Source organism: Dermacentor andersoni, chromosome 5, assembly GCF_023375885.2.
Source record: "Dermacentor andersoni chromosome 5, qqDerAnde1_hic_scaffold, whole genome shotgun sequence".
Taxonomy (NCBI): domain Eukaryota; kingdom Metazoa; phylum Arthropoda; class Arachnida; order Ixodida; family Ixodidae; genus Dermacentor; species Dermacentor andersoni.
In genome coordinates, this window is record NC_092818.1 from 179,024,107 (window position 1) to 179,154,212 (window position 130,106).

At 45.2% G+C, this 130,106-nt stretch overlaps 5 protein-coding genes and 1 pseudogene across 6 annotated transcripts in view; 3 read left to right on the forward strand and 3 right to left on the reverse strand.

Annotated features, from left to right (window-relative positions):
* Positions 1 to 16,385: 16,385 nt before the first annotated feature.
* On the forward strand, positions 16,386 to 43,455 carry LOC126531675 (uncharacterized). Its single transcript, XM_050179326.2, has 9 exons — positions 16,386 to 16,535; positions 19,002 to 19,206; positions 22,145 to 22,248; positions 25,261 to 25,463; positions 30,521 to 30,689; positions 33,120 to 33,392; positions 34,971 to 35,115; positions 38,768 to 39,025; positions 42,990 to 43,455. The coding sequence occupies exons 1-9, from the start codon at positions 16,416 to 16,418 to the stop codon at positions 43,121 to 43,123; spliced, it is 1,611 nt and encodes a 536-aa protein (XP_050035283.1). The 5' UTR covers positions 16,386 to 16,415; the 3' UTR covers positions 43,124 to 43,455.
* On the reverse strand, positions 33,621 to 33,800 carry LOC126532496 (U2 spliceosomal RNA; annotated as a pseudogene).
* Positions 43,456 to 47,374: 3,919 nt separating the features above from the next.
* Positions 47,375 to 82,904, forward strand: LOC126531676 (uncharacterized). 2 transcript variants are annotated; one of them, XM_055071374.1, is made up of 10 exons: positions 47,375 to 47,518; positions 52,455 to 52,574; positions 53,705 to 53,906; positions 55,407 to 55,510; positions 58,077 to 58,279; positions 59,325 to 59,493; positions 60,633 to 60,905; positions 66,815 to 66,959; positions 68,440 to 68,697; positions 82,269 to 82,904. In XM_055071374.1, exons 2-10 carry the CDS (start codon positions 52,455 to 52,457, stop codon positions 82,400 to 82,402), a joined length of 1,608 nt encoding a protein of 535 aa, XP_054927349.1. In that variant the 5' UTR covers positions 47,375 to 47,518; the 3' UTR covers positions 82,403 to 82,904. The 2 variants fall into 2 exon arrangements, with proteins under 2 accessions (XP_054927349.1, XP_050035285.1); XM_050179328.3 differs by lacking the exon at positions 47,375 to 47,518 and having other exon boundaries at positions 51,977 to 52,574.
* A 190-nt stretch (positions 82,905 to 83,094) lies between these two features.
* LOC126532207 (sodium-dependent proline transporter-like) lies at positions 83,095 to 89,561 on the reverse strand. The gene is made up of 4 exons (XM_055070567.2): positions 89,058 to 89,561; positions 87,725 to 88,213; positions 84,500 to 85,096; positions 83,095 to 83,750 (listed from the first exon to the last, which is right to left on the reverse strand). The coding sequence occupies exons 1-4, from the start codon at positions 89,490 to 89,492 to the stop codon at positions 83,115 to 83,117; spliced, it is 2,157 nt and encodes a 718-aa protein (XP_054926542.1). The 5' UTR covers positions 89,493 to 89,561; the 3' UTR covers positions 83,095 to 83,114.
* Positions 89,562 to 98,373: 8,812 nt separating this feature from the next.
* LOC126531678 (flavin-containing monooxygenase 5-like) lies at positions 98,374 to 121,110 on the forward strand. The gene is made up of 3 exons (XM_050179329.3): positions 98,374 to 99,550; positions 118,037 to 118,330; positions 119,685 to 121,110. Exons 1-3 carry the CDS (start codon positions 99,218 to 99,220, stop codon positions 120,828 to 120,830), a joined length of 1,773 nt encoding a protein of 590 aa, XP_050035286.1. The 5' UTR covers positions 98,374 to 99,217; the 3' UTR covers positions 120,831 to 121,110.
* An 8,142-nt stretch (positions 121,111 to 129,252) lies between these two features.
* Positions 129,253 to 130,106, reverse strand: part of LOC126531679 (galactosylgalactosylxylosylprotein 3-beta-glucuronosyltransferase S-like) — a 175,896-nt gene continuing 175,042 nt past the window's right edge. The window contains exon 7 of the mRNA XM_055071375.1: positions 129,253 to 129,678. Within this exon, the coding sequence (XP_054927350.1) occupies positions 129,559 to 129,678 (120 nt within the window). The 3' untranslated portion in view covers positions 129,253 to 129,558. The remainder of the gene's footprint in view (positions 129,679 to 130,106) is intronic.

Here is a 130,106-nt window from a genome sequence, read left to right on the forward strand (position 1 = left end):
GCCACCTGCGGGACAATAGACATGCACGAATTTTCGTACACTGGACACCTGGTCACAACATGAGGGGAGCGGGAAACAGGGCGGCCCATGAAGCTGCAGGCGAGAAAATTGGAGAAGACCGCCATCGCAGCCGTGAAGTGAGCCCGTCCCTGCCGGAACATACCTATAGCTCCCCGTCATCCGTAGTTGTACCAGATCAACAGATTGCCCGGTTGAAACACGAGAGGAAGGCTCTACTACGGGAGTCCATTCCTAGCATCCTTCCTTCCATTCCCACTCGCCTTCCTAGAACAGTCCAGGTTCTCATCCACAGAGCAAGAGCTAAGGCATCTATTACACCGAATGTCCTGAGCAAGTGGAGAACACAAGTGGAATGCCCCAACTGCCCTGCGATCAATGTCGATCAAACATATGATCTGGTCCTGTTCTGCCACAGCCACCCTCAGGGACAAGCACACCCGACCTCTAAAGGTGGCATCGTACGAGGACTGGGTCGCACCTCAAGCAGATGTCACCAGAAGAATCAACGCTTTGCTCTCCTTTGCGAAGGAGGCAGGCATCCTTCCTTTCACCTGACCCCCACCCCTATCTTAGGCCACGGGCCATCCCTTCTAATAAAAGTTTCAATCAATCAATCAGCACTCATTGCAGCCCGCCTGACGTGGCAGGCCGCACCTTTTTTTTTCGTTTTCTTTTTTTTATCCAACGGCCGTGGTGCTGTGCTGCGGGGAAGCTCAAAGCAAAATTAGTAATGAGGAAAGACTCGGAAATACGCGTGAATAAGAAATGGGCTGCTAGTGTGCACTAGTACTTGTACCCCAAAGCGGGGACACGACATGGAATAGAAGGTCAAGAAAGCTGGCAACCAAGTACAGGAAGCGCAAGTAAACTTGGATTCATTAAAAAGAACGAGAAACAGAGATCGAAAATTGGAGCCGGTGGATGGGAAAAAAAAATCCATAGAGTTTTACGAAGACGGCAAGCAAGAAATCATGCTCGAAAAAGCTATACGTATAACACATAGTACAGAAACTCATTTTTATGGCTGCATGAGCTGGCTGCCTGAATACAAAAACATACAAGAGTGAACATTTGCAGCATACTGAAGCATGTCCTTGTTTTTCCGCTTTCCGGGTCGTTACAGTTATCAGTATATGAACAGAGAACCATTCCTCAGGTAGAGTCGCTTAAGTACTTTGGTATCATATATGACGGAGAACTTAACTGACGTTCTCACATAGAAAATATTGGAACGAAGGGGACACGAGCCGTGGGTTTACTACGTAGAATAAGTAACCCGCGTTCTGGTATGCGAAGTGACACACTAATTATGATTTATCGTATGTATGAACGACCGATTCTAGAATTTGGCTGTGTTTTGTTCTCCGGAAGTGCAAAATATAAATTAAGACTAGTTTTTCTGTTAGAAAGAAAAGCTCTTCGATTATGTTTAGGTCTTCCTAAATTCGTTGCTGATAATGTATATTATACCAGGAAGCGCGACTACCTACTCTTCACACGTGATTCCGCATGCTTATGGTCCAAACCTACTTAAGAGCTTATGAATCTTCGCTACGACGTGGACAATATGCATTTATTAGTGAACCAAATCCATTTCTTGAGAACACGTAGTAACGGTTGCATACCCCTCAAGTTGTATTAGTGCAAGCACAATTAGCACCTTTAAATGTTCGCCTTAGAGAAATAATTCCGCTTGATAGGTCTCCAGGGTCGCTCGAAATTGAATTTGTAGACATTTTTCCAAACAATGCGAAATTTCTGCATATATATTTGAATGACCGTTTACCAGAATATTTGGCCTGTTTCAAAATAAATGCAATAGCGACTGATGCTTGTTCGTGTGAAGAGAAGGCAGGCGTGGGTATCTACTCACCATCCCTCGATTGGTCTTTTTAGCTTCGCCTACCAGATCACACATCAATTTTTCATGCCGTACTTCTGGCAATAGTTCTTGCCTCGCGGAAATGACCCCTTCATACTACAAAAGTTATTATCGTCACAGATTCTCTATCTGTATACAGCGCACTTACTGCGTCTACAAAGTCGACAGCATTGAACACGCCTTATTCATTAGCTCCGCCTCACTTAAGTTTAGTTCATTAGGTATAGGTCCCAGGCCACCGAGACATTCATATTAATGAAATAGCCGATTCCTTAGCACGAGCTTCTTTAACAGGTCCTGTGATATCTGTGCTGCCGGCAACTGCGCACATTACTGCAGCCAGATATAGGCAATTTTCTTTGAGCGAAGACAAAAAAGCCCTGTCATTAGCAAATTCTACAGATTTTTCGCACCTAAATTATTCTTGGAACCGGCAATGGTGTCCTAACCGGAAATTCGAAGTTTCATCTACTAGGCTGCGTTGCCGAATCCCAACACTTAATTTTTACTTGCACAGATGTGGTCTGGCGGTATCCCCTCTATGCTACATCTGCAATGAACAGGAATTTATAGATCATTCTTTATTATCGTGTCGGCGGTTTTCTACTCATCGAAAACTATGTCTAGAAATTCCGCTTCAAAATTTAGGATTGCCTTTAAGCAGTACCGTTATACTCTCCCTCGGCGCAACAGTATTGGGATACAGCCACATGAACGTTTGTCTAGCCATTTATAATTTTCTATATGGCAAAAAAAAAAAAAAAGAAAGAGTGCCTTGTTAATAGTTCTTAGTTCACACAATTGATTTACCTCTACTTCAGTTTAGAAAATTCAGAAAGTAAAAGCACAAATTCATAGTTCAAATCTTACTAGTATTGTTATCCGAAATTTGACTTACTCATGTTTAAGTATATCCTTTATATTATGTATTTCAGTAACTTTTTGTTTCCTTTCTTTTGTTCTTCTTTAGTATTCCTATCAACGCAAGGCTTATTATAATATTGATCACTGCTTTATCTCATGTATTGACAGTGTATTGTTCGTCTTGGATTATATGTTTATTTTAATTTTTTTGTGTCAGTTATTTACTAATTTATTTCACTTTTTCAATGATATTACCACCCGATTCGTGGTCTATCCCCCAAAGTTGGTTTGTGCCATTAATTGAGGCTTCATCATCATCATTATCATCATGTCCACTACGGAAAACATCTGGAGGCTACTAAGCACATGGCATGCACATTACAATGGGTAATCTCCCAGCCAAAACCGTGGGGAACGTGCGCCTTCCATAAGAGCTGCCGTTCAAAGCTGATGGAAGCGTTAACTGGTCAGCGGTCAAGGCAAGCAAGAGACGTTTAGAGTATTGGTCGAAAATAAGCAGGGAATACATGAGGGCGGGATGGTCACAGGCATAGGTAACTTTACGAGATCAAGCAAGTGGGTAGTGCTAGATTACGACATGTTTAATTTCAAGTTCTAATTTTCTATGCTACCTTAAGGAGTATTGACAACGTTATTATTTATCATCGTTATTATTATTATTATTATTATTGCGGTAAATATGGTAAGCCACAATACGATTGTAATAAATTAGATGCATATATTATGGTGAGTTCAAAATGAAGGTATAAACCCTAGAAAAAGCACTGGCAGTTTGGCTGCCTAGAAGGATGCGTCATCACGTCATGGCAAGCTGGCTTGCTTCATTCCTGCAATCGCTGCGGCAGTTCTTTTTTTTTTTTTAGAGTGCAACTCTTAGGCGCCCGTTCCTGCATTTAGCGTCGGAGTCCCTCGGCGTAACCGAATGAGCGCACACATCGAGCGGGCGTTGAAAGACGGCAATAGCGAAGAGTTCACAAGGAGGAAAGCGGAGGAGGAGGGTGCAGCGGAACCACGAGGTGGAAAGTGGAAGAGGAGAGTATGGTGAAAGCGTGAGAAGAAAAGCGTAGTGGCGCACAAGACGAGCTCCTTGACGACGACTGCTACGAGATGGTGCCAGAGTAGCGCGCCGTCATCTGTTCACCGATGGCATGCGGCGAGCGCGTCCACCGATACCATATATGGAAACAAAGCGCTGCATGACCGAATGTCTGTTTGCGGCTGCTGCTGTGAATCGCACCCACGCAAGGAGGTTTAAAAAATTTGGAGTGGCAGCCCTCGAAGTTTTTTACCAGCATAGGTGAAGCCAGCGCTTGCCCCTACTTCACCCTTGAAAGCATGCTGAACTACACGGAGAACAGTCGCAGTTCAACTGCTCTTGGTCTGGTAATATGAACTTAAGACTAACTGGAAAATGATAGAATGTTGTGTCGGGCTAAAATATTGCCATATAGTAGTGACACCCTGATCTTCAATACAAGCTGCCAAGACTTTCAAGCTTCATCCTAAAAGAAGCGACACAGACAAGCACATCGAGATGCGTCTATACTGCAAAATTGGCCTTGTGAAAGTCATTGGAAGTGAGAAAAAAGCACTTCCTATTTTCCGGCGAATGCCAACGTTAATCGATACCCCTCGTAAGGTGGAGGTGGCCGGCTTCACGTTTAGGACGTCAGCTTCACTCCAGAAGCTTTTTTAAAAGCTCCCTGCCCCACGCGTCACTCATACGCTGCCTCTCGTAATCGCCCGATTAGCGAGGCAGACGTGCCCTACTTGGCTCCGTTTTCCATGTGCCGCACGAGACAGCTTGTCCGCGCCAGCCAGTGTACCGCCAAATGAAAATACGTACAGAATGGCGCTCAAATTTCGCATCAGTGATTACCGTAATTGTCGATGAAATTTTTTTCTAGCAGTACAATCGCACCAAGCTTTATCACTACACAGTGTTAGCAGAGCGAGAGGGAGAGAGAGCAAAAGGCAGCGAGGTCATTAAAGGGGCCCTGAACCACTTTTTATCGAAGTGAAGAAAGACATTTGAAGTGAAGATAGGCTATTTCAGAACCACTTTGCCGCAAAAAGTACTTCAATGCGTGCAGCAGAAGCGGAGTTATCGGCAATCGAGCATGGCCTCAGCTGTGCTCCCCTTCCTCCTCCAATGTCTTGTGCTGCGAAGGCTACGGCGGAGACGTCACCGTGGCGCGCAGTTCAAATTTCCAATTTCCGCGCTAAACGTAAGCCAAACGGGGCTGTCCTCAGAGAGCCGCAGTGCGCTTAGCCACTGGACTCGTGGCGGCACCTCGCGGCGGCCGCGGTGTAGCCGAGCGCAGCGACCAATAGCAGCCGCGTATTGGAGTGTGCTTTATGACGAAATAAAGCACACAGAAAAGAGTGAGGATCATGGCGTTTTTGAAACGAGAGTGTTTGAGAAAAAGGTGACTTTGCGCTCCGCTTGCGAGCTCCACGGACCGCGTACGACAACAGGACTTGGCTGAGATGTTCACAACAGCGTATGCTACCCGCGGACTATGTTATTTCACCAAACCAGAGGGGTGGTTCAGGGCCCCTTTAACCAGAGGCGAGCTTCTGGTTTGCTACCCTGCACTGGGGTGGGGGATACAAAGGTTGCAAAGATGACAAAAAGCGCGAGGAGAAAAAAAAAAGCAGCAAGCAAAGAAAAGGAGAAGAATAAAACAGGCAACAGAAAAGGCGCTCCAATCACAGGCTTTCACACAGGCCGGTGTCAGCAAATTTTGCTCTGCATCCTGACGTCACGATACTGTCGATGAGGCTAGGTCTAGCATTTCAGGACTAACTTTGGTATCGAAACATAAAAACCTATTGTATCCCAAACTACATACTTGCTAAGGGTTATCATATTACGCGTGAGAAATATGCGGTAGATTTTATACAACTTCGAAGATACACGTCAGCACTCCTTTAATGCGGCTCGCTAAAACTAGCATGTGAACTATACGAAAGTAACGCTATAAGTTAGGTCGCAAGCGGTACCTTGCGGGCAGTGCAATACGTAGGCCGTTGCCGTCCTTGGTTCGAATCCAAATAGCCATAACTTTTAGGCGTTCGGGCCTGATATTCTTGTTGAATATTTTATATAATACTGGGAGTAAGCAAATGGGGCTATAATTTTTCAATTCTTTAACGTCTCCCTTTTTGTGGGTTAGAACAATGTTGGCATTCTTCCAGTTCTCGGGGACCCTTGAAGTCGAGAGACAGTTCGTACAAAGGGCCGCCAGTTTTTCAAGCAATATGTCTCCTCCATCTTTTATTAAATTGAGTGTTATTGTATCTCCTGTTGCCGCTTCTTCCCGTTTCATGTTTTGCGAGGCCTTTCTAGCTTCATCGCTAGTGATAGAAGGAGCCTCTCTAACCTGTTCATTAATACTTCCAATGGAAGTATCGTGGCTGCTCTGGGTATTGTACAGGTCAGTATAGAATTCTTCTTCTTCTGCTTTTACTATATCTTCGAGATCGCTGACGATATTGCGCTGCTTATCTTTCAGTGCATACACCTCGCTTTGTCCTGTGCCAAGTTTCCTTCTCACTGATTTCATGCTTCGTCCACTTTTTACTGATTACTCAGTCTTTCTCGCGTTATAATTTCGAATATCCCTTATTTTCTCCTTGTTGATCAGTTTTGACAGTTCTGTGAATTCTATCTTATCTTTTGAGTTGTACACTTTCATTCGCCGCGTTTATATGAATACGGTAGAAACGTATCGTATTATCTTGCCGTATCGCATTCCGCTGATGCACCTCTGTTTACATGTATGCGCATCACTGGCTGGCAAGCTAGCGCGGTCTGCAATCACATTTGAAGATGAACCCCCTACTTCCGGTGAACATGCTTCCGCTGCCATATGGCCGCGCCGCTGGTCGGCTGGCCGGTTGTAATCCCGCAGCGAATGCTTTCCCATAATTCCTGATGCGATACGCTTCTGTTTACATGCGCCGCTGAAATGTGCATTCTCCATCTCAAACTACCCTTGTTTGGCGTATTGGATGCGATACGCCTTCCTAGCGAATTACCTCGTTTACATGAGATGCGATACGCTTGAAAGTTGATACGATACGCTTCTGACGTATTCATGTAAACACCGCTATTTTCTTTGTCGTTTCTTTATTAGGTTTTTTGTTACTTGGGAGAGCTTACCTACTGGTTACCTTAGCACCCTACCTCCGACTTCAATTGCTGCTTTTGAAGCCAGCCTAGTTACGGTTTCATTCATTACGTCTATGTCATATTCATCTCTCTGTTCTAAGGCTGCATATTTGTTTGCAAGTAGCAGCCTGAATTGGTCTGTTTATAGCCCTATTGCGTCTAGGTTGGCTTGCTTCTTTCTGACCTAGTTTTCTCTTTCTCTCTTCAAATTGAGGTGAAGCCTAGACCTAACTAACCTATGATCATTGCACTATACCTACCTAACACTTCTACATCCTGCACTACAATGGGGTCAGCAGAAAGTACGAAATCTATTTTATTTCTTGTCTCACCATTAGGGCTATTCCAGGTCCACTTTCTGTTGCTACGCTTCCAGAAGAAGGCGTTAATTATTCGCAGCTTATTACTTTCCGCGAATTCTACCAGCATCTCTCCTCTAGCGTTCCTAGAATCATTGTCGTAGCTGCCAATTGCTTAGCAGAATGCGTTGTTGGGCAAGTTGGTTCATTGTATTTGGAAAGATTGGATGCGCTTTGTAGACGATCACAAGGAAGAAGACAGGATTGCGCCTGTCCTGTGTTCTTCCTTGTGATCGTCTACAAAGCGCATCCAATCTTTCCAAATGCCAATTGCTTGTTCACCAGCCTGCTTTCTCCCCACTTTTGCATTGAAGTCGTCCTTTAATACAGTATACTGAGTTTGTACTTTTCTCATGGCTAATTCAACATCTTCATAAGACTGATCTATTTCATCATCATCATGACTGGAGGTTGGAGCGTAGGTTTGTACTACCTTTATTCTATACCTCCTATTCAGTTTTTTTACGACTACTGCTATCCTGTCATTAATGCAGTAGAATTCGTCAATGTTACCCGCTATGTCCTTATGGATTCAGAATACTACTCTATTCATCTTATCTGGAACTCCTCTATGGCAGAGGACGTGGCCATTTGTCAGCACTGTATAAGCCTCACCAGTTTTTCTAATCTCACTCAGGCCAATGATATCCCAAACAACGTCTGAAAGTTCCTCAAAGAGACCTGCTAAGCTAGCCTCACTCGAGAGAGCTCAGGTGTTATACGTTGCCAGGGTCAGTTTTCATTTTCGGCCTGTCTGGGTCCAGAGATTCTTAGCACCCTCTGCAGCGTTACAGGTCTGACCGCCGCCTTGGTCAGTTGTTCCGCAACAGCTGTGGACTGAGGACCATTGGCTGATCGAAGAGTCATTTGGGAGAGAGTTGCCGAATACTGCACCAGGGAGGCAAATTCCTGTTCTGGTGAGTTCATCCTCGTGTTATACTCTAAAACCATATTTCAGGTGTCACCCACAGTAATGCGTGTGAAGCCTTAAGAGGCCCAATTCTACATGGTGTGTCCACCATATCATCAGTTCAACGCTGCACTCTTTGCTATCATCTCTGCAGCGTGGACTTCAACATAACTGGTATTTGAGATTAGAGAGCCTATTCATATACCTTGGCGGAAAAAAGGCATCACGTGCCATTTCAGTGGCTTCTAAGACTGCGTCGTCATAGGTAACGAGTGCGCCGACGTCGCTGCTCGATCAGTTCATCAAGACAGCAAAGTGGGATCGATACCTTTATCAGTGTTCTGAAATAACGTATAATATTGTTTGCTCATACTGAAATGGCTATTGTGCGGGGGTGTCGATTCAAATCCTGGCCCTTCTGAACAGCTCCGGCAGCAAGTGCTTGATGGTCAAAATGACTTGCTAAAGGCTAATAAAAATTATGGGGTTTTACGTGTCAAAACCACGATCTTATGAGGCACGCCGTGGTGGGCGGCTTCGGAACAATTTGGACCACCCGGGGTTCTTTAATGTGCACCTAAATCTAAGTACATGGATGTTTTCGCATTTCACCCCATCGAAATGCGGTCTCCGTGGTCAGAGTTCAATCCCACGACCTCGTGCTTAGCCCAGCACCATAGACATTAAGCAACCATGGCGGGTGGTCCAGGCTAAGTTGACGGATCTAGAAAGTGTCTATTCAAAAAAAAAAAAAAACATAAAAATGAGAGAGTTACTTCGGGGAAATTGCTAAATCTGAAACACAGCTTGCAAAAAAAAAAAAAAAAAAGAATATTCAATTCACGGCAAGCTGCGCATAGCTTGCGCAGCTTGCTCCCGTGTATGTTTATTTGGAATAACGAGACAATGAACGTAAAAAATATCTCGAGCTATCGCTCTGAGGCGCGCGCAGATTGACCATCCCATAAGTGTGTCTAACTATTAAATATAAATGCCTGCAGCATTGTGAACGAGGTTGATGAGTTTGAAGCAATTATATTATTACCGAGTCCTCATATTGTGATCTCAGAGACATGATTCCACAGTGGTATACGTGATGAGGTTGCAGTACTCCTTGCCTACAAATTGTTCCGAATTAAGGGCCAGAGCCAGTAGGGGAGGCGGAATAGCTTTTGCAATTAAAACGAACACTGAAGCCACTTTTCTAAACCAGATAGACGACACTCAATCCTTGGGTCTCATGCTTGAAATATTTGGTCATACCATCGTTGTGTTTGCTGCTTACTTTGGTGTCGGGCCTTTTACTCAGTGACATAGCTGTGCGGCACAGTTCAGGAAAGGCAAACTAATTGTGGCTGGTCATTTTAACTTACCAAAAATTGACTAGGGCGACTTCTTCTTAAAACGCTAATACTCTCTTTGACTAGATGCTTTGAATTGGCCTTGTTTGATGAACCCGCACGTTTGATACTTAGTTCGTGTTCGCTTTTAGACATTGTATCTTTTTGTTTATCTCGCGCCTTGTCTTGCTTTTCGGTTTCCGTTGAATCAAGAGTATATGATCACAATCTGGTCTATGTCACTTTCTCTCTTCGTGCCGAAGCTTCGCACTCTGCGCCTGCGCTTAGAGCATAAAAGGTTTCGCACGTCCGGATGACGTTGGCTTATTTGATTACCTTGAAGCACATTGTTTTTTATTTTCGTAACATGTAAGTGGTGCTTTTTTGGGATGAATTCAAGCGTATCTGTCTCTTTTGTATTGATAACTTTGTTCCCGACCAATTAAAAAAAATGTACACTAAAATTTACTCCGTTGAATAATACGCACATTAGTAAAGCAAGCTAGAAAGTAGTGTGATTCGTCCGGCCGCCTGAGCGCTATTCGCACTCCACTGCATGAATCTATCAGCCAGTCAAAGAAATGTTATCTTTATTATGCTTTACCAAGATTTATCAGATATGACTTGCAACAGTTTTGGAATGTCATTTATGAGCACAAGAAACAAATAAGTCAAATTTCCCATTAAGATTGGTCGATAGTTGACCCGAGAGAAATAGCGCTACTCTTCAATCGCCATGTCTGTATATAGTGTGTTTTCTAGCCAATCTCCTCGTGTAGTTACTTGCTCACCCTTCTTTTTTTACTATTACTACGTTTTTATGTTGAAGGCGTGCTCTCATATCAAGGTATTGTGAATTTGCTGCTGAGACTGAAGGTTAAATAGTCTACCAGACCCGATGGTGTGCTAAACGTTTCCTCCGCCGTTATGCTGAGTCACTAACGAAATTCCTTGTTGTAATTTTTCAAGCGTCCCTTAGGTCAGCTATACTGTTCCACAGGATTGGAAAGTAGCACATGTTGTACCTGTCTTTTAAGAAAGGAGACCTTCTTTTAGCAAGAAATTATTGCCCAATTTCGATAATATCTTCTTGTAAGATGCTTCAGCACATTGAAGCCTAATTCAATGAAAAGTTTCTAGATTATAATTATGTTTTACCACCCGTACATCATGGTTTCAGAAAAAGATCATCGACGGTCACAGAGTTGTCAACCGTAATTCGTTCTTTCGTATCCGTTCTTGACAATATAGCTGAAATAGATATTACATACTAGATTTCAATTGGTTTCCATGTTAAACTGATACATAACCTTGCAACTTATTAGCTTTCTTGTATTTTGGATATCTGATAATTTGCATGGTCGCGGCCAGTATGTTCTCGGCCAGTATGGGCGGACACTCTATGTTCTTTTAATTCCATCTGGTGTTCCCAAAGGCAGCGTCCTTCGACCGGTCCTTTCCTTAATTTTGTTTTTTGTAACGGCATTGCCAACGTAATCGTAGAGCCTGTTCAAATCAGTCTTCGCGGACGATTGTATGCCTTTCCTTGGGGTAAAAACAGGGGACCACCAGCTGACACTTAATGCTCCACTCGACAGAATTCTCCCTTGGAACTATGAACGCAGTTTGAAGCTTAATTCTAATAAGTCCGTCATGCTTTGAATAACACGAAAGAAGAATCCATGGATATTTTCTTGTTCTCTTTGTTCTGATTCTTTACGCCGCGAATGGAGTGATTATAAGTACGTAGGTGTGACGTTCTGTAAAAATTTGAGTTCGCATGTATACTCACATTTCAAACGTTCGCGCTTCAAATTTTAGGAAACGTTGTTCAATTCGCCGCATTATATACATCAATTATTAGGTCGAAATTAGAATATTCTTGTGCAGTATGGCACCGACACACAGAAAGTCGCAGTTTCGCCCGAAAGGCGAAGCACCGATTGCAATAAAATATTAGTGGATAGCTGTGCGAAGTAAGGATAGTAGTTTTAGCGGCCGTATAAACTTGTAAACATTGGCGTACTAACTAAATTAACAATGATAGGATATGTAAGCGTGACTGTACGAGGACATAGGAAGAAACAGACACATAGAATTCGCTCTCTTTGTGTGTCTGTTTCTTTCTACGTCCTTGTTCGGTCGCGCTTACACATTCTATCATAGACTCAAACCAACTAGCCCGGCAACGTGTTTTAACAAAATTGACAAGTACGGTATCATGCGCGCACAGGTAAACATGAGCACATCTCGCTCGATGACAGCGGAAACTGTCTGTGAGCATACTGTAATTAGGAATCGCGGCAGCAGCCGCGAGCCAATTCACCTCTGTGCATCTGTGCTTCAGCGCGAACGAAACGTTGAAAGCACAGCGCATACGAAGCTACCGGCACTACGCTCACTCTGCAAACATCGCAGATTGCTTTGAAGATGAGGCCCGCGCGGGCGCGCACTTTGGCCACGTCGCAGATCGCTTTCAAGACACACGGGCGACGACAACGCGCCCCTACAAACAGGACTATAGCCTGTCTCAGTTCGCACAATCCCCTAGAACTGTCGTTGACTGGAGCAGTTTATCTGAAGATTGCCTTAATTCTGTGGAGTTATTTGAAGCTCAGGTGTTGTAATATGTGCTGCTCGTTACTTGCGTTTCAGAGATTTTATATATTCGTATTATGTTTTTTTCTTGTATTTCTATGGATATCTTGCCATGTGTTTCCCACCTGTTGTATATTCGGCGAAATGTTTTTTGTTCTCTGTTCCCTCATTTTTTTCATGCCCCTCCTGTTTGGGTTTCGTCTGCACTATTGAGTAAATAAATAAGGTTGAGACGTCGCTTAAATACTTCGAGTGCTTGCGCGAGACCGCTTATTCATTCCGGAATAAGCGAAATTATCAAAACAATCGGCTGCAACACCTATATTACACTGCCTTCGCATCCCAACTCCATGGACTCGGCTCATACGCGAGACCAGCTTGCATTTTATATATGGCTAGGACGGAGTTTACAAGGCCTTTCGCCTTTTGCGTTGTAATGGCTTACAGCGCTACGTGTGACGATGACTGTGGTTGCCAGGAGACCCTTCAGCACGTTCTGTGTGACTGTCACCGCTACAGTGCACATAGACGATTGCTCGCAAGTGGGCTACCTCGCTTTGATCCCAGGCCGTTACCACAGCAAACCGTTTTGGAATGGCAACCACATAAGCCATCGCACCACACGGTGACTCAGGCACTGGTATACGGTGTTTAAGAACAGACCTGCACAAGCGACTTTAGCCTGAATTGGTTTTCATTGGGCGGCACGTGATCCTGGGCTGTGATAGTGCGTGTGGTGATGGTGACCGGCTGTGATCGTGTGTCCTGTGCTCTTTCTCTTTCTACTTTCTTCTTATTTTTCTCCCTCCCTCTCCTTCGTTGCTCAGCGTCGGGTACAAAACCTAATTTTCGGTTCTGGTTAACCTCCCTGCCATTTTTATTTCTTTCGTCTCTGTCTCTTTTGCTATTTATGTCACAATATTTCTCGTTGAGGTATAGAATAGAGTACATGGACGAGCTCATTTGGAGCATATAAAAGATGAGGGTCATTTTTACTTCCTTGAAGAAAAGCTAAACAAAAAGACACACACACAACGCGCCAGAATTTTTTGTTAAACGTTCTGTTGGATCCTGGATTGTTTTACTTTGTTGCTCGTAACAGACGCATAGTCACTGTTGAGTTCATATGATGTGGTTATTGCCCTGTTGTGTGGTGGTGGAAAAGCGAAGCAGGTAATCAGTGTATCCAGGTCGCGAGTGGCGTTTAAAATTGTTGCTGGGGTATTGGCCTCGACACAGCAATTTTAAAATGCTACTCGCGATCTACCCTACAAGCTTTTCTTCATCTTCGTTCTTTTCTTTCTGGTCAATAGTCAATCTTACTAGCAATAAGCGATTCATTCATTCATTCATTTATCTTATATGGAACGTAGGCATTCTTACGCATTCCTTTTTTTTTTTTTTTGCAGTAAGCAGACTTGCAGAATCGAAAGAAAAGGAAGAATCATGTAGCACAAGTTCACTCCATAAAATAAAATAATAAATATAATAATAATAAAACGAAAGAACCGTGACTGAGAGCGGAAAACATTGCCCGGCACATTCTATAGCGGGCGAAGAATATGAAAAGAGCAAAACGAAAACAGGGTGTCAATCCTTGACCCTTTTGGTTGACCTCGCCTGCAGATATCCGTTTGCCTTTCCGGTGCTACAAGTACTAAAGCAGTTGGGTTTAACGAGAAAGCTATAAAGTAAATAAATAAATTAAAAGACGGCAAAGGCACGCAGGAAACAGGCTATTATTTCACCGGGCGATGCATGCACGCCGACAAGCGTTATTTACTGCAGCGTCAATCAATGACATCGAGAGGAAAAGATGACAACGACAGGACGGAACGCTGTCTAGCAGCTGACACTACATTTTCTTTTGGCCTCACCTTGTGTAGGCAGCAAACTGTTTTGCCGCGCTTGCTTCGCACGAACATTATAATGAGAAAGTAGTCATAAATGAAACTCCTCTACTTTATACTTCCGGCTGATTCAAGCTAATCTGTCAACTCACGCTGACCCGCGTCTTTTCTTGTTTTTCAGTGCATTTTCGAGCCGCATTATTGAACCGCCGAGCGTGTTGCGCTGTGCACAGTTCACGCAACCTAAGCTCCTGACGCAATTGTGTCTGCTGGATTATAGGCAATCGCTGGTCGTCCACTTGATTACCATTTATGTGACCGTTCTCACTGTTATGGTCTCAGTGTTATGTGATCACTGTTATGCAGAACGGCATAGCGCTATACATTTGCATATGTGCAAAATGTATTCAAAACAATGTGTTCTAAAGGGTTACGTGCAGTGTTTAAAGAGCAACAGCTCGAGCGTCCGGCATATACGTTAGGGTCGCAAGTTGTATGTGCGCCATCTGCATGCGCCTCACATCGGCGATTTCCAGCTGCACCCCGCATCATAGCCTTTCATTGTAAGGCGATACGCGAACTCGTGTTTCCGTAGCTATAGGCATGTTTCCGCCACGAGGGTGCTCTCGCGGCGAGCGGCTGACTTACGCAGCGGATGCTACATTGGGGGCGCGTTTAACGCGAACGCGAGCATCGGGTTCGAAACGAGTCACTTAACCTAGGCGTTCTGGCGAGGCCAAGCATTTGGAGCAAAATATGAGCGCTTTGCGTGGCTAACTTTTCTCACGTTGCGAGAGTCGCGCGTGTTAATATGGCCTTTCCCGCCTGGTTGCTTGCAAGTTTTGAGCATTTAGTTTTTCGCGGCAACCTATGTGTTACTCGTGAGTCATGGACGATAAGTTCGCTAAGAAGCGATTTTTACTTAGGAGGGTCTCCTGCCGTCATTAAAAGCGCAGCGATGCCGCACAATATGAAGGAAAAATAACTGTTGTGAACCGTGTGTGTATATATATATATATATATAGAACGCTGAGAAGTAGCTGTGTGGGCACGCACGCGCAGGATAAACGGCATCGGCATGGCCAAGTCGAGAGATACGATGAGCTGGAATTATGAGTTGGTTGCCTGTTGGTAGTGGATAAGGAAAGTCCATGAAGTAAGCAAAGGCGAGTTATTCGACGCAAAGGAATGTACGTGCAGCTGAGCTTTCACGCTAGAGATACTAGAATGGGAACTGTGCTCGTTGTGCATAAATCGGATCACACAGTTCCTAACGGTCTCAAGTAAGCTGTTTAAGCTTGCTTGGTGCGGATCAAAGATCGCACAAGCGTATTCGAATGTTGGTCGGATGAGAGTTGTATAGGCTAGTAATTTTACAGAAGAATGTGCTAAGAATAAAAAACCACGCAAGTAGCCAAGCGAACGGTTAGCTGAATTTTCCATGGGAATTACATGTTCAGTACAGGTTAGGTCGCGAAAAATGAAGAGACCTAGCCATTTAACACAGTCGACCTGTGTTATGGCGCAGCCGTTTAAGTAGTATAAAAGAACAACGTAATTTCTCCGACAATGAGAGGAAATTAACGAAGTCCCACTGATGTTTAAGGGAATTAATCAGTCGTTGCACCATTTTTGTATACCGAAAAGGTCATGCTAAGAAAGCGTGCTCATCGGAATAAATTTTATGGCTCGATACACAACAAACAAATCTACAAAAAGGGGGATGTTAAATGAGGTGCTAGAGAAAAGGTCATTTAATGCAAACAATAAAAGTAAGAGTTCCAAGGACGGATCTTTGCCGTACGCCCGAAATTACTGAGAATAGAGATGAGCGTGAATTAACGAAAACAAATTGCTGACGGTCCGTCAGACAACCTCAGAGGCGGGTGTAAGTTGAGTCGCGAAAGCTAGTGCAGAAGGCCCTGTGTGAGAAACTTTGGGATTTGATGCATGTACAGGAAGATAGAGGTAAAGCAGGGTCGATTTATAGCCGACAAATCTAACATACAAAACTGTCGTTGAAGAATACAGTGCTACAAACAAAAAATTTTTATTTCCTGCCTGTAGACCAGCTCGCAAAAGCAACGGATGGTTCGCATTCGAGCTCTTATAAAATTCACTCGCGATGTTCATTTTGTTTGAAACAATCGCACTGTGAGCGAATGGAGACCCGAGTCCTAAATTACAGCAGTCTAAAAAGGAGCAGCCTCTTTACGGCTTAGCCTAAAGTCAAGCTTTGCGTCGTTGCCTCGCTCCTTGCATTTTCCAATTTTTTTCCCCTCCTTGCTTCGCTGAAACCACGAGGGTTAGACTTTCTCGCTTATATCTAAGAAAGCACCCCCTTTTGTGCACTGACAAAAATAGGGACAAGCGTGCACTTCATTTGAACACATATGCCTCTCGTGAAGGACCGCATCGTGCACTCTCCTTACCCGGAAGTCCAAATACCGGAGTGCACGTTGTACAACTTCGTCGCAGGATTCCTAAGGCAGTATGCGGACAGGACGGCTTTTGTAAGTGCCTTTCTCTTATATTTTTCGTGCTTGCTATTGACATGCGACCATTATTTATACTTTATGCGGGGACTGATTTTTACCTGCTAACAACTAACAAGCTAACAGCGGTGCAAGACGCGCGTGCATACATTGCAACTCTCTCGAATGTTGTCGCCGAATCTTGTGTAATCAGATTGCATGCGTGACGCGAGTAGGGGCGGGCATTCTTGAACGTGCGTGAGCACCAGTGATTACGCTGGAATGTACGATAAGTCATGCATAAACAGCCCGACGCGTCTGACCCGTAGATCAGATTTCGACGATAGACGCCTGTGTTCGTCCCTATCGCTGCGCCTGAATGCAACTTGTTTCTGTGGGACAAGTTCGCCAAGTAAAGAGTTACCCCGCGATGCGTCTGAGAGTGACTCTCAGATGAGCCGTGGTCTGATTTTTCACCGTCACGACAGCGTGACACTATGTATGTTGATGCATAGAGCTTTATATTGTGGGCCTTCTAACCGTGCAACATCGGACATTACTAGAACCTCTGTCTCGTTCCCGCTAACAGTTCTTGCATATTCGCCTTCCGCCCCTTAGAAAGCAGTGTTTTGCACTGCTGTCAGCGGTTAGACTATAGCGCATCCGGGGTGGTAGGCGCGGCGGCTTAGCGACTACCTTGTTCTGCTGTTGAGCACGAAGTCGCCGGTTGGGCTGTCTGCAGCCGCATTTCTACGGAGACGGAAATGAAAATGCTTGTACACAGAGCTTTGGATGAATGTTAGTGTACCCAAGGTGGTCAGAATAATTCCGGAGCCCTCACCTACAGTTTCTCTTATAATCATATTCTGGCCTTCGGACGCTAAACGCCACGTGTCGCAAGTGGGACACAATTAAGAGGCTTGTGCATGTTTTTCTCCTCGCTGTCCTGCGGTTATCTTGCCATTGTTGTAACGTTAAGTAGTCACGAGCCTATAAGCCTCGCTATTCATGACGTCACAGGTAGCTGTATTAGGGAAGGCTCTAAGCAGGACACCGACTACAAGAATACACGAACTGCACTGACTTTCAAACTATATTTCTAAATGAACAAGTTCGAATTAGAACTTTGTCTTTTAATGAAAATCTGGATGATCTTCCGTGCTAGAAGCTGTAAGCAGCCTGGCTAGTCCCAGAACACCCTAATATTGACAGCATACAGATGCCATTTAAACTAAACATTCGGTAATGTTATAAATGAAAAGAAAAATAGCAGGTCGTTCATGTAATGAACAGATCTACTAACAAAATAACAATATGACATTCACCAAATATTCACCATATGAATAATACCTACATTCATCATTCTCAACATGCGCGTTGTAAAAATGCACACACGCGCACACACGCACACGCACGCACGCACACACGCGCACACACGCAAGAACACACACACGCAAACACACACACGCAAACACACACACACACACACACACACACACACACACACACACACACACACGCACACGCACACACACGCACGCACGCACGCACGCACGCGCGCACACACACACACACACACACACACACACACGCACGCACGCACGCACGCACGCACACGCACACCTGTGGCTATGGTGTTGGGCTGCTAAGCACGAGGTCACGGGATCGGTTCCCGGCCACGGCGGCTGCATTTCGATGGGGGCGAAATGCGAAAACAGCTGTGTACTTCGATTTAGGTGCACGTTAAAGAACCCCAGATGGTACAAATTTCCGGTGTTCCCCACTACGGCGTGCCTCATAATCAGATCGTGGTTTTGGAACGTAAAACCCTAGCTATAACTTTACTTAAGCTTGGTCAAATCCACGTGGAAAAAAAAGTCCTTTTGAAAGTTTCGGCCGGGGACCGGCCTTTTTCAAGAATGGTTTCACAGGCGTAAAGACAGCTGTTTTATACACTTCGTAGAGCACTAGTTCAATATTGCGCAGCTATAGTTCGCAACAAAACAGGTATAAGCAGAATTAAAAACAAGAGGCGCGTTGCAATACAGAAATAACAAGTAGAAATGGTGAGGATACACAGTACGGTACAACTTCTTTATGAACCAAAGCGTCATCGTAAGGCATTTGCTAACACACAGAGGAAACGTACGTATTCCTTGGAAATGCAATTACGTTCTTCAAATGCACTTCATGTCTTCTATAGACCAGAATTTGTCACTCTCGCGCACCGGCTTAGAGCAAGCGCACTCAATCTCCACCGCTGTCGTCGGCTGTCGGTACAGCCCATGCTGGGCTGCCAATTTGATGACTGGGCAGCTGACAACAAAGCCACGGTGAGCGAACAGTGGCAGTTTTGGCACGTAAAACCCTAGAATTTAATTGCAAGTTTAATTAGAATTGCATTTAAAGCGCCACAGCTAACGCTTAATTATTGGTATTACACAGTCGTAAACCGTCGCGTGATCGTCCTTACTTGTCTATTTCATTTCTACGGTACTCTTCAAGATCGAAGGGGAGGAGGAGACCATGAGCTACGCGCAGTTGCTGACGCGCCTGCGCCAATACGCCGCGGGCTTTCACAAGCACGGCGTTAAGCGCGGCGACCGCTTCATCGTGGCCGTGGAGAACTCAACCGATGCACTGGTCTCCATCCTGGCGCTCATGTTCTCCGGATGCGTGGCCTGCTTCGCCAGCGGGCCCAGGACGGCGCGTACGTGTGCCACTATACCGTCCTGCGAAACTGCGGCGTGTATTTGACTAAAGTTGCTATGCGGGCCTGTTGGTGTGCCAGTGGTACAGGTATACGCGTGACGCGTTGCGAACAAAGACACCGGAAAGAAACAAATGATACACTCACGGCGCGATAAAAGTACTGCGCACGCCTCGAGATTGACTACACTACACGTATTATTTAGTGGTCAGCGCTATTGATGCCACACTGACGCATCTGTCCCCTAAGTTAGAAATATTGTGAGCGCCTTCCGATAGAGAACAGATAACCTCTTCGATTTGACTGCACTTTCCGCACTAGTTTCGTTGCGGTACCGCGCGAGTGCAGCAGAGTGCAGTGCCAGTTCAGAAAGTTCAAGTACGGTGCCTGCACTAACGCTGCACGTTTATTTCGAGAATGAATAGAGAAGTGCAAGCCTTGTTGTTTACTTTGACGGTTTCGCGCGTTTGGCGCATTGCGTCGAAGCGTCTGCTCTTGTGACACGCCGCAGCATCCGGCGAGGCGTATCGTAGTGTCTGCTGTTGTCGGCACATTGTTCTACAGGCGCTTTTTGGTTTGGTGCTGCTCCTCACTGTTCGAGAACGGTTTTGCTTTGAAGTATTCTGTGCTCAGTGTTCTGCTCCTGTGCGGACATGCTTCTGCAATCTGGCATCACCTCCCATCAACTTTGCGCAGGCCTCTCATGAACATCTTTCGACAAATTCGCAGGTAGCAAAAGGCAGGGAACTTTTTTTTTTTCGTTATTACAATAATCGCTATTGCGATAGTACTCCGTCGTGAAAAGGGAATGACGGTCGTGGATGCTGTTATTTTTTGTCAGAGAACGCGTTCCGAGAGAAACACATGTGATCGAAAGCGATTTAACGCGTCACATGACGCTACATACTGTCCTCAACCATTCAGGCATCGTACGTATATCTCAGATTCTTATACCAGCTATAGAACTGTTGTAACCAAAGCGGTAGCTATTTACGTGCTTGCACCATTATTCAACTTGTGCTGCACCATGTTGTCTGCTACCGAGAGGTCGCATGATACCTGCTTTTCGAAAGTAGCGAGTGCAGGAGAACCGTGATCTCGTGCAGAACTTGTCTTGCACGAAGTCAAAATCGAAGAGCGCGGTGCAGGCAGCGTGCTCTGATCTGTAAAATCAAGGACGAAAGTGCTCCACTAGAGCAGAAAGTGCAGTGAAATCGAATATACCAAGAGAGAACACAATAGATAACTATAGGAGACAGATACGCCAGTGTGAAACCAATCGCGCCGTCAGCATAAAAACTTGCGTTCCTGGGAGGGAACACCCGCGTAGAGCAGTCTATTTTGAGGCATGCGCAATACTTGTCTGTATAAGCAAAGTCGGGAGTTCCCGCTATAATATTGTAGCGAGTTAGCGCCGTGTGTGTATAATCTGTTTCTTTCTGGTGTCCTTGTCCGTAACGCGCTACGTAATCTTCAGCATGTACACATGCCTCTCGTTTCTGCGACGGCTGTCTTGGATAAGTAAGAACAGGGGATTCAAAGGCAAGGAATATCTTATTTCGCTGACAAAAGTGTTGTAGCATTGGTGAACATCAGAATTTTTGTGATAATCGCCAAAACGATCATTGATTTATGAAATGTTACTGATCAACTATTGAATTGGAGAATTTATAGGACATGCTGTAATTGCACGTTTGGAACCAGCCAAAACTACAAGCACAACCGTTTGCTATAAACGTTGTGCCTATAGCACTAGCTTTTAGAAATATGGACTCTAAATGTGGCAGGAAACGTGTCGCTGTGCCTGGTAACAGTGTTTCTCACCGCATTTTTCCACAGGGTGGAAGCATTAATCGTAACACCAACGCATTTCACTGTAGAATATGAGCACTTATTACGGGAAATTGTTGCAAAGTACACTTTCTAGCAAACGTTTAAGCGTTGAGTACTGGCTGACTTCAATGTCTTAATTACAAAGTGCCCACTAAATACGTTGATTAGGATGATTTGAGTCGACTTTTTAAAAATAATAGTGATCGTATGGGCGAATATCGCATAAACCGTATCGATTTGTTTGAATACGATTACTGATAAAACGCATGCCGCGTGATAGGACCACATACATTTACGGTAATTAGAGGCCGCCCACGCTTACCAGGGTTTTTAATAAATCTGCAAGGGTATAAGTAGGCGCTGAAGTGTCGGATGTAGTCAGAGTAGGGATGCGTGGTAGCCGCATGCACGTGCACACAAACTTCGCGGCCTGTAATCTCCATTCAAAGAAGTGCTGTTCAAAGTCATTGCAGCTAATCTGGCATTCGGATACGTGCGAATCGCGTGGTTTTGCCTTTTTAATATTATTTTGGAGCTGTGTAGCATAATGCTGCGGCCTGTAAAGGTCCGCGCACGTGATGACAGACTGTGGTTTGACCGGACACTTCAAGATAACCGGTCGAGGTACGCAGCGGTATATTCTGATCGGGGCGCGATGCGAAAGCATTTCGGCAGGACAACCCTGATTTGAATTTTCGATGCAGGTAAATGGCAAAGAACCCTAAGCGCTTACACAAGAGTTGATTAATGACGGGCCTTATTAGCATACGCAAGGTTAGGAAAATTTTGTGTACGCAACACACCTCTATTAAAAGGAAAGAAAGAAAAAAAAAGCAGAAGAAAAGAAAAAAAGCCCTTGTGCCACTACGCATATGAAGAACGAGAAATGTTCAATATGCAAGCAGTTTTTGGGTCCGTTATTTCTAAACCTCCTTTTTATTACGGAGTCTTCTACATGGCTTCTCTCGTAGCCAAAGTGTACCTTCGAAATGCAAAACAGCATAACTTCTTGTTATATTTTTCAACATTCTTCCTGTCGGATTTCAGACGTGTTGTATCTGATACATGAAAAAGTAAGCCGTTTGTTCTCTCGTTCTCTTAACAGGTGAGCTAGTTTACCATGTCAAGGACGCCGAAGCATCGTTCTGCCTCACAGATAACGACAACCTGGCGTCTCTCACTGGCGAACCGTCCGATTCTCTTTTCAAGGTGCGCTGTTACTGTTTCCTAATTATCATTAAGCTTTGAAATGGCGGCAGCGCAAGAAAGAACGACACGGACGGAGACGGGACGACAAGAACGAGCGCTGAACTTCCACCAACATGATTGTGAATGGTCACACGTCGTAACGCTGGGCCACTTTTTTCGGATTGTGCGATAGTGTGTGAATGTAAGGTGTTACAGCTGCCGTCTGCCTGCGCTGTGCGCGAGCTTCGCACGTTTTGCGGGTTTGTGCGCATCTTTTCGAGAAGGCCCTCTGCGATCGAAATGAGGAGGTGCTGAGGACACCCGTCACTCAGCAATCTTTCAGCTTGTTTATTGAAAGTATTTGAGATACAGTGCGGGCAAGATTTGCCAAGAGCGTTCTTCAGGCACAACGTGGCAATAGCTCGTTTAAGGAGACTAGTGCGGGTGAACTTGAAATGCAGGAGTGGTTTGTTGGCGTGCGGTTCATTGCTTGAGCAGACACCAACACATTTAAACCGGAACCGGATATCTAAAAATCTGATTTGGCCATTGACTGCGAGTTCGTGCGTTAGGACAAGTAGGCTCACCTTTCTGCTTTCACATTCAATGACCTACGCTTCACAATTTAAAACAACCAAAATATAATCTCATCAAAAAGATAATGTTCTCTGCCCCCAACAGGCTGTCAGAGCTTTGCAGGTTGACCGACCTGGCGGCAACCCAGCAGCGTGACTGCGGCACAAAGCACAGGCAGTTTTTTGTTGAGTGTGCAGAAGGTGTAGTCTGTAAAATTCGTTTAAGGTGTGGAAAAGTGTACGTTGGCAAAACTGAAATATGTGGTAACGATAGGTTAAGGGAGCACGCCAACAACGTAAAAGATGTGCGTGAAGGAAAATATTTTGAAGGTTTACTAGCAAGTCATTGACTGACTTGCAAGGACTGTGCGCCCAACCTTCAAAACACTTCCGTTATTAAGAGGAGTAAAACGCGTGTAACACGGGAAATCGCAGAATTTGAATGGATCTCTAGACTTGAGGAGGGATGTATCAGCATGGCCTCCATCACGCTTGTAGACAACGAGCTGGCATATTTACCCATGCTCAGATGACAACCCCTTGCTCGGGCAGCACGTATATTTTCGTGAACCATTCAAAATCATCTTGTTTTGTAAGTTCAACGCTCGTCCTTGTCATCCTGTCTCCGTCCGTGTCTTTGCTTTTCGCGCTGCCGCCTTTTCAAATATTTACCAGGATGCCCATTTCGCCACATTTATCGTTAAGCTTCCTACAAATACTTCTAGAAAGAAAATCGGTGACGCTGCGCGGGATCAACCGTAAAACACTGAGAGGCGAGCAAATTAAATAGGCGGATGTCGAGTTGAGCATCCGCACCTCCACATGAAACGTGGATTGAATAGTAAACAGCAGGGACAACCGTCGGGAGAGCGCATGTCATAGGATACAGGCTCCGAATCACACTGCTCTGCACAACTTCAATCAATCAATCAATCAATCAATCAATCAATCAATCAATCAATCAATCAATCAATCAATCAATCAATCAATCAATCAATCAATCAATCAATCAATCAATCAATCAATCAATCAATTAATCTAAATAGCTGTCATTTGGCTGAGAACTACAACCCAGTCTCTAACGTTGATCTTCGGACGGTAGAAAAGAGTTAAGACCTGTTAGATCACCCGGTCACTGATATTAAAGTACTGGCAGTCAGTCGCACACATGGAACTGGTGGTGAGATTAGAGGTTCTCATGGGTAATTCGTGCGACAGCTTTCGTAGCTTTTGCCGCAGACATCATCATCATCATCATCATTATTATTTATTTTTTCACGATTTCACGATTATTTTTTATTTTTCACGATTATGTTTTTTTTTCTAGATGTTGCCAGTGAAGCAGATTTAGTTTTTTAGCACACAGCGTTTGACTACCAATGCTCTACTTATTAGCGGTGGTGCCGTAGCCGTAATAGTCGTCATGCTAAACACTTTGCCTGCTACGATTTTTACATATGTTTTTCTTATTATCCGCCGCTTTGGATTAAAAAAAAAACAGAAAAGAAAGAAAACGTATACGGAGACTGTATCAGCTATGACCATACGGCAAACGAATCGCAAGAAATAAGTACCGTAGCAAGGGTGCAACAGATGCGCTAACTTCAACAGATAACTTATTTGGAGCAGGGCGGGAGCATATATATATATGTATTGATATATACACACACATATACTGACACTGAAAGGGCTTAGATTCCATGCACAGGCTATTCAACATTTAAAAACAATGTCTTCTTCTTTTTTTCCAGACATAGGCAAGGGATGCTCACACACTAAAAACCGAGGCTATCAATTCTTGTTGATTCAGCTATCAGTCTAATTAGAGCCTCTTTATTTTCTGTCGTATCGGCAAGGCCGATACGACAGAAATACTTTTCTCAAGTGTAAAAAATACTTCTCAAGCCCTTCTCAAATACCCTTCTGAAGTGTAAGCATGACCTCGAAAGGACGGGTTAGGCTAGCTGGGCTCTTGACAAATAACTGAGGCAGTTTACACGTCATAGTTACTTGGCGAACAACGTGACAGTAACGAGTGTGCATTATTTGACTAATCCTTCAATTGCGCGAAATTGCGCGACTGTCAGGCGGCATGATTAGCGGAATTCCAGGTTTCTAATTATTATTCGACGTAACCTGTTATAACGATAGTTTACGACGAACTAGAATTGTAGTCTCCGCGATATATGAAGGCATGGGGGCAGCTTCAGTAACTTGAAGTCGGCGTCGTCACCTGCGTTTCACTGTCCCGTCGTGTTCTGATGTTGCCCGGTGCTCTGCGCTCACTGAAGTTTACCGATTTCATTAATCAGAGGCGCAAGGCAGAATGCAGCAATGTTAGTGTTCATCATCATCATCATCATCATCATCATCATAATCTGACGACCGATGCACCAACTCAGTACACTCCATTTTTGTGCACGCTTCAGGTGGCAGTTGTGTCGTCGGTGTCTTTCAGAGGATATTCGTGATGCGAGACACGCCGGGCTTTGTGTCAGTGACGTCGTTCCGCGGGCTCCCCGAGATGGCGCTCGAGGAACTGCAGGAAGAGGACACGAGGAAGGCACTGTGCGCCATCGCCTACACTTCGGGCACCACGGGAGAGGCCAAGGGAGTGATGTTGTCGCAGTACAGCTTTGTCTGTGCCATCGAAAACATCAGGTGTGCTCTTATTGAACTGGTGCAAATGCGGATGGAAGGTAGTTTAATGGGCACATTATTGTGGGACACGCGATCAAAAGCTTTGGAAAAGTCTAAAAATATGGAATGAACCTGGAGATTGTCCTCCAGGTACTGTGGTAATCTTGATTGAAATTGGCTAGTTTGATTTCGCAATACAGTGATTTCTTAAAATCACGCTGTAGGGCATAAAAAAGTTTATTGAATCTAGAGGGGTCATTATGTTAGATGCAATAATATACCCTAGAAGTTTAGACGGAATGCTGGTTAAAGGTATTGGTCGATAGTTCGTGGTGAAGTCACGCTAACGTAACTTAAATGTAGGAAAAATTTTAGCATTTTCCATTCCTCAGAAACGTTTCCAGATTCTAAAGATTCAGTAAAAAGAATTTGCTATATTTGGCTGGATACGGAGACTGTATTTTTAAGCAATATTGGGGTTATCTCATCACATCCAGACGAGGAGGATAATTTAAATAGAGTTAGACACGCCTTCGTCGGTAATCTGGATTCCTGGCATGGCAATGATATAAGTATAAGTACTTGGCAGTGGTTCTGTAATAGTGTCAACAGCTGCTGTAAAGACTGTTCAATAGAAGTCATTAAGGGGTGTGGTGCAGTTTTCAAAACTGACAAGACTACCATCTTGAATAATGATTCGTAGCTGGCCAGTACGTGATTTAGCAAAATAAATGTGAGTTTATTGGAATTCGATCGAAGTATCACGAGGAAGTCAGAGGAAATAAACTTATCTTTAGCGGCCGTTAATTCCTTTACGTAATGCTTAAGCGCGAAGTTGACAGCGTTCCCATGTATTGGCCCGCTGTTTTTATTCGTCGTTCCAAAAGGCGCTTTTTTCAGGTTTAGAAATCTTTTTGTGCCTGTTTTCAACCAAAGATTGTTAGAATCTGTTTTCGCAAGAGTGGCAGGAAGGTGTTTATTAGTGGCACGAGCATCGAATGACACTAATGTTTCTTGAGCACTTCCAGTTCAGCTCCTGAGACGACCGGGGACGAAATTCAATATAAATAAGGAGAACCACAAAAAAATTGTACATTACAAAAATCATGGGTTTCATTATAGATATGATATTAGAGCATAGGTTTATTACAAGTTACTGAAGTGTCTGGAGTAATTAGAATTACTTAGAAATCCCAGAATACCGCACACCAAGGCACAAAATCGTAGACTTTAGAGACCCGCCACGTGAGCACGACTTCGGCGAAATTTTTGGAAACCTAGAAGTAGAAAGCGGAAGTAATGACGTCACTAATGACGTCACACACAAGAAGGCATGATATTTAGCTGTAATGCAGTGATTTGGGCTTGTTGGTATGACATCGTGAGGCTTATAGCGCGTGAAAAGATAAGGACGAAAGGAAGACGCGACACACAGGCGCTAACTTGCAACAGTCTTTATTTCGAGAAAAGGACCCACACATATATACAACTTTTTCGCATACATCATCATACGTGCGCTGTTTGCAAAAATGCCTTACACACCATTACGCAGGTAAGCTAACTCTTAGCGGGAAAGGGCAATTGGTGGTTTTGAGACACAGTTATCCCCTATCCTATCAATTATTTCTGCTTCGATAATTTCGCGAGTTAATCTTCCTCGCGCTCTTCCCACGATGGAGCAGTCTCTATATGCTGGAGCACACGTCGAGTGGTCACCATCATCCGCCCCGGCAACAGCGCACTTGCAATGCCTGCAGTGAGCGTGAAGGAACCCACCCCGCTTTTCTGCTACATTATTCTGGTGTACCTTTAATCGCTCGTAGAGGCACCTTCCCCTTTTCCCCACGTAGTTTTTCCCACACTTTAAAGGAAGGTTGTAAACAACTGCTCCCTCAAACTCATCAAACGGTAAAGGAACACCGGTATAATGTAGCAGAAAAGCGGGGTGGGTTCCTTGACGCTCCCTGCAGGCATTGCAAGTGCGCTGTTGTCGGGGCGGATGATGGTGACCACTCGACGTGTGCTCCAGCATACAGAGACTGCTCCATCGTGGGAAGAGCCCGAGGAAGATTAACTCGCGAAATTATCGACGCAGAAATGATTGACAGGCTAGGGGATAACTGTGTCTCAAAACCATCAATTACCCTTTCCCGCAGAGTTAGCTTACCTGCGTAATCGTGTGTAAGGTATTTTTTTGCAAACAGCGCATGTATGATGATGTATGCGAAAAAGTTGTATATATGTGTGGGTCCTTTGCTTGAAATAAAGATTGTTGAAAGTTAGCGCGCGTGTGTGTCACATCTTTCTTTCGTCCTTGTCTTTTCACGCGCCATGAGCCTCACGATGATATTTAGCCGTCTAATTAATGGGAAGCAGTATGCCTGGCATAGACTAAACATCTGCCTAGCAGAGCGGATGCGAAGTCACTCCCTCCTCTCTCACTTCTCCTCTCCCGGCACTCACCTGCTCGCTCGCTAGATTGCTCGCAACAGCTGCGCGCGCGCTCGTTACATGGTCTGAAGTCAGCGCCGGACAGGGCGGGTAAGGTGCGCTTTGTGCGCTGCTCTCTAGCCGTGCTCTCTAGGGAGCTGTGCTCCGCCATGTGGCGCGCCCTGCGCTTCCTCCTCGCCTTCCCTCGCTGTTCGCCCGCATATCCTGCTAGTGGAAAGACGTACGCTCGCTCGACCTAAAGGACACCAACGCCTAGGTGCGAGAGCCACCAAGGGACACCTAAGTCGAATATTAGAGTCGCCTACCATTTTTTTAGGCTTAATAGTGTGTTCTTCAATTATTACCAATTTGCGTTCACACTGTGGTCAAGGTATATGTTTGGAAAGTTATTGTAGAAGTATGCAAGTTCGTTATTATTTTTTTCGTTAATTCATCTGTTGTAATGTGTTATTAGGTTCTTGTGAGGAGTGTTTTGCATAGTGGTAGCTAGAGACCTATATGAATAAGGCTATGGTCATTGAGACCGGAAACCATTAACAAACGTATACTAATGTCGCCAGCGCGGTCGGTGAGTAAGAAGTCAAGAGTGTTATCTCCTCTTGTAGGACTTACTATTACTTGAGTTAAGTCAGTCTAGCGTCATGCTGCGAAATTCTTGACTCATTTCATGAATACCGATTATTATTATTATTATTATTATTATTATTATTATTAATATTGTACATTATACAAACAACACAGAGAGAAAGAAAAGTGGTCTAGCAATTGTCTCCTGAAATGGACACCGTGCCCACTCGCACGAAGAGGAGAGAAAAAAAGAAAAAGAGAAGATAAAAGAAAGGGAAAAAAGAGAGGAAGGCACACCACAACACATCAGACAGTCACATGCAGAGTAAGAGCGTTACACACGAGAGTATCGTTCCGTGGTTGACAGGAATTCAAGTGCAGATAGATTTGTGAGCCTCATATCGAGTTCAAGCACGACCTTTGGAAACAAATATCATTAAGCGCAGTTCGATCAGCATTAAGTTGTCGGAATTTTTTCAGCAGCACATCTCGACAACTGTTGAATGTTGGACATTATAGCAGCAAGTGCTAAAGCGTTTCTCTTTAGTGTCCACAAGCCAGGCACGTAGGGCTTGGCGTACGTCCTTGTCGGTGAAGGCGATGTGCGACATTAACACACCCAATGAGTAACTTAATGAATAGGGCCAGACATTGGAGTAGGGTACGACCCCTTGATGACACGTTCTTCCGGGTGTGAGCGCTGTAGGTAGGCGCGTATAAGGAGTCTAGCGTCGTCGAGTTTGCATAAAATGTAATGAGCGCAGTCAAGGTATTCCGCTGACGCCTCCAGAGCAGCAGCTTTCACGTTTTCTGAAATACTAATATGTGATAGTATCCACTGGAGCATCACTGCTTTCCCCTCAGGTAGATAACACGGACCAGCTAATATGGAGAAAATTAAAATCGCAGGGAAGAAACATGGGCTTCTCGTGATACTTTTCTTCGATGCTTTTTAGAGCATCCTAAAGGCATGCGCAAAAGAACGGTTGGTTATCGGTTGGCCTGTAACAGATATCGAAGTCTGATTTCTCGAAGTGGCTGTAAACACAAACCCACGATATCACTAGGCTTGTGTCATGACATACTAGTGAACGTTGCTAACTCGTTTTGAACAGCTACAGGGGCACTATTTCCTCTGTTAAATGCGATCGGCATGATATAGCGCGAATCATGGGTTTCGGGGAAAACTTTCGGAATATTCAATGGGTCTTCCGGTGGCCAGGTTTCTGTAATGAGTAGGATGTCGGCGTTAGTGTCAGCTATAGAGTTGTGTAGGTGATCACGCTTGGGCAGAATACTGCGGTTGTTAGCAAAGACAATGTTGAGGGATAGTGATGAATACCGTGGTTTATATGTGGAAGTCACAGTATTGCTATCTCCAATGCATCATCATTTGCGACTGGTGCCTATGGCCAGGCAGCTCAGTGCTTCTAGGGAGCGGTGTTTTCGGATGCTGTGAAAAATTTCTTCGCGCTGTAGAGGTTGCTTAAAAAAGTAAATATAGAAAATAAGAATAAAAACCCTCGCCAACGTAAAGTTTATCGGGGGTAAGTTTGAAAACATTTTTGAGGCTTGATAAATGGCAACAACCTCGAGCGCGCATAGCACGTTGCAGGTTCGAAGTCTTCTCTAATTAACACACCAAGCTGGCCGAGTTGATGACTGAACATATTCCTAGGAGGGGTCAGCGCAACCTTCTTTTTCGTCCACTTCCTCGGCCACTTCCTTTTGTCCTTCGTCCGGGTTGCGCTACCGACCCCCAGGAATATCTTCTCTAATTACGTGGTGTGTCCCTTTCAATTTTGGGGCGCACGCTATCTTCTTTTGTTCTGAAGTGGTTTGGTTTGACAACAATGACAGGCTATTTTTGTCATGAAGCAAATTTTCTGATACGGTGGGCGCGTTCAGTATTGTTCGTATCAAGCTACATTTCAAGATCATTTAAGAATAAGCAAATCGGCCAGTCACGCGTAATAAATCATTGTTTTTTTTTTCTTTTCTTAAGTGCCATGTTTTATTTATGGTCACCCATGTGAACATACCTTGCTTATTTTTTTCAGGGCAATGAAGTCTTCCGGCGGTAAAAGCGTACTGATCGTATTGTGGAACATGTACTTAGTATGTGCAATTCGTACCTTCATGAGCGCACTGTGCGCGGGATCGACGTCAGTGATCATGAATCCAAAGCTTGGAAGTGCGAAGATTATGGAGACAATCAAGAAGCATAAGGTAAGCCATGTTCTAACAGGTGAGAATGAACGAATTTCCGCAGTGGGTGTTCCTACACAAGTTCAGAGCAGACACTTCTTCCAGTAGCTTTTCTTTTTATATCCAGAAGCGCTGATTTTGTATATTCAGGTAATTTATTCAGAACTGACACTGCAGCGACGAACGTGGTTTGTTTATCATAATCGGTAAACATCTTGCACAGCGGTATATTAGTTTATTTAGCAAGTCCCGTGCAAATTTTATTATCGATCTGGAGTGAGGCTAAACTGACAAAAAAAAAAAAAAAAGAGAACTTCTAAGGTATAGTTTGAACTGGTTTTCAGTTTCAGTTTGCTCATGAGAAAAATGGGGATAATTACATGATAAGTGTATACAGAAAGAGGTCCCGTAGTTAGAAACAGAAATGGGACCTCCTGTAGGCATCCCTATTTTCGTCATGAATAAAATGATCTTGAAATTGGTACGTTGTTGTTTACAAACTCTGCTGGCATACTTTGTTTTGTTTTTTGACAGAATGGTATGGCGGATTATTGTCAGAAAAAAGGGAGGGTCGAACTCGGGTGGGTCAAACTTCCGGCTTTTAAATTTCGCGCCAACTTGCACCAACGGGATGGCGTAATTTCGCGTTCGTGGGCATACTATTTTATGTAGGGAAAGATACCAAAGGTTTCTATATTCGTCCTTTGCTTACTTTCAAATGGAATGCAATACTACTTTCGTTACGAATAACGAATTATTTACGAGCAGACGCAATCGAAATATATCACGTCAAGGGTAGCTGCAAAGTCAGTCGTCTACTCCATCCCTCATTTTTTTGGACAATGTGCTTTGGGAAGCTCGGACCAGCTCAATTCCTGGTAGAGCTCAACGCCAGAAGTCGTAGACTCCGACAGCGAGTACACCGTGGGCCACCGTATAAATAAAGAGATGCGCCGAATGTCGAGTGAGCTGACTTCATCGAATCAGAGTCTGCCGCAACCCTTCATAATTTCTTACGTGCTGCTCTCTGTGTCACAGCATGAACCCCATAAGCAACCTATTTCTAGCGGAATATTTCGAAAGTGTGGCCTCTGGACAAGTCAACGAAATCCGGATCAGTGCTCAGAAGAAAATCCTGGTGGCAGATGCAAAAATGTTAGCAATATATTGAATAAGTTAAGAACTAATTAATCACAGTTCCTGTCCGCTTCCTTATTACTTACCGGAAGGAGCCAATGAGTGGTGTGATTTCCGATACGGACCTTGAAATCGGACCATGCAACCCTCAGGAGCCTTATGAGTTCATAGGTGCGCATTCTTGAGATTCACCGCTTGGGGAACTCCCGGTGCATCAAGTTAGTATTTGCTTCTTTGATATTACCAGCATCTGTAAAATTGGCGTACGTGATACACCGTGTTCGATCATTCGTTCCGAGGCCTCTTGAGTGCCGAAAATGGCTCAAGATAGGCCACGTGAGCGCTGTGTGTATAAGTGATGAAGAAAAAGATGAAGAAAAAGATGATGATGATGATGAAGACGATGATGTTTATGGTTTTGTGACGCGAGGAGTGTTTAAGTGAAGTGACTTTCCAGCGTTGGCGGTGGAAAACATGACACCGCTGACTGTGATGCGTCTTCTTTCGAATGTCCAATTGTCCTGGCTCCCGCTCTTTCAAATGTCCCAGATGTCCTGGCTCTCTAGGTGTCATGGCCACAACGGCCATGACTCCTAGCCGTAGTGGTTCTCTATGCGAAGAAGACAAGAATGATAGGGTCAATAAAGCCGGCTATACACTACAGGAAAGCAATGAGATGGGTCTAATGAGAACGAAAGCATTGAAAAAATGCTGAGCCATATTTGCTAGAACCGAGGCGCGTGATCCTCTACGTTCTCCGGACTCGGGCCGCTAGAAGCGTCGTGCAGGCGCTCGTCGTGCTGGAGCCGCTTATCGCAACTCTTCACATACTGCAGTAAAGCTTTTTCTTGGTGGCTGTGCTGCTCAAGCAGGAGAAGCTCACAAACCAGCCTCTTCTTTGCGCCTTTTTCTAAAGTTTCATGTGAACTATATCGACCGCGCAGCCAAGGTCTGGAACCCGGTGGTGGCTTGATGGGTGACATTTCTGAATGTTTGTCAACAAAATGCTTAACATGCCTTCACGTTGTGTGTCCCTCTTCTATGTCATCATCATCCCTCATCACATCTTTACGCCCTCGTTCCCTCTCGCCTGCGCAGAATCGCAGGCTGGAGCGCTCTAGTTCAGGCTAACCTCTCTGCCTTCTTTCAAATAATTCTCTCCCTCTCTCTGTATTTTGTGTTCCCTACTGGCTTCATAGCCTCCGCTCACGATAAGGTATTTTGGTATTCTAGAAGCTTTACAAATCTAGCTTAATTTAATATTGCTCTGCAGCGTTCCTTCAAACTACTGATACTCATGACGGTCTCGCGCAGGTGACGACGTTGTGCGTGTCCGCCACGCACGTACAGCTGCTGCTGCGCGAAGCGATGAACGCGGGCGAGACGCTGAAGAGCGTCAATTACGTGGGCAGCATCGGCGGCACGATGCCCGATTCAGCAGTGGAGAATATGCGACGCGTGTTCGACCTGCGCAATCTTGGCCACGCTTACGGGCTCACCGAGGCCGCAGGCGTGGTGACAGCGCCGCCCTCCCGTGACACGACTGTCTCCTTCCTCGGCTACCCGCAAGCCGGCGTGCTTATCAAGGTGAGGCTTACTCGTTGCCGAGACGATCCTAAGGCGCAGGCTACGTTGGTATTGCCTTAAAACTACTCCCACGCTGAAATGCGCTAAGTACGAATGTGAGAAACTTGCAAGATCTAATAAGCTAAACAGGAAAAACAGGGTCTATGGTTATACTGCTTGACAATATTTTCCATTTTACAGCGAAGATGTATACGGATAGTTTCCAGCGGGTTGATGTCCGTAGACTAAAAACCGTGGGCCGATCCGGAAGGTAGTGCGATACTGGGCCGACTCGCGGCGGAGGTGAAGAAGGCTTCAAGCACTCTGCCAACTTGGAAAAATAAGTTTAATATCTTAGGTCGAAATATAGCCCGTATGAGATACTAAGCTGATCAGAACAGATAGTACACTTTGACCCGCGTCGGCCATGTCTACGTTTGCACCACCCTCTCCTTGTCGGCGTTCCAAGCGCTTGCGTATCTCATTTCCTTCCGCTCTCCCGTGGTGGGGGTCCCATCAAAACATCACGCGCGTCTGGTTCCCTGCGGCTCCTCGGGGTGGTGGTCCCGTTGTTCACGCGAATGTATATAAAAATCACGGTAACTGAATCCATACTTATGTTCAAAATTCCGTGTCACATCTGTGTCGTATGCTAAACAGCTTTGCTGGTCATACACCTTCACAGAGTGGAATGGCTCATGGTTTTTCAAGCTCTGATTTAATGTCTTTATGGTGAAGCAGGAGACGAATGATTTAATATCGAAATCTATTTGTTTATGCATGCTTCCATGCAAAATTTCGACAAGCACGGAGCGTAGTTGTAGATATTTTTTTAAACTAGTATCTATGAATGCAGTACATGGTGAAAGAAAAATTGACAGAAAACGCAGGTATAGAGTATATGTCACATGTATATGCAAGTCGCATGTTGCATAAGCTTTCATAGCGTACAAGAAAAGCCACATAGAAACTTCAAAATTCAGAGAAATATAATACAAGTTACTGCGCAATTACTCACGATTGCTCACAATCGATTAAGTGGAAAAATTCACACCTTCAGGTTAAACTTCCTTTCATTCAGTTTATCTTTCCCACGTCCATGTCGTCGTAGCAATGACATCACTGTAGGTCATCATAGAGTTTCCAGTCTCCTCATGAATTTCTTTGCTATAGGAGCGTAAAAGCCTGCAACTATTGTCGGATTCAGTTTCGACTTTCGAATTGGCTGTAGTTATATTTTTCAAATAATGAACAAAATAGTGCACATCTTTCTCAATTTGAAATAATAGGGGGCAGCCTCTGCAATTCGATGCTTGCGGCATCACTTAGTTGTCTTGCGCCACCAGGTTGTTTCAGCTTTTGATGAGCGTTGCTTGTGGCATAACTGGCTTTATTTTTTTCGCAATGTATACTTGCAATTTCTCGCTTTAGCTTTTTGTAACTTCAATTTTTTTAATAATACGTCTACGACAGGCACCGAGGTGGTGTTTTCGCAAGGGGCGTCGTAGCCATATGAAATAAGAATAGTTTGTCATGCCTTCTGTTGGCACATGTTTGAGGACTAGAAACTGTATACTGTTCGCTTTCCTTTCCCGACAGGTTGTCGATGTCGACACGAGGGAGCCCCTCCCAGCTGGAAAATGTGGTGAAATTTGTGTCAGAATTCCCAGTGTTATGATGGGCTACTTGAACAAACCGGAAACAACGAAGCAGGTCCTCGACTCTGAAGGATGGCTTTCAACCGGTGAGTGACTTTTGTATTGATGTCACAAATTTGATACTTTAAGAAAAGCCATCGGTTCTGAAACCGTTTATCAGCACACCAGTAACAAGAAAGAAAATAAGAAAAATGCTGTGGTTAATCCAATACTTTTATGCAGTTCGCGGAGATTTGTTTTATGCACAAGGTTTACGGCGGTTCACGTGCGCCGGTAAGCCAGGGGTCACCGACAGCCAGCGTTTTGGCCAGACGCCACTTTGTCACTGACCTTATTCTGCACTGAACAGTGACGCTGAACAGTGATACACCGTTGAGCGCCACTGAACTGTTTCTTTCTCTCTTCAATTTGTTTCCCACCTTTCCTCTAACATATTTTCTTTGTCATCTCTTTCTGGAACCTAGTTCGCATTGCTGGCGTTAGACGTGATGCAAAAGAAACTTAGCACAGTTGTGCATTTCTATGTTGCATCGCTTAAGTAGCGTATCAGTGTATATATTAGAGCTCTCGAATTATTCAGTCCCAAGAACATTATTCTTTCGCAAGGCATATTTGCTACGTTAATGAAACTTCGAAAAGTTAGGGGTTTATTTGAAGGCGTAGACGAAGATACATTATTGAATTTCAAGCCAATATCGATACTGTCTGTATTTTTTAAGGGCATAGAAAAACTAATCAATGAGAGAATGACACCATTTTGTGAAAAGTGCAACGTAATATCTAAATCACAATTTGATCTCAGGAAGGGCTTATCAACTGAGTCGGTGCTTTTAACACAGAATGAAATAACACAGAATAACACAACAATAACACAGAATAACACCGCACCAGTGGTTTCAGCACCTTAACACAACTATTAGAATTCTCACACGACATCCTCTGCGCCCTTGATATCGGCACCCAGGTCGACACTATATTTATAGATTTTTCCAAGGCTTTCGATACTGTACTGCATTCTAATCTCTTAATAAAGCTTAACATGATCTTGAAAAATTCTCACTTGGTTAGTTTGTTGCCAGTTTCCTTTCTCATCGGTCACAATTCGTATGTTATAATTCAACTAATTCTTCTTCTGTTGACGTGTCATCTGGTGTACCCCAAGGGTCGGTTCTTGGTCCTTTACTATTTCTACTATACATTAATGACTTACCTCGAAACGTCACTTCACACATACGCCTTTATGCGGACGACTGTGTTTTGTATCGCGTGATTAACACACCAGAAGATCATCTTGAACTAAATTCCTCATTTGTCAGCTTCTGTACCTGGTGCAACACTTGGCAAATGAAAATAAATTTTACTAAAACTGTGATAATGTCATTTTCTAATAGTGCCTCTCCTTCATTGACCAATTACACTTTCAACGACTTATCCTTGCACAGGGTCTCAGAATACAAGTATCTTGGCGTCATATTTACCCCTAACAAGTCCTGGTCAAAACACATTAATTTCATTTGCACTAAAGCACTCCTGAAGCTCGGGTATTTGAGGCGCAATTTTAACAATTCTCCAAAGGAAACTAAGTTACTAATGTATAAAACTTTAATTCGCCCAATCCTAGATTATGCTTCTCCTGTCTGGAACCCTCATAAGCAGTGCGACATTAACTCCATTGAGAGCATACAACGAAAATCTATTCGGTTCATATATCGTCGCTATGATCACTATTTTTCACCCTCTCGGGCCTTATCTTCTTTGAACCTAACCCCTTTATCCATACGCCGTCACATTGAGTCATTGAAGTTTCTGCATGGCATCGTCAATTTTTCTTATCGTGGCTCACATCCCATCTATATTCCTTCAGACATTCCTCAGTCAAGTAGGAGTCACCATAACCTTAATATTAAGCCTTACTTTGCTCGATCTAATAAATTTTTATACAGCTTTTTCCCACGTACTATTGAATTCTGGAACTTAATTCCCGGAACAATTAGGTCACTGCCATTAAACGATTTCCTGTTAAAAGTTAACCACACCTGATTTTATGTATTTTCTTGTTGTTACAGCGTATTGACTCATTCTCGTTTTTGTACTGACTCTCAGTGTTGCTGTTATTTTGAGTTTCATTTGTGTCATCTGCCTTATTCTTGTGAATTTTTAATATGTTATTGTTTACTGGTCTTTTTGTATGATTTATTTTTGCCTAACCCACTCCTGCAATAGCCCCATAAAGGGGCTGCAGTATGTATAAATAAAAATAAAAATAAATAATTCTACAGGTTATAGAAGACAGGTTACTAATTCTTCAGGTTTTGGTAGGCTTCTCTAAGACGTTTGGTCGCATCGAACACGCTACACTATTAAAAAAAGCTAAATCACTATAATTTCAGGAGTGTTTTCCTCGACTTAATTGACACGTACCTCAAATCTCGATGCCAGAAAATTGTCAAAAATAACGAAACGTCCGACATCTCGTCAGCAACGTTTGGCGTACCACAAGGAATCATCGTTGGACCTTTCTTATTTATTATTGACCTCAATGACATTGTAACATTATATGAATAAACTAACTTTATCATGTATGCAGATGACGCTACCTTAAAGTTTGCATATCATGATAGCAAAAGACAGATAGATAACGCAAACCATGTTCTAGCCAAGTTAAACGAGTGGAGTACCATAAATTCCCTTATCATAAACAACACTAAAACAAAGGCCCTACTTTCCCGGCCGGAAAGTCAGTTGGTAGACATTGAAGGGGATTTTAAAATTGATGCCTCTGTCAATGACATTCTGAAGTCAGTAAAAGGCCTCGGTGTCCGTCTTGAGAATTACTTGAGACGGACAAAACAAGTAGATACGGTTGTTAAAAAGTTCCCGCGTACGTTGTTGGAGTGCTTAAGAAACTAGGTTTCCTTTTACACCGACAAAGTTAAACTAATAATTTACCATTCTTTTTTTCTGTCGCATCTTCTAGCCTGGGTAAATGCAACAGAAACCAATATCGGGAAACTATGTTTGCTGGAAAGTAAAAAAAATATAAGCAGTTCGTGCTTATTTCCAATCATGCTTACGATGCTCTTTTCCATAGCCTTGGTGTCCCCGCCATTCACACCCTATACACCGACACGCTAGTTAGGCGATACAACATAGAAATGAACAACTGTACTAAGTTTCTTTAGCAGCTGTCAAAGCTAACACTAAACTATCATAAATATGATAGAATACACTCTGAAAGATGGCATGTTGCGCATACACGAACTAACTATGGACACCAGCTGTTATGTGCTACCAACGTTGCTGCACTCATTTAAACAGCAATGTTTTTTTATTTCTTATGTTATTTTTTATGTGGTATTCTTTGCACCTTTAAATTTATGCTCAACTTGCTCATCTTGTGTAGGTCTGTGGTGTTACTGTAATCTGACTTAAAGCAAGAGGTCACGTTTTGTGTCCTACAGTTTTTTTTTCATGCTGCACAGCAGCTAAGAATTTTCGCTTTTGTATTCATTGTCTGTGGACCTATCGAGCGTTCTTTCTTTTGCGTATTTGAGTAGCAGTGCCAAATTGCTTTAAGTTGTTGTAGGTGTGTCTTTTATGCGAATATGCACATCTGTTGCAGAGAGCGCAGGCCCAGTAAAATTTTTTTTTTCGGCTTTTTGTCCGTGCCCCTGACATTGTAAATACAACATCGAGAAATTGATTGATTGATTGATTGATTGATTGATAATCGTGCAGGTGACTGCGGCTACTACGACGAGGAGGGCTGCGTGTACTACGTCGACCGGCTTAAGGACACGATCAAGTTCCGCGGCACTCACGTGCCATCTGTTGAGCTGGAGCAGCTGATCGGTTCGATGGCCGAAGTGAGGGAGGTGGCTGTGGTGGGAACGCCCTCTTTTGAGTACCAGGATGCCACGACAGCTTTCGTCGTGCCCGAGCCACCCGCCACCGGCAGCGTTGATCTCGCCCTAAAGATCAAAGACCACGTGGCTGGTGAGTTTCAATGTTGGTGGCGTGCCACAATGCCACAGAACCACGGCCTTTGTGGCCGTCGGTGCCTCTCTGACTCCGTGCCTAAATAGTTTCGTGCTAAGATTACCAGACGAAAATAATGCGCTACAATTCTTTTACCACCGTGGAGATCAGTTGGTAGTACATATTAATTTCTACTATGATTCGGCACCACCTTGTATAGAAAGAGCGTTGCTGCTTTTTTTTTTTAATTGCTGTTTCCAGATTAGCTGTGTTGTCCGATTGCCTCGTAATGTGCGTGGATTTAATGCGGAGTAAAATATGGTACTAGTGTCTTCGGGACCGCGACTTCGTCCTTGGAGGTGTAAACTTGATTAAAAAAAAAAGTCACCAAATTAATAGTTTTTGAATAGGGAGCATGGCTCGAAATCTCGTGAGAGCTCTGCGGGGAGTCAGGTGACCAAAATAGCTAGTTTTAGAAACGGCATACCTAAGCGGCTTAGTGCTCCTTAAAACCCGAACTTACCTTTTCAACTCCATAATAGGGAGAGTTATAAATAGGGCACGCAAAGTTATCAAACTTTATTGGGTGTGCATACGAATGAACGCAAGGAGAGTACGAGATAACCTGCGTTACGTGGGTTCTCACGTACACTAAGAGCGGTTAGGTTGCGCTATTTTTAAAACCTTCCAAGACCCACGCACATTGTTGTGCTCTTCGCACACGTGTCACGAGTGCCACGCACTGAGCTCCACGTGTGTAAATGATACTTCGTGACTACGCAACAACTGCAATCGCGGCGTGCAAGCTCTTTGATTTATGGCATCTGTGAGGCCGCCTTTTATGAGGTCCCATAAATAAATGCGGCGTTTCCTGCAGAAAAGTTACAAATAGGGGCATGTTTTGTAAGAACTCTGGGGGTCCCTGGCCTGACACATGTCCAAGAGGAGCTTTTGAAAAGTACGCATCGACCTGAAAGCAGAGCACGAAGCTAAGGCGGTAATTCTCGCGAGCTCTGAGAGCTTCGTGCTGCTTTCAGTAAATGTGTATACCAGTTTGCTCCCTGTGAAACCACTAGGTTTGTTAGAATTATCCGAAAGGTCAAATTAACAGACGGTGAATGAGGGGCGCTGGTAGGGTCGAATCAACCGAAGTGGCGTGCTTTCGCATTCGAACTAAACAATGTTTTGTTCTATGGAAATGTATGCTTTCTCTCCCTAATTTCCAGTATGCGCAAGCAAAGTGAAAAGTCAAATTAATTGGAGTCCACTGTACTTCCCTTTTTGTGGACCTTCATGCACTTTGCGGATTCCCCCAATACGCATTCGTTGAAGCCTGATATCTGTACCGAGAGAACAAGGGTCAGTCATAATATTTTGATATTTGGCACAAAATAAAACTGGCAAGAAATGCACTGACGATTACGATACTTCCTAATGCGAAATTTGAGCGCAACTGTCTACGTGTTTTCATTTCGTGTTTCAATATTTTGCATAATGATTGTATAGGTACGCGGTTTATATTTCGAAGAGAACGCTGTGAGTAGCGTAACTGGTGCGGAGAATCTGTCTCGTGCAGCACATTGCAAATTAAGCGAAGTGTTTCGTTAATCCCAATTAGCGAAGTGCCTCGCTAATCAGGAGATCGCAAGAGCCAGCGCGTGAGTGATGCGTGAGTTTAATTCACAGCAGCCGCCACAGACAGATTTCCGCTCATGCAGCGCTTTGTTTCCATACAGACGACACAGACGACGCGCGCTACTCTGGTGCCATATTGTAGCCGCGCAGCCCGTGTTGCGCGGCACTGCGCTTTTCTTCTAGAACTTTTGTTCCACCAACGACGAGAGCGGCCCTTCGCCCCGGGGAAATCGTTCACCACTGTGAGCAGCGACAACAACCTAGAGGGCGTTACATCGATCCTTACTCGTAGCTGCTCGCCATCGCCCCTTGCAGGAGCAGTGATCTCCGTCACGAACGCTGGTACCGCGAACTGACCTCAGCAGCTGACGCCGTGGGCGAGCGTAGGCGTCCTCACCTCACGCCACCCACTCCCCCCCCCCCTTCCTGGAAGAGCAGATGAGATGGCCACGCGGCTGCGAATGCGGTGGCCGCCGGCCACCCAGCGAATGCGCAGACCGCCTCCCCTCCGCTCCTCCTCCGCTTTCCGCCTCATGCTTTCCCTAAAGCCTCATCCTCCACTTTCCTCCTCGCGCTCTTTTCTTTCATCTCCCGCTGCGCGCTGCGTTCGCTTTCAGCTTTCGCAGTGTTCGTTCGCTCGGTTACGAGTGTTACAATCGGCCTGCAGGGGTACTGCTCTGCAAAGCTATCTCAGCACGTGCTTCGATCGACCCGCGGTGGTGGCGCCCTTCAGAGAACCGGCGAGGACGACAGCGCTAACCGACCATGAACTGCCTTCAGAGAACTGGAGACTACGGCAGCGTTAGTCCCCCATGCGCCTTGTTCGGAGAATCGGCGACGGCAGCAGGGCTGGCCACGTTTGGCGCCCCGTGTATTGTTGGTTGATTTGCCGGGTCTTCATGGTCTCTCTGCAGCAAGAAGGGCTTCTCTAACAAAAGAGGGCTTTGCGGTACGTTTTCCTCGGGCCCCGGGATTCGTCACAATCTGCTGACACTCGTGGTGACTACAGTGGTGACTACAGAAGAAAGCCAGCTCTGGAATTTAGAGGCTCCGGCTGGGGTCAAGCATGACCACCTGGCTACGAGGTCGCGCTCAACTCGGGTTCTGGGAATCGAAAGTGTTCGGGTTCGTGCTCGTCAGTGTGCTCGTCAGCGTGCTCTGTGATCGTGCTAGTGAGCCGTGTGCTCGTGCTCGAGAAGCAGTGTGTTTGGAGCTTCGTCTTGCGTGCTCCATTTGGGAGTCACGCTAGACTGTCGAATGTATCTCATGTTCTAATGAAAATATGTAAATAAACCCTGTACGTCTGGTTCCTCCCAAGTTCTTTACTACGAACTACAGCCCTTTCAACTGGTGGCAGCGGCGAGATCGCCCGAGAACTCCTACACGAGGTATGACGCCGAGGCACACCGACCCTCAACGCAGGAACGGGCGCCTAAAAGCTGCGCTCTAAAAAAAAAGAAAAAAGAAAAAAAAAAACGCAGAACGACAGACACAAGCCCTTAGCTGGATAGCATCGCGTTTCTGCCTGTTGTTCTGTGTTTTGTCGTTTGTTCTTTTCTGCTCTGAAGATACAAGTGTTGTGGTTTGCCGACCAGTCTCAACCAACGTTTCGCTAAGTTTACTGAAAAATACAGTAGATGGACTGTGTTGTTTCGCAGCACATTGGCTGGAGGCTGCTCGAATGGAGATATAAACATTTCTCATTTTACTTTCATCTTGCATTTTCCTATGACGCTCAGGTTGTTTTGCGTATGTTAGAAAACGAAATGTTGCTAGTTCATTTATGCTAGTTAAACCTAAATTGGAGAGTTTAACGTGCCCAGAGCACCGCACGCGTAATGCGGAACGTATGGGTTTGGTTCCCACGAGCGAGAAGTTATCGTCCACTTTCATTTAGCTTATGTTTATACATTTCAAATAAACATATAACTTGTAACTTTTCCTGTACTTTCTCTTGTTTCATTCTCAGTCTTACTTTGTGTAACAAAATATCAAATCTCGCACCCAAACTGCACAATGGGTTCTGAGGTGCGCCATATTGGAGGGCTGTGAATTACTTTAAACCAGCTGGTGTTCTTTAACTGGCACCAATGTACGGTACAGGAGTGTTTTTGCATTTCGCCCCCATCGGAATGCTGCCGTCGCCATCGGGAATCGAACCAATGACCTCGTGCTGAGCAGCTCGACGCCATAGACATTGAACGACCGCGGCGGGTGCTTTTATTAGTGCTGAGATTTCTCTTTAAAGGAAAGCGCACTCTAGAGTGTATAAAAACGAAGCAACGCGAAATAAAACTACGCCAGAGTAAAGTTGTTTATTTGTTACGATTTTCTTTTGCGCTTTCAGCGATAACCCCGATCCACATGCACTTGTACGGAGGCGTGGTTTTCACCGACAGCCTTCCACGAAACTATATGGGAAAAGTTCTGAAGAAGGAGCTCAGAAAAATCGCCGCTGACAAAGATACAGTCAAGTTGTGAAACATATACGACATCGTTACGGCACGGACTGGGTCTGTTTCATCGTCGATTCGTGGTGAACTTGATGTAGATGTTCAATAAACTAGCGTGCAGCGTTATAAGCATCGGTTCTGTGACAACCAGGATGGAACATGTTTTTGAGTGGTTGTCATAGCGCTCGGCGGTATCTCTTTGCGAAGGGAACGCATGCGTGGCTTGAATTTTTTCGTACAGTAGCATTTTCTCTTTAGCAGTTCTTTTACCGCTTTCATTGTCCTGGCTGTCTTTAGGTATGATTTTACGCGTTATAACATAGATGACCGGTAGATTTCGTATAGACCACATTGCCTTCTTATCAACTTTCTTTTTTTGACAATATATAAGGTTTGTTGACGGTCTATATAGAAAATCTTTTAACAAATCCGTTACATTTGGTCTAGTTTTCGAGGTCGATAAACTGGCGAGCGAACTTTATTCATAAAGCCTAAGGGCATTGTTTGACAAAATGGGTAAAACCAGAAGTACACAGACTGCTTATAGACAGTCGGCGAAATGTCTATAGGCTATCGAAAAAAAAAACACCACTTCTGGGATTTTTGGGTAGGATCGAAACAAAAATTTCTTAACGCTGTGCCGTATCGGAGAACATCGTCTGGACTCATTCTAGATTTAAGCACGCGTCGTGTTTCCTTCGTAGACCTTGTAATCATTATTCAGCCATTGACAACTCATTAGGCAGTCCTTGGCTACTCCCTACGCCGCAGAGATGGTGAGTCACTCGACACATTGCTCCTGATATATCCTTAATTGCTCAGCAGTCGCCATCACCAGAGGTCGCTACGCTGTGTCAGCGGATATCAGAACCCGACGAATGAGAACGCCTGCATGCCTGACTGAATACTCATATCCATAATTTCCGTAAAAACGAACATTTTCTTGAAACAACCACCGTAATAGCAAAAAAAAAAAAAAAATATACCTGTCGTACTTTGCTGACCGTGGCTGCTGCTGTTGCTGTTGTGCCGGATAGCTGAAGGTCAGATACAGAAAAATGGTCTTCAATCCTCGCTGTGAAGGTGGTTGGACATTGAAGCTGTAAGCGACACCTAGAACGATTACCCATGGTGACGTAGGTTGAAGTTATTCACGTTGCGCCATTCACACGTAGTTTGCCAAATTATTGCCCTAAGACGTTTCGACGGCCCGCGAGTTGGCTTGCGCTGCTACTTCGTGCTCCGACAAAGTGTGGACCCGAGAGAACAGAAATTCCCCGCGCGCTCGTATGCTTAGATTTAGTTGCACGCTAAAGAACCACAGGCGGTCAGAATTATTCCGCAGTCCTCCCAATACGGTGTGCCTCAGTCAGGCTTGAGTTTTTGCGCTTAAAGCTGCTGAATTTAGGTAATTGTTTAGTCGATATTCAAGTCGGTCAGTAGCAAAGGCATGTGTACATGCTAAGAATCGATTTGAGGACACCCTCGTCTTCGAGGTATTTATCCCAAAAATCTACACCTTAATACATTTGGTTAACTCAAGAAGCTTTTCTAAAAAAATTCTAAACTTTCCGCATTTCACCACAAGTTTGCCTCCGGACAGATATTTCGAAACTGCGATGCAATTCTGTATTAGTTCTAACTTTAAAATCATAAGGAGTTTTCGCTACATCACAGAATTAGCGCCCTTGTATTTACGGTGTTCATGGGACACATTATACGTTATTTACGGAAATCTGAAAAGTGTCGAACTAAATGTAGACATATGGTGTTCACTGAAGCGTTCAGCTTGAATTTAACGCGAAGTACCGTTTAGTTGTTTCTTCTGAGTCGTGATAACATACTTCGAAAGTAAGCCTCAAGCCATAACATGAACATCGTAATGCTGTACAGTTTACTTAAGAGAATGCGCTCGTCTAAAGCGTTACCACTGCTACTAATTGGTATTTAGTTTCAACTTAATTATCTGCATCATCGCATCAGGTTTTCATGTGCACAAGAGCCGGGCGATTGTTAGCTGTTTACTATAAGCGATATCTTTCGGTAATAACAGGCACCCATTTAGCCTCAAATTGTCTGTCGGCTCTCTTGGAGCAAAAACACAAGCGACCGTTATTCGTTTGGCCAGCTGCTAAAGTCACACATACGTCCAAACAGTTTGACATCGAAATGGGATTTTTCATTACAGCGAAGGTTGACAGACATCATTTGCCACCGCCTGTGTGTGCGGCTTAGGCATACGCAACCGACGAGCGTAAATGTTGCCGTCGAGCTGAGGCAAATAATGAAAAAAAAAAGAGGGTATTACAAAAGGGGCTCACATCTGTGGTCTAGAAAATTCACTCTGCTACAGCTGCATGTAGGTGTATTTATATACGCCCGCAGAATTCTCTACGTTCCAATAAAGAGCTTTATTTGTCACTCTCTGTCTCTCTGCTAGTGAGGGGGGGGGGGGGGGGGGAGAAGGTGATTTTGCCGTGGTTGGCAGAACTAGTACGCGAGAAAGGGGTGATGCGTCTGGGGGCGTCTGGGGGCTCTCTCTACGAGTAGAGTTCGGACAATATGTCATTGGCACTGACAGAGGCACCCGGTTACACCGCTCCCGAAGAACACGGTGAATTTGCAGCCGTATCAGGAGCACGGCTTCAGTGTCAGCCCTTGTCTCACCTCGCGACCGTCCTAGATGCACCGCTGCAGATTGCGCACATGTATGCGTAACGTCCGCGCCAATCGTTTTCCGTAGCTGAAAGGTGAGTTTTACATGTACAACAACAACCGCAGCAGCTTGATTAAGTTCATTAAGGTTTGATTAATGTTAATTAAGGCTCGTTTCCACTTAAACCATTTACAGTGATAACTGTCATGTCGTCGTCATCGGCGGCCATTGTACACGTTCCATTGATTCTTCCGAAATTTTTTCGTAGCATAGAACAGCAAGGACATTGCACAGGACTGAACGTAAGTTAGCACGAGTATAGTACAGTCACGTCCTAGTGAGGCTGAAGAACCAGACAATGTACAAGCGTCAGTATAAAGCGCCTGCTGCTGAATCCCAGCGGTTCAGCAGTGTGCGTTCACGTACAATATTACGCGTTGCAATGGAGAGGGTTGTTCACTATACTGGATTTTAGTCAGCGCATGTAATTTACAGCGCATGAGCAGTGTAAACGCAAGCGTCAATAAACAGGAGAGGTCGGCCTACGTGAAATTATCGCTGAACGTCGCACTGTACGTTTGTTTACAGCATATTAGTGTCCCGGAAGGCCGCTGCGTCTAAGCGTAAGTAAAGTTCTCCGGCGCGTCAGACGAATGAGTCGGGAACAACGCCTCCAAAGGGGCGTACATGTCGACGGTGCAACACATAGCATGGATTGCGACGGCCCCGGCTTCTCATCCATTGACTTCGGGCACAACGGAGACACGGAGTCAACTTTGCGGGAGGTTGGGGCGCGGGGGAGTGAGCATGGAGGCACCCAGAACGCGTTGTCGTAAATCCCTAAGGCTATAGAGCTGTCGTGGGGGCGTGCGCCCATATGGAGGCACCCAGACCGCGGCGTCGTAAATCTCTAAGGTCATAGAGCTGGCTAGTACTCTTCTGGAAGCTCGGTTTCATTGAGCTCGTAAGCCGCAAGCGTAAGACGTCAATTAAGCCGTTATTAATACAGCTTATTTTCGCTTACTACTCAATGATCAATCGGCCAGCTCGCTTTTCCAACGCGTTCGTTTTTTTTTATTTCTGTAGCTCTGGACTACGCTAGTAAGCTGGGAAATACGTACCTTTGGTGAGCGAGAAACGTACGGTCATCTATCGCCTCTTGTGGACACATGCAATTTCGGTCAGGAGGCAGCAACAATATGCCTTCCCAGATCTCATGTGCTGTAATTTCTTTATTATGACTTTACGAAAGTCCTGGCTGTTGCAACCGCCTTTTTATACGACATTGGGAAACAGAAACGCCAAATGACCACAATTTTGCTGTGTGAATCAAGTGCGTCTTGCGCGATTAAGATATCGCGTGGACGCTGGCAGCCTTACAAGCGGCACCAATCTGGCTTGATGGTGAGAAAATATTAAGAAAAGAGGAAATACGGCTGTCCTATTTTCACGAAGTTTATTTTCTTTGAAATTACCGTTTATTTTTGGTGGCATTCCTCACGTCTGTAGTTCATTGTCAGACATGATCTACGCACGGTATTCGCAGCTTTGCTTCTCAGTCCGGCACTCTATATGCACAAATGTTTTTCTGACCTCAACGCATTGCGCATAGTACTTGTGAGAGAGACCATACAGTAAGTCGTGCAAGTCACGCGATAATATGATCATATATTGTTTTACAAACAGAAAGAAAAGAAGGGCTGACGTTTTTAGCAGAGAGGAATAAAAGGACGAAGTAGAAGAAGAAAGGCCACCTTAGCATACGAGGTGAGTGTCGTTCTGTCCCTTCTCGCTGCTTTACTACTATTATTTTCTCCGTCAGGGATGGCGTACCCACGTCGGTGTTCTGACTTTAACTTCCGGCACTTCTTAGCATGGCGGGGGGACAGATGTCTTAAGGCACTACTATTGTTCAAATATCTGTTAGCAGTGCTGCCACTGGGGCAGTTCTTAGCTTGGAAAGGCCTACAGCAGGTCACTTGCGGTCTTTTAAAAGCATTTCGAACGATTCGTTTTAACTTTGTTGGCAACAGCGGGCCCACCGAAATCGCTACGCTCATGGGAAGCCTGCGGTCAGCTATATACAATCCTGATTGGGTGGGGAAGTCAAATGCTGTGAGAGGCACTAGCGCGTGAAGCACTAAAAGTCCTGGAGAGAGGAATGAAGAGTATTGAACATCCAATGTTTATTACACTTGCAATGTGTACCCTAACAAGACTGTAAGCCTGCTATGAGGAAATAGCGGGGTGTTGACGTTGAAGCTGCTGTAAACATTTCTCTGGTTGTTCTTTTTCATGGTGTATGCACTGGTGCACAATGGATAAGCAGCAAGCCTAATGTTTCTATTCTATTTCTAGCACACGCGTGCTACGTCTCGGCGCGCTGTCTTCCTCGTCGGCGCTCGATTGGTTGGACAGTTCTTGCCATCTTCCACCCCATCTCTTCAGTTGGATGATGTGGGCGGTAGTCGAGTAGACCCTTTTCTTTCGGTTCATCTCGGTCACTCTGTAGGTGTCCGCTGGGAGTATTTCAATCACAGTCAGTGGACCTATGAACTTCTGGGTTTTCGTTGGGGCGCCGGTGTGCTCTGGAACGCAGCGCATGACAACTATGTCTCCAACATTCAGCTTGTGCGCTTTGAAGTGATGCTTGTCACAGTACTGCTTCGACTTTTCTTGCTGGCTCACTATTCCCTTTTGAGCCACCTCTTGAAGTTGCTCCGGACATACCCACTCGTTATTCTCCGTGTTTAGCCATCTGAGGACACCATCCTGCATCATTGGTATCCATGCAGAAGCCTGAAAGGACTAGTGCCTGTTGATGCATTGTATGCAGTGTTTAGGTAGCTGTCTAACTCCTTGATGTTCTGATCCCAGTCCTTGTGGGTCGAGTCCTTGATTGTAGCCATAATACACGGTACCATAGTTCGATTCACACGCTCTACCTGACCGTTAACCCTTAGATGGTGAGCAGAGTTCGGTGTGCAAGCCACACTATTTTCCTGACAGAAGGCTTCGAAGCCGTGAGACGTGAAACAGGAACCACGGTCTGAGATGATGTGCTCAGGTAGTCCGAGCTCGGTTATAAAACTCCGCATGCACCGTAGAACATTTCTCGCTGAAGTGTCTCGCACGGGGTAGAGACGTACAAACTTAGATTGTCCACCAACACCAAGATCCACTGGTTTTCTTGGAATTCCTCACAAGCGGACCAACATGATCCACGTGTACGACTTGAAATGATCTCTTCTCAGGTGGTATCGGGTGCAGAAGTCCAGGTTTCTTCCCTCCTGGAATCTTTGTGAGCAGACACTGGAAACTCCTATGGATGTGCTGGTCCACGTAGCGCTTCATCCGAGGAAACCAATAAATTTCCTTGATTTTCGTCAGTGTCCGGTCTGTACTAAATGGCCATTTAAGTCATGGAACTTCACAAACAGTGTTTTACGCATGCTCTTAGGCATCACGAAACGAAGTCGCCCGTCTTCTTCCACGTAAAACAGCCTTCCATCCTTCAGTCGTAGGTTTTTGACCAGCAGGGCTTGTTTCTGGACAGTCTCTCGCTATATGCCCATACCTTCCTCAACTATAGCATTTTCGCTCCGCTTGATCACGCTTGGGCGGCCCTGGCGTTTTCTTCGGTGGTCCCCCACGACTTGTTTGGTCTGTGACACATGCATTTGTGATCACTTGCTCAGGTGGACGCGCGACAGTACAAGATCTTGAAGTCGGAGGCTTGGCCCGATGTGTCGTGGCACCTGAAACACCACCTTGTGGCTGGGCCCCTGGTGACTTCTGCATTCTAGCTTCGCTTATTCGCTCCAGTCTTCGCAAGTCTGCCAGCAATTCATCCTCGTCCTTGTGTTCCTTCGCCGTCATGGAGATGCATGCGTCCCGAAACCGCAGCCCCACAAAAACTTGCTCCTTGGTATCTTGCATACCGAGGGCCAATCCCTTGCATAACAAGGTCATTTCGAGGACGTATGCCGTGATGGACTCTCCCCTCATCTGGACTCTTTCCTGCATTTGCTCCCCCTTTTGGTCGTGCTTGTCTGGCCCACAAATGCCTTTTTGAAGGCAATCTTGAAGTCCTCACACGTAGTGAGGTCATCGACACGGGCCTGAAGCCAAAATCGAGCAGGTCCCTTCATGTGAAGCCTGGCGTTTTCTAGTCTGAAGCTGTCCGGCCAACCGTGCAGGACCGCCATGGAATCGATACTCTTCAGCCACGCCCAGCTTCGTGGGATGAGCCCTCGCTGTTAAAATCGTGGATAGCTTTATTCAGGTCCGGCATAACGTGGAGCGCTTCAGGTTTCCTCTCGAGGAACTCCAGTAACCGCCAGTTCTGCTCTAGCAGAGCTTGCATCATTTGATGTTCGTGAGTTCCGCCGCCGTCGATCTGCCATCTTCGGGGTTGTCTAGGCGTCTCCCTAGGCGTACACACCGTTTTTTGCCTCCAGCTGAGCGTCTAGGCTTACGACGTCACACAGAGCGTCCGCACGCAGGTTTCTGAGGCGTCACAGAGACTCACGTTTTCGATGTCGGCACCTCACGAAGACGGTACCGTTGCGTCTCGTAGATGTCACACAGAGCGTACGCACGCACGTTTTCAAGGCAACACAAAGGTCCCTTTTACGGTCAGTACCTCACGATGACGGCACCAACGAAGCGTCCGCTGAAAAGTCAGCGAGCATCACCGTCGACGCAATTCCACGACATTGGCTTCCAGGATCGCTTCACCACGAAGAGTTCGGTGTATTCCACTTCTGATGTGTTAGAAATTTATTCGCAGACACACAGATTTTAAAGAAGGGCGCTCTTTAATAGATAAATAAAAGAAGAAAAAAAGAGTTCAAGACAGCGTGACGACTGCCTTCCCTCGCGGCCGCCATCTCTCTCTCTCTCTCTTATGCTGCTGCAGCCTTCGCTTCCGATTCCGCTAACACTATTTAGACCTGTTGGTGTTCCCAGTACAGGTTACATGGCGGGTCGCGGACAATCACAACAGAAAGAAACAAATGGTACACATACGGCGCTAACTCGCCTGAATTCTATTGTGAAGACTTGTGAGCGTTTTTATGCAGACAGGGTAAGTACTGCGCATGCTTTAGGAGAGGATACTCTATAAATGCGTGTTTCCTCAGAAATTCCAATTCTCTAGCTGGCAGCGTGATTGATATGCCACGCTGATGCATATGTCCACTAATCAGCAATATTTTGAGCTCGTGTAATCAATTGCGTCAATTCATTCCTGCTTCTTGCGATTACTGTGCACATATGGAACAGGGCCCCGAATTCACAGTCTTTGCAATGTAGGCTAGTCACCCTCCCGTATTTCGTTTTTTTGACTGTTATACTCGCGGACAACTTTCTGTGGCTATGAAGGGAGAGCTACGGATCCAAAGCGCGCACAAGTGAGTGCGCTTCTGAAAAGAGTCCCGAGTTTTAATCACGTTAGTTTAGGGTCGGTAAGACAAAACATAAACACCTTATTAGCAACAGTTAAATAAGGCAGAACACACCAGTGAGTGTAAATGTTTACTTATTTTGTGGCTTTTCCCTTCCGCGTCTGGGGAAACGCGAAACCGTCGCACGTGGAAGCTGTGTTGATTCAGGGTCTGTTCCGAGCAACTAAAAACACAGTCAACGCTGCCAGACTACTTACTGCACATGCGCTGTAACACATGTGCAGCAGCCACGCGCCCGTAGGTTTCCCTTCATAGCCACAAAAAGTGTCCACGAGTATAACATGCTCGAAGTGACTTTAGAAGGCCCCACTGACTTAGAAGGCCCCACTGTTAAGAGGAAAAATGCGCCTGTGTGGCATCAATTGTGCTGTCAGCTAAAGAATTTGCATGTGCAGTGCTTCCCATGATATACATATATATATATATATATATATATATATATATATATATATATATATATATATATATATATATATATATATATATGGGCCACATACCAGCGAAGCTGTGTATGTGGCCCTTAATGGCGAACTGCACCTCCGCCGTGGGTCGGCCCGGTGTTGCACTATCTTAGTATCGGCCCACGTATGGGGAGGTTTGTGTCCGCACAGGGGCACGATCCTGCGGGGAACTAGCCCTTAACAGCTTCGCTGTAATTCGCTGATAAATTTGGTTTTGTCTGTGTTTCTTAATTATTGACGACGACGAATGCGCCAGCGAGCCAACTGTGGAAGAAGACGACGCTGGAGCCAATTCTGATGATGATAGTTTTGTGTTAACACACGTACGCGATCCTGGGGGAAGTGTCACAGAGTTTCCTACAATTTGCGCAACGAGGGTGCAGCGTAGGCCGGGTCATTTAGGAAAAATTATTGTATGAAACTCTATGGGAAGTACCCCTTAATAGCTTCGCTGTAAAATGGTGACGAGGTTGCTGAATAAAATTGTTGCGGGTCGGCTCCGTGTGTGTATCACCAGTGTCTCTGTTTCCATTGTCCGCAACACGCTGCATAATTTTACTAAAAGCAGGAGCGCCGTGTGCAACATCACGGTAGTCTTGGTCTATAGAGCAGCCCGACTACGGTTCTTGCCGAATACAAAATTGAGTTTTGTATTGCTGCATGCGCAATAGGACGCAACTTTCTTGCATGGTCGTTCAAGCCAGCTCACATTACCTGCGATGGTGGTATACATAATTGCAAAAAAAAAAAAAAGTGTGCGCCATGTTCTCGCAGATGCCTCTCGTGAAAGACCGCATCGTGCACTCTCCCTTCCCGGACGTCCATATACCGGATTGCACGTTGTACAACTTCATCGCTAGATTCCTAAAGCGATATGCAGACAAGATTGCCTTTGTGAGTGCCTTTTTGTGCTTTCTCGTATGTGTGCAAGGGTCTTGGAAATGCGCAAGCGTCTTTTATCTGAACAGCAACGAGGAAAATTTATATGCATCGTCTCACGGATGTCCCTTTTTTTCTTAACGCCACTTATGGACGCCTTAATGGCGCTGTTGGTACGGCGGGAAGCTTAGAACTTCCTTTTTCAAACTCCATGGTCCATGGTTGCTTTCGAGACTTTTGCGTTTTGATGACATTGAGAATACCAGAAAAAAAATTATATATATATTGCATCGTAGCCCGAGCGACAGTGATCTACTTTAGCTCCGGGCACAAGTCCGCCCCTTAATAAATTTAATAAATAGTTAAATTTTATAAACCTGTGTTGATAAAAGTCGCAACAATATATATATATATATATATATATATATATATATATATATATATATATATATATATATATATATAAACTAGGCTGCCTTGCGTGGTAAGAGATGGAATGACAATGAATTCCGACAATGAAAAGATCGTGTGAATATTATCAAGTGAGCAATTGAGAAACTCCTAAGCCATCTGGATATGTTTGTGCTAAACAATGTCGAGTCGTCGCATCGTCTTTTGACTATTTCGGCGTGGATGTGATATGTTAATTTTTCTGCTTATCAATTTTGTCTCGTCAAATGCTCGTCCAATAATTGTCGGATATTGTTACGCAGTCGTCACACGTACATTCATTTATTTAGATACTGTGTGGAAAGCTCATTGCCTTCTCTTTCTATTTTCAATGAATAAGGAGCGTGGTGATTTATAACTCAGACTTTTTGTAATCTAATGCCTTAATGCCTATTACTTTTGCAAACAACTAATTAGAAAATAAAGACCCACACTCGACCGAAGGAAATGAACTAGTTATTGAATATGTCTATGGACAGTCCGCGACTTCGTATAGCCAAAAGAACCGATCTCTAGGAAAGCCAACTGGTATGTACTGGAAGTGTACAGACGCTCCATATACTGTCTACATTAACTTATGCAAGGGCACAGTGTTATCATATTTTCGCTAACTCCGGTTTTCTACATTCTGAGCAATAGCCCGAATAAAGCACTAACGCTTTTTTTTTTTTTTTTTGCTCCTGCATCTGTTCAAGGCGGAAGGGGACGAGAGCATGAGCTACGCGTTCCTGCAGACGCGCCTGCACCAATACGCCATGGGCTTCCACAAGCATGGCCTGAGGCGTGGTGACCGCTTCATCGTAGCCGTGGACAACACGATGGACGCGCTGATCTCCATCCTGGCACTCATGTTCTCGGGATGCGTGGCCTGTTTCGCCAGCGGGCCCAGAACGTCGCGTACGTCTGTTACCACCTTTGGCGAAGCAGCTGCGTGTACGAAAATCCGGACGTCGAGGCTGCGGCGTGAAGCTCAGGAAAAAGGAAAATGGGAAGGTCGGCACGACCTTGAAGCAGGGCGTACATGAGCTTGCTGTGTGCGGCAGCATAAGCTGTAAAGGGGACACAACCTTGGAATGATCACGTCCTACGCCTCGCTCCCCCGGGTTCTGTCTGCACTAGCGCCGAGAGTTTGGCGTTCGCACTTGCAGATGCATAGGTTGGCCTCCGTGTAATCTTGAAATCTGCAGCCGTTGTTGGCAGTTTCTTCTTAATACGCGTCGCGACTTGACACGGGACACTCGAAGTAACCAACTGTTTATAAATAACGTATAGATAACTAGTTTGTAGTTAGAGATGACGAATGGCGTTCGGTTTGTTTAATAGCACGGGTGTGAAGCAGCGATGCACAGATATCCACCACGGTAGCTTAGTAGCTTCAGCGATGTGCTCCTGAGCACGAGGAAGCGGGTGAGATCGCGGAAGCGGCGGCCACATTTAAATGAAAGCGAAAGGGAAGAACGCTGGTGTATTCTTAAATTTAGGTGTACGCTGAACAGCCCCAGGTGGTCAAAATTATTGCGATGACCCCCGCTATGACGTGCGTCATATTGAAATAGTAGTTTTACAGCGAAGTTGCTTATGGCTAGTCTTCCGTGCATTTTTGTTCTGCGTCAACAAAATATATCATCAGCAATGGGTCATACCCCAAAGCAAGCATAAAATGCAGTAGCTCATCCTTCGGAATGCAGAGGATATATATATATATATATATATATATATAGTCCACGCAGAGGCTTATAAATAAATGTGTGTTCGTACCTTTGTTTAAAATTCAGTGTCACCTATGTGCCGTGTGCTAAATAGCTTCGTGGGTCATCAACCTTCACAGAGTGGAATGGCTCATGATTTTATGCTCGTAACACCCCAGAATTGATTTGTTTTCTTTTTAAGTTAAGGGGCTGGGTAGTCTTTAGAGTATTTGTTTGTGTCAGTTTCGCTGCACTACTTTTTTCAAAAATTATGCAGCACTGTTTCACACCCAACGCGTTTTAGCTCATCAGCAGATGAAAACTAGCACGGGGTGCACACACTACGCTGTCACTATGCCGTTTTTTTTATTACCTCGGTAGGTGTAGCTTTGACAATCACGTTTCCTGCGTCACAATTAAGGAAAAAAATATTTACAAGCACAACGCAGACATAGCAAGTGTTCTCCGGTGTTGTGCTTTGGGGCGCAAAAAGAATGCAAACGAACAATAACAAGACTCATTGTAAAATCCCAAGCAGCCAAGAAAGAAGTTACTTTGTTGGTGTAGCTTTCGGACATAAAGCAACAAAATTTATCGTGATTGTGTTTTCGAGGAATTTGGTGCAATCGCATTTCATGTATTTCTAACCACTTCGACGTCGCAAATAAACCTTAGAGTCCTCTGTCGCCTTTTTCTTCTCTGCCAACAGATGAGTTGGCTTATCAAGTCAAAGACGCCGGGGCATCGTTCTGCCTCACGGACAGCGACAACTTGGCGTATATCCTCGACGAACAGCATCGGTGCCGTTTCAAGGTACGCCGCTTATTCATGATTGTTGACTTTCTCCATTAAAAAAAAGTTCCCGTTTCGCGAAGCATTTATAGCGATAGAGAAGTATTTTACAACTACACCAAGTAAGGCTCGTGATATAATCGGCAGTATGAATTGCGATAACATCCGCTTACTGATTACCTTAAGAAGCATGGTGTCACGCGAGCACAGGTAATTTGAACAGATCTCGCACTATGACCGCGAGTACTCGCTGTCACGACGCTGGAGTGGTGAAGAGCGCTAAGATAAGATAAATAACGCTTATTCTTGCTGCTTTTCGCGTCATCGCGTATCCATAAATTGAGATCCAGCGCTGGGCGCGCATGCAGCCACCAGCCATCTTGGCTCACCCCTAGCACTGGCACCCGGCGCAGATTACCTCCAAGATACGGCGCGCCGTCCACGTGTGCGCGAAGCAACGCTGGCAGCTGTGCGTAGCCGCGACCGGGCTAGAGGAGGAGGCACGCGCTCTCCTCCCCTATCGCGCACTTGATCTCACGACCTTTAACGTAGGGCGCTTGGAAAGACAGCGCGCATCAAGCCACTATCCTTCTCGGCGCACCCTCGCAGGCTTTCTCTCGCACCATCAGCATGGCGGTGAGAAGGGCGCGATCTTATCGAACTTGAGCTTTACTCAAAACATCACGGTGACGGCGACGGCATCGGTGAAAATTCGCCTGTTGTGTTCTTATCTTTCCTATCCAAATATTTTACCCGCCCGTCGAGAAGGAACTCGCTGTGTTAATGCCAGAAATGGTGCACTTGCGACCGCGTGCGGTCCAAGTGAGGGACATTCTTCAAAGGAACACTGAACACAAACACTAATTATCTTTACACTGATAAAACATTCTTTGCAAACTATAGTTTAGTTAATTTTGCGACAACAGGTTGAATATTAAAGGAGAAACTAAAGGTCGAAGTTGGATTTCTTGAAAGTCGCTCCAAAACTACAGCGCCGGCACGTCCGTATGACGTCTTGGGTATCAAAGCACTTTTTTTACATATTCGGGCCCTTGTGGCTTGATAAAACACATTTAAATGCCATTAGTTCCGCCTTTGGGTGCTTTAGAATACATTGTAGTTCTGTATTTTGAAGCATTCAAGATCCATTACGTTATGGGGGCCTAGTGAGAGAACCGAAAGACGGTGTCGTCACCGGGCCTTTCGTTCTTGCGTCTTTTCTGTTTCGCCAGGCGTTTTCTTATGGCAACTGGGACCTTACAAGGGCAAGACCAATTTATTAATACAGCTTAAATAATTTTTCTCTTTTAGTGCCCCTTGAATGGGTGCTGAAGACGTTGGCACTTCTATGCGCCAAGCATGCTAATTTAAGTAACGAAGTTTGTGTGCGAAATGAGACACTCATGCGGTGTGTGCACGTGCTTATTATAAGCCGGTAACAAGTACTAGAACACAGGGTAACGGGCAAATAAAGTGTCCGATTCAGGGGTTATGCCTGACTGATAGCACCTTTCTGGTCCGCAATGCACTAGCCACAGTCAATTTGAACTGTTTGACGCTTATTATGGTGCCAGGAAACAGCACGTGCGTAGTCTTTTAAATTGGTGCGCAGTGAATGTAACGACGACGAACTGAAATTCCAGCCTACTTTAGAAACGATAATCACGTGGAATGAAATATTCCGTATACGTATATGGTCGCACGTGTTATTAAACAATCATCGCTAGTGATTCTATAGGACTCATTTGGCGTGCTTTTCGCACTCTAAATACATGATTACATCGAAATCGCCTTTGGCGGGACTAAGGACAGTGCTACTGATGCAAATGGCGACAGTCAAGATATAACAGCGTGACTTCTTGAACAAGGATGAAAAACCAAAGAACGCAGACAAAAGCAGCACTTGTTCTCTCTGGTTTTTGTTTTGTTGGGCTCGTTCAAGAAGTCGCACTGTTGTACTTTGAGTCATGTATAACCCACTAACCCAATTGTGTATATGAGTACACCTGTTCGAAACTATCACGATCCTTAAAATGGAAATTCAAGGTTTCACGTCACAGCCGCTTGCCATTCTCATGTAGGGATTTAAGAACGTTCTACTGGACCCACCTCTTAAAAAATATGCCAATGAGCCTGCGTTAGGCTTTTCTGACTTTATTTTCATGAGTAGCACTTGTAGTTGGGCACCCAGTGTACCTCATGTTCTTCACATGATGGAGAGCGTTGTTACAAGTCAGGAATACAAGCCTAGGTTTATTGGCTGGCGTAATCTGTGACATCCAAGTGAATAACCCTGTAATTATAAAGGCGTCATACTTCATATCACGTCCCTTTCCATAATTTCGTCAAAGAATATGATAAAACAAGAGATTTTAGTCAGGATCGGGAACGTGAAGATGATTTAATTGAATGCTCATAATACCAGCCGATGCCAACCGATGCCAGCCGAGGACAAATATGGCCGATAAACGAAGGGCATCGTGATTTCATCCCCTGGAACGTATATTCGTCCGATATGACCCGACATAGAACTTTCTTTATTGATGTCAGCGCATGCCACAGTGATACTTTGCCGTTCTATTTCCAGATGATATTCGTGATGCGGGACACACCAGGGTTCGTGTCCGTGGCCTCGTTTCGGAAGATGCCCGAGATGGCGCTTCTGGAGCTTCAGGAACAAGACACAAAGAAGGCGCTTTGCGCGATCGCTTACACGTCGGGCACCACGGGCGATGCCAAGGGAGTTATGGTGTCGCAGTACAGTTTCATAGCCGCTATCCAGAGTATCAGGTGCGTAATACCCTCTCATCTTAGGTCTATGTCGTGGTGCGGCTGGTTTGCACTGCTCATTGACGTCACACCCTTGCGCATCAGTTCAGTATATTCGCATTACGTTAAGGGTTCTACCGGTAGTGCCTACCGCCGACGGCGCATGCAGTAGGTTTGCCGCTCTTGCCAGCTGGGCTGAAGAAGTAGTGGTAACAGTAGAACAACGCTATGTTAAAGTTTGCTTGCCTTAACATACATGTCGTGCAACTCATTTTGTAACTCCGACTACGTCTGATGTGACGCCAAAGACGCACTATGTCAACGTAGACTGATAAATTACACTAAACTCCTTTGCGGCTGTGAAGAGAGCATAAAAAACCATAACTATCTTAACATTAACCCAAAGCGGATTTCCTAATGATCCGACACTACTGGAAGTATAAATGGCGCAATGGTAGCAGCCCTTACCAACACGACGAATTATGTGATTACCTTCTGCGGGGATGTGTAGTTCACGCTCGCCGACAAGGTAAAAATAACGAGGCATAAGGCATCATCTCGACAAGTTTCTGTCACAAGCCTGGGCTCTTATTCACGTAAGGCGCCTATTAGATTGTTCGTAAGAGAAAATTACGGGAATCCTGATGCGGGGCATATTATCAGCGAAGGCGATAGACCAATGGCAAAGAGCGCTTACAAAAGAATAGCCTCCTGAATTCGACCCCTGTTCAGCCATTGCATTCGCTTCCTTACTTAGCAGCGTTGGACTGGGTATCTAGGAGGAATTAAACATTATATATATCCATTGGAAAGACAGCGCGCATCAAGCCACTATCCTTCTCGGTTCACCCTCGCACGCTTTCTCTCGCACCATCAGCATGGCGGTGAGCAGGGCGCGATCTTATCGAACTTGAGCTTTACTCAAAACATCACGGCGATGGCGACGGCATTGGTGAAAATTTGCCTGTTGTGTTCATACCTTTCCTACCCAAATATTTTACCCGCCCGTCGAGAAGGAATTACCATCTGTGTTCTCTGCTCTCGTGTGCTCGCCTACTCTTTTCAGGGCAATGAAGTGCGCCGGTGAAAACGAAGTGCTCATAGTATTGTGGAACCTGTACTCCGTGAGCGCGATACGCCTCTTCATGGAAGCGCTCTGCAACGGAAGTACGTCGGTAATCGTGAAGCCGAATCATGGAAGTGCAAAGATGTTTGAAGCGATCAAGAAGCACAAGGTGAGTCGTCCTTGCGTTTCCTTGTGCGTTAAAATGCCGTACCAAATTCTTTCTCTAGCGCTGCCCTTTGTTTTCTGTCTTGTGCCGATCGCCAACGCAGGAGCATGAGCTTACGTAGGTTTGGCAGAAGATGCAACTGCCATGACATTCGCGCAGACAAGAAAGCATTCTTTTTCGTCTACACTCCTACGAACCACCTCGGCACACCTACACAACAGTTGCATGTTTTAAACAATAACGTTACTAGGACGCGTGGTAGGGGAATGACCTCGTAACGGAAAAGCCAGACGTCACAATGATGTGGAGAAGCTTCCATCACGCTTAGTTCAGACAAGCGAAGTCGAATACACCCTACTGGCATTGATTTTTTTTTTTCGAAACATGTGACGAATACTTAAGAGCAAGTTTAACTGCATGGCGTTTTGCCGATTTATAACGCAATAAATTGCTTTATGATTTTGAAATTTACAGCACGTTTATATAATCACCTCTACCTCTACAAAGTGTCAAACCAATTAACTGGATAGTTCTTTTATGGCAAGCTTTGTTCTTATTCAGTACCGTAGTTAGTACAATTTTGGCATATTGTCGCTCACTAATTCATCCTACAACTTTGAAAATTCGCTAGCATGTTCTAGAAAGTACACTACTCGTATAAGGTTTATATCGGATACACACCATGTGGTTATTTCGCGGCGCGTCTGTACAGTCAAGAAATAGGCCTGGGCTCATGACGCACATAGCTCATCTCACTCTTTTAACTTTGTCCACGTATAACCATTATCGCCCCTCACATTGACTGCAACGTTGACGTTTTCTCACTACGTTCAATGAATGAATGAACCTGTCATTCAGTGTTTCGGTCAGTTAATCGAACATTCAGTCAAATCACTCAGGCTACTTGTCTTTCATTGTATCAATCAATCAATCAATCAATCAATCAATCAATCAATCAATCAATCAATCAATCAATCAATCAATCAATCAATCAATCAATCAATCAATCAATCAATCAATCAATCAATCAATCAATGATCCTGTCTGTGAATCAATCAACCTCTCAGTCAATAAATTAGTGAAAAGGTCATTTAAACAGCAAGCCATTACGTTTTCTTTTGTACGGCCTTCCTTTCGCACAGGTGACGACGCTATACGGATCGGCCACACCCTTGCAGCGGCTTGTGCGCGAAGCGCTCAGCGCGGGCGAGACGCTGAAGAGTGTCACACGCGTCGGCAGCATCGGCGGCACTCTGCCCGAGACAGCCGTGGAGCAAATGCGGAGCGTGTTCGACCTGCGCAAGCTAGGGCACGCGTACGGGCTCACCGAGGCCGCCGGCTTGGTTCTGGCGCCACCGTTTCATGACGTCACCGTCGCTTACCTCGGCTACGCGTGCCCTGGAGTGCTCATCAAGGTTAGTTTTATAGGAAGCTAGACCTTCCAAATTAGACCAACCATGTCATCCCAACAGGCAACGGGGCTAAAATAAGTATTCAGAAAGCAACTTCTTTTCAAGAATATTTCGTAACAATTAGAATACACACAAGGATGTACAACAACAAGACACACTGCCATTATTATATTCATTAAAGATAAATTGAGTGTGTCATACATGCTCTAGGCCAATTACGAGGAGGATATTTACAGAAGAATAAAGATGGGTTGGCGCGCATGTGGCAGGCACTGTCAAGTGATGAGCGGAACCTCACCCCCATTCTTGAAAGGAAAAATGTACAATGATTGTGTTATATAGTTACTGTCACGTGGGGAAGAAACTTGGAGGTTTACAAGTATGCTGGAAAAGATCTTAAGGACCACGCAACGAACGATGGAACGAAACATGTTAGCCGTAACCTTAAAAGACAGGAGCACACGGGGATAGGTGATATTCAATATGCGTAGGACAGATAACGAGTGGTATATAAAAGTTAACGGAATGGGCGCCAAGAGAAGGGAAGCGCGGTCGAGGACCGTAGATAACTATAGGAGGTGTGATGACATTAGGAATGAAGAAATGGTGCTTTAGGCCATGACAGCCGTTGACAAATGTTTATTTACCTTAGCATGGTTGCTTCTTTCTTTTTCTTTTTGACTAAAGGTCAAGAGTTTTGGTCCCCCATATTCTTCTCACCATAGCATACCGAGAGCTTCGACTCTGCTGCGTTGATGCCTTGAGGTAGCATGCAATAGTTTACTTACCAGTTGACGGCATCTAAGAGCATATACTGCATGACACCTGCAGTTTATTCAATGTCGCGCCTCCGCTGCCGTGACCACCGAGCGGCCTGCGTAACACTCCCAGTTCCAGGATACATATAAACAAGCATATAACAAAGGGGACGAAGGGTTAGTCATCGTCGCAGCTCAATCAGTAGAGCACCAAAAGCGTCATGCGGGGCCTATGAATTCCGCTCTTGCAGTTGAAACAGTACTCTTTTTATCCACTTGCGATTCTCCTTTATTACCAATGTTAAGTTTAACCGAAACTTAACCCTAACTCGTAATTATTTTAGTAACAGAATAAAAAAATTGGTCTCCAAACCACGCTATGAAGGTAGTTGGACAGCGAATCTGTAAACAGCTAGAACGATTACCCATTGCGACGAAGCTTGAAATTATTCAAATGGCGACATGCGCAAGCACTTTACCTAATTATTAGCCTAAGACGTTTCAACGGCCTGCGACTTGGCTTGCGTCACTACTTCGTGCACCTACAAAGAGTGGGCCAGAGAGAAGACAAATGCACTTATCCACACTTTCGCCGCGAATCGTAAGCAAGGTCTCTTTCAAGAGTCCTCACTATACGTGGCCTTCCCATAGCACTGTCACAACACAAATAAGTTGCTAGGCGGGTACTTCTTTTACATACGAAAGTGAAGTTACATCACTCTCTGTTTCGTCCGCTACAGTTGCCGCTTCGCGGCAATTGCACCTTTGCAGCCGCACTCTGTACCGGGAAACGCTTGCAGGGAATGCTATGCGTGAAGGTGAGCGTTGTAGTTGTTTTTTTATCTTTACCCCGCACCGCGGACGCCACCGCTGCCGTGGATGGATGGATGGATGTTATGAGCATCCCCTTTGGAACGAGGCGGTGGGTTGCGCCACCAAGCTCTTGCTATTATACTGCCTAATGTCCTACCTAGGTTAAAAAAGAACGAAAAAAAAAAAAACACTATGAACTCCCGCAACCAAATTTTCGTACCCCCTATTGCGAACTTTGCTTTTGTACGTCTCCGTTTTTTGTCGTTTCCCTAATTTTCTTCCACGAGTCTTCCAGTCGCCTCTTACTAATCTCTATTGCGGACATGTTTACTTTTCCACTGCTCTCGCTGAACCCAAGGGCTTCAAGGATGCCAGTTGTGCCTAAATCGACCGCTGGGCAGACATCTTCACATTCTAATAAAACATGCTCCATCGTTTTCCTAGCTTTGCGGCAGCAAGCACATGCTTCTTCTTCCTTCTTATACCTCGCTTTATAGGTGCGTGTTCTAAGGCATCCAGATCTCGCTTCGAAAAGTAATGAGCTTCCCGTTGAGTTATCATAAATTGTTTCTTTCCTGATATCGTTCTTTCCTCTTAAGTAGTTACTCATGGCAGGTTTCTTTTCCATTGCCGCCACCCATGATATTATTTCAGCCTCTCTGACTTTCCGCTTGACGTGCTTTGTTGCTGTGTTGCCCACCCTACAGGCCACATACTTGCTGGTAAACTTCCTAGTTCTTTTCCTCCACTGTGAATCAATGTTTTTCCTGTACAGATACCTCAACACTCTCCCAGCCCATTTACTTCCTTCCATATTCCTCAGTCGTTCTTCATGATAAATTTCACTGCGAGCTTCCCTCACTTCAAGGCTAGTCCAGCCCACATCACCCTGCACATTTTCATTGGTAGTCTTCCCGTGAGCGCCCAATGCGAGGCGTCCCTCTGACCTTTGGTTGCCATAGAGTCATGATTGTACCCCTGATTTAAGGCAAACAACCGCATTTCCAAAAGAAGTCCTGGAACCATTACACCTTTCCACATACCCCGGAGCACCTCGTACCTATTGTATCCCCATAGTGCTCTGTGCTTCATTATGGTTGCATTTCTCTACCCCTTCACTGTTATTGTTTTTTTGCTTGTGTTTCCATATATCTATCACCTTCGTTTATCCATATACCGAGGTATTTATATTCTCTTACCCGAGGTATTTCCTGGCCCTGTATTGCCACTGTCTGTTCACTGTTTTTATTGAATACCATAACACCTGACATTTTAGCGCTAAATTTCAGACCTAAATTCTCGCCTTCATGTCCACAGATATTAAGACGTTGCAAATCACTTTGCTTGTTAGCTAGCAACACAATGTCGTCCGCATAAAATACACCTGGAAGCTGCTGCTCTACTACTGTACACGCCTGTTTGTGTGGTAGATTATACCCGATATTGCTTCCTTTTAGCGCCCTCTCCATCTTCACCATGTACATCATAGACAACAATGGGGATAAAGGGCACCCCTGCCTCAGTCCCTTGTTGATATAAACTTTCTCCTCGCTCCTCATCTCTTCCCATTCAACGCAAACGGTATTTTCTACGTAAATCTCTCTCAAAAGCTGTAAAAAAACGTCACCTAAGCCTTCCCCTTCTAGAATATCCCACAAAATATAGCGGTCTATGTTGTCATAGGCTCCTGTAATGTCTAAAAAGGCCACGTATAATGGTCTGCTTTCTACTTTTGATATTTTAATACACTGAGTAACAACAAATAAGTTGTCATCTAAACGTCTACCTATTCTGAGGTCATTCTGAAGTTCTCCAAAAATGCCATTATTCTCTACCCATGCTTGGAGCTTGAATTTGATTGCCTGCATTACTTGCCTGCATATTACCGATGTAATGGTCAACGGTCTATACGGGTGAATTCTATCTTTCTCCCCCTTACCTTTATAAATTAAATTCATTCTACTTTGTCGCCAACTGTCTCGTATTCGTCTATATTTAAAATATTTATCCACTGCTTTCACCAGAGAGTCCTTACCTTTTGGTCCTAGTTCATTAATCAGCCTAACGGGAACCTCGTCTAGCCCTGTGGCTGTGCGCTTAGGAATTTTCTCTTCGGCTTTCTTCCAGTTGAAATTTGTCAGCACCAGATCCTTTTCCACCTGGGTCTCTTTCATGCTCTTTTTTTCTTCAAGTACAACCTCGTCATTGCCTTGGAAAGATTCGGCTGTAATTTATTGCCGCTTCCCCTTCCAGTTTGTTTCCATCTTTGTCTAGGATATGTCGTTGTATTGTTGTGGACTTCCTGCCTAATAATATTATGTGGTTCCAAAATATTCTAAGTGCGGCCTTCTTTTTCTCACGTATTTCTGACAACCAACGTTCACTTTCGCTTTTTATCTTTGCTTGCACCAGTATTTGAACCATAGACTTTTTCTCTACTGGTTGCTTCATCCTGCGGCGACTGCGCCTTCTTTGCCTGCCTGTGCTCTCAGGATGCTTGCTGTCGTTCGGCGATCGCTTCTCGTATCTCCCTGTTCCACCAGCTTTTCGGGTTCTGTATTTTTTTTCCTTTCCAACGAACAGGTTGTTTCTCTTTCTATATTTATGTCGTTATTACACTTAGAAGCTCACTATTTTCCCACTATTGGCCATTTGCCATGTTTTTCCTCGAATCTTATGTCTATACCTGTTATTTGTTCAGTGTCCAAATTTGGATTGGCCATTTCGCACTCCTTGCTCTCTTTACGAACTACATATCCCATTTTCAAAGTGATACGTTTATGGTCACTCCCTATGCTGCTATACCCTTCCTCGTATATGACCATTTCTCTCAACTTATAAATTCCTTCTGTCATCAGACAGTAATCAATGGTCGATTGCCGGTTTCCCACTTCCCACGTGATCTGTCCTTCACACTTAGGCCCTGTATTCACGATAACGAGGTCAAGTTGCTCACAAAGGTGCTCACACTTCCCGTTGTTGTCGGTATAGCCATCTAAATCCTGTATGTGGCCATTCATGTCACCTAATTTTTAGCACCATTCCCGAAACCCTTAATATCAGCACTTATGCATTCCAATAACCCTTTATTCTTCTCTGTGAAATTATTTACGGTCCACAAACACGTAACGCCCAGCCAATTTTTTTCCCCACTCATTGTACCAGATAACAAAAGATGCTCTTGACGTTTCGAATTTACTCTTTTCCATTTGGCTCGTTGATGAATGAGCATTCCGACTCCACCTCCCTTTCTTTCCGACTTAGTTCTGTTGCACCCTTCCCAAACGTAATTCTCAATCGCTGGCGGCTCTTCCGAGTCTCTAAGGTGCGTTTCTATAACCGCATACACCCCTATTTGTTCTCTATTTAACTGCTCCTCAATCTCTGCCCACTTTTCATTTCTACTGCCACCCTGGATGTTTATGTAGCCTATTGCATGGCGAGCTCTCTTTCTTGCTTTCCTCTTTTTTCTGTTATTGACGGCGATGCTATACTGAGGTTTCCTTAGGGTCTTTCTTCATTGCTACCTACTCTGGCCTCCTGAGCGCCCGTGGGCCCCCTAAAGAAGCCTCAGCGCGGCCAGCAAGTCGCCAGCCCACTTTTCGTGCAAGCCTGTAATTGAAGTGGACCCCATCTCGTCGAAAACCACCACACCTACTCACTTCCCTGTTTACGTCGACAACCTCGAAGCCTTTCTCTCGGATTATTTTCCATATCGCCTCATTAGCAGCCACTACCGCTCTTTGTATGTGACTGTCACGTACAGGCACATCCGGCACCGTGCACACCACGATCTGCAACTGAGGGGACAGCTCGCGCAAGTCGTCCACCCCCTTCGCCAAGCGCTGGGCTAGTCCAGTCCCTTTCCTGTTTAGGACATCATTTAGCCCACCTGCTACTATGACAAGGTTGCGCACGTGGGCATTTTCCGCGAGCGTTGCTTTTGCTCGCTCCATGACAGAACCCAGTGTGCGCCTTGGAAATGTCCCTATACGGCCACTCTTTCGTCGCCTTTCACCCTCTCCACAATTGCTTTTGAGCACCCAGCCAGGTTTGAGTCGCCAGCGATAATCACCCTTTCACTCTCTCTTACCTCTCTCTGCTTCCCTTTGTCTTAGTTCTGTTGCACCCTTCCCAAACATAATTCTCAATAACTGGCGTCTCTTCTGAGTCTCTAAAGTGCGTTTCTGTAACCGCATGCACCCCTATTGCTGCTCTCATTAAAAAAGAAGTTAAAAAAGAAAGAAAAAGAATACAGTCTCCCCTGGTCCTGACTGAGTGCATGTTTATAAGCATTATATTAGATGTTTAAATGTGCTGCTTGTTTGTCTTTCCTAACAGGTGGTTGACGTCACCACAAGAGAGCCCCTTCCTGCTGAAAGAACTGGCGAAATTTGCGTGAAGATTCCTAGCGTCATGATGGGTTACTTAAACAAGCCGGAGCTGACAAAGCAGGTCCTTGACTCCGAAGGCTGGCTCTTGTCCGGTGAGGGCCTTTCCCGTCATGTTACAAAATGTGGGTTTCAATGAATGGAACACCCTGTCAGCTAAAATCTGTTAGGCTGGCAATATACCAGCTGTTACTGAAACATTTTCCCTGTAGCGGATATGTAATTTGATGTGTGCGTGTGTACATGGGCGTCGTCGTCGCTCTCTGAGTCAAACTATATATATATATATATATATATATATATATATATATATATATATATATATATATATATATATATGTCGTGTCGAAAATTTTGTTTCGATAATTGCATTGCACATACCCTTATATTCCAAATAAAGCTCAGCGCACACAGGACGGCATGTGTACCGACAAGGTCCTACTCCCAACTGGCATCTTTATTACGTCACACCCCTGCGTTGGAATGTGATGTAATAAAGATGTCAGTTGAGAATAGCGCCTTGTGCTGTCTCCTTCTTGTGACTAGCTAATGCATTCAATGCATTATGCTACTGTTATGTTGTTTAACTGTCACTACTAAAATTTGTGATGCTGTAATTTCCTGTAACTGATTATTTTATTTGCTATTGTGCTCATAGGGGTATCGAATTATCCGCACTTTCTTGGACCTTTTCTGCTGGCCCGTCATATAAATAAATAAATAAATAAATAAATAAATAAATAAATAAATAAATAAATAAATAAATTTAATAAGTAAGTAAGTAAATAAAAAAATAAATAAATAAATAAATAAAAAAATAAATAAGCGAACAGCCATACGAATAACCGTATATTGATGATATTCGATTACTCATTAATAAAATAATATAGCAAACGAACACAGGAGCCTCTAAATGAGAATGATTTGCAAGTGTGGGCAATTTGCAAGTGTGATCCTTGTGGTGGGCAAACTATTTGTGCCAGGAATTAAGCCTGCAGCTGCCGCAATATCGCGGCTTTTTCTTTCCTGTATCTTCTCAGTTCTTTCCTGTATCTTCTTACGAATAGTTCGTTCCTGCGATCGTAGGCAAGAACGATAGGCAACGTCTTCACGCTGTATTGCAACGCCATCCAAGTGAAAGCTGTGCCGAAGTTAGCTTAGCCGCGACGGGCAGTTTCAGGGCAATAAAAATGTAAGAAAATACATGCAGCTCGGATGCAATGCTGGAATCTAAATGACGCGAAACGTGTTTAAGTTGGCGAGGCAGTAGCAGTACCCGATGACACGACCCCAGCCTACTCGCGTGTAGCCGCCTGTGTCACGAGGACCAAGGGGATGCTTGTAAGAGGGCGTAAAATGGACGAGAGATGTATCTAATCACTAGAATGACGCATAACCAGTGGCACTTGTCTATTCGAGCGCATATCCAGTTGACCCGAGCGGTCTACTCGACACTGCAACAGTAGGCAGCATTCGCAAAGTTGGGTGAAGAGGCAAAGAAAGCTACGCTTTAAAAGAGCTGGCGTCGTTGGCGGAATGCGCTAGCGACGCGTAAAAAACGTTCTAATCACACAGGAGATTGCGGCTACTACGACGAGGGCGGCCGCGTGCACTACATAGACCGGCTCAAGGACACAATTAAGTGCCGCGGCTTCCACGTTCCAACTCCGGAGCTGGAGCATCTCATCAGCTCGATGGCCGAAGTGAGCGAAGTTGCCGTAGTCGGCGTGCCCTCTGCCGAGTACCAGGATGCACCGATCGCGTTCGTTGTGCCCAAGCCCCCCGCCGTCGGGAGCGTTGCCCTCGCCCTCAAGATCAAGCAGTACGTGGCAGGTGAGATGCGGTTGTTTGTATTGTGCTGTTGTACAATCAGGATCACCATCATTACTGTCATCATCAGCCGATCTGTGTCTACGGCAACTCAGTTTTGCTTAATCCCTCAATGTGGGGGAAGATTAATGAAAGTGTAATGATGGTCGTCCACCTGGGAAGTGGTACGAAACTACAAAGGAAAGCCAAGGGTATTTCCCACAAAGCTTAGCAGCTAAAGAAAGATATGCCCTGGTGCAGGGATCGAACATAGGACCAACGCTTTCACTGTCGGCCGCTTTGCAACCTGAGTTAACCAGGAGGCTATCAGATCGCAGAGCGAGGCAGAATCAATCGACAAGTTGAGGCGCAGGGACGCACAACATAGAAAATCAATTTCGCGGAAATCGTCAATGTGGAAGAAGATTCATGAAAGGGAATAATTGTCAACCACCTCGGGAGTAACAACAGGTTATAAAAGGAACCCAAATGGGTTACTCAGAAACGAAGCTCCGCATTTGAAGAAAAATTCGTCCTGGTTCAGGGATCGAAGCTGGAACCAAAATATTCAACTCGGAAGCTTTGTTTCTGAAAAACCTGTTTGGGTTTCCTTGGAATCTTTTCGCTGCTGACCAGGTAAATGACAATTATTCCCTTTAAATATTTATTTATTTATTTATCACAGTACCCTCAACACCACCGATTTATTATAGAGGGGGTTTACACAATGCTCAATTTGAAATATGAACTATGTACAGGTGGAGGATCAGCATCATTAGGAAGCATCGATACCAAACTTGTAAAAAAGTTATACGATATCAAATTGAACAAGCGTCAAATACTAACTCAAACAAACAAACAAACAAACAAACAAACAAACAAACAAACAAATAAACAAACATCTGATGCGGCATTACCATCCATCAAATGCAGAATTTGAGAATAAAAAAAAAAAACATGCTGGGTTCGAGAAAAAAAAATTACGCAAAGAGTAAAAGACAGCGTTAGAATTAGTGGTGGCAACATTGTCCGTTAAGTGATTCGATTCTAAAATTGTGCGGGGAAAAATGTCCTAAACGTCTCAATTATGCATTCGTATTATCTAAACTTGTTAGTATCGTGAAGAGACGTAGTACAGCTGGCTTAAGTAGTTGGCCCTGTCCATGCCTGTTCTAGAAAAAAATACTTTGAAACAATTTTTTTTTCTAGTTTTTTCCTCCGCTACAGCGTTTCCAGTCCAAGGCTCTACTTCGCAAGGGACAGGCTAAAATGCCGTCGATAATTATTCAAAACAAACCTTATGTCTAGATTTGGCCCCTTTTTTAGTTTTCTGACATTTTTCGTAATCAAAGATGGACCTGACACTTAATTGGTATAGAAGCTGCTTATATTCTATTGGGCAATGTTTCGCGTTTCTCCGCAAGAAACTAAATAGATTACATGCTTTGGCTGTGACGTAATGGATACGGTGGTGCCTAGATAATTTAGTTGTTAAAACATGTCTGAGTAGTTAAACTATTTTACCGCAGTAGTGCCGTCGTCATTTATCTTATATTTACATGCATATGTAATTTGCTTTCGGGTAAATGACATCCTTACAGTCTTCTCTAAATTTATGTGAATATGCGAAACGTCGCATCAATGAACAACTTCAACTAGGTACTCTTGCAAAGAAACGCACTTGGGTCAGGCATTACTCTGCATAAAATGCAGTCGTCTGCGAATAAGTGTACAGAAGATACAGAACACTGGTGATATTATTAATGAAAATTCGAAAGAACAAATAACCCAACACCGAACCCTGTATTGCCCCTGACGTATTAATAACCTCATGTGATGAGCACACGTAGTTACCGATTACCTCGTGACTTCCTTCAGCCAAATATGCTTTAGCCTAATTTTTCGAGTAATAAAAAGTGAGGAACAAGGTCGAAGGCCTTTGTGACATCTATAGAAAGTGCATTAACTAAGAAACACTTGTCTAGTGCACGTGGTTATTCATGAATTAGTTCTGCAACTGGGTAACACAAGAGCTTCCGCAACGGAAAACATGTTGAGGAAACAGAAAATAGTTTGTATTCGAATATTTATTTATTTTATTTTATTTGTACATACTGTTACGCCCACAAAAGGCGTTACTTTGAAGCCGGGTAGAGTTAGAAGCGATGGCCTTGGTCAACTGAGCGCCTGTCGAGATTCAGCCAGCCAGCCACACGTCGTCGTCCTCGTTCACCACCCTCCGGTGCCCCCGCATACTCTTTTTTGAGGCGTGAACCCACTATGCACCTAAGCGCGTCACATTCGTGAACCCACTATGCACCTAAGAGCGTCACATTTCCCTCCGCGCAGACGAAGCCCGCCGGGCAAGTCAAACAGGCTGTCGAGAAATAAAGGGCTCTAAACGGGCGACATGCGAAAGTTCAGTCTTTGCTGACCGTCGGCCATTTGATGTGAGACGTGCTATGCGGTAGGTTAATTCGCTGATGCGCTCCGTAATAACATAGGGTCCAACATAGTGGGCCAGCAGTTTTTCACATAGTCCACGCTTCCTGGTTGGTTTCCAGAGCAACACTAAATCACCGGGGTCATATATCACGTGTCGGCGTCGGCGGTCGCAGCGTGCCTTCGAGCGGTCTTGTGAAACAAGAGTGCGTAACGAAGCAAGTCGTCGGGCTTCTTCAGCAAGACAGACTGTCTCTGATATACAAAGATTATCGTGGCTGGAAAACGGGAAGATAGTGTCTAGTGTATAACGAGGCGGACGAGCGTAGAGAAGAAAGAAGGGACTGTAGCCCGTAACTTCATGCTTTGAGGTGTTAAATGCGTACGTAATGAAAGGTAGCACGCTGTCCCAGTTCTTATGATCTGACTCGACATACATGGACAGCATGTTAGTAAGAGTTCTGTTCGTGCGTTCCGTAAGGCCATTTGTTTGGGGATGATACGGGGTGGAATGTCGAAACCTTGAAGCACATAGACGAAGCATCTCTTCGACCACGTCTGCAGTGAACTGCCGCCCACGATCGCTGATGATGACTCTGGGAGGTCCATGTCGGAGAATGACAAAACGCAGCAGAAAAATACACACTTCGGTTGCAGTAGCCGATGGTATTGCAGCTGTCTCACAGTAGCGTGTCAAGTGATCGGCACACACGATAATCCAGCGATTCCCATCGGATGAACGCGGGAAAGGACCGAGGAGGTCGATGCCAACTTGCTCAAAGGGAGAGCTGGGGGGTGGCACTGGATGGAGTTGACCAGGAGGAGCACTCGTCGGACGCTTATAACGTTGACACTCGCTGCAGCTGGACACATACTGGGCGGTCGTCTGGCGCATTTTAGGCCAGTAGAACCTTTCTTGGAGGCGGTAGAGAGTTCGCGCAGAACCCAAATGTCCAGATGTTGGATCGTCATGCATAGCGCGCAAGACGGAGACACGGAGACTCTCCGGGACCACCAGAAGATATCGTGGGCCTGTAGTAGAATAGTTCTTCTTGTAAAGAACCCCATCACGAACACAGAAACGAGTGGATGGTGCTGATTGCCTTGCAGTAATGAGCAGTGGTTCTAAAGTTCTGTCTTTTTGTTGCTCGACCTTGAAGGTATTTATATCAGGAAATCCCGGCTCCAGTGATGCGATATAGCAGTCGAAGTTGTCCGCGTCGCAGTCCGTCGTTGGAAGCGGCATGCGCGAGAGGCAGTCAGCGTCGGCGTGTCGGCGGCCGCTTTTATAAGAAACCGTAAAGTTATATTCTTGTAAACGGAGTGTCCAACGCGCAAGCCGGCCCGACGGATCACGGAGATTAACCAGCCAGCAGAGAGAATGATGGTCTGTCACCACAGTGAAGGGGCGCCCGTACAGGTACGACCGGAAGCGCTGTACTGCGAAAATAACTGCAAGACATTCTTGCTCTGTAACGGTGTAGTTACGCTCGGACTTACTTAAAGAACGACTCGCATAGGCGACGACGTGTTCTTTGGTGTCGACGCGTTGAATAAGGACGGCGCCGATGCCAATACCGCTAGCGTCCGTATGAACTTCTGTGGGAGCCGCATGGTCGAAGTGTCGGAGAATGGGATGAGACGTCAGACGAGACTTTAGCTCACGAAAACTAGCTTCACATTCAGGAGTCCATTCAAAGGGAACGCCCTTCTGGAGGAGGCATGTCAGCGGATACGCGATGTTGGCAAATCCACGAATAAACCGGCGGAAGTACGAGCAAAGCCCTAGGAAACTGCGTAGCTCTTTTACATGGCGAGGTTGCTTGAAGGCTTCCACCGTAGCAGTCTTCGCTGGATCAGGTCGTATACCGTCCTTATCCACTAGGTGTCCCAGAACGAGTGTTTGGCGCTCTCCAAAATGACACTTCTTCGAGTTGAGCACCAAACCCGCTTTGTCCAAGCAGTCTAGCACAAGATCGAGACGTGCGTTGTGCTCACTGAACGTGCGCCCGAAAATCACTACATCATCTAGATAGCACATGCATACTTCCCACTTCAAACCACGCAGGATGTTGTCCATGAAGCGCTCGAAAGTTGCAGGCGCATTACAGAGCCCGAACGGCATCACATTAAATTCAAAAAGTCCATCTGGTGTTACAAATGCCGTTTTCTCCCTGTCTGCCTCGTGCATAGGAATCTGCCAGTACCCCGACCTCAAGTCAACAGACGAAAAGTAAGACGCTGATGAGAGGCAGTCGATAGCATCATCAATACGCGGAAGAGGATATACGTCCTTTTTAGTGATGGTGTTGAGGCGGCGGTAGTCAACACAAAATCGCCATGTACCATCTTTCTTTCTAACCAGGATCACTGGCGCTGCCCACGGACTACAGGATTCTTGGATTACATTCTTATTTAGCATTTCGTGGACTTGGTCATTGATCACCTTGCGTTCCGATGGTGAGACTCTGTATGGTTTCTGCCGCAGCGGTTGGGCAGATCCCGTATCGATGCGATGGTGTATACGAGAAGGAGGAAACAATGGTGGTCCCTCTTGCTGGGAGAAGTCAAACAGTCGGGCATGTTTTAGCAGAATATTCGCCACTTCGTGACGCTGCTTAGTGCTGAGCGACTTGTTTACCATAGTCAGAAATGAGGAGTGCGCCGCAGGGCAGACATTAGCGAAATGGCGCTCATCCGCAGAATCAAGGGCCTCTGTAAGGATGGCGAGCGATAGCACGTGATCTTCATGGTAGGCGGCAAGTTTCAGACCCTGTGGTAGTATTGCAGGTTCACTCGAACAGTTTACGGCCCATAAGTTGGTGCATCCCTGAACAACTGACAGCGTGCAATACGGTATCAGTACATTCCTCTTGATGCAACTCAGGTGAACGGGCTCCACGGTAGCGTCAAACGTTCCGTCGGTGGTGGGGAAACAGGCGACTGAAACACACGTTGCGGATAACGGAGGCACAACTGTATCACGGGATACACAAAGCACACTTTCACGATACGGTGGGGCTTCCATAAACGCCGCAGCAAAGCTCGTACCTACACTGATTTCACCCGTTTTGCAGTCGACGGTGGCACCACACAGTTTCAAAAAATCAAGACCCAGGATTACGTCATGCGTAGAATGAGGTAGAACAGCGAACTCCGCGTTAAATATTTGACCACCCAAGGTAACGTCTACATTACACACGCCCACAGGATACAACAACTCCCCACTCACTCCGCGAAACGTATCGGCACGGTCCCAGCGAAACATCACCTTTCGTCCTAGGAGGCTTTTAAACGCAAGACTCATCACTGAAACGGTTGCTCCCGTGTCCACTAAGGCCATGGATGAAACCCCGTCAATTAATACAAACACCTTATTCTTAAACATACAAATGGTTGGAGGTATCTCTGTCGATATCGAAGATTGTCCAGCGACCTCACCTCCAACGGCCGCGCTGGCTAGTTTTCCGGAGGTGGCGACGGGTATCGACGCCGCGGAGAGGGCGACCGGCTTACACGAGGAGCGGGTGGTGGTGTCAAGCTGCGATCGGATGCTGGAGAACGGTTCCGTAGCGTCTCCGGGTGCTGGTGAGGCAAGCTCCCTAAATATGTGTGCGAGGGCGAATATGTTTCGCCCAGAGGAGCGCGGTACCGCCTAGACATCGTCGATCGGTCGAACCTCGGTGGTTGGCGGCGATTGCAGTACCTGGCAATGTGACCCAAGTCGCCACAGCTATAGCACACAGGTAAACGACGATCGATGAACTGCCCTTCGAAGCGCTCAGCCGTGGGGGGTCGTGTAGCAGAGCGGAGCGGCTGAGCCTGCTGCACAGGAGGAACGGTCGGTCTGCGTGCAAACCTGCTGGGGCGAGGGTGTTCTGCTGGTCGGTGTTCGGGCGTAAATGTGTCCTCACGTGGCCATGGAGCACCTCTGTGGTTGACGTCTGTGACACATACCGCCGGTGGCCAGGAAGCGCAGGGTGCGGCAGGCGCCATGTGTTGCGGGTAATAAGCGTCAGGTTGTCGTATGACGTCGCGCGCAAGTTCCTGGTGCCGCAGCAGTTCTTCACGCACGATCTGCCGTATAGTAGACGAAAGATCGGCAGACGGGCTCTCATCGACGCTGGCAATGGTTGTCACATTCGCCAGGCGTCCAAACTTTGGCACAATGCGACGTGTTTTCAACGTCTCAAACGTACGGCAATGACGCACGACATCTGATACGGAATCAACGTGTTCCCGACTTATGAGGAAATTGTATACATCTTCTGCAATTCCTTTGAGGAGATGTCCGACTCTGTCTTCCTCGGACATCTGCGGATTTACGATTTTGCACAGCTTGAGGATTTCCTCTATGTAAATAGTGCATGTTTCTCCAGGAGCTTGAGCTCTTTGGGCAAGTGTCCTCTCGGCGCGTTTCTGTTTGGCGTGGGTGTCGCCAAAACACTTCTTAATTTCCTCGACAAAGTGCTCCCACGTTGTTAGGGAGTCTTCGTGGTTTTCATACCACATCAGCGCTGTCTCACTCAGAAAGAGTGCAACATATTCAAGCTGAGTGACAGAGTCCCAACGGTTGTAGCGGCTCACCCTTGCGTAGTGCATCAGCCACTCGTCGACGTCTTCGCCCACTTTTCCCGCGAACGAGCGTGGTTCCATGTAGTGCCGCAAAGGTCCAACTGGCGCTGACCTTTGAGAAGGTGAAACTACTGCTGGCATTTGTCCACCTCCGTCCTGAGCCATAGGGAAGGTCGTTGGCAAGAGACCGGCAAGACGACGGCTCCGGCGAAGTTCTAGGTGTTGCGACTCCGTGGTACGTTCTGTCGTACCCCGCACCTCCACCACTCTGTTACGCCCACAAAAGGCGTTACTTTGAAGCCGGGTAGAGTTAGAAGCGATGGCCTTGGTCAACTGAGCGCCTGTCGAGATTCAGCCAGCCAGCCACACGTCGTCGTCCTCGTTCACCACCCTCCGGTGCCCCCGCATACTCTTTTTTGAGGCGTGAACCCACTATGCACCTAAGCGCGTCACATTCGTGAACCCACTATGCACCTAAGAGCGTCACAATACTGCAGCCCGATCGGCCTATTGCAGGAGTGGGTGTGAAAGGCAGAGAAATGAAAATAGTAAGTAATACAGGCAATACGAACAGTACAAACAAACACAGACCAAAACTATTCAATGGCCGCCAAGAATAAGTTTAAAGGAAGAGAACGAGTAGGACCAGGCAAAGAATTCCAGTACTCGGTTACACGGGAAAATAAACTGTATTTAAATGTCTCCGTACGGGAGAAATAAGGTGCGATCTTTAGGTGATGGTTACTTCTAGTATTAGATGGTTTTGCAGGTTTTGCCCCATCGTACCTACGGCAAATGAAGCGGATCGCTTTCTCTTGGATGGCCTCAATTTGATTAATGTGGCACTGTTTGTGTGGATTCCAGACGGGAGAAGCATAATCGAGTATAGGCCAGATTAGTGATTTATACATCAGTAGTTTAGTATCCCTTGGGGCTGTGGTCAATGTGCGGCGCAGATAGCCTAACTTTTTCAGGGCTTTTGAGGTTATTAAACCTATGTGCTTCGACCAAGACATACTGGGTGTGAAAATAAGACCAAGGTATTTATATTCACTAACGCTCTGAATTGGAGTATTATTAACTTTGTAAGTAAAAACGGAAGGGGTCGTTTTATTAGTGAAAGTCATAACAACGGTTTTACGGATGTTAATTGTCATTTGCCAGGTATCGCACCAAGAGCTAAAATTAGAAAATGATTTTTGAAGCTGTAAATGGTCATCAAAATATGTCACAATGTTAGTAAAAAAAAAAGAAGACGTGGTCAAATAATTTACAGACAATACTAGTGAGCGACACTGGCCTACAATTAGAACCCTTATTGCGAGGACCCGACTTGTGCACAAGAAACAACGTCAACCAGTTTACAGTCGTTAGGTAGCGCACGCTGTTCAAGCGATTTTTGAAATATAACACGAAGATCCAGAAATTCAGCGGGCGCACGAAGAAAAAAATGCAGAGGATAACTCGTCTGGTAGTGTTGCCTTGCACACATCTATATCTTTTAACAGTAATTAAATTCCACGATGGTTGAATCTTATGTCATACATGCCTTCTGGACATAATTTATCAAAGCTACGTACTTTTGCATCATCCGCTTGGCTGCGTGTAAACAGTGTACGGAAGAACAAAATGAGCTAGGACATTTTGCTTTAGCGTAGCTGTTATGAACAACAGGACCATCGTGGTTAAGGGCAAGACAAAGGTCTATCTCAGAGTCCTGCATTTACTTCGTCCGGCATCAGACGAATTTCCTAATCCCATCACAGCATATAAATCTTTCTCAGTCCTCTGCTGTATTTCCTTTCCCTTGGAATCGATTTTGCTACCCTAGATCGCAACCAGTTGTCTACGCATTACATAAACTGTCCAATCAAATGTGTCAAATGATCAGGTAAATATACGCTTCGTTTCAAGGATGTTGCTGGGATGACGGTCACTACTGAGGAGTAGCCTTGAAATTCTCTATGACGTATTTTCATTAATATGCAGCTTTTCTTTCCATGATGCGGGCCTCCTTGACTATGCGGCCTCCTTCATTCCTCTTCACTAATTCAGGCACTCGTTCACTTACTCAAGCGGCCGATATCAATCATACTGCGGTATAGACCATTTTAACCGTGGTAAACCCGAAATTAGATGACCCGGTACGACTCGAAAGTGATTTTGGAAGCCTAATGTTTCCTATACAGCTATTAGTGAGCGGAAGTAAGATGCTATATTTTTTTACAGCGAAGCTGGTAAGGGCTAGTTCCCCCAGGATTATGTCCGTGTGTAGACACAAAATCCCGATGATAGTGCAATGCCAGGCCGGCCCACGGCGGAGGTGCAGTTGGCCATTAAAGGGACACTAAAGTGTACCAGAAAGTCAAGTTAAAGTGATAAAGCAATGCTCTAGAACGTCTAAGGCGTCAATATAATTGCGAACAGAGCTTTAGTAACCGAGAAATTGAGGTAAATGCATGACACGATTTGAGACCCCCCAGCGACATTCCGGTACTAGCCCAGTGACGAAAGCACTCCTCATCATAATTTGTCACTAGTACTCAACTACTCTTATTAAAAGATAATTAGATTATAAGACGGAAGAAAATGCTACTTGTCTACTTCTATTCGATTCTAAGAAAAAATAACATTTTGACGTTACCCTTGAGTAGTATGGGTGATCGAAAGGTTTCGTTTTCGCTCGATTCTGCGCGCTTGACTTTGCGCCGCGTGCGCTTTGGAGTTTCAGTTGTTTCTTTATTGCGTCGTCCTGCGGTTGTCCTGCTGGCTCGCGAAACTTGCATTTGGAACAAGCAGTGAGAATGCCATGTCCATGTGATGTCGTGGGATGCGCGAACGGTCCGCGGAACTTGGCCAAGGGCAGTTGCAGCGGCGAATCTAACATTACTTATCACTGTCTGCCGACGAATGAACCTCTCCGTTCGAAGTGGTTAAGTGCCGTACCTCTGCCACAGCACGATGGCAAAGAGCCCGAAAAATCGCGTAGTGTGCTCGCGGCACTTTCATCGAGAGGATTACGAGTTCAACGCCGACTTACTGAAGTCGCGTGAAGTGCCTTTCAAAGCAGGCCGTCGTCGTAGTAGTATGCAACGACGCTGGCAGCGTGAGCCCTCAACAGCAGGTGACGTTCATCAGTGCTTAAATCGCTGAACTCGAGCCCAGCATCGCGAGCTAATGTGTCGTTGTCAGGGTCATCCATTGCAACGAGCGTCGAAGTTGGCCTCATAAAATAAAGAACCAGCTTATGCCGTGCGCTTTCCCTTCCGCTAGCCACCATAGTTCCGCTTTCGCGCTGCTGTCGGCTCTGTCTTGGCTCTTTCTGGCCGCGCGTTTGCGTTTTGCGCAGAAAACCCGTAGCGCCGTCTGCGGGAGCTGTTTTACTCACCGACGGCGCAACGTCACTATGAGACCATGACGTCAATACTCCTCGATCGGAGGGCGGGTGATTTGAACTGTGCTAGAGGTACGCGGACGCTTCAGAACGCATTTCCTCTTAAATAAGTCTCTTCTTCGCACGAAACAAGCGTTTCGAGGTTTCTGGGATGGTATTTCAACAGTCCACGTTGACTTAATATTAACCTCTAGTGTCCCTTTAAGGGGCCCACATAGCTTCGCTGGTCATCCTTCACAGAGTGGAAGGGCACTGAGGCTTTCTTTGTTTCTTTTTGCACGGGAGCGATGGGAATGAATAGGCATATTCCAAAATTCTCAACTCCCGAATTTCTAGTCGCCCTTGATTCGCTTCCTGCAGTAATACCATTAACCCTTTAAGGATGAGACATATAAATACCCAGAAAAAAGGTCTGTTTTGTATCTGAATGTGCAAAATACATCAAGAATAAGCATAATCAACAAAACAACAAATAAGTTGCAGAACATTTTTAAACAAAATTTCAGCACTCTTTCGTATCGCCGTCGCGTCGCCAGCTTATCATTATTTCACAATATTTTTGCAGTCCTCTCGCCATCGCACCATACATCTCACCACCGGCACGAACATCACGTCGCACTGGTCATTCATTAAGTGTTGCTCGCCCCAAAACGCGCGCTATTACATTTTCGTCTTTTTTTCACTCGTGTAGTAGTAGACTGGAACGGCCTTCCTTTACGACATCGCTGCAATCACAAGTTCATCTGCATTCACGGAAGAAGTGTCAGCGATTATCTAACCTTAACTAATATTGGTTTAACTATTGTTGTTATCCTACCCCTTATGTAATACTCCGTGTAGGGTATTTAAGGAAAGAAAGAAAGAAAGAAAGAAAGAAAGAAAGAAAGAAAGAAAGAAAGAAAGAAAGCCCCAGGCAGGGAACTGGAAGTGGGCTCCAACCCAAGCCACCTAAGGCTTCGTTTTCAATTTCTGTTGACAGTTCTCGTCATATTTGAACCGTAGGCGTATACATTTCAGTTGCTTTGGATCGCTTGTGTGACACCACTGCAGCTGTATATGTTGCGTCGGCCTGTCTCCTCTGACCTTGGTTGCACAATAAAGTGAGTCACGTGCTAAACTTCTTCCTCATCCAGTGTTGCTGCTTTTAACCAACAAATGACGCATAAATGAATGTGCCACTTTGGAGACAATCAAATGCGCAATAAATCCGATAAGCGCCCACAACAAGCCATTACATAGCATTCACCAGGTTCTTCTCAATGTACAACACTGCTTTATCAGTGAGTGCGAGTGGTGGAGCGCTTACACATTCATCAGAAGCTTTTGAAATGCAATACGCCTCAAATATTTCCCTATCTAACTGCCTGGCACTCAGCACTTGCGTGTTATGAAAACACGGGGAGCATTTACGATCACATCTATGGCACTGGTCAGCCAAGTGGCCAGCGCCTGCTAGAGCGTTTATAACGGTCCAGTGTTCCCTAAGTCGGTCATTCAGGCACCTACCTGCCTGTTTGTCCAATATAGCACTTTCAACAGGAAAGTGGAATCTTGTAAACCACCCCCACATTGCAGTTTGCAAACAAAGTGGGTGACATGCTCCTCAGTGCATGTACCTTGACTCCCGGTGTTGTTTACCAGCCTGCACATTCTTGCGAGCTTTAGTGGCGCTGACAAAACAACACCTACACCGCACTTATTCGCCACCTATTTAAGCGGTGGGGCACCCCGCGTCGTATGGCACGGCCACAGGGCGCCTACGTGCGTCATTTCACCGAGCGGCTGCGGACTCAGCTTTTACCTCTTTTAATGAGGCTCTGAGTGACTGATATCCTCGGGATAACCGGCTCTACGTAAACGGCTCGCTTGTTGCTGAACGCTGCAGGAAACCTGGTGCACACAAGATTTAACCACAGCAGCTCTTAGGGAGTTAGCAGCTATGCCCCTTTTAACTAACTTGGAGTGCGCCGAATGGTAGTCAAGCAAGAGCTTCTTGCTTCTAGGAGAGTACATCCAACAAAGTGAACTATCGCTTAGGACGATACGAATATCTAAGAATAGTAGGCGACCATCTACTGGCAACCCATGTGTGAATGTAAGTCCTACTGCACACTTTAAAAAAAAAAAAAAAAAGAACACCCAGAACGTTTTTAGCAATTAACCGCTCCCATCAGGCTTCAAACCTTTCAGCAGAACAAGAAAGTCATCGACATACCTAAAAATCTTAGCTACAAACTTATTGTCAAGTAACGAGAAAATACGATTGTAAACAACAAATAAAAACAAATAACTTAAAAGAGGTGCTATGCGCGAACCGATGCAAACACCATCTTTTTGGACAAATATGTCCTGGTTGAACTTTAGCGCTCTGTCCTGTCCCAACCTTTCTTCCTATTGTCTCGTTCGCGCCAGTAACTATGTAGAGAAAGCACTGACAGGACAGCTGAAATGCTCGACGATATACTTCTAAGTATGGTATTATTGAACCCAGAAGTGTCAGAAGTAGAGGATATCTTCAGTTTGTTAAAAAGAGAAGGGTACCACCTTCACTAATAATTATTTCTGGCATAGGAGTGGCAGTTACGGTGTTAATGTTCGGGCATGATTCAGTGTCCTCAAAGATAAATACACCGCTGCAGCTGGATATGTTGCGTTGGCCTGTCTCCTCTGACCTTGCTTGCACAAGACAGTGATTCACATGCCAAACTTCTTCCGCATCCAGTGTTCCTGCTTTCAACCAACAAATGACGCTTGCTGCCGTCATTCAGTGTTGGCCGAAGACATTTAGCTAGAAACTTCGTACTCAATACTGAAACTCGGCAACACATGTTCTTTCTGGTATGTTACCTGTAAGAAACACTCGTCAATAAAGAGTTGAATCTCCATTATCATTGGCGCTTGAGTGAGATGCAAGCGTAACGATGTCGTTGCTGTGTAGTATGTAATTTCATCCAATCGCATTTTATGTACTCGAGCCGGCTGCCACGATTCCTCATGTTGCTTCGTTTTGAATTACGTTCGTGCGGCGTTTGTCTCTCTACTCACGCCCACAAAACTCAGTTGTAACGTATCGCATAATGCGCCAATTTCTTTTATAGTTTAGTTGATAACCGAGTGAAATGAAGCAATACCACATGCACTGTGCAGCTTTACTTAATCTCGTTCTTTTTTCTTGCATTTTCAGCAAGAACGCCAAGCCACATGCACTTGTATGGAGGCGTAGTCTTCACGGACAGCCTACCACGGAACGAAATAGGAAAAGTACTGAAGAGGGAGCTTAGAAAGATCGCGGCTGACAAAGATACGGTCAAGCTCTGAAGCAAATTGCGTAATAATATGTCATGGGCTGGAGTTTGTTCTTTGAATCTGACGCTGCCATTAACTTGATGAATGATTTGCATATTAATATGACACGGATGAAGTTTAGTTATTTCACGTGCTCGGAAGGAAACCGATGCTGGCGTTAACAGACTGGGAGATGTTGCGCAATCCGCGCTTGTTTTGCATCTCATTTCAAACGTTGCTCTAGTTTGGCAGTTTTGTCTCCTATAAGGCAGCAAGCCTTTCTTAATGGCATATCGCCATCATGAACGCATCTGTAGTTCACATATGGCGGTAATCGTCGCATTTCTTGGTACGTCGAAGCCTTTAACTAGTGTCACCACGTCATTCTCTAACGTGCTCTTTACTGTTCGCTTATGATCGCGACTACCTTCGCCACGAACGCTGAGTACTGCTGTAGTAGCACAGTGCACATGTGTTCAGCTGACATGAGAGGGGGTCAAGATGCTTCTAATAAATGAAATGAGTGCTTTTGTTACGCTTAGTGTCCAGTGTGTTTCAAAACTCTTATCGGCAAACAGTCTGCAGGTATACAAGCTGCATCAAGCAAATAGGTAAACTTCGCTGCGAGTGTGATATAGTAGCGCTTCAAGTACTGCACTGTAATCGATAGAAAATAAAATGCTTCTGTACGCAAGTATTTAACACACTGAATCGTCATGGTTCGTTCGCCGTTTTATTGTATGCATTAGTTTATTGCTATATTTCGTTCGGCTGGAGATCGGACAGCGCCGCCAATGTAGCGAGCGTCGTCGGCGACCGGGTAGTAGCAGGCACTGATCCCCGACTTCTCCAGCTGGTCGAAGTAGCGAGCCCGGTACTTGGTTTCGTAAGGGCCCCAGTCGGCGTCGGGAGACAGGGCCCTCCACCAGTCGCCGCCGCACTGGACGACCCTGGCCACGGCGATAACGACCACTGCCGCCATACCGACGATGGCCAGGAGCCAGCCGTAGCCGTCCGCCCAGACGGGAAGCACGTAGTCTCCCACAGTGCTGCGGGGCAGCGTGGCCAGTGTGTAGACGAGGAAGGTCCCCAACACCACGGGCGACACGTACTTGATGGCGGCCAAGAAGTAGTAGCTCGGACACCTGCCCGTCATGAAGGCGACGTCGAAACAGAAGCGGTCCATGCCGTACACCCAGGCGACGATGAGCGTCTCACCGAAGCAGGTGAAGAGCACGATCAGTGCGCCCAGATAGTTGTCCAGAATGGTGAGGATGTAGAGGCCCGCGCGAGTGGTCAGTGGCAGGCCGATCAAGAAGCAGGTGACGCAGTAAAGAAAGGTGGTGACCTCGCGGCGCCCTTCGAGCGGCGGAAAGAGATCCTGGACGGCAAAGCGATGAAAGGTGTTTGTACGTTGCAAATTGATCAATGTGCTCGCAGACGGCGCATGTCATGGTATAAGACTCGCCCAGAGTAAGTGCGTCCCTTACGTCTGCGTGCTTGTTTGCTCACTGCGTGGAATTTTTAGCAGACAAGTCTACATCGGCAGCTTGTGAGCTGCATAACATGCGCGTGCTGATCCTTTCTTGCAGCGAGAAAACTGCCAACTTTTGTTGTGTAGGCACATCTTTCCTGGTGAAGAGTAGCAGGCTGGAGCGTGAGAGCTCAGGCTGATCTTTTCTTTTTGATAAGTTATCGTATAATTAAGAATAAATTGAGACAGCTGATAGTTTCGGCTGTTTTTCTCTTTTTCTCCCTTTGTGTCGATGTGACTAGCATACTCAGTAAATACCGCTTAGTGCCTGTACGGAAGCCAGGCAAGCGTGTAGGTCTGATCTAGTAGTAGCGGAGACAGTAAAAAGTGCGTTACAACAAAGGATAAAGAACAGAACACCGAGTGATACGCAACGACATCCGTACGGACAGGCGAATCTTAAATGTTTCTCCGCTTGACTTCTCACCGTGACCACTAAATTGGTAAGTGGCTACTGTGCATCTGCAACGATTATCAGTAATTCATGATGTCATATTTTCACCTTCCGATTGAGGCAGCTTTGTCCTACAATCGGTGGGGGCGAGAACCTGTTTCGAATTGAGGTCGGCTTGTTCACTATACCCGAGAGCGCTTACCTGGATGGACTTGATGACGAACTCGCAGTTGGCCATCTGCGAGTCGATGCCCAGCATGAAGAGCATGGTGAAAAAAAGCACCGCCCACAGGTTGGGAAAGGTGAGCAGGGACAGGGCCTCCGGGTAGGTGACAAAGGCCAGGCCCGGTCCAGCGCTGACCACCTCTTCGATGGGCACGTCCAGCGTGTGCGCCAGATTTCCAAGCACGGAGAAGATGACGAGTGAGGCGAAGGCACTCGTGAGGAAGTCCATGATGCAGACGATACGCACGCTCCCTTGCATGTCGGCGCGGAACTCTTGGAAGCTGCCGTACAGTACCAGGCCGCCGGTGCCGATGCTGAGGGAGTAGAAGACCTGCTCGGTGGCTGCGGCCCACACTCGGCCGTCGAGCAGCGCCTCCCAGTGCGGGAACAGTAGGTACCGCAGCCCGATGCTGGCTCCAGGGAGGGTGATGCCCCGCAGTAGCATCACACTTAGCATGAAGTAGGGCGCGGTGGCCGTGAGTAGGGCTACTTTGCCGGATACCTGAGCGTTTTCGAGAAATGCCAATTGGCAAGCGCTTATGCCAATTGGACGGAAAGCGGACGAGAGCAGAAAATTCAGTCAGACAACTTGCTTGCTTGGCTATGGCGTTCTGCTGCTGAGGTCGCGGGCTCGATTCCCGGCCGCAGAGGCCGCATTTCAATGAATAAATGGTCGCGGGCTTAAAATTACGTGATCAAAGCCTTCCGCTACCACCTCATTCAAAACTTACTTGTTTGTGCGTTCACTCGGCTTAAGAGTATTAAGATATTTTGGAAAGCAAAATACGCCTTTCACGGTGACGTTCGCGTATTCACATTTTGGTGTGTGTATAAATTACAGACGAAGTGTGTTAACACGTGGTGCTATTACTGTGCTAAGACACAGCCCTCTCTAATGCTCTTACCAATGCCAGTCACATCCGAGCCGAGCCACCCGCTGTGCCCTCCCTCTTTCAAGCGCGTCCTCCTCATGGTGGTGCTGCCTTCTGACCCTCTAGCAAACGACCTGCTAGCGGCACTGAGTACTCTCATTATTCTCGCTGAAGAGAAAGTATGTCCTTACGATGCGCCAAAATGGCGTTCATCTGGACGATGTAAACAATTGTAAGTTGCACTAAATAGTAGCTTATTTCAAGGTTTTGGATGCGAAAATTTACTGATGTTGTGTGCCTTGCTGCGATTCCAGCCAGCAAAAAAAAAAAAAAAAGGAGGAAGAAGAAGAAAAGAAAACAGGCTGACGTTTTTTTGTACGAAGTTCCCACAGAATCAACGCTCTGAGAAATTGTTTGTTAAATGTGATTGTGAGGAAGAACAGGCAGCCAAACTCAAGTTCCAACTATACTTTCTTGTAGCTGAAGAAGTATCAAGAAAGGAAAATGAGAGCTTGGGCTCGTCCAGCTCGCAGCTGCACGTCAGCTCAAGTGGGGCTGAACCCTGAACGACGAGGACCGAAAAAGGACTACAAGCGTATATGCTGAGTGCGTTGGTTCTGATACACATCAGAATTTAGCTCGACCCATGAGCCATGTTATTGGCAAGCAGCAGCGAGACTCCGAGGGCATGCCTGGTGAAATTACCTGAGGAATCGGGCTTTATAAAAAAAGATGGACAAGATGTTACTCTTGCTCGAATGAGGCAACTGTTGTGAAAAACAGCTACGCTGGTCTTACGACTGATCTTATGCACTCGCATCTGCTTCGCCTTCGTTCAAGCTTTACGAAAGTATTGTACACGACAGAGACAAACAAATGGACCTCTCCCTTTCGTAAACAGCATGACGTCAGGGGCCACGCGCAAAGCGAAGTACGAGACGTGTGCAAAGAGCTGGTGGGCAAAACATTTCCCTTGCACTATGGTATCTTCTGTGGTATTGAATCGGAGGCAACATGGTTTTTATCTCCATCTTTCATCACCCTATCAGCCTCGGCTCCTTTATCGCGTTTCTTCATCGTTCCGAAAAAGAAGAAAACAATAATGCCTGCGCTGCGTCAAACCTTGGTTCCGTTCCCATATCGCATTGGCACGTGGCAGCAACTTCTTCGTTGAATTTTTTCGTAAAGTGCTGCGCTCCTTTTGTCACTTAATGTCCATCGCAGTCGTCGACAGCCTGTTCAATCAGGCGCTGTGCGCGGAGCAGCTTTTGATAATTTGTTCAAATTACATTTGAGGGCACTAAAAGCGTGGCGCGTTAGCCGGCAGTCACGTGGTATATCTTAAGTTTCGCGCTCTTTAAAGAAAGGCTGGAAAAAAAAATAAAGCAGTTATCTTAGCATGCATAGATGAAATATTCCGATGTTTCTGAACAAGCACTACAACTTTTGTATTGAAGATGTCTCGCTAGAGTTACTATTTCAAAAGTTAATTAAGCAATCTTTGTTGATTACCCAGCTTGGAGGATTGAAAAAAACATAATGACGTGCTCCATATGGCTCAGAACAATAGTGTGCCAATTCGACACGCGTAGCGCCTATATATGTCTGATATTTTTTTAAATACTTGGCTCAAGTTAGATAAAGCACCCTGTATATAGGCAACTTCGAGCACTAGTTATGTGTTGACTGCTGTCTTGCCGAGTACAGTCTAGGCCACTAGATATGTGCACGAATAAACAACTTGCTTGTGGTCTATACTAGACAAATTGGGTCACTGAGCATGTGCCGCTGCGTGTGTGCTCGAATAGGCAACTAAGGCGCTGGGTATCTGTCACTGACGTTTACATTCTAGGACGTTCCTCCAGAATGAATGTGAAGCCTTGAATCTATTAGATACAGGCAACACTTCTCCATGCATACACTTCTCATCAACATCCTTCGATTCTCGTCAAGCATCACACATCGCCTTCCTCCGTGACGCACACGCACGACACCTAAAGGCGACGAGGCTGAGCTCGTACCATATGCTACTGCTGCTACCTCGTCATTTAGATTGTAATATTTTGTCGGATTTGCGTGTTCTGTTGGTTTGTAGTCATACTAGTAAACTCCAATATATATTACACAGGTTTCCTTTTTTCCGGTAAATCGTAAACAATTGTATTGACAGAAACAAAAAAAAATTAGCACTGTTTAATAACTACCTGAGTAGAAGTATATAAATACTTGTTATCAACGCGTATCTCATAGGAGTTTTCGTAATTACCAAGAAGACATCTTAAAGTCGCCTTTCTTTCTCCAAATTAATTTTTTTCCATGCATGCACGCACCTGAATGCCTTTGAAGATGGCGAGAAAGATCAGGGTCCAGCAGAGGCCATAGCAGATGAGTAGCGGTTGTTGGATTTCTCCGGTCTCTTCGATGCTGGGGCTGACGTTCAGCACGTAGTTGTTGTAGAACGCATCGGTCGACGACGCGTTCGCATTGATGCAGCCTGCGAAGCGGGCGGCGTACTCGTTCTGCGACACCAAGACCGTGCGGTTCATATAAGACACGGCCACCAGGTGGTCGGCGCTGGTGTCGTTGAGGCCTGCGCTGACAAGATTGCGCCTGATGTTGTCGCACAGGCGCTGACCAGTGCCGTCTTCCCTGGTCCTCCTGAAACACCCGTCTAGAGCCGTGCCCCACCACTCGAAGCAGTCGATCCAGGGCAGAGGCCGTTTGAACGAGTGGTACAGGTAGAGGAAGGCGTAAGTCAGCACCACCTGGTAGTAGATGGTGGTGATGAAGGCGCCCCACATCATACCGAATGCGTTGCCCTGCAAAGATAAAACTCGCGATGAATGTTTAAGCTTGAGTGCGGCCATCTGGTGAAAGTGACGCCACCTGGCGTTTATACGGGCTCTGTCACCACACTGGAATGGGCGGCCGGCTGCAGCGGCGTTGCACTGTACGAGAAATGGCCTTTGCCGAGCTCCGTATATATGTCTTCTTGCGCGCGGATGCGCGCGTTTGTGTGCATGTACGTGCGTGCGTGTGTGCGTGTGTGTGTGCGTGTGTGTGCGTCCGTGCGTGCGTGCGTGTCCGTGTGTGTCTGTGCGTGCGTGTGCGTGTGTGTGTGCACGCGTGTGTGTGTGGGGTGACGACCGCGTTCCTTAATGTGTTCATAGAACTATATCGATTCCTGGACCAGTATTTACTAGGGAAATACAATCGTTTAATAGTTCCTCTACTCTGCTAACCAAATTTCCACAAAGCGTTGTCCTGTCCAGGTCGCTTAGCACTAAAAAAGAAAACAAACAGAAACGCATGAATTGCTGGAAAGCTACGTTTCATTTATCGCTGCACACTAAAGTGCAAATTCCGTATACAGGCTACATTTCGGAAGAGAGTTTTTCAGGCGCGTGCACTCTCCTTCGTGCGAAAAATAAATTCTCCATTTAGCGTAAGGTGGCGACCGGAGTGACATTTTGCTTGTTATTCGCGTTCTACAAAGCATGGAGCACTGTGGTTAACGTCAGCGTTTGTCCCGACAGGCACATGCACTAGAACTCCCAGTTCATTCAACACACGCCGAGGGTATGAGAAGATCAGTTTATTTCATGAACTGGAGACAGCTGAGAGAAACGTCACTTAGCAGTTGCTCTCTGCAGTCGGCTAAGCTACGGGCGGTTTAAGAGAAGTGTAAGACGAGGAGAGTTGCACTAAAAACGGTTGAAAACGAAAAGTTAGCATCTGCAAGCGGTCTATCAGGGCCATGCGTTTGTCGACGATTGTGGCGCGGTTATTACAATCGCCAGAATAGCTCGCCTGGAACATGGGCGACAGCCGGAAGGCGCCCAGCGGACCCGAGCTGCTGAACTGCCCGAGCAAGAGTTCGAGGTGGTAGATGGGCCTCCCGACGAGCATGTTGATGGCGATGTAAGGCACGAGGAACGCCGCGCCACCGTTCTTGTACGCCACGTAAGGGAACCGCCACAGGTTGCCCAGACCCACCGAGTTCCCGATGCAGGAACACAGGAACTCCATGTGGCTGGACCACTTTTCTCTGGCAGCCACCCGTGCGCTCATGACGACGTCCGGCGGGGAACGAGGCATCCTCAATATCTTTTCCTTAGGAGGAGAAGATAACGTCACCCGATCGATAAGGCCGAAACGGTAAGACAAGGTTAGGCTTGAATAAGAATCGGTGAGCGAGAGCGTGCGTCGACTGCGTGTGCTAAGCCACGTGACGCACGCACTTCTGATCGCGATGGCAGTGAAGATAATCACCCAAGGCACTGGCCCGTGTTGTTGTTGTTATCCTGGGTGTTCTTGACGCATACCCACAATGGGGGATGTGCCATGAGTCGGCTGTTGAAGAGAAGCGGACAAGGACGAAGGGAATTAAAGTAAATTCTTAAATTAAGTTAATTAAATTAGGTTAGTTAAGTTCAGCTTTTTGCTCAAGCATGTGTTCGTATCAACAAGCCCGACAAGCCACTATTCTGAAGTTAAATTAATATTAGAGGTAACTATTATAAGTTGTGAAAAAAACTAAAGTAAAATTGCAACCGACCTAAAACTTAATTCAAGAAAGAAGAAATAGAAACGGTCACTCTAGGACGCTACTGAATTACATATACCATTCTGTTTGATTTATGGTCGGCTTCTTTCATATCTTCGTTTACAATTTTTTAAACATAATAGCACCCGATTTGTGAACTATTCCCAACGATGGGCTCGCGCCATTGCTGAATGAATCATCATCATCATCATAATGGTACACACCTACAATGAAGAATTGGCCAACAAGCTTGCTTTTCTTCTGCGTGTGTTTATGGTGTTGTTGCTGTGGTTGTTGTCGTTGTCGTCGCTGATGTCATCGTCGTCGTCGTTGTTGTTGTTGCTGTTGACCTCTGAAATCGTGGCTTACACTGATTACGGGGGACTGGTTAAGACTCGGGTGGATAAAACCCCATATAAATTAAATTCCACTGGCAAATTTCCGACATTTGATAAATTTAGTGTGACAAAAGCAAGATAATGTGTAATGATGAATGAAGCACATTTAAGTGGGCCAATTACTTGGAATCAATAATAAGTTTCTGGTCGGCTGCGCAAGCAGCTCTGTGCCTGTGCCCAGGGATTGGAAGCTCCAGATGACAGGATAACGGAAATTGATAGATCAAGGTCAATTTAGCACAAGGGAACTCCAAAAATTATTTTCCTCACTATATCAAATGGGTTTCAAGATAAAAAGAAATGATCTATTGTTTTCTCCTCATTGCCGAAAATGCAAATGGCGGAATGCATTAAACCAGACTGTTTAGTATCCTTTTGGCGTTCATCTGACGATGGGGATATGACTTAAAAGAAAACGGTTCGCATTGATTGCACTTCTGGTAGTCTTGGCGCACCGCTTTTTCGTATCGTGGCATGGATACGCAACTCTGGGTAAATCACTAGCTCAGTTCTCCGATTGCATTGCTTTAGGAATCGTGTTACAGACAAATTGCAAGCGAAATGGCAGTCCTGTAGGAGTCTTGCACTCGATTCACTCTGGTCGTTCTATGATGCCACTTATGGCCTCGCCACTGCTCTACTGCGCTCCAAGAGCTTCGTTTCTTTATAGACTTGGCCTTCGGTGCCGGAGCGCTTGGGTGCACCTCATTAGAACTATCTAGAACCCTCTGTAGACAGATCGGTCAGCCTAGTTTGAGATGGTCGTGCCACCACATTTTTTGCAGTCGGTCTTGACCTTCCAGCCTAGTGGACCGCTTGTCTCTTTTACAATTGCAGAGGCGGGCAGGTATTGATACTGCCCTCCACGAACTGAGAATGCGTCACTGTTAGAACTCTGCCATACTCACAAACTCAAAATCTGCGCGTAATAAATGTTTTCGTCGCCAACCTCGAACATTTCGCCGATAGTCGTCAGAACCACTTCAGAATTTCGGTCACAAAATGTCTTATTGCTTTTCAACGGATATATTCTCGTGCTAGTATCACTGGTGACTAAAAAGAAATTTAATTGATCTCGCAAATGAATAATTGTCGAGCCCCTGAGGTGAGAAAATATTGTTCCTTTACCAGCTGTCCATAGAAAGAGATCTACTGCTTTGAATCGTTTCGTAGTAGTACTTTGCCGAATGTGCCCTGAGTATTGGCCGAATTGCAGAGAATACATATGGGGCTTATATAATGCTGAGAGAAACAGCTTGTTCAAAATATGGGCGTTCAAAGCTCGGGCGTTCAAAATATGGCGTGCTCCTTGTTTGCTTTGCAGTCTGTAACAAAGTATGCTACATGGGGCATTACTTTTTCTGTTCATTTTTCAGAACAGCGTGAAAGAGCGGGACGCACAATAAAGCGCTGTCAGAGAGGTAGATAAGAACGTATATCGCTGTTTCGTGCTGTTCTCAAATTTATTAAATTATGGGGTTTTACGTGCCAAAACCACTTTATGATTATGAGGCACGCCGTAAGGGTGGACTCCGGAAATTTTGACCACCTGGGGTTCTTTAACGTGCACCTAAATCTAAGTACACGGGTGTCTCGCACTTCGCCCCCATCGAAATGGGGCCGCCGTGGCCGGGCTTCGATCCCGCGGCCTCCCCCCCCCCCCCCCCGTGCTTAGAAGCCTTACACTATAGCCACGAAGCAACCACTGCGGGTGTGCTGTTCTCAAAGTGAACCAACTTTAGCTCGCCCAGCTTTCAATTTTACTGCGTTTTATTCTGCTTGTGTTAGGGCTGTAGGAGTTTAATGAGATACAACTTGTTAACTTGAAAACAAGTTGATTTCCCGCATTCGTGCTTTTTTTTTACAAGGGCGGTGGGCAGCGGGAAAGGTCTCGCAGCTTTCCGCTCGCAAGTGCAACATTAGTTCTCTGGGCACGATGTAACACGACTCCGTACCGGAAAGACACTCTCACACGGAAGAGCTGGTGGCGTAGACTGCTAATATGGGCTTGCACCGCCCGAAATATCACTACCGCTTTCCTGCAGCCAATTTTTTCCTGGCAAGGATACACACACTTGGCGCCCCCACGCAATAACAAAACAAAGAAAACACACTACTGGCCCACTATATTTAAGAAAATATGTGACTAGAATGTTACATCCAGTGTACCACAGGGGTCTGTCTTGAGTCCTTTGCTGTTTGTTGTCTATATAAATGATGTCGTTGAAGTAACTGCGGGCACTTCTGTCAAAATAAGACTATATGCTGATGACTGCGTCCTTTATTCTACTATAAGTAGTAATCATGATCAGTTGGAGCTGAATGAAGTCTTTGCCCGTTTTTGCGAATGGAGCAGAACATGGTGAATGTCACTTAATTTAAAAAAAAGAAAAAACGCATCAGTGACTTTTTCGAATAAAAAACAACCATTACAATTTACATATTTTAATGAAGCGCACAAGCTTGCAAGCGTCCACACGTTCAAATACCTTGGTGTTACTTTCTCCCCTGATCTGAAATGGCATGCTCACATTATCTGTATAACCATCAAGGCGTTGAGCAAATTGGGTTTTCTTAAAAGAAACTTACGACATACAACTAAAGAATGTAAATTAACGGCATACAGATCACTAATAAGGCCTCTACTTGAATACGCGTCGGTAGTGCGGTCGCCACCTCATTCCAAAGACATAGGCATGCTTGAGTCTATTCAGAAAAAGGCCATAAGGTTTATATATAATCGTTATGACCGCCATTTCTCACCGACATCACATGCTAGTAAGCTGCTACTAAAGCCTCTGGCCCATAGACGTACTTGTGACGGTCTTGTTCTTCTACATAAAATTGCTCATGGGAAAACTTATGTCAATGCACCTATTGTTTTCACTAACCTTTCTTCTCGGCCCACCAGAGGAAGTCATCGTCTTAACATTGTTCCTTTGAATGCAACAATTGATCGTTTCAGGTTTTCCTTTTTTCCGCATACAATTGCAATTTGGAATAGCCTTGAGGGGTTCTTGCGCGAGTTATCACGTGATGTATTTGCCAACCTATTACCTAATTATGTTCATTAATCAACTAGCTCTTCCTGATATTGTTTTTTCTATTGTTTGTTTTCTTTTTGCCACTCAAATGTATTCTTCAATTGATTGACATATGCTTGCACTCACTCCTGCAATATCTTGCTATGCAAGATGGCAGTATATGTAAATAAATAAATAAATAAATAAATAAATAAATAAATAAATTAAGATAAAATATTATCGAGTGTGCCCAACATGTTCCTGTTGGTAAAAAAGTCTTACAGAGGACTGTTTCTGTTGTTGTAAGACCTGCACGGTGGCTGCCATTCGAGTAAATACTTCTTATAAAACGCAGAACCGTTTTGCCGCGGGGCGTCCTGGTAACATATATTTACTGTGAAAATTTGGAATGAAACTTACGCCAGCATTGCAAGGTAGTTGAAGCAGTATATTAGTTAAACAAATGTACCAAACGAGAAGACGTGATAAGCAGTGATGTGATCAAAGGAAAACGTGAACATATGTACTTGCCGGCTATTCAGGGAAAACTACGAATGTTTTTTAGGTGGAGTCAGCATTAATAGCGGTGGCGCCACAACAGCGTAACGTAGGGGCGAAGACTCAGGTGATATGAAGCGTGAACTAGTCCGATGGTTCTAGTACACGCCGTGTCAATCATATTGCAAAGCAAGAAGCGACTGCTTTTTGTGGTGCTAGTCGTCTGCGGGGCGAGAATTTGGACGTTTTTGAATGTGAGGCAGTGCCGGAATGGCACATGCGATGCGTTGTCGCCACCGTCACCGTTCTAGCCAACGCTGTGCTCCCTTGTCCACTCTGCCTGCCCCGACCAGTCCTATTCCTAAGTGAAATTTGTAAATGGCACCATAGACAAAGCAAGGGCACGCTGGCCGCTACAGAAAGCTGGGCGCAAAGCACGACCTCTTTTGAAACAAAACAAAGGTGCAGACATGAGTTAGCAGGCTACCTACCGAAACACTTGGTTTTCTTCTGCGGGATCACCTGTGGAGGGTTTCTTTCTCCACTTCTCGCTGTAAAAACGTGGACGGCCGAAGAGCGACGTTTCGCGATAACGTCAAAACATTTATCCGGTGAACATTTGAAAACAAAAGAGTGCTTGCATGTTCAAGTGCACTCATCTGGAATACAAAGTGGAACGGCGCAGAAGTAAACGTTGTGATCACGTCACGTGAGAAAGACGCCTTGCATTCCGGATCGGTGCCCTCGAGGCTGAATAATCGCCGTGTACATTTTTCCAGTAACTCGGCAAACGCCATAGTTATTTTGGACACTTGCCACCGGTGGGCTGAGCTGGCAACGGGCTGCTTTCTTCAAAAACAAAGGCGTAAACAAATGGTACTTTGTTGTTATCTCTCTAACTCCTTTGTATTTTAATTCTCTTGTGACCTCAATCAGGACGTCATAACCTCAATGGTTCACCTGGCGCTTTGTTTTTTGCATTTCCCACCCTGATAACAGAAGCCATCGTTTCGACACTTGCGCCCTTTCTGGGAACAAACGTAATTGTCGCACAGCAGGGGTGTGCTGAAAGCAGGAGTGCAAAATATGGTCGCCTTTGTCTTCTATGCATCACAGTTTCTGCATTTATATGGCATTTACTTTTATTCGGCGTGGTTCTCCTACTTATTATTATTTTTTTGCTCTGGTCAATCACCTGCTAATATTGCTTCGTGTGCGTACACGTGCTGTTGCCGAGCACGATGGCTACGTATTCAAGTACCTCGCAAAATGTCTCGGCAATCGCGATTGCCGCGTCGCGAGAAGGCAGAATTTGGAAGCTACGTTTATTGCCCGTAACACATCTTGCCCGAAAAAAAATTTCTTTTCTAGAAATTGGCAACCATATTTTAGCATGGGATCATTGTTTGAGATATAATTTCTTTTCCCCTTTTAAATTCGTGTATTATTTGTCAGTCCGGTGCTTTTGGCGGAACTCACTTCTGAAAGCGGGACAATTGGCTTACTGAATTTGTGAAAAATGTAAATGGCTTAGAAGAGTGTGGGTGTAGCCCAGTTGCTGAATCATGAATTGGGGAGTTAACGCAAAAAACACACGGTACGAAGAAAGAGGCAACACGAAGCCGTCATGTTGTCTCCTTCGTCCTGTGTGTTGTTTGCGGTAACTTCCCAAATCATGTAAATGGTGCTTACAAGAAAAGCACAAACAAGACTTTGTACATAGGACCAGCCAGCGTCCTTCGTCTGAGTTTCATATTTCTTGTTCCGTTCAGGTCTCGTTCATACACTTCAGAAGTTGTTTTTCTTCATTTTCTTTATGTCGAACTGATGTAGTTTTTCATACCGCGGCTGCATTTCGGGCACGAGAAACACCGTTTTGACTACCTGCGATATTACAATGCAAACCGAAATCTGAGTACACGAGTGTGTAGCAATCTGCCCGTAGCGGAGTGCGGACGCTGAGGCAGTATAACGAATCTACAATTTCGTGTTTAGCATCAAAACGCCATTGTCGCATCAAAGCACCATTGCCACTGAGAAGATGGCGAGTTCTCTATACACTTGTGTCCAACAATTCGCAACCTTCTCTCAGGCCAGCCGTACTTCTTTTGCCCTCCATACTCGGTCTTCATTACGTTTTTTGCGACGCAGTCCTTGTCCCTTCTTATAACAGGAAACCACCACCTTGGCCACTAGCTCGTGTTTGGCGAACCCTGAAACCTTTAATGGGCACTTATGTCTGGTTATTCTGCAATATGGTTGAGCCCCGGGTATGCACCTTTTTATTGTATGCAAAATGACGCAGAATCCGCCCTTTGTATACCGCAGGCGACAGGTGCAGAAGCTTGCAGTGTCGCTTGCCTCGTGCTTGGGTTGGCAGCACCCGCACACTGCAGTCAGGTGTCTACCATGGCGATAGAAAACTAACTTCTTTCTAAAGAAAAGCGCTTGACCCGTGCTTTCGGGAGGGAATTAAATTCAAGTTGTTTGTGTTTAAGCACAGAGCCCATTATCTGTCATTTTTGGTTTTACCAGTCTATGTAAATGGTGTGGTTCGTGCTGTTAAGTAACCGGTGCAGCTTAATATGACATTAAAGATGAATATTAAGCCAAATTACATCGGTAGATTACGCGCGTGGAATGCTAGGTAGGTGAGTCTTACTGGGAGCCGCGTACGGCGCTTAAACTTGGAGGGTAACAAAGAAACTTGAGAGGAAGCTGACTGCCGCGTAACGACTGACTGATGTAAAGTGACAGTGGGACGTTGAAAGATACAAAAACGGCTGTAGGGAGAGTAGAGAGCAAACAAATGCAGCTGATTATCTAGTTAAGGTTGAGAGGCAGAAGTGGATTACTACTGCTACTTCAAGTGGATGACTCACTTCTGCAGTTACGCTTCAATTTCACGTTATGAACATCAATAATAACACAGAAGTTTCATTCTCGCTTCATGCTGTCAGCTCTGGCTTCATTCCTAGTGAATAATATGCACACAAAAAATTAATACAGTTGTTGTTCCTGCACCTCCTCAATATACTCGACGCTTCATGGCTTGCGCTTAGGATGTTAGCGCCTTTGCTAGTGTATCTGCTTGTTAGATAATAAGTTTCCGCTGATGAAAATGACCTGGATTCTGCGGTAGAATGAGCTGAAATAATCATGAACACAAATGTAAGTTTGTTAGATGATTTAATGTCGAATGCCAACATCTCTACAAGTCAGAAAACTGAAGTAAGCGCGGTTACAAGCTATGCTTGTTGATAGTTAATAAGCAGCTTCCTTTGAAAATTCACGGCTATAACGACTGGCAGACATGACCTTGATGTAACAGGGCAACGAATTCGTTTCGTCCAGTGGATAGAAATTTACAGCGCAGCCTATGTCTGTGCTATGTCTCTGTCTGTGCTTAGATTTAGGTGCACATTAAAGAACCCCAGGTGGTCGAAATCTCCGGAGTCCTGCACTACGGCGTGCCTCATAATCAGAAAGTGGTTTTGGCACGTAAAACCCCATAATTTATTTTTTTTATGCCTGTGGAGCTTCCAAGCAATTTATCGTGGTACGTTCGGAGGCACCAGTTTCATTGAACCTGAAATTATGCCCGCGGCCAGTATACAACTGATTTCCTTGATTCTTTGTGAGCGTTTAACAGACAAATGTGTCCTTGTTCGTTAGAGAAGCAGTGACTCGAGGCAAACAAAGTCGTGTTTATACTTACCCACTAAGGCCGCTCACGTCCAAGGTACGTAAACACTACACTTCTTTGGTTGGCCTACCTTTCTTGGCAAGCGTTTCGTAATCTTGCGAAGTCCTTCAGGAAACGTGCAAGGGATGAAGTGTAGGTGGACCAAAGGACAGGAATCCCGAAGAGCTCTCGACATCCGGCGTTAGCTTAAGGCACAAGTTCTTCTTTGCGTCGAGTACCAAAAAATGGGTCAGCGCGCAGGGCTAGGAAACGCTAATAAACCCGAAGAAAACCGAACTCAGCTACTGCGCAGTCGTAGTCGAAATAAAGGGGAAGATGGTCGTATGCTTCCGGCAGTCACGCTGATTTAAAGGTTAAAAAGGAAAGTACAAAAAAGAAAAAAAAAGAAAGGCTTTCCTCCCTGGAATTTCTGTGACACCGCCTTGACATCGAGCACACAGTGTACATTACTCCACAAACGAAATTCGAAGCCACTACCTCGCTGTTGTCGCATGGCTGCCTTGTCCCTGTGGACTTCTTTCCACGTCGCTTGTTTTCTTTCGCGTTCTTTCTTGTCACTTCTTACTTCTTTGATGACCTCGCGGCTGTTGACGACCTTCTCTCCTACTCTCTGTCCACCGGTTCACTTACTTGCGGCGGGACGTACGCGCACACCGCCTTGTTTTCTCTCAGCTCCTTTGTTCTGAGCGTCAGTAATCGCGCATATAACAGACCACTCGAGTCGCACGCGAGGCATTCGTTTCCCGCGCGTATATGCATTGTCGTCCACGTGCCCTCGCACACATGCGAATACGCCGGTCGGAGAGCGCAATTATTCCTCCTCCTCGCCGACCATTCGGATGGCTCGTCGCGGTTTTCGTTATTTTCTATTTTATTCAAGAAGCGGCTTTCGCCAGCGCCGCGTTTATAAGCAGCGACGCTGAGTGCGCCGGCGGTTGGACGAAGCTACTTAGGTATGATCAGGACGCGGATTGCCCCCTCTCGGCTGTCTCGAGTCCGGTAGCTTTGTCTGCCTGCGGACTGATACGTTAAAGTCGCGTGGATAGTCTGGTAGGCTCACACTACGTGCCTTTAAATGCATTATGGACATTCAACGCATAACTTTCGTTCTGGAATAATCATTGTTAGCTTCCGTGCATTTGGAGCGGTCTTAGCACCCACACGTCGAGACGAAGGCCGATGGCAGATGTTGCTGCGAGTCATGCTTGTGCGAAGACTGTGAGTTACGCAACCGTCGTGTCGTTGGGTGACACCCACGTTGATGCGGAACGGACTTTCCTGTGATTTCAAGTGTGTGCCTTGTGGCAGAAATATCCAAGAATTTTCGCATTTCTGATCAAGTGCGTGTGTTCTGGTCGGCATCCGTGCAAGTTGCGCACCAGACAGTTAGCTGAAAGAGTGCACATTTACGGCTATGATCGTAGGACACGCTGAAGAAAGGCAAGAGAGTGAGTCACTGTCCCACGACGAAGCCTAGTGTTTATATCCCTCTGAAAACTCTTATTCCCGTACACTTACCCTCCGTGCAGGGTAGTCAAGCAGGGCTACATCTGGCGAAGCTCCTTCCTTTTTTATCCCCCCCCTCCTCTCTCCCTGAAAGCCAAGACACTCATCTTCGTATCGCCAAGTAAGTGTCTCAGGCTCTGACCAGTATGGTTCGCGTGGCTGTGATAGGCGCCGGGGCGAGCGGCCTGACTGCTCTCAAGGCGTGCCTCGAAGAAGGTCTTGAGGCGGTGTGCTTCGAGAAGACCGAGGACCTCGGCGGCCTGTGGACTTACCGCGAGCATAACGTGGATGGTGTCGCCTCTGTCATGTTCTCCACCACGACCAACACGAGCAAGGAGTTATCGGCCTTCAGCGACTTTCCACCACCGTCGCAGTACCCGAACTACATGCATCACCACCTCGTTTCCCGCTACCTGAATGACTACGCCGACACCTTCGGCTTGCGCAGCTATGTACGCTGCTTGCACTCCGTAACTATGGTGAGTGGCGTGAAAACCAGCGTCTTGACTTGGGGAGAAACAACTTTGACGGGGAGAAGGGAAGCTGTCATTGACATGAAATTAGCAGGAAGGCTCCCTAAGAAGGGAAACCTAAAGTTAACAAGTAGGCTATACCGCGTCATAAATTGATTGATACGTTTTTCAGGGTGAAATCACGATAAGTGAACACCCGTAAGTGATTTCATCTCCGAGCGAAGCACGCTTTTTTGCCACTCGTCTTCGTAACGATTTTTGCGTAAGCAGACTTGGCTGATTGATGGCAAACATGTGCTGCATAGATCCGGCGTACATTGTGCGAATGCCTGTATAGCACAGGAGACTGTGGCTTAGAACCAGAATCAGAAGGTGTATTATGAGTGGTTTGGTAATGTGACAGGTATTTAATGTACAAAAGTAGGCTCTATGGTCAAGGACTGTATCGGGACCTCCTGTACACGAATACGTATGATAGATGACAAGTGAAAGTAAAATAAGCATGCCAATAAAGGAGTACGTAGGAAAAAGAAAAAGCTTACTGAACAAAGTGCAAAATCGACGGCAAAGAATAAAATTTCAGCATACCCCATGGTGACGAGGTAAATCGCAGCAGAATATAAATAAATCACGTAGAGAAAATACAGAAGCTAATTAGCGTCGTTTCAAGAGCGTTGTTTTTAGAGCACTATAAGCAAACTAATGAATCGCTATAAAACTTTCGTTTCGTTAAAGCGTGACTTCGGCACTGTTTCCGCAATTATGTCAATTACCTTCACCTTTAGGGCACACACGGCGCCATTTAAAGGAACAGACCAACGAGAGTCATGTCACTGACATACAGTTTTCTAACACACCGCAGTTATTTCGGGAACGGAGTGTGTACGTTCTGCTCTGTTCTCTTCATAATTCTAATATATATTTCATCAGCTGTAGATTTTCTATCGCATCGACATGGTGCCCAACTTTTCGTTGTCGCGCTAATGTAACCAACCCAAGCACTCTTTGTGGACCGGGCGCTCGGGTGTAGTTTGAAGGAGTCACGCAGCGAGAAAGGTACAAGGACGCCACAGGGGGATGACCCGCAGAACGCACGTTATCTGTGCACGACCTCGGAGCTTCTTTGGCTTTCGAAAGTCGTTGATGCTTTCAGCACACAAATACGCTTTATGACTGGAGGGGATTATTAATTGCGTACACAATTGCATTCAGTGCAACGAATTGCCTATCTGATGACGTATGTCCTTTAGATGTTCTGTATACGTCTTTTTTTTGTTCTCGTATTTGATCACGAAGGGCATATTGTTTTTTTTTTTTCTACAGGGAGTTACAAACCCCCGAAAATTTGGTCTTATATAACACTGTAAATAATATAGTGCTCAAGCGTGATTGTGCCGCGTCCATGCCGCGTGGTGTTTTGGAGCCATATTTGAAACAGAACGGCGCGGTTTTGACGGGGACGAACAGGGAGAAACGACACGGACGAGCGCTGTCAGTTCCTTTTTTTGCTATAGCTCAGTATTGAAAACGCACGAAATAAGAATAAGATCTGATGAGGATCGCACGTAACTCAATTGAGAGTCTGAGCGTTTGTCCGGCATTGAGTAATCACACAGCTTACTATTGCCAAGGCTGCGCTGTGCACATAATTTGAATCAACATGTCGTATCCCGTTCAAATCAAACGCTAGATAGGACGAGCGCAGCAGTTTTACTTAGTGCTACTCAGTGGTTCAGTGAAAACACGGGGAAGGCGGGAGATGGAAATTCAAGACGATGCGCAATACGAGAACAATGTAAAAGAGGGAGCCAATGTTTCGACAGATGGACTTGTCTTGTTCAAGGCCACATATACTTTCCACGACATAGTATATATAGGCTGGGTTCTCCTAAAGGGGAGAGGGGGATAATAAGGTGGGTGGGTGGGGCGACGACCAAAGATGGGCTAGCGGCGAGTGTGTAGCATTGAGAATAAAGGAGTGCTGCGCGCAAGGCCGGTGACACGGCCGCGTGTCAGCCGTCGTGTTGACGGCCGTGTGCACGGCGCCCCTCTATTGCCGGCTTCGCTGGTGGTCGCGGGCTGTCGTGTCTCTCAGAAAGATAATAAAAGGAGTGGCAGGAAACGGTGCTCGTAAAAAAAAAAAAAATTACTGAAATTGAATAAATATGTAAATAAAATAAAAAAAGGAAGGAAAGGGAGCGAGAAATAAAAACAATGAAAAAACCACCAAGCAACAAACTAAGTGTTGTTGCCTATGACTTGGAATTTAGCATAGCGAATAGATTTTAAAGCTCTATTTGAAACGTCTATGCGTATTGATTGGAATGTCGTGAACTTATGGATAAGGTATATTTCTCTGTATTCTCTGAAAAAAGGAACAAGTGTAAAATTACAGGTAGCGTTTTAAGCAGCAGCTTTGGTTACGCCTTCTAGGTTTTCAAGAGAACCTTCTTCATTTTCTTCACACCGCTTTTCTTTGAGTGACCTGTACTTTGACCACTCGATGCGTCAAGAAACGGTGATGCGCGACTTGCCTAGGCCCTTGAGTTTTATAAAGGTGGGAAATATGGTCACTTCCATGGGTTTCATTGTCCGCAAACCACTGCACCTTGTTACTTAGGGTGCGTGACGCAGAGGTTAGGTCGAAGCGGCTGCTATATGTCAGACTCCGTAAGAACGCAGTACTTCCGTTGTTTACGCAATACAGTTCATGATCTGACGCAAAAGAGGAAACTTGTCTTCCTCGACGACCCATCTTCTGGCTTCCCCATAGTGGGTGATGGGCGTTGAAATCGCCGGTAATAATCCATGGCCCAGGTGTCGCTGATATTAGAGCGCTTGATCTCGCTTAATTAACTTAACCGCTGACACAGACGCTGGCGGTTGGCAGAGAGGCAGAAACACCCTGTATAGTTTTCACTCGTGTTCGCACTTATTCCCAGCTCAATCATATAAAGTTGCGCACATGAACAATCCATCGTTTGTACGCTTGTTAAACGACATCAGCCCCATGCTGAACTCTATTAACATGTAGTATGAAGCTATGCGATCCCCATAACACAGCCACTTACTTTGCTAGTCTCAAAAGAAATTTGACGCAGGGGTATGCTCATACTGTCAGTGCAGCTCTTCATCCAGCTTGATGATGGGCAGTACTTGCATTTATGTGTAATTCGCCTCTTTTTCTTTCAGTGCGTTTTGTTTTTTTGAAGATACCTCTCTTTTCTCATTTTATTTGACTCTGTTATGGCCAGTTTGTCGTATGGGAATGGTTAACCTCATTCAGCCTCTAATTTCTACCATTGTACTATCTTCAGAATAATACAAATACAAAATAACTGTGCAAATATATATAAAAAAGCAATTGCTCACATCGAGTAAAAATAGTTCTAAGATGTCTAGATATATTTATACTCCCATGGCGAAAAAGCTAGGAGTTAATTTTTTGCTGTTAGTCCCGTGTCAACGAACCATTCATGAAGGTAAAACACTCAAGTGCTCTGAAAAGTAAAGTGTTGCGTAGCTAGCATGCAACCACATGGTGCAATAAAATAACGCAGCAAGATGGTTAAGTTGGTTGACATTCGTAATGGGCAAAATTTAGCTCGACAGAAAGAAGGAAAACGGAAGAATGGCAGGACAATGCGCTTACTTAAAACTAAAGAAATAATTGAGAAAAAAACTGCACATTTAGACACGTAGAAGTAATTGCGTATTGAAAGTAAAGATAAGGACAAATATCAAAACGATAAAAGATACTTAATCGTGAGGAAACCTCAATATTGAAGGTCAAACATGCACGCATGCTAACAGTTGTCTGCGTTTTCGCGTTTCTCTATTATTAGCATACTTGTATTTATGTCTGGCTTTAGGTTGTTAGGTCTTTTTTCATAATGAACTATTGATATCCTTTCGGTTTTTATCCCTTGCTTGGCTCCGAATGCGTGATTACTCCTATGTGTATATATGTGACGGTTCTTCAATAAGTTTTTCAGTTACGAGTAAGCGCTTTGTTTCGTTGTTTCTCCACATTCCGTTTTTTCATTGCGCTAGGAAAGTAACCCTGATAAACACGAACGTAATCCGCAGCGTGGCATCTCAACGAAGACTTGCTAAATATTATTAAACTTCATGAACTACTTATGACTGAACGACTTTCGTATAGCGCGAGCTGCACGTTACGCTCCCAACGCCTCCTGCGCCAACTGCACCGAGTTCTCGTCCGCTTGGCAACGAGCGGTGCCCGTCTCCTTGAGCGCCCGCCGCGACTTCCGCTCGCGGCGCTTCTTTTCCGCCACGAGACAATGACCTCCTCGCTGCGGGCGCTACGAGTCTCGCCGCCGCGTCACGCGTTTTCCGGCTTTTGTCGCGCAGCTTTATTTTCTAGATTTATTTTTCGCGCGTAAAATTGCTTGTTCATTCGCCTCCTGCTCATTCTACGCCGCCGTGCGCGATTCCAACCACCCTTTGTATCACACCGGTGCTTAAGGCAAAACAGAGCGCAGACTGAAGAATAGGTAAAGAAGCACGCGAAACGTTATCACCTACGAGTTTTACGGCCTGCTCACTCTTAACTGAAGAACAGCGAGAAACAACAATACTAAGAAACAAGCCTTTTAGTTTTGTGAGCGCATCTTAAGAAGGTTGGCGTTAGTCAGGTACGGACACGCCGGGGCGAGCACGGGTTCACAAGCATTTCAACCACAACACGCGTAACCAAATGGCCCGCTTGCAGAGGAAGAAACATTTCCGGAGGAAACAACATTTGCGGAGGGTTTACTCGTTTCTCAGCTGTTTGTCTAGCGTGTTCTACATATGCTTACCTTTGTCTTGTTTCACAGTCACTGTGTCTCTTACTCGCTTCTTCAATTTTTTTTTTTTCAGTATAGAACTCTTGTTTATGTCGCAGAAGTGCAGAGGCCAGGAGATGTATAATGGACGTTATGCAATTGAGATTTCAGCTCCACAGCCTCGCAAAGAGGCTGTCGAGGCCTTCTCTACAATTGTCACAAAAAACTAATAGGCAAGATAAGTCCCGAAACCACCCAGTGCATGGGTAATAGAGAGCTGTATAGAGGAGGGCTCAGGATTAACTTTGACAGCATGGCGTCCTTTAAAGTGAACTCTAAGCACGGTGCACTAGCGTTCTTTTATTCTACCACCATGGTCGGGAATCGAACCAGTGACCTTGTGCCCAGCAGCGTAACGCCATATTTAAAAAGCCACCTTAACGGGTGACAAGCGTCATTACCTAGCTAATGTTAGTATAGTGAAATAAATTTCCTAATGTGACAAACAGTATAAGCTCCTTGCGACAGATATTATACAATGACTGCAGCTGCAGTCTTGCTGTATTTGCCAGCTTAGAGACTACGCATAATTGAACATTTTTTATCTGTTCAATCTTATACGAAATAATTTTCGTGGAAGTGCACAAAAAAGAAATCTTTTTTTTGGTAGCACGTTAATGTCAGTGGACATTAGTGTGTGACACATACACATTAGCAGTCTCGTTAGTGAAGTTCAGAGATTAACTTCATTGGCAGCTGTAGCGCACATAGTGAACTCGCATGATTCACCAGAACGGAATAAGTAGCGCAAATGATTAAATTTCTGATGGCGGCTTCTGCTACTTAGTCGGGCTATACTAATCCAGGTACAACCAAAATTAGGAACCCTGGTGTTAACAGTGCAAAACATAGACGAGACACGAGACGAGAAGACGACACCACAAGCGCTGCGCTTGTGGTGTCGTCATCACGTCTCGTGTCCCCGTCTACGTTTTGCGCTGTTAACACTAGGAGGGAAAACCAACAAGCGCAAGCTGCTATTCTAGCAAATTAGGAAGATCCACTAAGCTTCAACACATGACACTTCCTCACCAAAACAGAAATTGGCCTCCCTGGTGCAGTATTAGGTCACTTCTTCCCAAATGTCTCATTCGATCAACTAACGGCCCTGAGTCCCCAGCAGCTGCAGAGCACCTAACCAAGGCGGTGGTCAGACCTGTAATGCAGCAGAGGGTGCTAAGAATCTCTGGACCCGGACAGGCCACCAATGGAAACTGGCTCTTGCAACATTTAACATCTGAGCTCTCTCGAATGAAGCTAGCTTAGCAGGACTCTTTGAGGAACTATCTGGTATTGTTTGGGATATCATTGGCATTAGTGAGGTTAGAACTGGTGAGACTTATACAGCATTGACTAACAGCCACGTCATCTGCTATAGTGGACTCCCAGATAAGCAATATGGAGTGGGATTCCTAATCCTTAAGGACATAGCGGGAAGCATTGACGCAGTGTACAGCATTAATCAAAGGGCAGCAGTAGTCGTAATAAAACTTAATAAGAGGTATAGAATAAAGGTAGTACAAGCTTACGCTCCAACCTCCAATCATGATGATGATGAAATAGATCAGCTTTATGAAGATGTTGAACTACTGTAGTCACGGGTGACTTCAATGCAAAAGTGTGAAAAAAAGCAGGCTGGTGAGCAGAAGCGTGATGTGGGGGAGTTGGTTTAACATACTTGAAGAAAAGAAATGAGCGCTACAAAAATGCGGACTAAAAAAAAGAACATGTACGACGGACAGGCGCTATCCGGCGTACAAGCGCCTGTCCGTCGTGCGTGTTCTTTTAGTCCGCGTCTTTGTAGCACTCATTTCTTTTCTTCAGGTTCGCGAACAAGCAATTGGCAACTACGGCGTCGATTCTAGGAACGCAAGAGGCGAGATGCTGGACGAATTCGCGGAAAGGAATAAGCTGCGAATAATGAACACCTTCTTCAGAAAGCGTAGCAACAGCAAGTGGACCTGGACAAGCCCCAATGGTGAGACAAGAAATTAAATAGATTTCGTACTTTCTGCCGATCACAGCATAGTGCGGGATGTAAAAGTGTTAGGGAGGGTAAAGTGCAGTGATCATAGGTTGGTGAAGTCTAGGATTCACCTCAATTTGAAGGGAGGAGGAGAAAAAATGGTCAAGAAGAAACAAGCCAACCTAGATGCAGTAATGGTAAAAGCAGACCAGTTCAGGCTGCTAATTGCAAACAAATAGGCAGCCTTAGTACAGAGAGATGAAGCTGACATAGAAGTAATCAATGAAACTATAACTAGGTTGGATTGTTGGCTAGTTGAAGTGAGTGGTAAGGCACCAAAGCAAACAGTAGGCACGCTCTCCCAAGTAAAAAAGTACCTAATAAAGAAACAAGAAAGAATGAAAGTGTCCAACTCAAAAGATCAGATAGAATTCGCGGAACTGTCAAAACTGATCCACAAGGAGAAAATAAGAAACATTCGAAATTATAACGTTATAAAGACTGAGGAAGCAGTAAAATATGGACGCAGCATGAAATCAGTGAGGAGGAAACTTGGCATAGGAGAAACCAAGGTGTATGCATCGAAAGATAAACAAGCCAAGGTCATCAGCAATATCTAAAAAATAGTAAATGTAGCGGAAGCATTCTATACTCACCTGTACACAGGGGCGTAGCCAGGGGGGGGGCTTATGGGGCTTAAGCCCCCCCCCCCCCCCCGAAATGTTTTTTTGCTGTCCATGCACCGCCGACGAAAGCAATCCCCGGGGCCGGAAATCACTCTGGATTTTGTCTGGAATGTCTTTTTGACGCTCGAAAAGACATTTAAACGCGAAGGTAGCGAACTTGGGCTGGATTTCGCGGCAACGACCATGCACCGAGAGTCACATAACGCCAAGCAGCAATCCGCTTTTCTCTGGCCGAGTGGATTTTCGCCTGGCAGAGTTTTGGACACTTTCTGGCTAGCAGACGAGAAAAAGAAACAATGGTCGCTCGCCGCAATCACTGTGAGGACTCGACGGATTGCACCGCGTTCGCTTTTGCAGAACTTCTGCGGAAAGTCTTGTCTCGCCGGTGCAGGATACAGAGCAGTATCCGTATGGTTGGTTCACAGTGGACCAAGCGTCTCATGTTTTCTTCGATATTCCTTCCATAACCACATTAGGTGCCCAAAGTAGGCATTCGATTGTAGCGAACATACTTTCCTGTGCGTTTTTTTCATTTCGGTGCCCCCGCCCCACAGAAGAAAATAAAATACATTGTTGCGGCGCAGCGAATTTTCACATGGTGAAAGTTCAATTTTGTTACTTCTTTTGTGGAAAGTAATGAGCCACGGGACGCTTCGGTTGCCAGATACTCTTATTACATTATTGCGATAGCAATTCAATGGACACTCCAGGCGCATTCCTGCCGTCGCCGTCGCCCTCATGTTTCGTATAAAGCCCAAGGGTGATAACATCGTGACCGCGTGCCGCATGCTGTATGTGCGAGTGAAAGCGTAGGGGGGGGGGGGGGGGGGAATGGCTGAGCCGATGATGGTGGCTCAGTCCTGTGTGCGCAAAGGAGAAAAGCGGGGAGCAAGCGCGCCGCCTTCTGTCGGGCGCGATACATCGAGTGGAGTGGATGGAATTGGGGCGGAATCTAGGATTCTGTGAATCTGTGATCGCGCAACATGTTTATTTGCCTTGTTTGACGCATTATATAAAGCGACTTTTTCTTAGATACGTAGATTTATTGGAGACATACGTATATTTATATATCTTGTTGCGAGCTTTCGTGTATACGTGCAGTGAACTTTGTTTCCAGTCACAGTTTTTACCCTTTATCAAGCTGTATCTTCGCATTTGTATATCCCATTGTATCTTCGCATTTCTAATGCACGAGGGCTAGTCGTAATAACGGTTCGGCTCATTATCTGTGAGGAATACGCGTAGCAGAGTGGCATCTCTCATTTACAAAAGTGGTATGCATGTGTAAGGATAAATGTTCTTTAATGCTCTCATACACTGGGTTGAACATGGTTACCTGACATAATGGACACGCCAAAAGCTGAACAGCACGGTATCGCGAAGTTTTTGACAGCTAAAGGTGTTTCCCAAAAGAAATTAATCGCCGTACGGCTGCCGGATACGTTGAACATTGCATTTCATTGGCCACTGTAAAGCGCGGGAACAAACGGTTCAAAGAAGAATGGGAAAGTTGCAAAGACATTCCAAGACCTGGCCAATGTCATCGTGCAATCACATCCCACACAATTTCAAAGGTTGATGAGCTGATGAGACAAGAATGGAGGACAAGCATCGACGAACTGCAGAGCGTGTGAAAATCAGTCACGGCTCGCTTCACGGCATAATTCATGAGCACCTCGGTTATCGGCTCGTGTGTGCGGAATTGAAGCCCAAGATTTTGATCCACCGCCAGAAGACGGAGAAGTTTGGTGCTGATTTGACTAATCTGATCCGGTATCACAATGAGGATGACGATTTCTTGTTTGCTATTGTGATCGGGGACGAACCATGGTGCCACTACTACGAGTCTGAAACACGACAGCAAAGCTTACAGTGGAAACATTCGACTTTACCACGGCCAAAGAACGCAAAGGCCGTCATTTGCGCCGGGAAGGTGTTGTTGACTTTTTTTTCGATCGTCAGGGGCCATTACTTAAAGAATTTGCTCAATCTTGAGAGACTATCAATTGTTTCCGATATTGTGAAACGCCGGAACCACTGCGTGTCGCAATCAAAAACAAACTACGTGGAAAATTGACGAATTGGGTCATCTTGTTCCACGACAATGCCCATCCCCACGTCGCTGATGTGGTTAATACAAAACTGGCAAAGTTCAAGTGGGAAACCCTGCAACATCCGTCATACGGCTCAGACCTGTCCCCTTGCGACTTCCACATTTTGGGGCAACCGAAAAACAGCTCAACGGAACTAGATTCGTGCCGGACGATGACGTGAAAGAGTCAGTTACAAACTTTTTGAAGCAGCAACCTAAGGAGTTTCATGAGACGGGAATCATGCGACTCGTTAGTCAATGGGGCAAATGTCTAAATTCTCATGAAGACTACTTTCTAATAATGTACCCCGTTTGTCATATATTTGCATTGGCTCACATTCATTTGACTCGCCCTCGTATAGCTTGCAGAATTCCTGCTTTTTATACGTGCTCTCTGTTGCGACTATAATTTCGGTGCAATTATTCACGATTAACGACCGGTGACAGCTGCTCCTGCGTAATACATTGGAACAAATAACAGCGTCATGGAGATTTTTCACTGGCTATTGCATATATACAAGAATGTAAACACTGTTCTTGAATGACTAAGTTTCATTAACAAATTTGTCCTCAACTTGTTCATTTCATGGCCTTCTCATTTTTCATATCAGCGGCATGCGCTGGTTTCCTGGTTTCGAGCTGATAAAGTTCTAAAGTTCGTGTGATATTTTCTTTACTTATTAAATAGACAAAAACATGGAAGCGTTGATATCAGTTACTTTGTGCAGAATTTTTGGCACATACGAGAATATTTTTTTATGAAAAAATACACATTTTCCTTGTTTGGACAGTGCGTAGCGTTGAAGAATTCGTTTAGAGCATTTTTTGACAATGGTAATGCAGTTATTATTCATGTTTTTGATCCCTCGACAAATTGTTTAAGAGGAAGCTTTAGCTGGGGTCCACTCCTTACAATACATGTAAAACGCAGAAACGCTTTTCTGAGATAATCCTGCTAATTGCTTTTAATGAAATTTGTTGCATTTGAGAGAGAAGGTAAATTATAGTGTCTGTAGGACGCGGAATTTCGAGTTACGGCCTGAATTTTGTATAAAATGTTTTGAAATTTTGAAATTTCGAAAATATAGAAGCACGACGTTTACAAAATTATAGCTATGTACCAAGAACAGATATCTCGTTTCTGTAAACGGCAACTATTAGGAAAGTCAATGGGGAGAAATTTGGTGTGTCAATTTGTATCTTGCGTGAATTGGTTACGTTGTGTACAAGGGTTCTGCAAAAGTCGTATTTCCATAATACAAATGTTTTTTTAGATTCATGTTTAACATATCTATATTGTCCGCTGTAGATGTACTATTAGATGCAATTCACAGAATTGTGATATCGTTTTTCATTCTTGAGTTACTGAATTTTAAACTTGATAGTTCCGTTTTCTGAAAATTTGCGATTTTGGCCAATTTTTAATAAAGAATTGACCGCCTAAATGAAAAATTCGACACCAACAGTCACTAGAATTTAAGTTTTTCTTTTATATTCAACAGACATCGTCAAATTTGGTGCAGTTGTTGCGAGCAAAAACGAATTACCCTTCTACATGTATTTCAATAGCAGCACACGAGCTAAAGCTTCCTCTTAAGGAGGAGGCCGAGCTGCAACATGAGCCCCCCCCGAACGAAATTTCTGGCTACGCCACTGCCTGTACAGTACCCAGAGCAGCCACGATACCTACATTCGAAGTAGTAATGAATAAGTTACAGGGGCTCCTTCTATAACTAGCGATGAAGTTAGTAGGGCCTCGCAAGAGATAAAAAGGGGCAAAACGGCAAGCAAATGGAAACGCACTCGATTTAATCAAAGATCGAGGAAACAGATTGCTTGAAAAACTGGCGGCCCTTTATACGACCTGTCTATTGACCTCAAGGGTTCCAGAGAACTGGAAGAATGCCAACGTTATACTAATCCATAAAAAGGGAGACGTTAAAGGATTGAAAAATTATAAGCCCGTTAGCTTACTTCCATTATTGTATAAAATATTGACCAAGATAATTTCCAACCGAATAAGGAAAACACTGGACTTCAATTAACCAAAGGAACAGGCTGGCTTCAGGAAGGGATACTCTACAATGGATCACATACATGTCATGAATCAAGCAATCGAGAAATCCGCAGAGTACAATCAGCCTCTCTATATGGCTTTCACAGATTACGAAAAGGCATTTGATACAATCGAGATACCTGCAGTCATAGAGGCATTACGTAATCAAGGAATACAGGACGCTTACATAAATATCTTGGAAAGTATCTGCAGAGATTCCACAACTATCTTCATTCTCTACAAGTTGGAAGATACCTATGTATAATAAAAGGGGTCAGACAAGGAGACATAATCTCTCCAATGCTATTCACTGCGTGCTCGGAAGAAGTATTCAAGTTCTTAAACTGGGAAGGCTTAGGAGTAAGGGTCAACGGCGAATATCTCGGCAACCTTCGATTTGCAGATGACATTGTCCTGTTCAGCAACACTGAGGACGACTTACAATAAACGATTGGGGACCTTAACAGATAGAGTGTAAGAGTGGAGTTGAAGATTAATATGAAGAAGACAAAGATAATGATGAATAGCCGGGAAAGGGGACAAGAGCTCAGGATCGTCAGCCAGCTTCTAGAGTCTGTGAAGGAGTACGTTTACCTAGGTCAATTACTCATAGGGTACCCTGATCATGAGAAGGAAATTTACAGAAGAATAAAAATGGCTTGGAGTGCATACGGCAGACATTGTCAAATCCTGACTGGAAGCTTACCATTATCATTGAAAAGAAAGGTGTACAATCAGTGCATTTTACCGATGCTAATATATGGGGCAGAAACTTGCAGACTGAATAAGAAGCTTGAGAACAAGGTAAGCACCGCGCAAAAGGCGGTGGAACGAAAAATGTTAGGCGTAACGTTAACAGACAGAAAGCGAGCGGTGTGGACCAGAAAGCAACCGGGGTAGCCGATATTCTAATTAACATTAAGAGAAAAAAAATGGAGCTGAGCAGGTCCTGTAATGCGTAGGGTAGATAACCAGTGGACCGAATGGCTGCCGAGAGAAGGGAAGCGCAGTCGAGGACGGCATAAGACTGGGTGGGGCGATTAAATGAGGAAATTTGCAGGCGCTAGTTGGGATCGGTTGGCGTAGGACAGAGGTAACTGGAGATCGGGGGGAGAGGCCTTCGTCCTGCTGCGAGCATAAACCAAACTGACGATGATGATGATCATGATCATGAAACGCGCTGAATGCATGTACGAAATATTGCCTGTTCTGTCCTTAATTAATTCAGAAACATTTTAAAACGCGCCTAAAAGAGATTTTGAAGTTTGCACCCCTTTTCTTTGTTATACTTAGCGGGGTGGAGATAGCTTTCCGGACCACTCAGTATGTCATTATCATCATCGTGATCCTAATTATGTTTATTGCAGGACTAAAGCCTTTTATGATGATCTCCAGACGATATCGCTATGTACAACTGGGAGCAAAAGTACTGGGGCAACAGCAACAATTTTTTTTCTTTTGTGGCGTGGTCATGCAACCAGGAACTCGAATGTACCTTGAGCTGCTCAAATGCACACATGTGCATAGCGCGACTCGACGTTTGGGCTGCCAAATAATTAAAATATTTATTTATTTAAATACATAAATTTAAATAAATAAATAAATAAATTTATTTACATTGTTATTAGATCATTCATATATTTATCAAAGTACCCCTAGTGCCAACAAGGCATTACCAAAAGGGGAGGGGGGGGGGTGCGTGTTACACATTGTAGATGATGAAATGATAGGGAATGTACAGGTAGGAGATGAACGTTACCACTGTACCTTTCTTAAATATTTAGTACCCTCTTGAACACCTCCACGTTCCTTATCAAATAACAACCCGCCGTGGTGGTGAAGTGGCTTTGGCATCGCGCTACTAAGCCCGAGGGCGCGTGATCAAATTTCAGCCACGGTGGCCACATTTCGGTGGTGGCGAAGTGCGAGGAAGCCCGTGTACCGTGCACAGGGGGCAGGTTAAAGAACCCTAGGTGGTCAAAATTAATCTGGAGTCCGCCACTATGGCGCGCCTCATAATCATATCTTAACTCTGGCATGTTGAACTGCAGAATTTAATTTTAATGAAATGACAAAACTCAAATAGGAGATGAAAAGAAAGAAAGAAAATAACAACGTTTACAGCAGGGAGCAAAAAGTCATCGTTAGGAGCTAACAATGTCCTATAGGCGATTCAATTCTGGAATAGTGCGTGGGGAAAAAATTATTCTGTCCGTTCTGCACTCGTTAATATGACCTACTCATATAATGATGTAGTACGGCTGAAATAGGTAGTTGACTAGTTGTAGCTGACATTGTGTTCTTAAACATTTTGTTCAGTGCCAAGGCTCAGCTATTGTAGAAAAAAATACATTGTGAAACATTTTTAATCCTAATTTCTCACTCTGATCTTCCAGTGTCTCCCCTTGAACGCTTTTCCTTGCAAGAGACAAATTAATGACTTCTGTAATTCCTAAAGACAATCCTTAGGGCTAAAATTTGAACGCGTTTTGTGTCCTAATATTTTTTTCTTAAACACAGATCCGATGCAGCCGTTTACATCAGCTATGGTGTTCAAATTGTTTGTGCGTTTGTACAATTACCTTACAGTAAAAAAAAAAATTGCCAATTACCTCTTATTTATTTGCGTTTGGACGCATGATGCTAGTGTTGTTACAGTCTGAGAAAGGAGCAATGGGGTTGGAGATAATACAGCATTATAACAGTCGTTAATGGAGATAGAAAAAAGATGATTGATTCACGGGGTTTACTGCCCCCATGCAACACGTGTGTTATGGGAGAGGCCGTGGTGGAGGGCTACGGATTGATTCAACAACATCACGCTCTTTGTAGTGCACGTAAATCTAGATCAGAAAGTCCCCCTCCATTCCCCCCCCCCTTCTTTATCTTTTCTTTTTTGCGATCTCTTCGAAAGGCGACCGCCTCAGCCAGAAATCGAACCATCGACCTCGCAAACAGAGGTAGAACGCCACGGCCATAGACTCACCGTGGCGGTACAGGAAGGTGTTGCAAGACGCCGTTACCATAATGGCAGTTCAACGCCTGGATTTATTCAATGTTTCCTATTAGCGAGCAAGAGCGACAAGGGAAGCCCGCAAATGACTTTGCAGTGGCACTTTCCGAGGGCTGGTCTATTTACAAGATTTGTTAAACTAGCATAACTTTCGTGCTCGCTGTTTCCAAATTCATCGGCATTCACCGTCATTATCGTGCATCGTATTATCTTCCCAAAAAAGCTTGTCTCAGACGCTGTAAAAGAAAGTAATGCCGAATGTCCATTTCTCTGCGTGCTTCCAATATAGTTATATGAAAATTAGCGCTTGTCTCACCGTTGGTGCCGAATAGATCTGCCTTGACATTGATAAATATGTAATGCGTGCCTGCAATGTCTACCATAGCATAATTCTTCGTCAACGTAATCGTTGAAAGCCTTGTTTATTGGCGAATTGTGAACTGTGATGCTCCGGTGTTCGAACAATCTAAGGAGCCATTATGCGGCCTTTCACAGAGGGTACAAGAAATGATACTCGATTAACAGATAAAGAAAGAAAAAACGGAGAAAAAAGTAAATGCTTGTTTTTGCCCAAGTTCAGAATTTCATTTCGTTTGCTGCTGTTTTAGATATAATTAGTTCATTTTGTAAAGATATTTTTTTGTCTTGATACCACCTAATAAACAGCAGCAGTAACAACGGTCTTGGGTGACAAATTGTCCGTCACGCAGAACGCAAACGGGCATAATGTCGCAATACTTTTACCTCCGCTCCCGAGCGCATTCTTTCTTTATGGCAAATGTCAATTGTAGTCGAGGTCTTTTGGCTGCACGTGCCAACGTGCGTGAGTGATAATTTTTCTTCCCGAAAACAATGGATGCAGCACAAGGATGCAAGAGCACACAGTTTCCAGGCTTTATATATATATATATATATATATATATATATATATATATATATATATATATATATATATGCACACAGCGAAGCTGTAGCGGCGCATGATGTTCGCCGGTAATCGCGCTTCTTGACTGGGCCAACGTTAGCCGCATTGTAAGATGAATTATTTTGGCCTTGGATTAGGGGAGCGGGGCAAGAGGACTCTTGCGGCCACAATGAATAGGCGTAGGTTTTAATAAGCTTACGTAAGCTATTGTGTTGAAGAGCTCTGGCCAGAAATGACTCGCCACGGTGCCGGACATTTTCATATTTTCGGGGTTTTCTTTTGCGTGTAGCAGTCACTACCTGCCAACTTATTCTGCAAGCTTCATTCGCTCATCAGAGACGCAACATAATCATCCGAGGTTACCTTATATAATTCACCAAAAATCGAGGATTACTACAGGCTGCTAGATCAAAACATGTCGCGAATGAAGAAAATAATGAAAGAAGTGATATGCCCCTCGGAGGCTTGCCGACGTTTCGATAGGTGCGCCTATCCTTGTCAAATACGTTTTAATCTTATGTTCTTTAAAATGAATGACTGTTAGACTAGTTGGTATGAAATCTAAAATATGGAAAATTAGCGCAAAATGGTGGGCAGACGGAAGTACACGATGGTAAAGAACGAGCGCTGCTATGAACCGCGTAAGAACAGTTTATTAGCTTAGGACACGCCGGTTTTTGACAAGCTTGATTTTATATGTCAATGCCACGATGTTGTATCGAGGTGTGGGCGTGCCCCTTCAAGTAGTACGTAATTATACGAAGGGGTGCCTCGTACATCAACACAAGTTGATAGTTCTTCTGGTTCTTGTCTTTTGAGTGTTTGTGTCAGTTCATTGCTTGCGGCTAAGTTATCACAGGTAATTTTATGGGGTTTGTTTATTGTAGTAACTTGTGTTCGCTGGTGGCGGCGACGTCCTAACAGAAAGAGCAGCCCTTTGCTATATGAGGCCAGAGCTGGCTGCTTGAGGACAAACACATAATGCAGCGAATATTCGCAACAGAATGAGGCATGTGTCTACGGCAGCAAAAGCCCGGAAACGACTGAGCAGATCGTACTGGAATGCCAATATATTAGCCCAGCAAGACTCGTAGGGAACGCCTACATTTCCAGGAGCGCTACGATTAAAAGTAGATGAAAGCCTTAACAATTCAGCAGTCGAGATAAGCAAGAGACGTTTAGAGCAGTGGTGAAAAAAAAAAAAAGAACAGGCAGGGAATAAATTGACAGAAGTGCAGTCGTTACAAGCATAAGTAACTGTACCATGCGAAGATAAAGGCTTTAACGAATAAAGAAAAGATGACTGAGATATAGGCAAAATGGTAGACTGATTAGCATGTGTATAATACAGCTTAGCTCAAGCAGGCTAGGTGACTATTTGTCGCTGCCATGATTCGTAGGTGATGCCAACAAAAATCATCGCCATCATCATTTTGTAAAAGGAGCTATCGAAAAGTGCGTTCGCACTGCTCTGCCGAATGAACGAGAGTTGCACTCAATCTCTTCATTTTTCATCTATAAATTAAATTTCTAAGTATTGCGCATTAAGACTCAAAACCTTACAACATGTCTTTTCAGGTTATGTCCAAGCTCGTCTAATCGACAGGCACGGTACGGGAAAGCACAGTGTAAGGCACAGCACAGCCGGACACTCGCAACGTTCTATTGACAACATTTAGGTTAATATGCGGAATAGAGAGAAAAATGAACCTATATTGATAGACAATCTACAAACATTCAATATATCACACCCATAAACATGGCGAACAGTGTGTCCTAGAAAATCCGACGTCGTCATTTCCTGCCCCTTGACAAACGTCGTCATTGTCGTAAGTCTCGTAATGCGGTGACAATGGGAGGGAAACGAACGACGTCACTATACGCGCTCGTGTGCTTCGACTGTACGCGTTTATCAGACCTGTTTATAACCAGCACAACCGGCACGCTAGCCTCGTATAACCTAATGAGAGAGTTTCACTTGCGCCAAAATTCAGGCTATAGTTGGTTATTCATGATCGTCAAATAAGAGCACGTAAAAAAAAAGCAAGAAAAGCTGTTTCTACGGAAAGTGTTAACTGTTTTTCTTTTTTTCTGTGTGAATTATAAGTGTCCGTCCTCTGAGAAATAAAGGTAGATTGAAAATCAGCACTGTGTATGTCTCTTCTAAGTTTGTCCCTTCTTTTTTTAGGCGGTGTCATTTGACGACAGAGTTTCGATGGGCTCTTGATGCTTTTGCTGTGGCACTATCGCTTATCGCGTCATTGTTTCGTTTATTAAAAGAAATGATGTTGCTGGCATGTCTGGCCGACGCTGCGTATGCTGTAATCCGTCGCACCTTTCGAGCCCGCATGCCGGCTGGGCTCGTTAAGAACCCCTCTGAGAGCGCCGTAATCCTGGAGGGAATACTCGCAGTTTTTTTTTTTCTTTTACAAATCCTCTCCAGGCGCCGCTTTAATATGTCTCTAGAAAGGTTTGTTTTTGAAACACTTCTTGCCTTTATCATGGCGGAAAAAAACGACCAGCAGGACTGAATAAAGATTTTGATTAATTCAGTGCTTTTCATTTCGTGTCACCATCAGAGAGATAGACGCTTTAATATAGAAAAAAAAAGATTAGAGGTCGGCAGGGAGTGCGTGTCTCTAGCCATCTCCTCCTCACCAGGGAAGGGGAAATGGGAGAGCCAGGGAAAGAGGGAGGTAGATGGCACGTGACTATACAACAGCACAATAAGATAATGTACACTAAGAACGGGATGGTATATTTCATGCGCTATAAGAGAATGTGAGTGGGATCAGCATGTGTCACTACAAAGAACACAATGAAGTGTGGTGTAGAAGCACATTTTTGGGGCAAATATTGTCTTTTCAAGAATTGAATAATTAAGACGTTTTCTTGCTGTTGTAGGTAAATCCGACGCCTGACCACAGTGACACGGGGCAGTGGGAGCTCGTGGTGCACGACCTGGAGGAAGACACGACCGTTGTGGATACGTTCGACGCCGTCATGGTGTGCACGGGTTACGATCACACGCCCGTTACGACCGAGTTTCCTGGCCTTCGGGACCGGTTCCGAGGTCGCGTGATGCACGTCAGGGACTACAAGCGGCCCATCGGGTTCTTCGGTGCGAAGGTTTTGGTCGTTGGACTTGGAAACTCCGGTTGTGACGTGGCCGTTGAGTTGAGCGCCATTGCGGACGCTGTAAGTGCAACGGGTTATCCAGTGAGCACTTGATCGCGTCGCACCGCGTTGCAGCGTAGTCTTTGGTTAAGGGCTAGTCAACCGTTAGAACGCCTCGCTGCTGTGTACGGGAACGCTTATATCAAAACCCCTATCCTGCTGCACATTCAGTGGACTCCTTGCTCTAATATCACCACCGAACAAATCCACTGGTTGACACGGAACGCAAAAAACGCTCGCGCATCGAGCTTTAGTGCAGGCTAAAAAACCTCATGTGGTCAAAACTATCTGGGGCCTTCCTAACTGCTACGGTATCGTGCATTGCCGCTCCTTGAATTTCTGAAAATTGGCACTGTGAGAATAAAGGTAGGTGCAGGAAGGTGGGATGTCAGATGTTGGTTGCGTCGGGGGGACGTTGCATCTTTGTCAGAAGGCAACAGATGGAAAAAAAGAAAAATTTGCCTATGCATTACATGGAAGCCGTATCACTAAAAGGCCTGAAGGATTTCTAAATGCATTCTGAGTTCTCATCAAATTCGGTCAATCTTTCACAATCATACATTACGATCTTTTAAAACCCTGACGAGGCAGTCAGCCACCTGCAAACTTTTGCACTCGCCTACCCCATGCACGGTCATTAAAAAAAATTGTGAGTAATTATCGGCTCTAAGATTTTACCACACGCTCTTTCAGGCTGTCACAGGTGTAAACATAAGTTCCACTTAGTTGCTGTAAACTTTTAGATCGGCACGCCGTCCTACCCACCAGTGGCGAGAGTTTGAAAATTGGCTGCAGGCTCCAGCTTCCTGAGACTGGGTCAGCTTTCTACGGCTTACTCTGCCACGTACGTGCACGTGGAACGTCTGGTACGTGTGAACGCATTACGCGGGGCATATGCATGTGGCGAAACCATGAAGGTGAGGAGGAGAGGGTTTTGCTGTAAAAGTGCTTTCAGTATGAGCTTTCGGGATTGAAATTAAATGATAAATGCCGTCAAGCGCGTTTCCATGAACGAAGCTGTGTATGTATGTATGTATGTATGTATGTATGTATGTATGTATGTATGTATGTATGTATGTATGTATGTATGTATGTATGTATGTATGTATGTATGTATGTATGTATGTATGTATCTGCTCTTAGTATGGATACTGGCACTCACAGTATACGCAGGAGAATACTAAATCTCTTAGTAATACTTTAAAGTAAAGTTCATGTTAGAAAAATATTAGGCGTGCAGATACGGGCACACGCGTCTGCATGTCTAATTAGCTCAACTAACTGCCGTCCACAATAACCAGCAATCAAACAACCCTTCGCGCATTTGGACGTTACTGTGCAGCGATTTTCATCTGTTCCGTGTTACCTGTTGCAGGTGTACGTGAGCACGAGGCGCGGCTGTTGGACCATCCCTCGAGTGGCTGCGCGAGGTGAGCCCTTCGACGTCGTCAACGTGCGGCGCTCATGGAACTGGATCTTCCACTGGCTGCCGTACTCGATCGTGTGCAGCGTGTGCGAGCGCGAAGCCAACCAGCGCTTCGACCACGCCCACTACAACCTGGCCGCGCGACACCGCATCCACGGCCAGCACGCCACCATAAGCGACACGCTTCCTTCCAAGATACTAAATGGAACGGTTGTGGTCAAAGGTGACGTGCGCTGCTTTACCGAGGACGGAGTCATCTTCGAGGATGATCCTAAGGTCGCCACCGTTGTCGACGTGGTCATCCTTGCCACCGGGTACACGGCGCACTTCCCGTTCATCGACGACTCCGTACTGCCAATCCGCGACAACCGCGTGCGCCTTTACAAGTATGTTTTTCCGTCGCTGATGAAAAAAGGAACGCTGGCCTTTATAGGAGCCGTGCAGCCAGAAGGTAGCTTATTCCCGATTTCCGAAATACAAAGCAGGTGGGCGGCGGGGGTGTTTGCGGGGCGTTATGCGCTTCCCACCTCCCAGGCTATGGAAGATGACGTGGACCGCCGGGAAATGCACGTCCGCGAGCGTTATATACCTGGTAGCCGGCACGCCAGGCAAGTGGACTGGATAGATTACATGGACGAAATGGCCGAGCTTGTGGGCTGCAAGCCGCGGCTGGGCCGACTCCTTCTGACCGACCCGGTTTTGGCGTGGGCGTGCATGTTCGGGCCGTGCCTGCCATACCAGTATCGGCTGCACGGTCCCGGAACGTGGGCCCGCGCCCGGCAGCAGATACTTGACTTTTGGGAGAACTACAGGCTTGGCCTTGAGACGAGGAAATTGCCGTGGCTCAAGCCGAAACGCTGGGGCGCATTGGAGACCAAGACGACGGTGGTTGACCTGAAGGTGGCTGCCATGGCACTCTCTTTCGTGGCGGCTGGACTCAGGGTCAAGGTGCTACGATTGCTCTTGCTTCGGTGCCTGGCATTTGTTGTACAACTTGCTTGGTCACTAGGCGAGACACTGCGGACACAGAAGAAGCAGTCACTGAAGCCCGATGTGAAAAGTTATTTAAATGTTTTGTCCCGTATGACGATGTGAGGAACGACGTACCTTGAGGTTGGTGCATATAGATCGATCTAGCAGCTGTGTAAAAGACGAGAATGAGAAAATTATGTAAGAACCGAACAAATGTCGTGCATGAGGCGGATGAATAGAACCTTCACACGTTAGTGCTACCATGGGTTCAATGCATCGTCTCCTAACGTTACTATACGGATGCTGAAGAACCTAAGTGGGCTGGTGACGTGGTCTACATTTACTATACTTTTTTTCTGAATGTTGAAGTGTTCTTGCGGTGATTAAAATTTATCCATGGCCATTTATTTTCTTTCACCAAACAAGGCACCTCACAGCTGATCTTATGCAGGTAATGTTTAAGCATACCTGCCAACCCGTGAATTTAAAATTTGTGATAATTTCATGTGCCGGATGGGGGGGGGGGGGGGGCAGGAGTAGGCCATTTACAGCGAAGCTGCATATGGCAAGCCAATTCGTCCGTCCGTCTGTCATCTCTACGGCGAAAACTCGTCCGGCGCAACCCCATGCGCGTGCGCGAAAAAAAAAAAAAGAAATGAGAAAGAGAGGTGCGCGAATGGTTACGCCATTAGTGAAATCGTCGCTCTCCGTCGCAGCCGAGCGCGCGCGCAGCAATTTCTCTTCGGCTCCAAAATGGGTAGGCCAGGCGTCATACGTGCTCCTGAGGAGCAGGCAGCTTTCGATGAGCAACGCCGCGCGCAGAACCAGGAACGAGCTCGTTTACGCAGTGCCGATGCTGCAGCCCGGGCACAAGAACAGGCTCGTGCAGTCGAGCACCAGCGGCAATTGCATACCGAGAATCTGGCAGCCTACCAAGCTGTCGTTTAATGAACCGTCGGGATTAACCCAGTGATAAACAATGGGGCCACACGTTTCAGCTTCGCTGGTTAACCATCTGTTCGGAGTAATTAGGCGGTGATTTTTAAGAAAACTTTGTCATGAGCACACACCTTCTGTGGCATACATGCGTGCTTTATTAACGATGGTTACGTTGTACGCACAGCACAGAAGCAGTAGAAAACTTGGCGCAGCAAAGACTGACACGCTGAATTCTGTTAGTAGACCACAATGACTTTTTGAGCGGCTTTGTTGACACCAGTTTCGCCTTCCTTACTAACTATAATGACTAAACTAGCTGGAAGCGAACACCCCACTGTTGTAGGGCTTCTTGTCACAACTTACTTTGTTAATACATTTTGTGCAATTTCGCACTTCGACAGCTCTCAATGCCTTCGAAACTTTTTCGCGAGCTGTATATTTTTGTAATACATGACATAACATTTGAAAAATTGTAGAACTTTACCTAATTTGTAAATCTCACGTGGAATTTGGGAAAGTAGGCAAGTATCGTTCAAGTTTTCTTTTTTTTTTTACTGAAGTGCTTTTTTTCATAAGCATCGTTAGCCCATGATTTTGGCTTCTAGCGCGAAGTGAAACACGGACACAGAAAGGAGCAGACAGGACGAGCACTAACTCTCAACTAAATTTTTATTAAAACGAAGAACATATATATAGGTGATTGCAAAAACCGTAGCAAAAGAACATGACAAGGTAAAAAGCATCAGTTTAACATATCAGGGGGTATAGAAGTCAAAGAACAAAAATTACTACAGATTAGTACACGTATTGCGAAGGTACTGAAATTCGCAATCTAACAGAGACAACGAAGCATGACTGACGCAAGTGTCTCCTAATCTTTTTATGTGGAATGCCTCGATAATTTTCCGCGTGGTTTGGCATCTGTGTCTAGAAAGAATTTTCGTGTCTTCAAAGAAAGGTTCGCAACCACACTCGAAACAATGTGCCGCTAAATGTGATGCATTGGGGTTGTTTAGTGAATGTTTGTGTTCTTTTAGTCTAATGTTAATGCAACTGCCACTCTGTCCAATGTAAGCTTTCCCACACTCGAGTGGAATCTGATAAACTATACCCGTGTTGCAAGGCACTAAAGGAGACACATGTTTAACTCCGCAATCATCTTTTCTTTTTTTGCCTTCCTGTTCAAGTCTCCTATTTATCATAGGGCACATGTTAGACAACTTGCGTGGGGCCGAGAAAACGGTACTGACGTCATACCTATTGGCCACATTCCTTAAACCATGGGATAATCTATGTATGTAGGGTACTACAGCAAACTTTGTTTCTTTTTTCTGTTTTTCTTGTTTCTTACCGGAGCTTTTTACCCATTTTACAAGTTTTTCGCAGGTTAGTGATAATAGATGCACTGGATAGCTAGCTTTTCCAAGCCTTTCTATCTGTTGTGAAAAACTTCGTTGCATATTGTGCGGACATGACTTAGTAATGGCAGACCTAAGAGTTGAATAAGCTACCCCCTGTTTAACAAGTTTAGAATGGCAAGAAGAATATTCTAGCAGTGGCTTTTTGGCCCTAGGCGAATAATGCCAACAGACATGCTCATCCTGAAACGTTAAGCACAGATCTAGAAACTGTAATTTGTTGTCCTGGATAATCTCTAGCGTGAAACCTAGGTCCCCACCACTTTCCCTAAAAACTTTTAAAATATCCGTAGCTTTCTTGGTGTAGTTATCGCGAGAACAAAATACCAGATAGTCGTCTACGTATCTAAACGCATGCACCGCCAATTCCTTAAGATTGTTTTGTAGCTTTCTATTAACGCGACTTAGATAAATGTCACTCAAAACTGGCGCAACTTTAGAACCAATACAAACTCCCGATTTTTGTACATACATAGAACTACCCCATTTTACAACGGTATTCCCTAAGTAAAACAACAAAAGTTCTAAAAAAGATTCCACGGGCATCCCACAGTCCTGAGTAAATCGGAACTCATCATTGTTGAGCGTCAGTGCTTCTTTAACACCACACAGTAGTTCCGACTGCGGAAGCGAATAAAAAAGGTCTTTAACATCAACACTGATCGCTGAGCATTTACCTGGATTATTTTCTGTTAGGAAGGCTACAATTTCTTCCGAATGTCTTATCAGGAAGGGGTCATTAAGACGAACTGAAGACAATACATTATGCAAAAAAGTTGAGACTGTGTACTGCCACGTTCCTTTTTCAGAAATAATGGCTCGAAAAGGAACTTCCGGCTTATGTGTCTTAGCACTAAAAAATATGTCGAGGTGCATTCCCTTGGTATGTTTAACTCCTGACGCGAGGCGCTCCAGACCAAATTTCTCAAGCAAATCAATTGCAGTTTTTTTCACTTTCTTTAAATTGGTAATTTTTGGAACAAAATTTTTGTCAATAGCGGTTTTAGCTTTTTGTGCGTACAATTCTTGAGGAACAACAACAAAGAAACCTTCTTTGTCCGCAGTAACCAACCTAAGCTCATGCTTGACGAAAAAACGCGACACACCAGTTAGGTTGTCTGACTTACTGGACTGAGGTACAGTCCTCGCGATCACATCAACGCACTCAGTCACACACCTGACACTCAGTCACACACCTGGACACAAGACTGTGTCCGTGTTTCACTTCGCGCTAGAAGCCAAAATCATGTTACCGTACCAACTCGCCCAACTGTCTATCCTTTTGCATCGTTAGCCCCTTGGTTCTAAAGCATACGGTAGAAGCAGCAGTGTTTTCACGCGGGCCATACGAAGGCTCACTTGAGCGTCTTGGGTGCTTAGTGCGATTACCATTCTTAGGATAGTTGATGCACTTTCAGATATTTGCATTTTCCTTTCACGCCAACTCGGGTCACTTGCGAGTAGCACGTGTGCGAGTTTTTGCTGCCCATGGGCGAAGCTCTCACTTCCTAGCGCGCTTCCTAGCACCAAACATGTGCCGCTGGTTAGGCGCTACTGTGTGTGTGCCACTCTTTCAATAATCATAGTATGTAAAACGTATCAACACCAATTACACCCCCATCATAAGATAGATTGCTAATCGAAATAACGTCGCGAATCATATCCGAAGGAAGAATGCACCGTCCATTTTTTCTTTCTTTTTTTTCGGAAAGCGCTGCAGATGTGATGTCTTGGAGTGGGCAGTGTTGTTGCTTGGTGTCTCACAATTGCTCTGGTGCGGAGAAGTGCGCTTAGCGATTGTGAAAAGAGGAAAGGAAAGCGAAAAACAGAACTTTAATAGAAATTTTAGGAAACTGATGCGCAGACCCGTCATCTAGCGAAAACCGTGTCCAGAGCAACCTTTGATCTCATGCTTTACGCTGGTCCGCCATCGTGTATCCCAAACAGGTGGCACTTAGTAAATGTATTCATTCCCGTAGCACTTCGCCTACTTACGATACTTGCCTGTTCTTGTCGTACAAATAAGTGCCTGACATTCACGCACCTATGTTAAACGAATAGAGCCTTGATTAGCGCGTTTGTCACAAATTTGAATTTAACGGTGATTGAAATCCGCTATGGTTTGGAATCCGTGAGCACTATTGTCTTCATTGTGCAAGCTTACGCAGTGGAGCCAATTGAGGTTGCGAATCTCTACCGTTGTTTTTAAAGGTCATAGAAAATGCTCGTGAGGCAGAGTATCAAAGTAAGAACGGCTGGCGTATTTGTAACAAAATTGAGGAATATGCCCGTTAGCGGGCTTTCTCAGGCGTGTGAAACCTACACGCATGAGGAGACTAAATTCAAGCTCAACTAAATTTCAAGCACAAAATCGTTAAACACCCCTCCCCACTGCATCCACGCAATTCCTTTTGTCAGAGGCTTTTCAAGCAGAGGCGTACTCCCCTAAGGGGCACCTGGATGAAGGCTAGCATAGATGGCCAGTAGCGTACCCCTGTTAAGACACCTCAGAGCTAACGCAATATATATAGGTGAACATGGATGCGTGTCTTTAGTTAGTGTGTGCCATATGGTGTAAGAAATATGGGGCCGGAGGCAGAACGGGATGCGGCGGGCTCACATCTTAAGATTATTATATATTATTATTATTATAATTGCATGTCTTGACGTTTTTACGGACTACGTGTACACGGACCAAAGTTAGCAAAGCCCAGGCAGGCTGTCGAGAAATCAGCAATTAACTGGCGAAAAGCTGGAATGGCTGTGTTGACCTCACTTTATGCTCATGTTATAACGTAAGTACATTGTAGGACCCACTACTCGACAAAAACAAAGACCATGGGATGATGACTAGAAATCAATAACTATCTTCTGAAGAATATTTACGAAAGGAACCGGCGCACGTTGTTTTCTGCCAAACCACAAGTTAAGCATGCACATGCTGCTTTTGCCAGAGCGTGCACGTGGATTTCTGCAAAACGACGTGCTAAGCACGCCCATGCTGTGCTTTACAGCGCACGCGCGTGATCTTGTGCCAAACCACTTGTTATGCATGCACATGCATCTTTTGGTAGACGCGCCTTTTGGTAGACCTGCGCTAAGTGTTAGGTCAATTATGTAACTCTTTATTGTTTATGCAAACAAGTCCCGGCGCGCTAACTCTGTATGATGTGACCATGTACATGATGCGACCTGAACGCTTCTGATAAGAATTTCACGCTGGCGCTTTTGGAAGCCTGCAATTATTTCGCAGCGGCTCATTTCAGAACCTTACAGCCTTAATAGATTTGTTGAACTAAATAGTTATATTTATCGTAATGTTAGAGCGTGACGCGTCCTTATATTGTCGTTCTCTGCCTGGCAAAGATTGAAAAGCGGATACTCATGCGGTTAGTGCCTAAGTCTTCTTCTCATTCAGTCACTGCTGCAGCTCATTTTAGAAGTTTTCGGGAAGGCCTTGACTGCCGAACATTACATCATGCCTTTATAACATATTTATTTGGCAACGCACTCATTGGGAATTACCTTTTATGGACTTCCTGTGTTATTTCGTCACTAACACAAAGATAACGGAAGATAATATGGATAAATCCGATAACGAATGCGGAGATACGGTATTGTGTTGAAATGCTTGTGGACAGCGCCTCCGCGCAAATGTTAGGAAACGAAAGAAGAAACGGACAGAAATAACGTTCTTTTTATCCGTTTCTGCGTTCTCTTTCAAACCTTTTGGGCCACAAACATAGTCAGCTATGCACCAGCTAGCCCAACGTCGTATTTTGCTAGATATGGGCCGTGGAATACCCTCAGCTATTACTTGCGAGTGTGTTGTGCAGATCCTCGCGTCCGACGCAGCGGCTGCACTAACAGCAGACACTTAACATTCGGCGCGTTCGCTGGTGCCACTGAAGTTCCTTAATTGTCCCATGCTACTACTGCAGGGTCAGGTTGCACGAGACCACTTTTGAAAGATGTAACTTCGTTGCTCCAACCAGCGACACAAACGGATGACAAATGGGTTTTTCGCATGCGGCGCACGACGCTGTGTGTGCGAACACTGCGCACCCTGCGTCTTCACTGGAGCGAATTCTCTGCGCTCTTTGTATCAGGGAAGCGGTGACTAGGCGTATGTTGCTGGCCGTCTGCCTTATCTAGACGGGCTCTTGAAAAGAGAAAATGGTCTCCTTTCTTTCGGTGTCTTCAGGAAGGAGACCGCGCACCGGCCGCTACTTGCATTTTGATTCGGTTCATGTGGCCTGCCAGAAACGCTCAGTCCGCGCTTCCCTGACACAAGAGCACAGAGGATTTATTCAAGTGAAGACCGCGGAGCCTCTGACCTGTCCAGGGTACGCCGAAAAATTTCAGTGTGCGGGAACCCGAAAAGTGTTTTCGGTCCGTAGAGCAGCGTGCGCGTAGCACCGCGACGTCGCGCATGGTGCGGCCCCAGGTCTGCGCCGCCGTCCCCTATGCGTCAGGTGTCTGTGAACATGTGCTCTGAGGACATTTGACGTGTACTTGGCCCATGTTCCTACACAGAAGTTGCAGTACAAATCGGCACGCGCGAAATAACGGCTCGAAAAAGAGCAGTTTCCAGGCGGGGATGATGAATACCCTGCAGTGCCAACTTTGACTATGTTTTACATCGGCGATAGCGGGAATTTCGAAAGCGACTAAGATAACACATGACTGACGCTGAAAAAAAAAAAAAGAACCTAATCTCCAACGCACTTGTAGAGCACGCGGTGGCTGCTAATAATAAGAACGACTGGGCTAAGGCAAGCGTAATTGCAATGAGAAAGACTAGAATTCTCTGCAGAATTTATAATCTGTCCTTACCCAAACTGCGGAAAAACGCTGAATCAAAAAGATGGCAATCCTCCACATTCATTCGCAAGGTGTCTTGGCCGCGTACTAAAACGGACTCTAGCTGGCTATTCGACGAGTTTATTTTCTGTGAACAAGGCTTCCGCACGGAAGCCGAAACGTCTTAAAAGCTTTTTAACCTATACTTTTCGGCCGGCGTTTTAACTATTTTATTCGTTTTTCATGCTCACTCTCGCAAACAAGATGTAGTCGAACCATCCTTCTTACATTTGCTTGGCGTCCCGTCCGACGCTACTCCTCACGGGGGTGATTGTCATACTGCCGATGCACTGGGCAACTAGGCGACGGGAAGGTCACGGAAGTGATAGGCGTACCATTTCTTTCATAGCATACGTTCCGTTTGACTTACCCAGTGATCACGCACCGAAAGTGATATACCCGAAAATACGCATCCGAGATTGCGGCCCCCGTTAGCATGTAACAATTCGCACGAGGTAAAATATCAAGAGAGACCGTCTGCAGCGAGTGATGGTATCAAATGCTATTCGTATAAAACGTGCGCAATTGCATTTTATAGCATTAGACAGCTGCAGTGACATGCATCCGTACAGATGATGTGCAGCGATATATGTGTGTAACATTCAATTTTCTTTGGAGTGAAGTTTTAGTTAGGCGTCTTCCAATTCTTACCCTAAAACTACGTTGTGAAATGAAAGACAAATTCATTTCTTCAGCGATCGCTGCACGTGCTTTGCGCGTTCTCCAAGTTTAATTAGTTCACGAAGAGGAATAAGCTATGATTTCTCTAGTACGTGTGCCCCATTTAACCTCATAACGCTTGCTTTCTCACCTGGCTAACCAAAAATTTTAAAATAAGTCATCGTTTTGTGTAGCAATTTGGTAGGGCTATAGTGAGAAAAATGCGCGATGTTTATTATCATTATGCACAGCGTAACTAGGAATACCAAAGCTCTCCTTTCCTGACCATTACCCTCGCAGCACCATATAAAACCCGATAAAAAAGAACCGTTACAAAACTTCAGTCTTCGCAGAATACACGAGCCTTCTCAGCTAGAAGAAAGCAGCGCAAAACGCATTACAGTGTCATAGACACACGAATAAAGAAAGCATATTCGACACTGAAAAGAGATTTGAAACACTCGGTTATTTGGTGTCATCAAAGTGCACTGCGTCGGTAACATCAATCTCTGTTAAAGTCAATGTCTCGCACACGCGCTTTATGCACTCATTTCTGCTGCGGAATGGTTTTTTTTTTTTGCTGCTCTTGTTTACCTCAACTCTCCGGCGCAGAACACTGCTTTCTGTTCATTAGTCCATTCTGCAAGAAAGGACTCTGCGAAAACTTCAGAGAAAGCATCGTGTTCGATTTGTAATTGTACATCTTATGTTATAATAGAGAAACAAAGAAGAAAGAAAGAAATAAGGCAAGAAAGAAATCGTCCTTTAGTATTTCGACGTATTCACGAGACAGTCGAGTCTTGAAGAATTTATGTAGCAGGGTGTCGATCTTCGGTGCAGCGTTCTCCAGACGGAGACATGAATGAACGCGATTTCATCCCAGCACAATGAGTAAAATGAGCGCTGCAGAGAAAAAAAAACGCACTTGGGATACTTTCAGTTTTACGCGCACGCTTGAATTGTTTCAATCACTAAGAGTTCATGTAACGTAGCAGTGCGTCGAGATTAGTCTTCAGAAGTCGGAATTCTCTCCTTATTCGTTGTGCTTCCGGAAACACAGATGGCTTTGACTGCGTGTGCCACACTAGAACCTGAAAAAGAAAAAAAAAAGAACAAGAAGAAATATAGGCAGGGTGATTACTTCAATATTGGAACTGTGCGAAAAAATGGGACGTGACAAGCAGAAGAGATGAAGTTTAGCAGGATGCGTTGTTGGGCAAGTTGGTTCATTGTAATAGGAAACATTGGTTGCGCTTTCTAGACATTCACAGTCCTGTCCTGTCTTCTTACATGTGAATGTCTAGAAAGCGCAACCAATGTTTCCTATTAAGCAGAAGAGGTGTTAATCTTCACGTCCCGTCTTCCCGAGAACGAACAAACACAAACTACCCCAACTTTTAAAAAGTACTAAAAAAACTTTTAAAGTACTAAAAATGATATACTACTGATCGAGTTGATATTTCATGATAAATAAGGGAGCGTTAGGGACGAAAGAAGGGAACAATAAGGCGACCGCACA

Coding starts and splice junctions, on each gene's coding strand:
- LOC126531675 (XM_050179326.2), top strand. CDS start 16,416: ATGCCTCTCGTGAAGGACCGCATCGTGCACTCTCCTTACCCGGAAGTC. Junction 16,536..19,001: donor ATGCGGACAGGACGGCTTTT/GTAAGTGCCTTT, acceptor GTACTCTTCAAG/ATCGAAGGGGAGGAGGAGAC. Junction 33,393..34,970: donor AAGCCGGCGTGCTTATCAAG/GTGAGGCTTACT, acceptor CTTTCCCGACAG/GTTGTCGATGTCGACACGAG.
- LOC126531676 (XM_050179328.3), top strand. CDS start 52,443: ATGTTCTCGCAGATGCCTCTCGTGAAAGACCGCATCGTGCACTCTCCC. Junction 52,575..53,704: donor ATGCAGACAAGATTGCCTTT/GTGAGTGCCTTT, acceptor CATCTGTTCAAG/GCGGAAGGGGACGAGAGCAT. Junction 53,907..55,406: donor CAGCGGGCCCAGAACGTCGC/GTACGTCTGTTA, acceptor CTCTGCCAACAG/ATGAGTTGGCTTATCAAGTC.
- LOC126532207 (XM_055070567.2), bottom strand. CDS start 89,492: ATGCCTCGTTCCCCGCCGGACGTCGTCATGAGCGCACGGGTGGCTGCC. Junction 85,097..87,724: donor CCATCTTCAAAGGCATTCAG/GTGCGTGCATGC, acceptor GTCTGACTGAAT/TTTCTGCTCTCGTCCGCTTT. Junction 83,751..84,499: donor TCGTCATCAAGTCCATCCAG/GTAAGCGCTCTC, acceptor TTTGCCGTCCAG/GATCTCTTTCCGCCGCTCGA.
- LOC126531678 (XM_050179329.3), top strand. CDS start 99,218: ATGGTTCGCGTGGCTGTGATAGGCGCCGGGGCGAGCGGCCTGACTGCT. Junction 99,551..118,036: donor GCTTGCACTCCGTAACTATG/GTGAGTGGCGTG, acceptor TTGCTGTTGTAG/GTAAATCCGACGCCTGACCA. Junction 118,331..119,684: donor TGAGCGCCATTGCGGACGCT/GTAAGTGCAACG, acceptor TACCTGTTGCAG/GTGTACGTGAGCACGAGGCG.